At 40.1% G+C, this 129003-nt stretch overlaps 6 protein-coding genes across 14 annotated transcripts; 4 read left to right on the plus strand and 2 right to left on the minus strand.

Moving 5' to 3' along the window:
* The first annotated feature begins 5894 nt into the window (after positions 1-5894).
* Positions 5895-26002, plus strand: vwa1 (von Willebrand factor A domain containing 1). Its single transcript, XM_010875434.4, has 6 exons — positions 5895-6320; positions 11363-11920; positions 18693-19016; positions 21142-21417; positions 23566-23850; positions 25282-26002. Exons 1-6 carry the CDS (start codon positions 6236-6238, stop codon positions 25308-25310), a joined length of 1557 nt encoding a protein of 518 aa, XP_010873736.1. The 5' UTR covers positions 5895-6235; the 3' UTR covers positions 25311-26002.
* Positions 25832-60989, minus strand: otud3 (OTU deubiquitinase 3). 2 transcript variants are annotated; one of them, XM_020051711.2, is made up of 8 exons: positions 60971-60989; positions 32448-32744; positions 30177-30325; positions 29906-30018; positions 29442-29564; positions 29219-29348; positions 28738-28928; positions 25832-27002 (listed from the first exon to the last, which is right to left on the minus strand). In XM_020051711.2, exons 2-8 carry the CDS (start codon positions 32654-32656, stop codon positions 26838-26840), a joined length of 1080 nt encoding a protein of 359 aa, XP_019907270.1. In that variant the 5' UTR covers positions 32657-32744; positions 60971-60989; the 3' UTR covers positions 25832-26837. The 2 variants fall into 2 exon arrangements, with proteins under 2 accessions (XP_019907270.1, XP_010873735.1); XM_010875433.4 differs by lacking the exon at positions 60971-60989 and adding an exon at positions 34234-34378.
* On the plus strand, positions 43113-54065 carry tmem240a (transmembrane protein 240a). Its single transcript, XM_010875432.4, has 4 exons — positions 43113-44371; positions 44690-44796; positions 47218-47426; positions 52976-54065. The coding sequence occupies exons 1-4, from the start codon at positions 44315-44317 to the stop codon at positions 53128-53130; spliced, it is 528 nt and encodes a 175-aa protein (XP_010873734.1). The 5' UTR covers positions 43113-44314; the 3' UTR covers positions 53131-54065.
* Positions 58537-86680, plus strand: atp13a2 (ATPase cation transporting 13A2). 3 transcript variants are annotated; one of them, XM_010875431.5, is made up of 29 exons: positions 58537-58656; positions 70424-70509; positions 70601-70768; positions 70877-70932; positions 71118-71187; positions 71307-71386; positions 71539-71616; positions 71827-71896; positions 72137-72271; positions 74907-74973; positions 75175-75306; positions 75525-75668; positions 75797-75907; positions 76249-76295; positions 76780-76968; positions 77098-77304; positions 78295-78405; positions 80310-80466; positions 80573-80684; positions 80796-80920; positions 81863-82041; positions 82202-82294; positions 82400-82479; positions 83680-83832; positions 83926-84022; positions 84262-84485; positions 85538-85689; positions 85997-86169; positions 86276-86680. In XM_010875431.5, exons 2-29 carry the CDS (start codon positions 70507-70509, stop codon positions 86441-86443), a joined length of 3381 nt encoding a protein of 1126 aa, XP_010873733.3. In that variant the 5' UTR covers positions 58537-58656; positions 70424-70506; the 3' UTR covers positions 86444-86680. The 3 variants fall into 3 exon arrangements, with proteins under 3 accessions (XP_010873733.3, XP_010873730.3, XP_010873732.3); XM_010875428.5 differs by lacking the exon at positions 58537-58656 and adding an exon at positions 58684-58992; XM_010875430.5 differs by lacking the exon at positions 58537-58656 and adding an exon at positions 66560-66891.
* A 5781-nt stretch (positions 86681-92461) lies between these two features.
* Positions 92462-102613, minus strand: szrd1 (SUZ RNA binding domain containing 1). 3 transcript variants are annotated; one of them, XM_010875427.3, is made up of 4 exons: positions 102369-102613; positions 95361-95410; positions 94791-95060; positions 92462-93715 (listed from the first exon to the last, which is right to left on the minus strand). In XM_010875427.3, the coding sequence occupies exons 1-4, from the start codon at positions 102414-102416 to the stop codon at positions 93607-93609; spliced, it is 477 nt and encodes a 158-aa protein (XP_010873729.1). In that variant the 5' UTR covers positions 102417-102613; the 3' UTR covers positions 92462-93606. The 3 variants fall into 3 exon arrangements, with proteins under 3 accessions (XP_010873729.1, XP_034151838.1, XP_034151839.1); XM_034295947.1 differs by lacking the exon at positions 102369-102613 and adding an exon at positions 102042-102140; XM_034295948.1 differs by lacking the exons at positions 92462-93715; positions 102369-102613 and adding exons at positions 94321-94434; positions 102042-102142.
* Positions 102614-106440: 3827 nt separating this feature from the next.
* tmem82 (transmembrane protein 82) lies at positions 106441-109755 on the plus strand. 4 transcript variants are annotated; one of them, XM_010875425.3, is made up of 7 exons: positions 106441-107458; positions 107603-107675; positions 108374-108566; positions 108689-108695; positions 108987-109103; positions 109261-109451; positions 109568-109755. In XM_010875425.3, exons 1-7 carry the CDS (start codon positions 107374-107376, stop codon positions 109643-109645), a joined length of 744 nt encoding a protein of 247 aa, XP_010873727.1. In that variant the 5' UTR covers positions 106441-107373; the 3' UTR covers positions 109646-109755. The 4 variants fall into 4 exon arrangements, with proteins under 4 accessions (XP_010873727.1, XP_010873726.1, XP_010873724.1 ...); XM_010875424.3 differs by having other exon boundaries at positions 106445-107244; positions 107429-107458; positions 108689-109103; XM_010875422.3 differs by having other exon boundaries at positions 106454-107458; positions 108689-109103.
* Positions 109756-129003: the final 19248 nt, after the last annotated feature.

Genomic DNA, 129003 nt, shown 5'->3' on the forward strand with positions numbered 1-129003 from the left:
GATACTGAGCCATGGGGAGCAGAAAAGATGGAGAAGGATATAAATAGATATCCAAAGCCTTGCAAATGCCAGTCAGTACTGTTCGATCACTCGTTAAGAACTGGAAAATGTGGGTATCTTTTGATACCAAGCCAAGGTCAGGTATACCAAGAAAGATTTCAGCCAAAACTGCAAGAAGAATTGTTTGGGATACAAAGAAAAACCCACAGTAACCTCAGGAGGAATACAGGCTGCTCTGGAAAAAGACGGTGTGGTTGTTTCAAGGAGCAAAATGCGATGATACTTGAACAAAAATGAGCTACACGGATCGAGTTGCCAGAAAGAAGCCTTTAATGCACCAATGCCACAAAAAAGCCTGGTTACAATATGCCCGGCAACACCTTGACACGTCTCACAGCTTCTGGCACACTCTAATTGGGAGTGACGAGACCAAAATAAAGCTTTATGGTCACAACCATAAGTATTATGTTTGGAGAGGGGTCAACAAGGCCTATAGTGAAAAGAATACCATCCCCTCTGTGAAACATGGTGGTGGCTCACTGATGTTTTGGGGGGATGTGAGCTCTAAAGGCACGGGAATCTTGTGAAAATTGACAAGATAAATGCAGCACGAAGAACCAAGACTTTCCATGACCTGGAGGCATTTTACCAAAACAAATGGGCAGCTATGCCACCTGCAAGAATTTGGGGCCTCATAGATAACTATTACAAAAGACTGCACGCTGTCATTGATGCTAAAGGGGGCAACACACAGTATTAAGAACTAAGGGTATGCAGACTTTTGAACAGGGGTAATTTAATTTTTTTCTTTGTTGCCGTGTTTTGTTTTATGATTGTGCCACTCTGTTTTAACCTACAGTTGAATATGAATCCCATAAGAAATATAAGAAATGTGTTTTGCCTGGTCACTAATGTTTTCTTTAAAAATGTTACATATATTACCATTTCCCCAAGGTTATGCAAACTTTTGGGCACAACTGTATTTGCACTGCAAATATGTTTCACCTAGAATAGTGTGGAGAAAGTTAATACTCTACATCTTAAATCTCACAACTCTAAAAAATTTAAACCTCAAATTCCTTAACTTGGCCAAGAAAGGAGAAAAACTGGCAAGGAATCCTGACTACTGAAATTGGGTTTCCATTGTAGTGCCAGAATCAGTGTAGTCAATGTTTTATGAGAAATAACAGCAGGAACACTGCTACTATATGACAAAGGGTCAAGAGGCAGTATAAAACCCAATTACAAATGGTGCTCAGTTGTATAAACTTTCAGTGTTGTGAATTCAACAAAATACATCCCTCCTCTCATGTAATGTTGGGTCTCTGTTTTTACTGTCACACTGTGAAGATTGGGAGATTGCAGCATCTATGTCCGTATCCTAACTTTCTTACTATTTGATTTTCCATCCTTATTCCTAATCCTTTGTCCACTGCCCAAAATGGTCAACTAACATCATTTTGAAGATTTTCCCAACAATTTTCAATGAAATTATGCTTGATTGACATGTGAATCTCACAGGAGTTTAAGTGCTCCAACACATACTGTAAGTGAAAACAGACAGCCACGTTGGTTGCATAACCTTTGTTCATTGAAAAAGGATAGAAATGTGTTGACATGAGAAACAAATTAGATTCTATATGAAAATACATTTCAGATTAAAAAGATGTAAGCAAAACTATAAAATGACTAAGATTTTGGATAACGTTTGGATAAAAACGGGATCTGTTTCAACATCTTTAATTTACCTTCAATAAAACATTTGAAAGTAAATTCAGGGGTGGCGGGTAACAGAAACTTTGTTGTGTCAAGGATATCAATACTAAAATGCTCCCAGGTGATTTTTGAGTTTCAGTCAACTTACCAGGTAAAATAATGGTAACAGAATGAATTAGTAAATAACGTGTATGAAAATATAAAAATGGTGTAGGTTTTGAAAACATTTGTGTTTCTTGGGTCCAAAGAGAACAGCATTTGATGTGAAGTTCAAAGGTTTATTCGTCATTTGCAATAACAAGTTATGGCAATGAAATGCTTGGTTTTCCTACTCCCGACAGTGCAGTTAAAAGTTAAAAAGTAACCGTTTTTTAGTTTTTTTTAAATAATCAATCAATCAGTAATAACACTATACATAAACACACATCAATAATAATAACTATACAACTATACAACCGTAGTGCATGTAGAAGTGACAGGTGTGCATGGGCTATGGATGGAAGGGAAGATGGGTTCCCGAGTTGAGCAGCCAGACACCCTGTGGAAAGAAGCTGTCCCATAGCCTGTTTTTTTTTGGACTGAATACTCCTGTACCTTCTGCCTGACGGCAGCTTGGTAAACAGTCCATGGCATGGGTGGCTGGGATCTTTAATGATCCGTTTGCTTCTCCTAAACCTCTCTGTGTAGAGATCTTGCAGGGATGCGCTATGCTGTTTTAATCACCCTCTGAAGTGTTTTGTGGTCAAGGGCAGTGCAGCTGCCATACCAGGCAGTGACACAGCCGGTCAGGATACTCTTGGTAGTGCTTCTGTAGAAGTTGCACTATCAAAATCTCCTTAATCAGCGTAGGAAGTAGAGGCGTTTCCTGGCCTCCTTCACCACAACGTTAGAGTGATGAGACCAGGTCAAGTCATTGCTGATGTTCACCCTGAGGAACCTGATGTTGTGTCTACTGCAGACCCATTGATGTGTGTGGGGGCGTGGTCTCCCCGCCACTGCTTCCTGTGATTAACAATCATCTCCTTTGTTTTGCTGACCCGCACCACCTGGGGTCTGCCCATCAGGAGGATCAGGATCCATCTGCACATAGTGGGGTCGAGACCCAGATCCCTGAGCTTAACCGCCAGCTTGTGGTGTTGAAGGCTAAGCTACAGTCAATGAACAGCATTCTCTTATGTGTTCCTTTTGTCCAGATGAGAGAGTGCGGAATGGAGGGTCAGAGCAATGGCGTCCTCTGTGGATCTGTTTTGTCTGTAGACAAGTCAAGTGTTGCAGGCATGGAGTCCGTGATGTATGTTTTATTCATAGAGAATAGAAATGTATATCAGTCAAAACTTGCATGCATGCCATGGACACACACAGACACCGATGCCAAGTTATTCCAGGTGGGTATTTCTAGCTGATTGACTGTTTATTAGACTGTTCAAACTTGAGGATTCAATTAGAAGAGATGAAACAGTTACCATTGTTTGGGCCTATTAACAAGGAGCGTTATTGGGACAACATTTCAATTTCAATACAATTTAAATAGTATGTAGATACAACTTTCTATTCTCATTTGTGATGGGAACCTATCTGGCCAAGAGAGTTTGATGATAAGGGCAACACATGTACATTCAACACAATGATATTGCCAAAATCTTGCCAAACCTTAACCTAACCTTTTTGTTTTCTAACCTTACCCCAAACCTTAAACTTAACCTTAACCCCAGTGATGTGATACCTAACCTTAAACCTAACCTTAAACCCAGTGATATTGTATGATACGTTCTCATACCGTTCATAAAATATGATATGTTTGTCTGGTGTTCGTAACATATTATACATTTTCATTGCGTTCGTAACATATTATACGTTTTAATACCGTTTGTAACATGTTACATTTTAGCCAATTCATAATGCATTATACGTTTTGGTAGCACATTGTATTGTTACTTAACATAACGTAACATATACGAAATACAGTGCCATGGATTTAAGTAAAATAGTCTACGTAGTCTCCTGAGATCATGTTGCCTAGCTAGTTAACACTCCATGCGGTCGTTTTGGATGTGTAACCCAGTACCATCTCCAGAAGAGTTCACTTGCCTAACAGAGGCTGGACTCAATCAGGATGGCCTAATAAGTACCTGAAAGAGCCATCAGAGTTACGAAGAAAGGTCTTGATGATTGCAGAAGAATACATTCTGAAACATACAACATATAGTTGATTAAAGATATAACCAAATGCTTTTAAACTTGTTTTACAGCTCTTCCTCTTGCAACAGTATAATGTCCCCAAACCCTGCTGTAGCTTCGACACAGTTAAACAAGTGAAAAGTTTTTGATTGCCCATGCCAATTACTGGTTCTGAATCCAACTGAGCATGTCCTTCACATGCTAGGAACGGAAATCAAAAAGGGCAAAACAAGCTGGCAATGAAGATAGCTGCAGTACAGCTTTGGCATTACTCACTGTAGTGTGACACTTTTGTGGTGTGAAATTAACCTTGGAATGAATGGTGACACAGGAAGACCTGGATATCCTCAAGGAAGTCCTAGAATTCCTTAAATAACTTTACTTTAATTTCCATTCGGATAGTTAAAGATGCATTGTGGGATTTTTTACCACTTGTTGTAAAAGTGGTGTTGCCGACAGTAGCCTATTTCATATATGTGCACCTTGTCATCAAACCACTCACTTTCAAACTTGGAATTTTGATTATGCACATATAAACAACATATTATAAATCCAGTTTTTTTTTCACAGAAGTACCAGATTGCATCTTTAAAGTTAAATTTCACCAGCACTCTATTTGCTTACATAAAATGTCAAATAATATGGTATTAACATGTTATTAGCATCAACATTTTCAGTCCAGTTTCTCCACACGACACAAATATGAGTGTTTTGGCATTTCACTGGTAGAAATGGGCCATCTACATTTCCTTGTTGTGATAATATTCTGAATTCCAGCTCTTCTTATAATGAGCAGTAATCAAAAGCAGCAATTTGTGCGCAATCTTAAAAAGGCCAGCTAACCAGCAACCTCCCTAGAATCTGGGACAGTCAGTCTGTAGTCTTTAAAAAGAAAATGTGTCAACCTGGCTATCCTGAAATGGGCGACAAGAAAATTGAGACATCTCCAATAGTGTTATTGAACAAGGACAACCATAACTATCTGCCATTGGTTTAATTGAGCGATCCACAAAACACACAGGGCGCAATAATTGCAAATCAAAGAGTTGCAAGACCTAATGGTTTTGCCTTGACCTCTAACATGTTTTATGGAGAATTTCACCATAGCTCACCTACTTAATGCACTAATTACTAATGTTAGCATAGCAGATACATTTGTATGAATAAAATACAAAATCTCAACACAGCACGTTTGCGTTTATTCTGCTTATACAATGCCTACAAACAATAACATTTGCACAAATTAACCTGTAGAAATACATTTGTCCAATAACCATTTCCTCTTGAAAAGTGGATTCATGCTGTTTTAATGTTTGCCTAGTGGATTACATATAGGTAAATGCACTGCAAGCCTTTTGAGGTTATCCCGCTACAGGTTGCAAAACACAAACCATTACACACAGACCTGGCACCACAAGGGGGCAAAAGGGGTCTTAGCCCCCTCTGTTGTATTTTCTGCCCCCCAGTTTAAGTTTTAAGAAACAACATTTTCCAATTATTATTTATATTCCAAATTCCTGCTTTCTCATCTTTTCACTAATTTATCCCATAAGGAATTTGAGAATCGTTTTCAAATAAGGTCTTTATTTCCCATAGGCTTACAGCACTTCTAGTTCTACAAACCGTCTAAATATTTGACTTTTATCCATTTTGGCTAAATATAAGAAAATACATGTTCCTTAGACATAATTAAAGCAAATATGTTGTCAAATGTCACGTTTTCCTGATGAGATTTGTTGAGTTGGGGTAAGCCTAAAGAAAACACAGAACATATTTGAAGCAATTAAAAAATTACTTGGGATAAATTATTGGTGAAATGTGAAAATAATAAGTATGATCCTGTTCCCTTTGGGGATTAAAACCCACAGGTTTTATGGGGATTATTAGGCCATGTGTCGACTATATAATTTTTCCATTTTCTGATATGACTAAAATACGATAAACGCACAGTACACGGACCTACACGGACCACCAACTGTCACAGTAATGGAAGACCGGACTGAGCGAAGAGCGGAATTGAATGCTCTGGTTTTTTACGTTGCGCGCACAAACTCACCGAGGGCACTCGAGCAACCACCAGACAACATTTGATCTTGGGTAGTCTTATGAGTAAATAATGTTCCTTAAAATAGGAAACAACGCAGGAAAGTATCGTGGAAAGTGAGGAATTGTGATATGAAGATTAATTGAGCAATTTATACCGTAAATATCTTGTTTGTAAGGGTCATTACCATATCAATTGGAGCGACGTTCCAGGCAATGGACATATTTTTGGTGAAAGCCCTATCAATATAACCATTTTTTTATTATTATTATTGTTTGTTCACAAAACACTGTTGAGATGAAGAGTCGTATTTTGTACTCTTGCATGTTAATTGGCGTGTTTCTGCGGTCGTCCTTTGGTCAAAACACCGCACAAGAAGCAGGTGAGCATAATCCGTCGTCTGGTTTGAGGGATCTGCTTCGAAAAGAGTTGAACTACCAGTTACTTCACACTGAATGGAATTAAACTAAAGTGAAGCTACCTTTGAATAAATAGTTTACAGAACTGAAGTTACTTTTTAACTACTTAAAAGTCGTTTTAAGTAGTAAATATGAGATGTCTTAACTTACAAATTGCAAGAGCAGATCTCTTGGGGAAATGTGTTAATGTGAAATCTGTTTCAGATCATAATTTGGCAAATCAGACAGAAAGAAATGTATTGCCTACTTCACCCACATTTTCTTTTTTGCGAAAAGAGAAAATTAATTAGTTTTCAGTGCCATTAGTTAGCTACGGTACTGGCAAACAGTTATAAACTACTGTTTAACTAGTTTCTTACTTACTTAACTTATTTTAATTATTACAGGTTATTTCACATTGTAATTCATTTAATTACATAGTCATTCCTTCCCAACACAGCTAATGGGTGTGTGTGTGTGTGTGTGTGTGTGTGTGTGTGTGTGTTTGTTTGTGTTTTGGGGGGGGGGGGGTGTTATAAACGCACAGTGACTTTTAATGAGAAGTCTGGGCCGGCTGACTCAGTGAACACTCTTCAGAACATTAGCTTCTCACACCCAAGTCCATTTATAGAGACTATACAAGTTATGACTAAGAGCCTAATTACTTATGCATCTCATTCAATCATAGACATGCTTTTTATACTTAGAACAACTGAGGCACAGTTGGTCTAAGTTTAAGCCCTGTGGTGGTGTATTTGTATCTTCCATGTTGCTAATTGGTGGTGTTATAAACCATGTTATATTTTTTCAAAACAAGAAGTGCTGTGAAGGAGGCTTTTTCCACACATATACCACAAAATGCCAAATTGATCTATATGGTTGCAAGTAAAGGTTATTTAGCTTGTAACCATAGTGTATCCCTTGTGGTGCTATGTAGAATCAGTAAAGAACCAATTCTAACATTTCTATAATTTGTGCAAGTTTCTAGAATCTTAAATGAAGAGTTACAACCCTTCCGTATTCAGAACGTTCTATATTGCTGCAAAAAAGTGTTCCACTATTACAGACATTTTTGGGGTTAAATCCTTTTTATGGTTCTTTATAAAATCTTTATAGAGAACCTTTGAAGAACCATACTTTTGTTTTGTAATATCTGGTTAGAACAATCAAACCAAATGTAATTTTACCGTTCATTATTCAGTAAAATGTGATGGCTCCAAATAACTTTGAATGGCACTATACTCTATTTGATTGCATTGACTGTATTTCACTGACTGGGCCTCTTTAAACAACAGTGGTATTATTTAGATAGACAAGACTTTAGTCTATTATACACTTTTCCTAGTGTAAACAAGTGAAAATGTGATTGTTGCCTTACAAGCAAAGCATGCAGTGCATTATCATTCTAACAAGCTCTTTTAACAAGACCACATGTCAATCAGTACTGTTGAAAAGCATTTTGTGAAATACAAAGTACACCGCTGTTTTAGGAAAATGTATCACACTGTAGTTCAAGCCAATGAAGGACTACTGAAAAGTAGTTTAAATGCATTGTGTCAAATACATGTAACAGAAATACTGCCTATGGATGACTTTAAAGAACCATTCAAGTATTTTTAGCAGTGTGATTCCGGATGAAGATAGAAAATATAGCAATTGCAGGAAAAAAAAGATAGAAAAATTGAACACAAGGAATATATACCCAGTAAATAATAAACAACAACAACCAAAATGAAATACAAAAGTACAAAGTTTTGCAGCGAAACAAGGTTATTTAGGAATATGTAAATGTTAGTTCGGGTGACAAAAAATCAGATTCTGTTCTGTCACAGAAAATGTAATTGACATTGTTGCCAGCATTATGCGTCTTGAATTACAAATCTAACAAATTGTTGAACATAGTCAAACTTTACTATTTGCCTATGCAATGGGCCTACCAATTCAATTGTGAAATACTGCAGGCTTCTACAATGTATGTTAGGAGCATGAAAAGGTAGTCCATATTGATTTTGACGTCAAGGAAAACAAGACCAGGAGGTTTGCGCCCATGGGCTGGGCAGTGCCTGTAAAAACTAAGATGACAAACTGAATAGAAAACATATTTCACAAAGCTATGGTGTGGAGCTGTGAGCTGTTGTCGATTAACATCATTCTCACATAGGTATTTAGAATTGTTGGGTGCAATCAAGATTGTCATCCATGGATCTGTTGGGGGTATGCATGTTGTAGTGGTCCAGAGTGTCCGGGGTGATGGTGTTCACATGACCCATGACCAGTTCAAAGCATTTTATGTCTCCACCTGAGTGCTACTGGATTATAGTCATTTAGACAGGTTGCCAATTGATTCTGATTCTTTTTGAAGTAATGTTTGTCTTGGTATACCCTCCACCATCGCTCTTACTCCTTTGCAGTGAGTGTACATAGCTATATACTGATCTATACTATGAACCAGGATCACTGCATTTGCCCTTGGTAATACTTCTTTTGAGTATGAATGACAAGCAATGTACATCACATCTGAGTCTATAAAACAACTGGACAGTAGGCATTTATGTGTGTTTGGTCCCCATAAGGTAGTTTAGCCAATCCCAACAACGAGAAAGAATAATATCTGGCGTAGGGAATAAAACTAACATTTGGGCTTAGTGTTAAAATTGGGGTTTGTTGGCTTAGGCATTTGGATTTAGGTTTAGGGTTAGGCAAAATGTTTCAGTTGTAGAGGTTAGGGTTGGAGTTAGATTTAGGATTTACAAAACCAAACAAGTGCAATTTCTGGTTCAGGGGTTAGGTTAAGGCTAGGGCTAGGTTAAGTTTAGGAATAAAAGGTTGTTATGGTTTATTGTTTGAATTCAGTTTAGGGTTAGGTTTTGGAGTTAGAGGTTTCAGGGGTTAAGATTAGGGTTAGGGGTAAATATAGAGATTTCAGATTTCAAAAAAACATTTTGGTCAAAAAGTCCTCACAAGGACAGTAAAACACACATGGAGGTGTGTGTTTATGTATGTTTGAGCTTCAATACAGGCATGTGTGAAGGAGATCCACAATCTAATTGCCAGTTACTACCATACTCACTGATGCAAAGTTTCCTAATTCTAATTCACTGTGTAACCACTAATACATTAGTTGAGCTTCTTTAGGATGTACTGCAAAGCTAACTTGGCCATGAAGCTAATACTACTTTACATGACAAGATCATATCCAACTTTTGGGTTTACAATAAACATACTTAACCAGAGAAACACAGACAGCACAGTTTACAGGAGCTTAAACCTAGAGGCCATATGTGCAGTGTAACTGCGGCCCCTCCCGTGAAGGGAGCTGGAGGAGTACAAAGTCCAAAGAAGACAGATGTAGAGAATTCTTTGGGAGGCAACAGAGTGAAAGAGAGAAAGTCTATGTGTGTGTGTTTACAGTCATTGCAATTTACACTAGTCTTTCCACACTACACTTATAAGTACAGCCACCACATATTAACAACCACATATTAGTTTCAAAATATATGATTTTCACTGAATGTCCCTACAAATATAAGAAATTGGTCCCCACAAGGTTTCTTTGGAAGTTAAATTAGTACTGTGACAAACCCTTTATCAGGGCATTGACAATTTGGAATCCCTCGGTGTTGCTTTTCCTCGCTTCGGGACAGTGATATTCTTTACCACCAAGGTTGAAAACATCATAACTTTTGTCCCTTCTCTTGCTTTTCACTTTCTTCATTTTCACATCTTTCCTATCATCTACTTCTCTTTCTGTCTCTGCTCAATATTTATAGCTAACACGCATTCCTCCTTTTTTCTTAAATGGAACTGAAAATACACCCCTCCCCCTTTACAATTTCTCTCTCTTTCCCCATCTCCAATTTAACCTCCTCCTTATACCACCAATAACCAGTAGCTCCTACTGTTCTCGCCCGCCCACTCTCACTTTAACAATGTGTGCTCTTTCACTACTGTTACAAAATATTGGAAATTGGCTACAACTGCAGTGTATTGGCTATTCTATCTGAATGTTTAGATAGTATCCTCAATTCATCCTGCCTCCGCCCACCTCTCCTTTGATCTATCTAACTTTTTTCCTAGTTTTAGATCAGCCTGTTTGCTTCAGTCTTATTGCTCTAAGTTGTTGTTTCTTGCATTTTCTTTGTTAGGATGGTTCACTGGTTTCTCCCAATTTTTTTCTCCTCCTGTGTTAGGCTTCTTCTGCCTTCAAACTTATGACATTTTTTATGAAGGTTTTAATGACTTTGTGACAGTTTTGTTCCAAGGAGGTGGATGTCTTAGAAGGGGGGAGATTCTGTGTGTGCGTACTTAACAGGGAGGGAACCACTGGAAAACTGTAAAGGGTGGTGAATGAATCAGAGTGAGAAAGAGAGAAAGTAGAGAGTGAGTAGTGGACTGTTTTTGCACAGATTCTCCAGTCCATGTAGTATATATCATAGAGAATGTTAAAGAATGCAGGCCTAAACATTTCCCACTAAGGCTTCTGTGAATACAAGCACAGTACCATTGAGGAAATCAGCACAACATTGGAGTGACATTTCTTTAATTGTTTGATTAACGTATTATTTTAAAAATATATTAATCTGCGTTGTTGGAGCATTAACCAATTATTGTGATAAAGAGACATGTTGGCTGTGCTTGGCAGGGTTGGGGGAATGTGATGGAAGGTTTGGGGTGAAAACTGTTCTTTTACAAGCTGAGCTTTTTTACAGCCCGTAGGTACAAATATATTTTTGTGATGTAATGAATATACCATTTTAAATGAACAAAATGAATATGTTTTATGTTCATCTATTGATCTGTTTGACTGAAATTTGGCATACATACTCAGGGATGATTTATCCCATATGATATATTAGATACTGACACTGTTTACTGTTGTCTTGTTTTCAATTGATATTGGTACTGGCATTCTGTAGCTGTAGTCTATAGATAATGTCTGTTTATAATCTATACACATAGAAATGTACAGATCTACTTAGTGTGTCCACCAAATGTAACTATCTTCTCTCATTGTCTTTCCTTTCAGTATTGAACTGCTGTGAGGGCTATGTCCTTTTCTTATTGGACTCCTCAGGCAGCATCTCGTCCTATGAATACTCTCGTATGCTGAGCTTCATGTCTGAGCTCCTCCTCCCCTTCTCATTGGGCAAAGGTCAGGTGAGGGTAGGCCTACTGCAGGTAGGCACCCAACCACGTCTCGAGTTTGGCTTTGATGTCCACAATACCCAAACTAGCCTCCAGATGTCACTGAGTAACACCAAGCCATTGAGAGGTGACACCAACACAGAGGAGGCCCTCAGGATGGCCAAAGAATGGGTGCTAAGGCCAGATGGCACCGGGGAGGCTGGATCAGATCTTCCCAGGGTTCTAGTGTGGCTGACAGATGGGGTAAAGCCTGGAGATGTGATTGGACCAATGGAGGAGCTAAGAGAGGAAGGCGTTGCAGTTCTGGTGATCTCCACAGGCCATGGGAACTACCAGGTGCTACGGCAGGTGGTCACGCCTCCTGTGGAGTCACACCTGTACTTTGTGGACATCGATGATATGAGTATTATCACTGAAGACCTGAGAGATGCCATTATTGGTGAGTGCTCCTGAGGTTTCAAACTTGACTATAATTGACTCAATCACACAGTGGACCTGGGTTGCATTTCATTACAATGATGATACTTGATGGGTGCTACGAATCACTCCAAATTACCCAGAAGTATCCAAAATAATTTCTAGTAGGCGACCCAGATAACTTAAAAGAACAAAATATTACCCAAAAGTACTCATAAGTGCCCAAATGGACCCAAATGAACCCAAAAGCAAACAGGTAAGCTCCAGTACATCGCTGAGCTGCAATGCTACGATATCAGCAGATTTCTGTATGATAGGGGAACTACACAGTAAGGAAGGAATTTGAACAGTATAACCCCATCAGAAAAAAACCCAGTAACATCCCAGAAAGTCATCGAAACAAAGCTTCCGGTAAAGACACAAACACTAAGTTACGGGTTATGGGTTCTTTTTGGTACTTTTTGGGTAGTTTGGTTTGATTAGTAGAACCCTTCTAGTCCTGGTGAGAACACTTAGTTCCAGAGGGTTTTATAAATTTTTATATTGAACCAAAAAAGGTTGTACCTTAAAAATGTACAGTACATTTGACTGAACAACATGTAAACAATGTGTTGCACTTTGCCACTGAGCATTTATCAGGGCTCCAAACTGCAACAATTTAGTTGCATGTAACAAACCCTTTCACGTGACTGTTTGGGTTACATTTTCATTTGGTTGCATTGGTGCAAGATGACATTCTGCACAACACCTCAGTCAAATTCGTTTTCATCATGATTCTCAAACTTTTCTTGTTGCATAGACTAGAGTATGTGGGCCAAGTTGAGCTATCGGAAACCACACATCATTCTCAGAGTGATTTTTGCCCACTACTTCAGTGCTCCAAGCCCAAACACTCCACTATAAAAACCCCTCCCGCTCTTAAGAAAAAAAAACATTGCTCCAAATTTGCTCCATTCATTTCTGGTTTAAAGTCAATTTAAACAAAACACAAGTTTTGTGACTGTGTGTTCGCAGTTAAATATTATGTCAATTATGTAATCGTGCTTTATGTTCCCCAATTCTTTCTGCGGTCTTTCTGCGGTCTGCTATGCGGTCTGCTATGGAATCAGTAATTCCACTAGTATCTGGAGCTGACCCACTTTGTTTAGGGTGTGTTCTGCACCACTTTTTCTCCCACCACACAGCCAGGGCATTATGGGGGCATTACACACAGAAAAGGAATCTATAAATACAAGTTAATGCAGCATTAGTGCATTGATAGGCTACCTTAAAGACCACCTGATTAGCACACTAGTATCCTACAAATGCATCTGGGTCCAGGCCTGCCCTGATCACATGAAGTAAGGGCTACTCAGAGCGGTGCTGGAGCAATGTTGAGCGACAACCTTCTGTCCTTCTCCGATATCACCTCATGCTCCAGTCTACTCCTTCGCTCTACTCATCACTCCGCCCCCACTGTGCTCCACTTACATTCTCCGGAATGGAGCCTCTTCTGTGTTGAGCAAGCCACTCACTCATTCTCCTTTCCTGGTGAAAATCTATTATGACCTGGGAGAGAACATGTATTGTGATAGTATAATGTTTCTTAACTGAGACATCCTTTTTTTAAGAGAGATTCTCAGCTTCAGGTATATACAGTGGATATAAAAAGGCTACACACCCCTGTTAAAATTCCAGATTTTTGTGATGTAAAAGAATGAGACAAAGATAAATCATGTCAAAACTTTTTCGACTTTTAATGTGACTTATAATGTGAACAATTCAATTGAAAAACAAACTGAAATCCTCGAGGGGGAAAAATAAAAAATCTTACAATAACCTGGTTTCATAAGTGTGCACACCCTTAAACTAATACTTTGTTGAATCATCTTTTGAGAAGGGTACAACTTTAATGTTGATAGCAACTATTACACCACATATATTTATAGCTTTGAGATATAGACCTTGATTGCTTAAGCCTCATTGGGTTTTAGAATAATACAAAACAACATAGAAAAATGAAAATGTTGGATTACCAGTGGGTATTATATTTACAGATGGGTCTAGCTAATTTGTTTTGGGTTTCCCTTTTGCTACATCGGGAATTTTACTAACATTCAACAGTAATAGCCTACAATTTCAACCCAAAATTTATGACAATCCATGGATTAGGTTACATATTATTTTAAATCCCAACATGAAATTCTAACATAAATACTTATTTATCTATAAAAACAAGAAACCAGGCAAGCCTAGTTTAGCCCAACATGCAATAAAATGTGGCTGCCCTCTCAAGAATTGAACCCAGGGTGCCCACCTTAAAAGTACTGTCATTAACCACTACATTACCAAACTGCACACATGTCAGCTATTAGTATAGTCTCTTCACATTATATCATTTTCACTCATCAACATAAAGCCAAGTTTGAATATTTAGCGTTAAATTGAGTAACATTTCTTATTAAGTTTACCTCCATCACAAATAGTATCTATGAACTGTATCACTTTTGCCACTGGCCATTTTAAAAGCTTATTAGCAAGTAATATGTCACTTGACGCCATTATATTGTGTTACACTGAGTAACGTTTCTTATTAAGTTTACCTCCACCACAAATAGCATCTATGAAGTTTATGGCTTTTGCCACTGGCCGTTTTAACAGCTTATTACCCAATCGTGAATGACATTGATACAATAACTACTGTATCAATATAGGTGACAATAACTGATTTTTTCGTCAAGTGAAAAGACGAGAGAATCGTGTAGCCAGCTAAGTATTTGTCTATCCTGAACAAATCCTGAGACACAATTCGAAAATCCACCAGAAATAGTCACAATATAGTAAACAGCAAGGTTTTGTTTATCCTGAACAAATCCTCTTTTGCCACTGGCCTTTTTAACAGCTAATTAGCCATTTGTGAATGACATAGATGTAGTATCAATCAATATAGGTGACGATAACTAGTGAGGGCCATTTGAGGCTTCATTAGCGTTATTTTAGCAGCAGGATATTATGCTGGCAGTGGTTGGTTGCAAAGAAATACTACCTTGAGTCATTGATCTTTATCTCACAGCGCTATTGAGTCATTTTTCCTGTAGAACTGCTTTCATTCAGTGATTTATAATTTTTTGTACTGCTCATTTCATATCCTGCCACAACATCTCAATGGGGTTTATGTCTGGACTTTGATTAGACCATTTTAAAACTACAGGTGCTGTTCATAAAATTAGAATATCATCAAAAAGTTGATTTATTTCAGTAATTCCATTCAAAAAGTGAAACTTGTATATTATATTCATTCATTACACACAGACTGATATTTCAAATGTTTATTTCTTTTAATTGTGATGATTATAACTAATGAACTAATGAAAATCCCAAATTCAGTATCTCAGAAAATTAGAATATTACTTAAGACCAATACAAAAAAATATTTTTAGAAATGTTGGCCAACTGAAAAGTATGAACATGAAAAGTATGACCATGTACAGCACTCAATACTTAGTTGGGGCTCCTTTTGCCTGAATTACTGCAGCAATGCAGCGTGGCATGGAGTCGATCAGTCTGTGGCACTGCTCAGGTGTTATGAGAGCCCAGGTTGCTCTGATAGTGGCCTTCAGCACTTCTGCATTGTTGGGTCCGGCGTATCGCATCTTCCTCTTCACAATACCCCATAGATTTTCTATAGGGTTAAGGTCAGGCGAGTTTGCTGGCCAATTAAGAACAGGGATACCATGGTCCTTAAACCAGGTACTGGTAGCTTTGGCACTGTGTGCAGGTGCCAAGTCCTGTTGGAAAATGAAATCTCCATCTCCATAAAGTTGGTCAGCAGCAGGAAGGATGAAGTGCTCTAAAACTTCCTGGTATACGGCTGCGTTGACCTTGGACCTCAGAAAACACAGTGGACCAACACCAGCAGATGACATGGCACCCCAAACCATCACTGACTGTGGAAACTTTACACTGGACTTCAAGCAACGTGGATTCTGTGCCTCTCCTCTCTTCCTCCAGACTCTGGGACCTTGATTTCCAAAGGAAATGCAAAATTTACTTTCATCAGAGAACATCCCTTTGGACCACTCAGCAGCAGTCCAGTCCTTCTTCCTGGCGAGACACTTCTGACGCTGTGTCTTGTTCAAGAGTGGCTTGACACAAGGAATGTCTTGCATACGTTTGTGCGTGGTGGTTCTTGAAGCACTCACTACAGCTGCAGTCCACTCTTTGTGAATCTCCCCCACAGTTTTGAATGGGTTTTGTTTCACAATCCTCTCCAGGGTGCGGTTATCCCTATTGCTTGTACATTTTTTCTACCACATCTTTTCCTTCCCTTCGCCTCTCTATTAATGTGCTTCGACACAGAGCTCTGTGAACAGCCAGCCTCTTTAGCTATGACCTTTTGTGTTTTGCCCTCCTTGTGCAAGGTGTCAATGGTTGTCTTTTGGACAGCTGTCAAGTCAGCAATCTTCCCCATGATTGTGTTGCCTACAGAACTAGACTGAGAGACCATATAAAGGCCTTTGCAGGTGTTTTGGGGTAATTAGCTGATTAGAGTGTGGCACCAGATGTCTTCAATATTGAACCTTTTCACAAAATTCAAATTTTCTGAGATACTGAATTTGGGGTTTTCATTAGTTGTTAGTTATAATCATCAAAATTAAAAGAAATAAACACTTGAAATATATCAGTCTGTGTGGAATGAATGTATACATTATACAAGTTTCACTTTTTGAATGGAATTACTGAAATAAATAAACTTATGACCAGCACCTGTACATGTCTTGTTCAACTCTTCTGTTGTTGACTTGCTTGGGTTTCAGATCATTGTCTTGGATTACCCAGTTGCACTTCAGCTTCAGCTCAGGGACAGATGGCCAGACATTCTCCTGTAGAATTGTCCTGTACAAAGAGGTGGTTGCTTCAACATTGGCAAGTTGTCCAGGTCCTGATGCACAAAAGCATTCCCAAACCATGACACTTCCACCTCCATGCATGACCGTTGATGTGCGATTCTTAATGTGTAATGCAGGGATTGTTTTTTCTAAGACATAATGCGGCCCGCAAAAGTCCCTCTTTTGACCCATCTGTCTGTAAAACGTTGTTCTAAAATTTTAACAAGCATTCATGTTCATCTTAGTGAGCAGTAGTTTCCAGTTTGCTACTCTGCCATGAATACTTTTTCACCCAGTGCCTTTTTGATAATTGAGTCTTGAAAACTGACCTTAACTTAGGCAAAAAAGATTCCTGGATGTTGTCCTAGGGTGTTTTGTGACTTCCTGGATGGTTTTTCGCCTTGCAATTTCAGAGATTTCAGCAGAACAGACAATTCTTGGAAGATTCATTACTGTCTCAAAAGTTCTCCATTTGGACAATATGGGTCTGACTGTGGTACTGGGAATCCCCAGAGCTTTATGTGGAACCCTTTCAGACTGATATGCATCAACAACTGTATGGGATTGTGGCATAATGTTTGATTACCTTTAACTTTGGTGTTATTTATTCCTCTCAGACTCCTTCAATATATTGCTACAAGCAGCAAAAATGTATGATCAGATTCAATGTGAAAAAAAAACATGTAAAAATCTGACATGGGTCAAATACTTTTTCACCTGTCTATATGGTTCACTCTTAAAATGACTGTACTTCATCTTTGTTTTGACAACTTCCTGTAAGACATGTTTTAAATGCAAAAATATTTGTTTCAGTTGTGTATAATTCAAGGTAATTTGATGCTCTTAAAGAGACATTGTACATTCTCCGTTAATAAGAATTTTAGGTGGCCTCGCACGGCCGCCCGATCCTGTGAGCTTACTTTAAAACACTACACGAATATCAGAATGGTCAGGCTGTGATTCAAACTGTTTTACATCATGCGTAATCGTTTTTCACAGCCATTATACTAACGACGGTTCTGGGAAACAACTCTGTTAATAAAAATATACTAAAGAGCTTGGTGGTACTAAGGATCTGGGAAACAATGCTCTGATCCCTTCTTTTGAGCTTTAGACTGTTTTCATACCCTGTAAATATATGGCCACTCCTAGAGACAGTGGGACATAAGAGTAAGCAGAGACAGTGTCTGTTAGACTGTAATGGGAGAGGGTCGGCTATTAATAAGTAATGTATTCAACCCCCACCAAACCAGCCCCCCTTACAGCACTCCCTGCAGAGCTATATCCATATAAATAAATACATAAATATATATATATAAATATATATATATATATATATATACACCAACACATACACTCTATATAGCCTATTGGGTATTTCTCTGTTCAGACAGGGTAGCAATCGTGAGCACTTTCAGTAAGCATATGTTGCTCTGGCGAATGCCTAAGGTTCCCATCCGCTGATACTGAAGCCTCTTATGGGTTTGCTATTTGTTACAGCTGTATCCTCTGAAGTAGGTTGTCTATTTTGAGGGGTTTTAAAGCATGTGTTTTGAATGCATTGAAGTACTGACAGACAGACAGACAGACAGACGGACACACAGACAGCCTGAGTTCATTTCTCATCCCTTTGCACCCTCTCTTTTTGCTGCCTTTATTAGGTTTCCAAATATCAATGGTCAATAGTGTGATAAAAATCCTCTGCCAACTGCGATAATGTAGTTGTAAATGTGTTTAGGACAGTGCAAGCCGTTGAAGGGGAGGGATGTTGAAGTAATAGCTGTAATGGAATGAATGCAATAGTGCATCACATTCATTCTGATATACCTTTCCAGATTATTCCACTGAAGCATTGCTGTGAGCTTGTCCTCCACTGAAAGTGTGTCTAACACCAGAGTTTCAGTCCTTTGGTGTCTCCTCCAACAGAGATCCTCCGGGCTGACCGGCTCCAGGTGCGAGACGTTTCCAGTGACAGTGCCGTACTGCAGTGGCGACCAGTTCTGGCCGGTCTGAACGGTTATTATGAGATTCGGTTCGGACCAGCTCCCAGTGGTGGCGGAGGAGCAGGTGGGCCTGGTACCAGTCCCAGTACTAGCGGTGGCCAGTACCAGAGACTGATCCAGCCGAGGGACTCCAACACGGCAAGGCTGACAGGCCTGAAGCCTGACACCACATACACGGCCACGCTGACTCCTGAGTCCAACCTGCAGGTGCTCAAGCCCCTCTCTGTTACCTTCAAAACTAAGTCAGGTAAGGTTTTTCACACATTGACATCCAAGTCATTTAGCAGACACTCTTATCCAATGTGAATCGAACCCACAGCCTTGGCTTCACACCCCACCAACTGTGATACACAAAACAATTTATATTGTATTATGACTTAGTTAAAAAAAATCCATTATACTGTATATGTGCAGTATGGTGTTTCACAGTATTACTTAACCACAAGTGTTGTGATTAGCTGGGATATTTGCCTATAGATTTAACAGCGTTGTTGTCAAAATGGGAATGTTGTTTTGATTTTGAGTGTAGGGGCTGAATTTATGATAAAGATTGGTGTGAAATATATCAATAACCAAAAATATACTTTTTACATCAGTCTAAAACTAATGAGGGGGGAAGAAAATCACATAAAAAGTAAAGTATGATCTTCAACAATATAATAGAGCGGACAGCCAGGAGTCATCAGGGAAGGTACTGATGTGTGGTCCAAGGACTCTGGTCCTCCTAAGGTTCAACAAGACACCAGTGATAATTGCTTAGATTTCAGCATATAATTGCGACTGAACCTAGTCCCCGTCACATAAACGAATGCACCATAAACAATTTCCACTGAGAAAGGACAGACTGACCCTTTTTTCCTGGCACCTCAATAATTTGATGTAAAAACTAGGGAATGAGATGGGGGGGGGGGGGGGTTACAAAGACACTGTGGTCCCGTGCTAAGATAACTCCTACCCCAGGGCCATGTGTAGCCCACAGAATGCGCTCCTATCGCATGAGCACAAGGGGCATTGGGGTAACACGAGTAAGTCGGTGACTTAGCTATGAGGATGGTTCTCTTCAGCTGTGACAGGGGCTCTGATGAGGATAGAGAGGACAATGAATAGCCCAAAAAATCTAAATATTGTAGCGTCTGGTGGGCAATGTCTCAAACCCGTGACCTTCGGCTCCTTAGGCAGGTGCACTACCCACTGCTCCAAATAGAGGTACCCAATTTGGAGGGTTGAGTAGTGGTGTCACCAAGGACACTACAATATTTTAGAATCAATGCTGCAGCACTCTTCTAGAAATCTACAACAACAATCCAAAGCACACAGCCAAATCAACCAAAGGAATGGTTTGCAAAAATGAAAATCAATGTCTTTGAATGTCAAATGCCCATGTTCATATGAGATTCCCTTGCACTTTGATTGTGCTTGAACTCTTCTGCCAAGAAGTGTGGGTTAAAATTGTAAAGTCCTGTTGTACTTGGTTGATTAGGACCTATCCAAAAAGACTTATTGCAGTAACCAAAGCAAATCGGTATTTACACAAAGTATAAGTTCTGGTGAGTTCGTATATATTGGCAGTTTGAAGTTAAGTAAATATCCAAACGGTTAAATATCCATCCATCCATCTTCTTCCGCTTATCTGGGGCCGGGTCGCAGGGGCAGCAGTCTAAGCAGAGATGCCCAGACTTCCCTTTCCCTAGACACTTCCTCTAGCTCTTCCGGGGGACACGGAGGCGTTCCCAGGCCAGCCGGGAGACATAGTCCCTCCCGCGTGTCCTAGGTCTTCCCCGGGGCCTCCTCCCAGTGGGACGGGCCCGGAACACCTTCCCGGGAAGGTGTTCAGGAGGCATCCGGAATAGATGCCCAAGCCACCTCAGCTGACCCCTGTCGATGTGGAGGAGTAGCGGCTCTACTCTGAGCTCCTCCCGGGTGACTGAGCTTCTCACCCTATCTCTAAGGGATCGCCCAGCCACCCTGCGGAGAAAGCTCATTTCGGCCGCCTGTATCCGGGATCTTGTCCTTTCGGTAATGACCCAAAGCTCATGATCATAGGTGAGAGTAGGAACGTAGATTGACCGGTAAATCAAGAGCTTCGCCTTGCGGCTCTTTCTTCACCACGACAGACCGATACATCGACCGCGGTTAAATATTGTAATTGGTTAATAACTTGTGTTAAATTTTGTCACACTATTTGTCAAGCACTGACCAACAATTGCACTTTTGACCAGTGTGTTTCAACAATTTTTTTAAATGTTAATAAAAAGGCTTAAATAACCATTAATAGCGTCATTATAAACTCTTTGTAGGCACTTTACAAATGGTATCTCATTCTAACGGGTAAATAATATTTTAAAATTACATGTCATTTATTGTCTTCTCAGATGTGTTGAGCCCAGCCGTGGTGACAGTGTCTGACTCAGGGACCAGCAGTGTAAGAGTAAGCTGGGGACCTCTCCAACCAGAATCTGTCAAGAGCTTCCAGGTGGAGTACTCGGCCCTGCCTGGAGGGAAGCTGCACACGGCTTCTGTGGGCCGAGGGCAGAACTCCACCCTGCTGAGGAACCTCCAGCCAGACACCCAGTACCTGGTCACCGTGATAGCTCGACACGCCTCCGGCCAGGAAAAGGCAATGTCGGTCAGAGTGTGCACTGAGGAGGGTAAGGAGTTTAAAGCATTGAGGATATACTGTTATGTACATATACAGTAATTATTAATAAAATGTCAGCTCAAGCATTAAAAAGGCAAAATGCTAAGTTGACTAGCATTTTAATATACCACAGTATAGATGCTGCAGTTAGGCCTTATTCTCACCCTCTCTTTCTCCCTCAGTTGAATTAAAATGTCTTGATGTCTTTATTGGTGGGTAACTAAGCCCCATGAGCTGATTTAATCCAGCTCATGGAAGGTTTAAGTTACAAAAAAGAATGTCCAATACACTTCAGATACGGAACTTTAGAACTTTTATTTAATTAATTCATGGTTCATTAGATTTCTTCTTACAGAATATTTTCAGATCTTTTTTTAATATCTCCTGCTGCCTAACCTGGTGCACCGTGTTGGACTATATAAACTGTGAGTCCAGCTATAACTTTTCCAAAAGTGAGATATTTCTTATCCCCACTACAATCCAATCACTGATCAGCTACTCCTTGAGTGCAACAAATTGTCACTGTTCTGCTCGCTTTTGATTAAGCTGTGATTGTTGGCGGTTTCACCCTGTTCCTGTTTCCACACATTAAATCTGTCTCTATCAAATAATGTTGTGTTGCCCTACGAAATGCATTTAACAGCACCATTCATCTTCCTCCATCAAAGGTGAAGCATTTAACAAATCTGAGGTAGTAGGACTAGAACACTGCTGGTGTATGTGGCAAAGAGCTCCAAATCTTTCTTTGAACAATTTATTGTAAAGGAATATAATGGTATTTTTAAAGCATACAGTATTGCTTAATATTTGTATAACTTACAACCCTGTTTCCCAAAAAGATGGGACGCTGTGTAAAATGCAAATAAAAACAGAATGCAATGATGTTCATTGGAATCAAGTGGAATGTTGTCCCATTCATGATATAGGATTGCAGCTGCCCCACATTTTGTGGTCTCCTTTGCTGTATTTGTCATTTCATAATGCGCCGAATGTTTTCAGTAGGGGACAGGTCTGGACTGCAAGCAGGCCAGTTTATTTTACTACAGAGCCATGCTGTTGTGATAAGTGCAGAATGTGGTTTGGTATTGTCCTGCTGAAATAAGCAAGGCCTTGCCTGAAAAAGACATTGTCTGGATGACAGCATATGTTGCTCCAAAACTTGTATATGTTGTTCAGCATTTACGGTGCATACACAGAAGTGCAAGTCACCCATGCAGTGTGCACTAATGCACCCCCATACCATCACGGATGCGGGCTTTGGAACTGTGGGCTGATAACAAGCCGGATGGTCCCTCTCCTATTCTGCCCGGAGTATACAACAGCCATGATTCCCCAAAATAATAATTTAGATTTTTCAGACCACAGGACAGTATTTCACTTCGCCTCAGTCCATCTAAAAGAGCTTGAGTCCAGAGAACTGGTGTTTCTGGATGTTGTTTATGTATGGTTTCTTCTTTGCAAGGTAGAGTTTTTACTTGGATTTGTGGGTGCTGTGACGTACCGTGTTGACAGACAATGGTTTTCGGAATTGTTTCTGAACCCGTGCAGTGATTTCCACTACAGAATCGGGTCCATTTTTAATGCATTGCCGTCGTCTGAGAGCCCGAAGATCAGAGCCATCCAATATTGGTTTTCACCCTTGTCCTTTGTGTACAGCTTCTGAAAGGCCCGTCCCCTCTGGAATGCTCTTTTAATACCCAACCATGTTCCTGACCTGTTGCCAATGGACCTAATTAGTTTTGTGGTATTCCATCAGGTTTATTTCTTTAGCATTACACAACATTTCCAGTCTTTTGTTGATTCTTTCCCAGCTTTTTTGAAATGTTTTGCTGGCATAAAGTTTTTACTGAGCATGTATTTTCCAAGAAACAATATTTTTTTCTCAGTTTCAACATTTGATATGGTGTCTTGGTACTATTTTCTATTGAATATAGGGTTTAAATGAGTTGCACATCACTGCATTCTGTTTTTCTTTAAATATCACACAGCATCCCAACTTTTTTGGAAACAGGGTTGTATTTTACACAGCCACTCTCATCTCTCTATCAAGGGTGCCAATAATTATTTACATAGCCGATGCATACTTTGGAACAGAGAACAATCTCTCACCTTCTTTCCTCCCTCCTCCCCGTCTCCCCTTCCTTGCATCCCTTCTAAGTGAGGCCAGCCCTAGCAGACCTGCAGCTAACCACGGTGGGCAGTGACTCTCTGCAGGTGGATTGGAAAGCCAGTGTGGATGGACTGAAGGGCTATTGGCTCACCTGGGAGAAACAAGATGATGACCACGGTTCTACATCTGCCCCACGCTCCTCCCTCTATCTGCCCCCCCACTTACTGTCTACGCGCCTAACTCACCTTCCCCCGGCCACGCGGGTGTGTGTCTCACCTGTGTACCAGAGGACACGCGGGGAGGGCCTTTGTTGCACAGCCCAGTTTAATTCAGGTGAGAGGATGAGACACCACCATTTCCAATGAGAACGTAACCCTCCGGCACTGTTGGTTTAGGTCAGTTTATTTTTGTTTGTGAATTAAGGTGTACATGGACTTTCAAAATGTCCAATTGGATCCTACTATTGACTGCTTGGAATGTACCTTATCTCTTTGTTTAAATAAGGATTTGTTTTCTGAGATTGAAGCTGTAGAGAATCATTAGCCTTTTACTGACCACATTTCAAGAACGTCCACTTGTAGCATGTTGCCAAAACGACTGAGAGTTTCAACAGCTCAGAAAAAAAAGAGTTCACGCTAGATTATGTCTGACCTGAAAATAACACACCACAAAGTAGTTGCCAGAGTTTCCATGGCAACTAGCTAACACTCTTCATTAAATTTGATATGGTGTTCAGTGGCTGCACTTTTTATCACAATATTGGTTTGAATGTTCACTTTAGGTTTGATGTCCAGCTGAGCATTTTACTCAGTGCATCTACAATTTGCATTGATGATGATTAGTTCTAAAATGCATTACTATGGCGTAAAGTCATGATACAATATCCAAATAAGGAACTTCCAAGCAACTGAACAATAATATAATTGTAATAGTAAGTTAATAAGCTAATACTAATTAGTAGGAATACCTTTTGTCATAATTTAGATGTTGTCATAATGACATTAGGTAACTAAACAGTAGTTACAGTGAAGGATTTTTATTTTTTTATCCCCTGCTGATTTTGTATGTTTGCCCACTGACAAAGAAATGATCAGTCTACAATTTTAATGGTAGGTTTATTTGAACAGTGGGAGACAGAACAACAACAAAATATCCAGAAAGACGCATGTCTTTCTGGATATGAAATACATTTTTGGATAGTGAAATACATTTTTGATCCCCTCTCAGTCAGAAAGATTTCTGTCTCCCAGGTGTCTTTTATACAGGTAACAAGTTGAGATTAGGAGCACACTCTTAAAGGGAGTGCTCCTAACCTCAGCTTGTTACCTGTATAAAAGACACCTGTCCACAGAAGCAATCAATCGCAAGGTAAGTCATGTTTTGCAGAGGGGTCGAATACTTATTTCACTCATTAAAATGCAAATCAATTTATAACATTTTTGACATGCGTTTTTCTGGATTGATTTGTTGTTATTCTGTCTCTCACTGTTCAAATAAACCTACCATTAAAATTATAGAATGATAATTTCTTTGTCAGTGGGCAAACTTATAAAATCAGCAGGGGATCAAATAATTATTTCCCTCACTGTAGCTAAGATTAATGGTCATCCTCCATCAATATGACGGTAGCATCTTTAGAATGTTGATAGCTGTGGCAGTGATGCAACAGAGTGACAGAGATGCTACCCAGGAATACCTCTTAACATCCTGCTGGGAAGTCTGTTGTGAGTTGTTCACGTTTTGTCTGTTTCCTCTGCCTTTCAGATGCATCGGCTTGGGGACACAGATCATAACATTGCAATGCAGAGTCCGGCACACTGCTACACCAAGGATGGAGGGATTAAGGACAAGAGTTAGCAGCACAATACAGAAATATCACAACTTGCATCCCTCTTTCGGGTTAATTCTTTGCTCTGTGGACATCATCCACCTGACACATGATCTTTAACTTACAAAGCACGTTTGACACAATAAATATAGGCTTACTGTACTATAAAGCTCAATTAACTCAACCCACTGAACTGTGGGTTGCCATCTACTGCCATGTTAATTTTCTGTAACTTTGTATTTCCTAAATTCTGTAATCACATTGCATATCCTTAAGACGGACAAAGCCTTGCAGTCTGTATCACTGGTTCTCAACTGGTTTTGACTTAGTAATCATTAATTTGAGGTTAACATGAAATTACAGTGTAGTCTACAAAAATTGTATCATCAAAGTTGACTATTGATTCAGGAATCATAAACAACCCATCAAATACAAAACATTGAAACCACTTGAGATTGATTTTACAAAAATATGAATACAATGACATACTTAAAGATTTTCATTTATTGCCACTTTCTGTTTCATACCAAACAGTGCTTCACAATGATTTACCTTCCTATCTCCCAACCGAATAATAATGTTATAATGTATTTAAACCGGATCAATACCACTGTACTGCCATTAACCAGATAAAACATGGTTTATGTATCAACTCAACATTTCAGTATCTGTCAAAAAACATCTAGTTCTGTTTACAATTATGCATCTTCCCTTTTCTTTCTTTGGCTGGAATCAGAAAAATGTAAATTCAAAACAAATGCAAAAAGAAGCCCAAGATGAATTGAATGGTCATTGTAAAAAGCAGCACTAACCAGCATAGAAAAAGTTTAGACAGAGGGGGGCCATACTGTATTTGGAAACAGAAACCGACTGAATTTAACCCGTTTCTACACCTACATTTTTTTTTTTTAGATATTTAAGTTAACTGAAAATTTCTTCCAGGGTATAATAACTACCATCTGCTGCTGAATTTAGAGTGGTAAATGGTGCCAGCTAGAATGTAACCGTTTATCATGTGATAGCAAATGAAGTATTTTATTTGGCTGATCTTTGAGTCCTAGAAAGGGTTTGATTCTGATCAGTTTCTAATGTTTGCAATTATCACTCCAGTGTGTCTATAGGGAAACCTATGTACAATAGGGTCATCACTAGTTAATAAACCCACAAAGTCATAAATGTACCTATTTCTACAGTATGTTTTTAAAATCTTAAATCTAGCCTAACCACACTGCTTCAAGCACAAAACTAACCATAAATAAAAAATTTATAATTTTTAAGAGTATTCTGACTTTGTGGTTGTGTTATCTAGTGGAAATCATCCATCAACCTGGGTCACTATCAAACACCCTCAATCATCCACAACCCTGAACGCATTCACATAATCACATGATGCTGAGACCGTAACATTTGAAAATAAATCTAATTTGATTGAGATTCTGTGTGCAAATTGCCAGCCGCTCAATATAACTTTATTTGGCCATGCTATGTTTTGCTATATACTAAGTGTATTAAGAGCTGGGACTAGAGTAACCGGCTCAGAGAGGTTCTGGTTCTGGTCGGGTGTTCCTTTACTTTGAAGAACCTTCTGTCGATGTCTTTCTTCCTGGCGCTTTTTCTTCTCCAAGCGCTGCTGCTCTTTCCTTTGCTTATTTGAAGCCTGAGAGAGGTTGACAAGATAACTTTTTTTTATAAACCTCATATACACAGTGACTACCGAAAGTACTTACCCACCTTGCACTTTTTTATAATTTTTTTTGTGTTCCATGAAATCAAAATTGATTTAAATAATACTTTTTACCACTGGTGAACACAAAAAAAGTCCACAATGTCAAAGGAGAAAATAAAGTATGTAAATTATGAATTAACTACATATATAAAACTGAAAATAAACTGATTACGTAAAGTATTCGATATGACACACCTGATTGAGCTGTGGTGCAACCAATTGTGTTTAGAAGTCACATAATTAGTTAAATGGAGTCCACCTATTTGCAATCAAGGTGTTTCACATGATCCCAGGTTAAATCCACCTGTCTCTGGGAGGTTCCATGGTTGGTTTGTACAATTTCTAAGGACTACATTGTGAAGACAAAAGAGATTCTGAGAGCAAGTGGACAAAGATTCAGTGATCTGATGAGACTAAAATATTGCTTTTTGTCCTTAACACTAAGCTCTATATTTGGCACAAGCCTAAGACCGCACATCACTTTGAAAAGACCATCCATACTGGGAAATGTGGTGGTGGAAGCATCATTCTATCGGGCTGATTCTCTGCATCAGGGCCTAGAAAGCTTGTGAAGGTACAAAGAAACCCTGGAAGACAATCTGCTAAAATGTGCCAGAGAGCTGGGACTTCATCTTCCAGCAGGACAATGACCCTATACATACAGCCAAAGCTACGCTGAGTTCAATGCCCTGAAGTGGCCCAGTCTACCTCAATCCAATTGAGAATATGTGGAAAGAGTGGAAAACTGCTGTCCCCATTTAACTTGACAGAACTTGAACAATGTTGCAAAGAAGAATGAGCAGAAATGTGTGTTAAAATATAGTTGAGATGGGCTAAATACTTATGCAAATAACTTATTTCTGTTTTTCATTTGTACTTTTTTTTTCCATTTGTAATTTCAATTTCACTTTGACATTAGGGACTTCTTTGTGGAAAAAAACAACATTTTAATTTCACGTTGTAACACAATAAAATAACAAAAAGTCCAAGGGGGTGAATAATATTAGGAGCAATATTAAAATATTATTATATATTGACACAATTATATCATTACAATATATAAAAATAAGCATTATTAGAATGTTTGTCTGAAAGGTACTTGATAATTTGTGACAAGGTTACAAGAAATGTAATTTCAAGAAAATGCGCAAGTTGAAGGCAGAAAATGCAGTGGAAGAACCAGAAAGCTGTCTGGATCTGTAAGAACTTAAAGGTCACTTCTTTGAGAAACAGAAATTGGCCTTGTAGGCAGCTAAGGAACCAATTTTGTAGATAGGGAACAAGCAGAAGAGATATGATTTCTAAACATCAACACAAGCTACAAGGATAATTATTGTATGATCTGTCTATGGCTGAAGTATGTACTTTGATGTCAGTTGAGTTTGCCAGTTGCTGAGGAACCGCTTCAAATTTTTTAGGAAGCACTTCAAATTTTTGGCCCCACAGCATTTTCTTTAACATTTCTTCTAGCCATCTCGCAAGTTATCAATTACTCTCTGGACAAAACAAGAAACTCTTTCTACTTTTTATTGTATTCATGTTTATTTGTATTGTATGTTATATAGTGTTTTTCCAAGCAGCAAAACACTTACTCCCCAGATGAATAGCACAAAAAAACAGTATACTCTTTTGACTGGTACTGTGTATTTGTATGTCCATGTCTTACCTTGGATTGGTGTAGGTTGCTTCCATCTGGTGGTGGTTTGTGCTCACAACACTCATTTGCTGCCTCTCTACATGCCGAGCATGCCCCAGAGGCACATTGGCTGTTACAGACTTGGGACACTAGCTCAGAATCCACCAGCCACTCAGCATTGATGGTGGCTGCACTCAGCTGAAACAGATTCTCCTCTTCACCTGCAAGATGTCACATAATACACATGGCGTCGGTTCTACTGTATATATAATATATAATGAATATAATAATTTTTTTCAGTATAAACAAATATTTTTTCTTGGTAGCTCCTAAGTTAGGGAAATCCCTTAAGGGATATCCAATAAATACAACCACTATAGTTATTAGTGTTAGGTTTAGACTAAAGATAACTTTAACTAGTCAGGGTTAGAAAAGGAACCCAAATCAGCCAAAACAGCGGCTGGTTGACATTGATAGTCAGCATCCACTTGGGGAAAGAGCAGACCCTCACAGTTTGGGCCCCTGTTCTTCAGGGAACTCAGGATCACATTGTCCTCCTCAGACGTGGCGGGTGGGAGGGCTTTCCGTCTGTGCCTTTGGCCATCACCAAACTCACGCTGCCCACTCGAATTGTGAAGGTTCTAGAGAGAAACAAGAGGGTGGAAGAAAAACTAAGAATTCACTAAGAACAGTACTTAGTTCAAAATATTGGATGTTTTTAGCTTTTGTCATACCTCTATACGCAGCTGAGCCGGGCTCTCAGAGTTGTCACCAATTGGCCGTACACTATCGTAATGGTCTCCATAGCGATAAGCAATGTGTAGCTCTCGCCCAACCAGCTTCTCAGATCCATTTATCTGATTTAAAGAAACATAAGGAGTAGGACCTTTAAAGGCTATTCCTTACAGTCTGATAGAGTGGATGAGGACTTCAGCTTAGAAAACAGTACATGAGCGAGGGTATGGCCTAGTGGTAGGACCACATGTAACCCTTTTCAATAGAGGATACACACCTCTAATCATGACCCTTTTCCTCAAAGCTCCTCTAACAACTTTTAACATTAACTACCCCTCGGTACAATTTGAATTACGATTTAACTTAACAACAAATTAACACAGTACATTTCCTCATTTGAGTCCTTTTAAAGGCTAAAAATAATGAACTATTATGGGCAATAGGGTGTTATTTGGGTTCCTACCTCCCACAGTGGGGTGTTGAGCTGATGAATGACTACTTTGAGCTGTTGACTGCGGGCGAACGCCACAATAGCATCATTGCCAGCAAATGTACCAGGTTGGGAGAGGTTTGATACTAAGAAGTAGGGTACAGCCGAACAACATGGATTACTGAAAAGTTAGTGACATGACCTTACACAACATATGATGACTTGCGAACACCAAAAGCTTTGGCATTCCACAACACTTTCACATGCAAAAAGCCTTTTTTTATTAGGTTTTTATTAGTCTTACAATGCTGTGCAAAGGGCACGTCATCTTCCACAAAGGGCTCAAAGTCCTGCCTGTGAGACATCATGTATTGCACAGTCTCCTGGCGCAGGCGCAGATGTCCCCGAGAGTGTCCTTCCAGCTGGTCGCCCAGAGCTCTGAACAGGCAGTTACTAGAAGATGGACAGACAGTGTTAGTCAAAGTTATAACAGCCATTTATAGTGAAAAATTTCCACTTCCTAATTATGTCCATAAGAAAAACTATTAAAAAATACAATATTAAGCCATTTTATGCTTTATTGACAGAGGAGAAAAGGTACAACCTATATGGAAAATAAATATACAAAATGTATGTAGAATGTATGATGAATATATGTCGAATACATTTAACTTAATTCAAAATACATTTCAGGTATCAAAATGTATTTCACCTTTTATTCTGAAATGTATTTAAAAAAGTATACATACATTTCAGTTTTGTCCAAATGTATTTCACCATCAACAATGCTCTCAGTACAATTGTAATGTACTATAGAAAATACAAGCCCATATTAAAATGCATTTTTCAGGTCCTATGAGAGTAAAAAGATTAAATGTAATTACCGACGTATTGATTAGATCACACTTAGGTGTTGAAACACATTTTATAGATGTGTACATTACCAAAATACATTAAATCTCAGTCACAAATATAGTATAACGTACTAAGGTAAACTTGGTAATACCACTACTTGCCTCTCTTATCAAGCTAATCCTGTTTGGAGTAGTGGTTAGCGAGCCTGCCTGAGGAACATAAGGTCGCTGATGCAAAACTCCACCTTGCCGATTGTCCGATATATTTAGACATGCATTTTAAAAATGCATTAAATAAATGTTTTACAAATATATTCATGCGGCCAATTTAAAACATTTTGAAATATATTTACCAAATGTATTCAGGAATATATTTTCCAAATATATTTAAAATACATTTATTTTCCGTATGGGAAATATCAGAGGGAGTGTGCCTAAATATTAGTCCGGAAATGAATCCATGCTGCCACAACATGTGCATTGGAGACAGGGGCTTGGACCACTACACCATGCTAGGCCGCTGTTTTTGTATATTTCGGTCAGAGAATGTTTTCAAGCTACTATTAAATAACCTTTTTAAAAACTACCGATACTACATGAGCGCTACTACATAACGCGCGAAGGGCAGGGTGTTGTTCTCATGTAACATCGGCTCAATGGACGTTCGTGTGACAAAAAAGGGCTGTGCACAGGAGATGTCCTCCCAATCTGACAGAATTGGAGCACTTTTGCAAAGAAGAGTGGGCAAATATTGCCACGTCAAGATGTGCCATGCTAATAGACTCCTACACAAAAAAACTGAGTGCTGTAATAAAATCAAAAGGTGCTTCAACAAAGTATTAGTTTAAGGGTGTGCACACTAATGCAACCAGGTTATTGTAAGGTTTTTATTTGACATTTTTCCCAATCGAAGATTTCTGTTTGTTTTTCAATTGAGTTGTTCACATTATAGGTCACATTAAAAGTGGATTTATGATTTATCTATGTCTCATTCTTTTACATCACAAAAACCTGGCATTTTAACAGGGGTGTGTAGACTTTTTATATCCACTGTATATATTGAGTCATTCTGACTGACTGGGCCCAAAAACACTGCTGCCGCTTTGATTTAGGAACGTAAACAAACACATGGGAAGGAGCGCATGTTATAAATACAACTTAAATGTCATGGTATATCGTCAAATGTACACATTTTAGATTGGAATTCCAAAATTATTTAGAAAAATAACATTCAAGTCAATTTATTTCAACCAAAAAAAATTGAATACACACAAGTATTCGAATACTAAATACATTTCGGGTATTCAACTATTTGTGTCCATCCCTAGTGCATACATGAGTGTACATTTGTTTTCACATGGGGAATTGGATGTTGCATATATTTTGTCATTAAATATAGATATATGAATCTTGTGATATTTGTTTTCTTACTGTAGGTTCCCTTTATTTAATATTTGGTTTTGGAAAAATATATTGAGTGAAAACACTCAATTAAATCAGAAAGGAGACAAATACTTTTTCACAGCACTGTATAACAGCACTTTGCATTAGTTCTATGCTGATGACATAGCGTAAATTGTCACTAATTATGCAGTTGGGCAACTATGGATAATTAATGTTGAATATTTATCCAGGTGACTTGAGGTCTGGGAAGTGGTCTAGCGATGGATGTTAATAATTTAAAAGTATCTATATTTTCCATGTTTTTCTCAGAATCTTACCCATCTCCAGGTACCTCTCTCAGTTTGAGACCTAGCGCCTGGAGTTGGTTGGAGAAGCTGACAAACTCCTCTCCCTCATCCCCTTCCTGAGGTCGGTTTTTGCGGTCCTTGGCGATTGCCCGGCGCGCAGCCCGCTCATCCCGCTTTCGCTCCGCATCACACTTCTTGTTGCCGCCACGCACCGGCTTTCCTGTCTGCTTCCTAGACATGGCTGCCGGGCCTACAGACCTCTACAGATGCCGTAGATCTGTCACTCACTTTCACATGCAGTTGGGTTACTCTAACTGGTATGAGATCCTGTTTCAGAAGGAAAAGGTAAGAAGTAAAGACAACTCAGTACCTTTTTCATTTCACAGATAAACTACAAAAACATTACTCATACAAGGCACAGCAGCATGCCAATGGGTAAGCTAGTTATATTATAATCAGGGGGAAAGTTGACCTGAAGATTTGAAAATGAATCATATTCTCGCCAATTTCCCAGTTTTTCTCCACACGGATTTTTCTACATTTCAATTTCCGCTTATGACTTTCCCTAAAGTCGAAGATCAAGACGTGTCCTCCGAAGTTCTTCTCGCCACGCCATTCTGTATCTTACCATACTGCGCTCTCAACTAGGAAGTACTTACCAGCACCTACATGCTAGGAGGAGATTTCACTGACAAACAGCCACTAATGAACTCACAATTGCCAGAGCTAGAGTCACTCGAACGCAATGAGGCAAGGCTACATAGTCCGACAACCCACACGGTGATGAGCATATTTGCACTGCCCCACGCAAGACCCCTGTGCATTGTAAATGGGTAATTTAAAAATGGAAAATCATTTGAGTACATACTGTATTTCATGTAGGAAACTGCAGGGATTTTAGCTAATACTAAATAGATGTGTAAGTCTACAATAAGACATTTCCGTCAAACATTTCATGTTTTTTATAATGGGTTAATAATGAGGGGCTTGTTTTGCCACTTGCGGCTTTCAAAAAGTGTAAGAAATATTAACGGTTTGAACCCTTGCTATATTCCGACCGTTTTTTTAAATACAAAACTTTTCAGAACTCCAAAGAGCTATGACATTTTTATAATGAATAAGTATAGCAGTCACTAATTTCTAATATGTAGTTAATCTCAATTAAATTGTCGTAGTGGGAATAGGCCATAAAAACAAACGAAGCGAACGTCAGTTGCGCAGGTAATTCCCCACAACTTTTTTTATTGGTTAACAAAGGGCACAATTGAAGCATAGTTCCACCAGACGTTGTGTTAATTTCGGCGGAATTGTCTTGGAATGAGATTACCCAAATAGTAACGATGACTGGAAGCCATTCACATCGAGGTTTGCTATAATTATTAGCTGTAATATTTTGCATACAAATGTAACGTAGCTGCATAACGTCGGAATTACTGGAAGCTCTGCTGTACACACAGGGACCAAAACTAGAGCACGCTAGCTGGTGAATCTGGGATTGTACATAATAAAAAAACAACAGTTGTCCGGGGTTGATTTCGAATAGCTGGAACAAATGTACTGCTGTACTGCTCAGTTAATTCTGACGTTAAATAGTCATTATGTAAATGAGTTTAGGTACAACAGTTACTAAAACTGTATATGACATCAAGGTATGCCCAACTAAGATGTTTATCTGCCTAGGTATTTCGGAAGTTAGCTGGCTACCGTAACGTCTTTAACTCTAGCCTTCTTCTCGCTTATTAGAAATCAACATTGATTAGCTAAATGTAAATAATGTCAAGTAACCAGAATATGACAAAGGCAAAAAGTTACTCACATTCCACAGATAGCACCTGATGATACGATACACACGTCCTACTGTTCCTTTATTTATTTTTTACCTATATATGATTGGTTTTTTTAACACATATTTATATAAACTGACTCATACCTACGTCTTGTGAGCAACATTTAAAATGTACTTCCGGGTCAGTGAAGTTTGAAGCATTTCAAAATAAATGTCCCATACGTTCAATTGTCTACACACCTATTGTTCACTGCAGCATATATAGTAGTTTTTGCTGTATGAGGCTCTATGTATTCCGTATACAGTAATTTTCATTGTGGCCAATGTCATGGGCAAAGTAAAAGGCCATGAACACAGCGCCCCATGAAATGACACAATATTTAGATTTTCCAGATTCTACTGAATATTTCCTATTACACTTTTACTGTGGTGCCTACAATCAGTGTTGTGCTGAGACAATATGTATTCCTTGTGTGTTACATTGTACATTATTATAATGGGAGCTAAAGAGGGTGGAGAATATGGTGTTGCTGGATATATGACACAGTCCCCTGCGCAAAACCAACCTTGCGTTTAACGCAGCGCATACTAACAATCATGTGAATGGCCTAGCCATCTCTTTACTTTCTATTTTTCCAATGTAGTTCTATATTCAAAATATGCACATGCAAAGCTGCAAAAGGATGTATTGCATATCATACATATTGCGTTTACCGCAAACCTTTATTTTGAAGGCAACAGACGAAAACCGGTAGTCTTATTGTTGCTGTCGAATCGCTAATGTTGCCTGCATGACGCTAACCTGACGCATACGTTTGTTTACATTCCTGTTCACCACCACCATTTCCGGGGTTTTGTCGTAGCAGTACGGAAACTCGAGTGCCTCAAATTTGAAGGTAAGAGTTTAGTCGATGTACAGGTACAGGATTTGAATAAAGAGGCGGCATGAATGTTATTATTCAACGAGTGTTCTATATCAGGGCTGCTATTCTGGTCCTGAGAGCTACCATCCTGTATGTTTTCACTCCAACCCTAATTTTTCACACCTGATTCTAATAATGAGCTGGATCAAAAGCTATGTCAAGTTAATCACAACTGGGGTTGAAGAAAAAATCTATAGTGTGGTACATCTCCAGTAACAGGATCGAACAGCCCTGTTTTATATCTAAACTGGTTGCTTTGAATCCTGAAAACGGATTGGTTGATTGCCGTGGTATAACACATGACATCACATCACGTTTACAGCTCTAATAGGCTCTGTGCACAAGCGTATGGACGAACTTCCGCTTTAGCCAGATGTCGGCATATCATTTTCCGGTTTACTTAAGGCAATCACCCGCGTCGCCCAAAATTTCAGTTTTTAGTAGATGTCTCCAAGACCTGCCTAAAATAAGCATAAGTGATGTCCATCGAATTGTTGATGCCTGGTCCCCTGCTCCAACAAGCAAGCGGAACAAGGAATTCAAACTCTACGTATTGAGTTATCTGCACAACTATGAGGGTAAGTAGTTTACTGTGGTGTGCCAGCCGGCTATCGGCTAAACTAGTTAGCGATGTGTTCCTTTTTAGTGTAGTATTAGGCAGGACAATAGAACGCATAAAAAATCACCATAGCCTCAAAAACGTCAAAAGAACGCTGGCTGAGCTGGAACGCTAGCGCGTCCCCATAGCAAGTGAATTGAAACGAACCTTCGTTTAGCCTCTTCTAACCTGAATGAAGCTTAAAATTCCATAGCCTCAAAAAAGCACCAAAACAGGTCTCCTCTTTTATTTTACTACTGTAACCTCATTTCACAACGAAACTGAAAAATTTAGGAAGCAAACATCTGGTCCTATATGGTATTAATTGCGCTTAAACCTGCGTTACGTGGAAGTATATATAAAAATCGCCTTTTCTGACTATTTCTAGTCTAGCGTTTGAAGTCATTGAATGGCGCAAGCCATATTTTATTAAAAAGAGGACATTCTCCTGATTAAAATGATGCCCCACTTGTACCTTGAAACTTAAATGAGTCACGTACATTATATCTCTTTTTTCCCGTACAACAGCATCACTCATCTTGTGAGTTTAGGTGTTTACTAATACGGATGAGTATTAGTAAGTAAACCAGAAACTGCAATACCGACTTCTAGACAAATGCGGAAGTTCCTCACTACGCTGGTGCACTGAGTCTATTGAGCTGGTAACCAGTTTATAAGCGCAAAAGGCATCTCAGTGGTTTGTGATGTATGGCCAATATACCACAGCTAAGTGCTGTGTCCAAGCATTCCTTGATGCTTACATAAGAACAACTTTTAGCTTTGGTATATTGACTATAAACCACTCCCCTCATGCCTTATTGCTTTACATTTACATTTTCCACACAGCAATCTAGATTTGACACCTAGCCTGCAGAAATTGGATAAAGATTTCAATTTCCTTTTCAATAATTTAATTGTATTTGCAGATTTCTTAAAACATTTTTTCTGTGTGCAATGATTAAGATATATTAAAAACATACATGCCCTGAAACTAATTGCTGCAATTGAATAATACAACTTGATGATAAAATGAACAATGCAGAAGATCCCAGAAGTAACTTATAATTTTGTGCTTGTACTTATTTTGTTATGCATGGTCTTTTTTGGTTTCTAAGCTAGTGCCCAATTAAATACCTTAAAAAAAAAATTGCAATCAAGACTATTTCTTGTTTTCCAGAATCCCTCCTATATGCAGTGTACAACATCCCACCATCTCTTCACATTGTCTGGTAAATAGCCTTTCAAATACCCATTAGGGGAGCATTGTCAAAATGTGTGACAATTAGCCAGATGGGACAGGTTTGCTTTGGAATGGATATAAATCAAAGTTCAAAGTTCATTTATCAAATGCACTGAATAACACAGCGTCATCCTGCACAATTAAATTCTTGTGACATGGCACATGACATCTACGTAGTAAGAATTAAGAAATGTATAAAGCACAAATATAGCTATTTGAATGTGAACAATAAAACAATCCAAAAATGATAAGTGTGTGTTAGCGTGGAAGTACTATATGAAGGTAAATAATGACACCAGTCCCCGAAGGCATACTGTAATGGTAAGTGAAAAAACATGATCCTTTGACATAAATCATTTTATGGTTATGAAAAAATAAGAAAGATATCCAGTGTCTAATTACAACATAATTTGTAATAGGATGTCATGTAAAATGATCTATGTAAACGTTTTTTATACTATTGCATTTTTAGACATTTCTATTATGTCTGTGTCCCTATTTGCAAATGGTCTACTATCAAAATGGGACACCCTATTACTGTTAAAATGGGACACTTCAATAAAGTAATTTCAATGGTGAAAAACTGTTTTAAATTACTTTAAGAAATACATTTTTATTTATTACCTTACCAAAATTTAAAATTCTTGATATTTACACTTAACTAAAATCTAAATGCAACATATAAATATTTAGTAAATATTTTCCTTATGCGCTAAAAAGCACACATTTATTGATATTTCTGTTATTGAGCATTTCTCCTCTACCAAGATAATCTATCAACTTGACAGGTGTAACATCAAAAAAATTAATAAACAGCATGGTCTTTACAACAGTGCACCTCAAGTTCTGAGGAAGTGTGTAATCAGCATGCCGATTGCAGGAATGTCTACCAGAGCTGTTGCAAGATTGAATGTTAATTTCTATAAGTTGCCTCACACAATTGTAGAGAATTGGTGAGTACTTCTAACAGGCCTTATAACTTCTGACAAAGTATAACCACGTCAATCATAGTTCCACATCCATCTTATCCACCTATGGTATCGTCTGAGACCAACCACATGGACAGAAAAAACACAAACATTAACACCTATTTTCTAGTACAAATATTTCTTTCCATTGATATTATCATTTTGACAAGCCAATTCATGCTTTCCCAACTTTACACGAAATGTGGTCATTAATTCTAGGAAGGATGCTACAGTTTTTTCTAAATGTGCACTAGACACAATAACAGCAAAGTAACTGCATTTACACAGTTTAAAGACCAATATAAGTGATAGCTTAAGAGAGATGTGATAACTGACACTGTCCCCTTTTCTCGCTGCCTGCTCAGCTCTACCCTCTTACTCTGTTACTCACCACAAGCTCACAGAAGAAGGCTGTATGCAGCATAGCGTACATTTAGAGAAAATCTCAATGACCTAGTATCCTTTCACTTACTCCTCACTACCTTCTATTCTTCTCTATTTGCTGTTAAAGCCACTTACTCCAGCTTCTTCCATTAACCAAAGATGTTCCTAACTCCTCCTCAACCCTCCCACAACTCCATATTATTTCACTACTTGCTCTAAGAGAAATTAGAAGTGAGATCAACCTACCATGCCGTGTCATCAGAAAGAATGCCATTATATGACATTGGTATTTCATTTTCAACCATGTTTTCAAGAAGCCATCCATGACAAAAAAAACATTAACTCTGAGTAGACCCTTAAAGGGATAGTTTGTCCACAAATCATTTTTCGGTGACAGTCCCCTTACCCCCAAATTTTTTTTGAACAATCCATTATTCAGCTCTGTCTCAGTCAGTTATTAGTGTTATCAGCATCGTACAAATTCATGAAAGGAAACCGTAGGTACCCCTATCGCAGAACTGCATTGCAAGCGGAAAACTACTCTAAAACACTGAAAACTAAGACATGTGGTGTTGTTTACCTCAAAGAACATGACAATGTTGTATTCCTCGAAATAAAGTTTAAATTTTCAGGATATAATTCACATTTCAAATAAAAGGGTACTTCCTGTGTTTACTGGTCAGTTTGTTCACAATTGTATCAATTCACTCGTTCGTTCAGGAAGAGTAAGTGTATACACATTAAACGAAAGTTAGTATTCGCTAACTAGAAAGCAAGTTACCTATTTCATCTTTGATATTCAGTTTATTTGAACTTCAAGAATGCATCAGAATCCAAAATATAAGCTTGCTTTACTCCTATATGAAAAATAGATAATATAATTAAGATATTCTAATAAATAAAAAAAACATTGTATACAGTTGTGCTCATAAGTTTGCATACCCTGGCAGAAATTGAAAAATGTCTGCCAGTCTTTTATTTAAGGATAGTGATCATATGAAGCCATTTATTATTTGGCTCCTTTTTAAATCATAACAAGAACAGAAATCACCCGAATGGCCCCAAACAAAGGTTTACATACCCTTGAATGTTTTGCCCTTGTTACAGACACACAAGGTGACACACACAGGTGAAAATGGCTATTAAAAATGAATTTCACTCACCTGTAGCTTTTTAAATTGCAATTAGTGTCTGTGTATAAATAGTCAATGAGTTGTCAGAAGACCTTTGTAACAAGGTAAGAAGCCTTTACTGCCCCAATGCCACAAAAAAGCCCGGTTACAATATGCCTGACAAAACCTTGACAAGCCTCACAGCCTCTGGGACACTGTAATTTGGAGTGACAAGACCAAAATAGAGCTTTATGGTCACAACCATAAGCGCTATGTTTGGAGAAGGGTCAAAAAAACCTATATTGAACAGAATACCATCCCCACTGTGAAGCATGGTGGTGGCTCACTGATGTTTTAGGGGGGGGTGAGAGATCTAAAGGCATGAGGAATCTTGTGAAAATTGATGGCAAGTTGAATGCAGTGTGTTATCAGAAAATACTGGCAGACAATTTGCATTCTTCTGCACGAAAGCTACGCATGAGATGCTCTTGGACTTTCCAGCACAACAATGACCCTAAGCACAAGGCCAAATTGACCCTCCAGTGGTTACAGCAGAAAAAAGAGAAGGTTCTGGAGTGGCCATCACAGTCTCCTGACATTAATATCATCAAGCCACTCTGGGGAGATCTCAAACGCGCGGTTCATGCAAGACAAACAAAGACTTTGCATGACATGGAGGCATTTTGCCAAGACGAATGGACAGCTATACCACCTGCAAGAATTCAGGGCCGCATAGACAACTATTACAAAAGTCTGCATACTGTCATTGATGCTAAAGGGGGCAATACACAGTATCAAGAACTAAGGGTATGCAGACTTTTGAACTGGGTCAGTCAATTTTTTCTTTGTTGCCATGTTTTGTTTTATGATTGTGACATTCTGTTATAACATACAGTTGAATGTGAATCCCATAAGAAATAAAAGACGTGTTTTGCCTGCTCACTCATGTTTTCTTTACAAATGGCACATATATTTCCAAATCTCCAAGTGTATGCAAACTACCCTCAAAACATTGTTAAAATCAAAATCGGTGTATGATGGGTGGTCTTATCTTGCTTTTATAGCTCTATCTATAAACATTTTCAGGACCTATTGTTTGCCAAAGAAAAGTAACACATCGAAATATTGAATGAGTTAACATTATTTATGTATGCTTTAACAGAATGTCATCACTGGACAATTTATTTATATGGAAAAGTAATCCAATAATAAGTCACTGAGTTTGGATAATCTAGAAATGACAGATAAGACGTTTGCCCAGGTAACCAGTAACTGAAAATATATTAGATTTAAAAAGTAACCTTCCCAACCCTGACTATGATACAACTCTTCATATTCACAGACTAAAATATGAAAACTTAGTTGGTACATGAACATCAACCATCATTTAGCCAGTTCTAATGATAGTACTTGGCTTTTAACTTTCCAACTGGCCTAATAGAAAGACAGCCAAACCGGCTAGTAAAATATTTTCTAATCAGATGTTATACCAGGGTAAACATTTCAGTGTAGTTGCTGGCTGGTCAGAAATCTGTGTTTTAGTGTATGACTCAGAATAAACTGAGGGGGGAGTTAGCACTTTCTTTTCTCCTCTTCTCTATTCTCTACTTAAGACTGTTTTATTTTGCAGACCTTTTTCTCTGGTCTTTTCCACATGATGACAAATTGCAGAAGGAAAGATACTGTACATATGGAGGTGGAGTGGGTTGAGGAGGACAGAGTGTTTGCTGTGTAGAATACCATCAAACATTGTTAAAGAAGTAGCCTTGGGGGCCTACAAATGCATCACCAGGCTTTGGAAGGAATAAAGTATGACTAACAAAAAAACAGCCAGTTAATATCTTTCCAGTTTTATTAGAGATTTGCATTAGAAACAAGAACAATGTGTTTGGGTTTGCATGCTAGCAGAGTACGTTGTATTTGTTTATGCACTGACATTGGGTACATAAACAAGCTTTCTTTCATTGCCAATATAAAGGGATGTCTTATAGTTGCTTTAATTATTTCCACTGCCTTATATGAATGGAATCAACAAGATGGTTAGCATGGAGCCCTTTGGATAAGACTGGGATTATTTAAAAAAATGCCATAGCAATGTTTGTTTAAAATATAATGCAGGTTTATTTGAATTGAGGTCTAAGTGTAACCTAAGGTTCATTACTCATTCACAATCCTTTTATCAGCGAAGAACATAAATTATTGAATAACACCTTTTTAAACAGAGTACAGAGGCAATATTCTGTAAAATATTAGGGAGTCCTAAATTACAGGTTTTGTGGGGCAGCACAGCAGAGTGGATGTACAATGGATGGAGAATTAAGTATGATTACTTGATCACAGTGTATGCGGCAAGGCGGTCAGGTTATCTTCTTGACTAATAGCTGGATCCTGAGCTGTTTGGAGGCTTACAGGCTCGTAGGCTTGTGGCCTCCTAAGAGGGGGATACTGGGAAAACCAGGTAGTTGGTTGAATTAATAGGGTATGAGCATATTGCAATATAGTGGATTGAAGTCCATAGAAAAATATGTATTTATTTGGGGCCAAAATCAAACGGCATGATTAACAAAGAGTCAATTTAATCAACAGCTTACAATTTCAAACAGGAGAGTTGGTCCAACACTGAGAAAGCAAATAAAGAAAGTGGAAGAAATCCATTGGAAGAGGTCCTATCAAGGTTCTTAATGACTAGACTAGCCTTGTAGCTAATAATAATTGTTCAACAATGTTTTATGTTAAAGCCCACAAAGCAGACTAACTACTTTGTGTAACTACAGTCACTCTACTAACAGGTAACTAGGAATCTTCTGATCTTTACCCAGATCTGAACAAGGTTTATGATTTCAATTGTGTTAACATTTTCACTTTCTTTACATGTTTACATGTTATGGGCAACCCATTAACAAAAGCATGTTAACCGATAACTTAACCGATAGAAATATATAAAAAATCTAGCCAATTAATAAAACTACAGTTTATTATCTCAGCACCCCATTCTCAACAGTTCTTAACATTTTTGGTAGTCCAAATAATGACAGCTTTCACTGAAAATGTTCATCAATAGTCCAAAACCTCAGTATGCACCAAGAAATCAAGTAGTAGCAGTAGTAGCTACCACCATTTGAAGGCTTACAGTATATGGATGATGTTGAATTTACTCAGATGCACCTGAGTGCATCTGAGTAAATTCAAAATAAGTAACTATCTAGTGTTATCGGTCTGTTTATGAAATATGACCTAGGCAATTGTTTATTACAATGTTTTCATTCAGTGGAACGGCAAAATAAGCTGTTCAGTATTGAAAAAGCGTCAGAATTCTCCAAACCGAATGGCGTGGGTATAGCATATGCATGTCAATATAGATATTCATGCGAGTACACCACTAATTAGCCAACTTAACCTCCTAAGAAGGGTGACATACCTATTTTGATGCTTGTACTGAAAGAGAATACAAATATAGGAGAGTATGCATGGCAGTAAGCCGGAATCGAATTGACGCTAGGCGACCAGTAGCTAATTATTTAAACAGTCCGGTTAAAATAAATCGAATGAATGCTTTTGACAAATACAAGTAGGTGTGGGTGTCAAAAACATATGAGTTAAAATAATTAGATTTTCACTGGGCAATTACTGACATTTTAGAATCGCATGACAGCCTAGCCTACATCTGGCTTTTATGAAATTTGTGGGGCCACTTACAACAGCCTATTCAAATGTGGACCCAGCTTTAAATAATGAAACAATAAACCTGAATGGCTAAAACCGTGTAATTCTGTAGCATATAGCCTAGCCAAACGAAATGGCGCAGAACCTGAAAATTAATTATCGTTGAGATAAGGAAGAGAGACTAGTTATACTAGATGAGAGGATGAAGAACAGGGAGTGATCAGTAAAACTGGTGACGCGGCTGCGAAGAAGGGCAGCCTATAGCCTAGCGTTAAAACGGGAATATTATTAGATTTATTTGCTTAAACTGAGAGTAAAATGAAATAGGGGACACAATCTCACCATCTTCTCTCACTCACTCAAACACACACACGCGCGCACACACATTGTGGATGGTGGTGGACTCTCCTGACTGCGATACCAAAGCAAAATGGGATAAGCATGCGTGTCTGGCTCCGGGCGTTGATGCAACTGCCTGCTCTTTACTGGACTGAGGGTAGGCCTACTGTACAGGTCCTGTTCCGACTGGATCTACACCTCGATTCGACAACGCATCGATGTTATCAAGCCATTTACATGTAAGAAGACAACGATTGACGGGGCCTCAATCTAGCGACCGCGACTTTTAATAATTGCGCAATTAAAACATTTCCCATCGATGGAAGATATTTTGTATCGATGGCTAATAAATTACAGAATTGATAAGACGAGAATAAGTTGTTGGACCATAGGGGGGCAGTAGCCAGGGACAACCCCGTAAGACGACCGGCTCATTCTCCTTTTTCTATTTGATGCGATTTTGTTATTGAATATAATCGGTATGTAGCCTACCCAGAAGGAACACCATTGCATTAGTAATCAAGCTAGGTCACTCTCCACCAGCATTCCTTTTTTCTGCGGTTCCCAGCGCAGCTACAGCCGCACCGAACAAGAAGTCGTCCACGACTCGGTCTGAGACCTCAAATCGACGCATCACCGAATGGGGAGTAGACTGTCAAGACCGTGAGTGCGTGTGTCAAAAGGAGGACGGAGGGAGACCGGGCCAGTTCATTCACTGTACACGGGTTAATTGCATTCCAATCTGGCGAGTTTGGAGGGACGGAGAGTCAGGTGCAGTAAGGGCGCCTCAATGACCGTCTTCTTCAGGGACAGAGCGCCTAAAGCCCAGCGTTTGCAGTGCCGCGGGTAGAGGACTGAAGAACGGCGGCGAGTTTGAAGTTTTGATGCATATGATCACAACCACCATGATTTTTATGATTCTTGGCGCTTCAGTTGTAATGGTAAGACATGTCTAGCTATTTTCTGTCTCAATTAGCCTACAGAGCACATTTATGTAAGGACACAGAATAATGATGTTTGAATTAATCTAGACTTGAGGAAGTAGTGTAGGCAAGTCTATAATAGGCAATAGGCTACCTGAGAACATTTTAGAGCGAGGTAGTTCTCCCTCAGAAATGAAACCAAGGTGTGTTTCCAAATATATGTATAAATGTTCTGTTATATAGACTGTAGCCTAATGCCAGGTCATGTAACGGTTCTGTTTTGGAAATAGGCCTACTGCTTGTCATGTCCCAATTGATTTGAGTGGTTCTTTGCAGGCGATAGCCTGTTTAATGGACATGAACGCACTACTGGATCGCTTTCACAACTACATCTTACCGCATCTACGAGGGGAAGACCGCGTCTGTCATTGCAACTGTGGAAGGTAAAAAACACACAACGTGATTCAGTGCTGATTCGTGTGGATGTATAGGCCTACAATGTGCTATAGCCTGGGTTTTTTAATTGAAAGTGAAAGAGCAAAGATATTTTCCACGTCGAAACGTACTAGCTCGGTATGCCTCTCGAATGATTTATCCTATTGATGCTGTGTGTTGTAATTTATTGTATTGAAAATGTAGCGTTAAATAATGTCGATCGTGGTGGTACTCGAGGTTTGCGTGTATCTAACCGTAGGATATAGCTTTACGTTTGCGACGTCTGTAGGTTGTGACGGTGTTTTTAATTCATTGATTTAGCTTTTACTGCATACGTATGAATGAATAAGACACATTCGTTATGAATGATGAATAATAGGCTAAAGATCATTTTCAACGAAGACGGCTCACAATGACTGTTCAAGTGCAGATGTGCGTTTTCAATATTAGCATGTGAGGACATTTGGCCTGGCCTACTTATGTGATACCAGTTGTGATAATATGCCTATACATACATTGATCCATCATTGAAAACCCACATTAAAGGGAGTACAAATTGACTAACTTGTTGATTATGCCAGGTTTTCTACTGCCTTTGTGATTAGTATTAGTCAAATTTGGCCTCCAATTTAAGTGATTTGGGGTTGAAGCTCGTTACTACTTCAGTGTGTTTTAATATTTTTAATAATGCTAGTAAAATTGACAGCTTTAATGACTCACGTACAGGTAACATAAACCGAAATTGGTACCTTGTCTTTTATTTTTCATTTTTAGGTAGCGTTGTACCTTGACTAAGGGTATGGGAAAAAAGGTGTTGTGCTAAGTTTGAAATAAAATCTAAATCCCTCTGATTCTCTGATTCAATAGTTATATACTAACACACACAGGGAGTGTGTTTGGATATTAGTCTAAGCTCTGCTTGAAGGAGAATTTACTTGATTTTAGCTATCACTCTAAAAGCCCTGTAGTTTATGGGCTAAGAGGACTGTAAAAAAAAAACTTCAGATACCTTTAGCCACTGGTTGCTAAACATTGTTTTTGTTGTGAAATTATCTTTAGGAGGATCGAACCAAATATTTTCAGGTTATTTTGGGACTTTTTAGACATGCACATTACTGCCATAGCATTTTCTGTTTGGCTGACCTTCTGGCTCACCCAGCTTGATCAAGTTGCTTTCACCCATCACACTTCTCACCACTTTCCTGTCATTGAAAATGAATAAGAGGCTGTTTCACCTTGCAGTACCGTTGTAAAGTGTATAATGGGAATCTCTCTAAGATAAATAAATGGTTCTGCTAGGGTTTACACACTAAAACATTATAAAAAATATACAAATTATTTATTTGTGGCATACATTTTTGTTTTAAATTAATTCCATTAATTACTTTGAACTGTCTGTAAAACCTTTCATTTTAATTTAATATGTTCTCTTATCCACAGCAACTTAGTCAATAGTTTCAACTTAAGATGGGTAGCTGAGAAAACCACAGAGCACTGTCAAATATATGTGATACAAACTGTCTTTTCCACCGACAAGCTATGAATAAATCATTTTAGAACAGTAATTTTTTTACACTCACAAATAAAGATAACCGTAATAAATCGTATCAGTATTGGGCAGCTACTTTAAAAATATGGTTTACCAAGCTACCAATGGCTCCAGACAGAAAGAAGTTTAACTAAACTAATTTGCTTAAATAAAATATAGCTCTGGAAAAAATTAAGAGACCACTGCAACTTTTTCTTTCCTTTCCAAAAAAGTCAAAAAGGAAGGTTTTTGAGTGAGTAACAGAAGGGTTATTTTTTTCAGAAGCTGTAACTTCTTAAAAGTAGTAAATTACATTCAAGTTTCATCATTTAAAGTGATTGAATGTATGTTTTCAACAAACTTACAGTTTGTCATTGCATTTAAAATTAAACCAATGAGAGATTGACACAGTTGGTGACTCCAGACTCTGGTGAACTGTGTAGAGGAAAGGGTGTCATTTGGGATGCCAACATGTTATCTGTTACTGACCTGAAAATCTAAAATTGAGAGTTGTTTACCCTCTCAGAACAAAACATGTTAAGGATCAGATAAGGACAAATAACAGCTTGGTCACTGCCTGAGCCTGCCTTTAGAGCATGTGGTGTTGAGGCGTCATCTTGGTGATGATATCATCCCAATCAGGACCTAGGCCACATCCATTGTTATTTAATTTGGCATCAGCAATTGCTAGCAAATTAGATGACTGCTTGTGAACCTCAGACTGATATTTTATGAGATGTACCTTTTAGGGGCACATTAGGTAGGCTATTCTATTGTTTCAGTTACAAAGCAGTGGTAGCAATTCCTTCTATTTACCCAGTCCCACTAATTACATCCCTTGCTCCATCTCCTCTTTTCTTTGTACCACAAATCTTCTAACTTCCAGCTTGGTTGCTTCTAGGCATCATGTCCACTATGTGATTCCATACGATGGGGACCATTCTCTGGTGGACTCGTCAGAGAACTACTTTGTGAGTGACAGCGTGACCAAGCAGGAGATGGATTTGATGCTTGGGCTGCTGCTGGGCTTCTGTATAAGCTGGCTGCTGTTGTGGCTGGATGGAGTGCTGCACTGTGCTGTCAGGGCATGGAGATCCAGTCGTTATTATGGTGAGTCAACAAGAGACGTTTCATTTGACTGAAAAAGTCTCACATCCACTAACTTCATATCAACTAAGTTGACAAATGTTTTGGGAATGAGAAGCGGAAGCATGCATATATAGCACATCACCATAATCTAATACTGACATAAAAGTTGCTTGCAAACTTCATTTCTATGCTGAGATGACAGACAAGATTTGTGCCAATTTTAATCTTTAACTTCTTAACCAGTTCAGAAATGTGTGTTTTAAAAAACAGCTTGTCATCTAACCAAATTCCAAGGTATTTGTAGAAAGCAACATGCTCTATAACACAACCGTTCAGGGTAGTAATTTTGGGATCATCCAAACCTATGTTTTGGCACCTTGTGAATAGCATGTACTTTGTTTCATTTGAATTTAATACCAACCTAAAGTCAACAAGTGAATTTAGTAGAAATTGGTAATCAGATTTTAAATGAGCAAACATTTGTGCAAGAGAGGGAGCTGACGTGTTTCAGTACTGTTTCACCAGCATAAACATTTAATTTACAGTTTATAACTGAATAGCAGATATTATTTATATACAAACTGAACAGTAACATACCTAAAATTGAACCCTGGGGATTTCCTTTGTCAACTATAAGAAATTCCGTTTCAATCCATCTGATATAATTTATATATATTTTAAATATAGTCACCCCTTAAACACCTTGATAAGTATTCACACCCATAACACAATACATATGAGATAAATCAGTCAACCTACCCATTATGCAACCACCACCATGCTTGCAGATAAGGATGCCGTTTTAAAAATCACCAGCAGCCATATGGTGACACCCTGAAGCAATATCCTTCCTGTCCTGTACCTCAGTTCAGAATAGTTACTATATCTGTGATGTTTTTGGGCGGTTTAATACATCACCCAAATCTTAATTAATAACTTGACAATTCTCAAAGACATACTAAATGCCTGATTAGTTATTGTTATCTACCAATCGCTGCCCTTTATTTGACTTCACAAAAGCTCCCTGGTGTTTTCTAGTTGAATATTACTTTCAGTATTTGAATAAGGGACCTTAAAACATTTCATATTTATGGGGGGATGAGGAAGGGGTAGTCATTTTAAAACAAATGAAAATGTTGTTAATTCACAGTGAGTCCATGTAACCTAGTACTGTATGTAATTTGTTAAGCCACATTCAAGTCCTGAATTGATTCATGCTTGCCTAAAAAAGGGTGGGTTATAAAATGACTACATTTCAGTTGTTTGTTTTCTGTTGAATTGTAAACATTTGTAACATTTTATTTTGTGTAAATCACAAACATTTTAATCACACTTTGTAATGAACCAAATGGGGAAAAGTCAGAGGGCGAATACTTCATTGTATATTTCAGGCCATACAGTGAGGGAAACACGTTTTTGATCCCCTGCTGATTTTGTATGTTTGCCCACTGACAAAGAAATGATCAATCTATAATTTTAATGGTAGGTTTATTTGAACAATGAGAGACAGAATAACAACAACAAAATCCAGGAAAACTCATGTCAAAAATGTTATAAATTGATTTGCATTTTAATGAGTGAAATAGGTTTCTGATCCCCTCTCAATCAGAAAGATTTCTGGCTCCCAGGTGTCTTTTATACAGGTAACAAGCTGAGATTAGGAGCACACTCTTAAAGGGACTTCTCCTAATCTCAGCTTGTTACCTGTATAAAGGACACATGTCCACAGAAGCAATCAATCAATCAGATTTCAAACTCTTCATGGCCAAGACCAAAGAGCTGACCAAGGATATCAGGGACAATATTGTAGACCTACACAAGGCTGGAATGGGCTACAAGACCATCGCCAAGCAGCTTGGTGAGGAGGTAACAACAGTTGGTGCGATTATTTGCAAATGGAAGAAACACAAAAGTACTGTCAATCTCCCTCGGTCTGTCAATCTCCCACATTGTGGAGTTGCAATGATCATGAGAACGGTGAGGAATCAGCCCAGAACTACACGGGAGGATCTTGTCAATAATCTCAAGGCAGCTGGGACCATGGTCACCAAGAAAACAATTAGTAACACACTACGCTGTGAAGGACTGAAATCCTGCAGCGCCCGCAAGGTCCCCCTGCTCAAGAAAGCACATGTAAAGGCCCGTCTGAAGTTTGCCAATGAACATCTGAATGATTCAGAGGTGAACTGGGTAAAAGTGTTGTGGCCAGATGAGATCAAAATCGAGCTCTTTGGCATCAACTCAACTCGCTGTGTTTGGAGGAGGAGGAATGCTGCCTATGACCCCAAGAACACCCTCCCCGCCGTCAAACATGGAGGTGGAAACATTATGCTTTGGGGGTGTTTTTCTGCTAAGGGGACATGACAATTTCACTGCATCAAAAGGACGATGGACGGGGCCATGTACTGTCAAATCTTGGGTGAGAACCTCTTTCTCTCAGCCAGGGCATTGAAAATGGTTTGTGGATGGGTATTCAGCATGACAATGACCCAAAACACACGGCCAAGGCAACAAAGGAGTGGCTCAAGAAGAAGCACATTAAGGTCCTGGAGTGACCTAGCTAGCCTCCAGACCTTAATCCCATATAAAATCTGTGGAGGGAGCTGAAGGTTCGAGTTGCCAAACGTCAGCCTCAAAACCTCAATGACTTGGAGAAGATCAGATTTTTTTGTGGTTATTCTGTCTCACACTGTTCAAATTAACCTACCATTAAAATTATAGACTGATCATTTCTTTGTCAGTGGGCAAATGTACAAAATCAGCAGGGGATCAAATACTTTCCCCCCCTCACTGTATTCCACGGGTATGACATGACAGCCCGTTTTACTGCTATAATTGCATTAGCAAACGGTCTATAACAAGCATCATTGCTGTTAAAAAAATCTTGCTATGCGTTGTGCCTTAGAACAGCTCTTAGCCGTGGTATATTGGCCATGTACCAGACGCTGTCGTGTCTTATTGCTTACATAAAAGGTGCTGTTATTGCTCTTCATTGCATTGTATTTACAGCAAAAAACGATTGCCCTATAAGCTAGGACTGTAATTGTACTCATAACTGTACTGTACAGTACTGGTGACTCTTGACGTGAAACCAAAAGTGAACCCATATACATTTTTTAAAAGTTCTCAAAATATATAACAAGTTACGTTTTGTTGAATGCACCTTAAAGGGGAAAAACAATAAATATCTAAGATTTGTTTAATTTCATCAGTCGCTTGAAGAAATTATTGTACTGGCTCTTTATGCATGCACGTCACTCAGGGTGAGCAGAGTCTAGGTAACTTGAGTGACATATTATCCTACATACACACTGCTCATAAATTCTGATAGCCACGCTAGCATCGCCCAGAGTAGCTTGTTTGTCGCGTGCTGGCATCATAACAGCAAGTTTAGTTGTGTAGGCTACAGAGCACTTTTCTTTTTCTTGTCTCACCACAGTTTTTTTTTTACTTGGTTGAAGTCCCTTTTCTTGGAATAATACTGCAGCAAACTAATCTGTAAAACTGAGCAACATAAGCAACTGTATATGTATTTCCATACATATGCAATCTACAGCCATAGTGAAACTTTAATATGAACACTGCTGTTGAAATATTGCTGCCCTTAAATGTCTTGGGTTTAGTACATACTATATCACTAAGGCAAAAATTCCCTAACCGTACAGAAAGAGCATTTCTGTACACCAAGAAGATAAACAATGATTGGCTGTCTCAAGTCTTGCCAGTGTTAGTCTAGCCAGATGGACCTCACTGGAGAAGAGGCTATGCCTGTGTGAAAAAATAAGAGAATCTCTTGTCCACACTCCTTCTCCTGAAAACATTTGTCCATTGTCCAGTACAGTTCCATGTAAGTGTAGAAATACTCAAATTGTATCAGCTATATCTTGTGCAGCTGTCATTGTCAAAAAGGCCTATATTTTGTAGCTGGCCTGGATCCTTAAGATATAAAACAATCCTAATACAGGTGACCTGGAAGTACCTGGTACCTTGTTCAATAATACAGGTGCAACAAGTCTAGTGAGTTTAAATGTAAGAGATGGCCAATGGATCCCCTTTTATTTATTTGAAACCACTGCACAAAGATTGGGGGTAGTAAAATAATGCTACATCATGTCTGGAAAATACACTGTAACTCTATTAAAAAGTAGGGATGCTATACTCCATTGATTCATGTCCTGCATTGGAATCCATCATATTGATGAAAAATGAGAATCAACCCATTTCATATTCTGTGCATAAAATCAACATAAAAAAACACAATTTGACATTTAAAAGTATTCCCTTGAGGAATAGATATAGGTGGCTCCAGGCTTTTCTTTGTGCTGGAATCCTTGTGCTTGGAGGGAATACCCCATTGCCTGGTGTTTTTGTCTGTGACGTTGATAGTGGGTCAAACTCGTTTAGCCTCACTGAGATTGGGAGTGAAGGTGAGCTTGACAGAACAGGACGAAAGGGGGAGTGGGGGAGGGAGACACTGTCGAATCCCCACCCCCACATATATACACACACACAGACACACATACATTCTCTCTTTCTTTGAGAGCTATTAATAGAGTGAGAGAGAGCAGCTGGAATGGCGGGCGAGGGAGAAACCACACACAGATATACCCACCGCATTGAGGTTCACATTGATTCCTTTTGCTTTATCTAATTCCGTAATACCCTGACTCCCATGCTCTGTTCAATTATTCAACTCTTTCTCTATCCATTTCTTTCATTCTGCATTTTTTTTTGTAAAGCGGAAAACCCTTTATTATTGTTTAGAACTGAATAATATACTTCGCCCCATTGTCCTTGGTGGAAAGACTTTTCATTGAGCGGAACAGGGAAAACAACAATCATAACAGAATAGGAATAATGTAACTTTTATAACTTATTTTACACCTTTCTCTCTGTAAAATCACTTACTATTCTCCCCTTACCCTGTTTTTTCTGCATTACATTAGCGGTACTTTTTTTCTGACTCCCCATCCTCTCCATCCTTTTATTCTAATGACAACCTGCCTTATTCTCTCTTTGCCTTTGCATACCCATTCATAGCTATAAATAACTCACTCCTCCCTCCTCAATCCTTCCAGTGACTTCCCCCTTCTCACCGCCTCCCCAGACTTCCCCCTTCCCCCCAACATTTAGCAGTGCCATTTGCTAGTAGGTGTGCTGTCTGGTACTCTCCCATCTCTTTCTCTCATACATCTTTGTGTCACACACGTACTTGCTAAGCCTGACATGGCCAAATCCCTGCACTTGTATTTCTTAGAATTTTTTACATACTGAACACTAAGGCAAATAAACTTTTTTTTTCAAAGTCTATATTAATTATGTATTGCAGCATGATATAGAAACTACACCTCATACAGTATTGTTAATAGGGATGTATTATATTTGGCAGATGAATGTGTAGGCAACAAATGTATCTAAGAGTGGACTATTGTACTACCAAGTATTTGGTTGATGGGAGCATCAAAGACATCATCTTTTAGCGAAACAAATTCCCTTCCAGTCCCTTATTAACCAGACACTTATTTAGTTTCTTCACACTTCTAACAACCTTCCTGTCTCTTGTCCCTCAGACACCCCTTCCTGGTCATGGCTTCCCTCGTTCTGCAATCTTCGAGACCTGCGTCGACGTGCCCAGCTTAGACAGCTGGAGGACTCCAGTGGCAACATGGTTCACATCAAGCAGAAGCTCTACCACAACGGCCACCCCAGCCCACGCCACCTCTGACTCTGAAACAAGACCACCTCCTCAAACTGCCCCATGGCCAACTGCTGCCTCAGAGACCCTGAAAAACTGCCCAACCACTGTTCAGAACACCCATGGCCCAGAGCCTTTCTTACGATGACCTTGACACAAGTCAGCACCAACAAATCCAAAATAGAGCAGAAGATAGTCACTACTGAAATCTTGTCCATTTCCATAATTGTGGGAAGAATAAAAAACAAGCATTTTTAAGGGTGTTTTCTGTATAGAGACATTTTCTGTGTTCATTGTTGAAACTTGGCATGCTCTTTTAGAACAGGGTATGATGTGGGCAGTGTCCGAAATGGGGGTTTGTTGTTTTTTTCTATGGGGAGGGTCTTTCTCTAAAGTGGGAGGGGAGGGGGAGGATTCTGAGATTTTGTGATCGGAAAGTTAGTTTGCTGCTTCTGTAAATACTTATAAATATGGGTTAGTGGGAACACGGGGTGTGAGTGGGTTTTTCAGTGTGGTGAGTCAAGTGTTACGAGTAGAGCTGATGGATTATGTGGAAGGATGATAGCCGTCTGGAGGTGAAGTGAGATTTCTGCTAAAAACACAGACATTTGCTTTGTTACCTAGTTAAATGAATGTATTAATTTATCTGTAAATATTAGAAGGGGAGGGGAGCATATGTTTGTGGTCAGGGTTCTCTGCGCTGTGTTATTATTTATGAGAAGGTAGAAAGAAAATTAATGCCAGCCCAGATAAGATGGAGACAGTTCAGTGCTTCCCTTGTCTACCCAATACTGTGTCCAATATCACTTCCCAATTTGCCAGTTCCCTCATAATTATCAGGAGCAACCAGCCTAGCAGCAGTGGGAACCCTCACCCTGTCCCCTTCCCTGTCCAGACATTGCTGTTGTGAGGATAAAATGTCTGTTTTATTAAAAGTGCCATTGAAGCACAACAGTGACCACCAACGTTTCAATGTGTCATTGCATCAACATTCGCAGACTTTTGATTTTTATTAATCATGATTTCATGAACAACAATTCTAAAACTACTTTAAAATGTTTCACCTGTTTGTGTGGTTTCTATAATTACATATTAACATGTATACATTAGTGGTCAATCCTTTCATCTCATATGCCTGCAATTTCAGAGTTTCTGGAATCCAAGTTTTTGTTGTTATTTATATGGATATCTATGCCATATCCTCAACCAGACACTTTCCTCTCCAAGTCTCTCAGCTACAGCTCTGTGTCACTCTCTCAGTAACACTGCAGCTACATGTACATGAAAGACAGTCTCGAACAGACGTAGTTCTTTGTTGTAACATCTATTGCAAACAAAGGCACGACAGCAGGTAGTCTAGTGATTTCATGTTATTTTGTTTGCAGAGGGGAGAAGGAAGTAGCCTACATGCTGCAAGTTTTTTATTCCTACATAAAATATCAAGCAATGAAGACAAAAAAACAAAACATATGGTACATCAGCCTTTCACAAACCAAGTTCTGTGAATCGACATTGGTCTGTGGATGAATTTGCGGCTTACCTCTTAGAATTACGGATAGGCTAGTTACCTCCAATCTCCACTAGTTAGCTTTTAGTACATAGTGGGCTTTCTACAAATGTGGTTCTTACTTTAAAAAGATTGGAACTACTAAATAAATGCTAAGAAAATGGCAGCTGAAAGTAACTTACAGTATATCCTTTGAACACACAAAATGATTACCTTATGAACCCCCGAACACCATTTTGATGCATTTAAGGTCACTATAAACCACATGCCAAAATTCCTTAGATTGATTTTTTGTTTAAGCGATGACGAATGTTAATTAGTTGTTCATTTGATTATGGAAATAGCCTAAGGCTGAAATCAAAAGTCTAATCCACAGTTTTTCTATAAGTTTCAGAATGTTTGGTCTGTATCATATCTATGAAATTGGTTGCACGGTTTAGAAGAGTGTTAGGGTAAAGAGAGAAACATTAAGCTTTGTTTAAAGCATTACATTTTATCCAGATCCTTAGCTCTGAGGAAGAGGTTTCTGGACAGTCAGGGAGAGGCGTGGGTGAAGACTGCATGTGCAATACAACCATTTCACCATCGTATTAATCAATAGCTGTTTAAGCACATAGCAAAACAACCATCATTCAGTAAATATTTTTGCCTTCAATGTGTCATCTTGCTTCCTACCAGAGTGTTTTAGGAGATCTCCATTTAAAGTAACTGCCCGGTGTTTTCACATTAACTATGACCTATACTTACTTCCAAATATTTGTTTAATAACTTTCCTTCAAAAATGTTTTAGTTATGTATGTTTTTTTATGACCTGAATATGACCTTATTCAGGACATTACAAATATGAATGTGCAGGTCTCTGATAGCTAGCACTTTTCTCTTCTGCCTACTAATTGGTCAGTTAAAACTGCTAAGGAAGATCAAATGGTCCGTTTGATATAGAAGTTTGAGGTTGGATTTTTAAAGTGAATATGAGTTAACAGAAAATCAACATTGCCACAACAGTTGCAGGAACCTGAACTGCAGTTTCTGTTTCAACATTTGCTGTATTGGCATCTGTCTCCTTGGTAACCACAACCTCAGTCTCCGGGACTAAAGGAGTAGCTGTAGTCTATATTTCCATGGTAGCAGGGGTTGCAGCATCCTCCATGTCCACACCTGTGGGGATTGCTGCAGCATTCGGTTAAAATGGAGGTTAATGTTTTCTACAGTTCCACAAGAACAAGGGTTGCTGCCGCATCCATTTCCCCGGCAACATGAGTTTCTGCAGCCTCCGTCTCCTTGGAAACTAATGTTGCTGCAGCCTCAGTCTCCTTGACAACTAAGGCTGCTGCATCCTCTGTTTCCTGGGCAACCGGAACTGCTGTTACCTCAGTTCCTTGATAAAAATGGCTGCTGTGGCCTCTGACTAGAGAGCAACAATCTCCTCTGTAACCGAGCTGCAGGGGCTTCTGACTCCAGGACAATAGATTCCAGAGCAACAACAGTTGCTTAAGCCTCATGACTACTTAGTAACATCTGTTTCAATGGCCACTGCCTCCTAGGAAAAACTTAGGGTTCAGATTCCTTGACATTCACATTGGTTACTGTGACCTCTGCTCCTTTGCAACAGCAGTTATTTTCTATTACGGACTCCTTGACTGCTTCTAAGTTAGACGTTTGAACTCTTAGGTGGTTAGCGGCAGTGTCAACAAGTACCTTTGCCTCCATGAGCACACACACCTTTGTAGTCACATCAATCTCCTTTACCTAAGGCACTGTTACGGTCTGTGGAACAACAGATGCTTCCGGCACATCCTTGATTATCTCTACTGCCAGCACTAATGAGATAGTGCTCCCAGTTTTCACTGGGGCCTCCACCACTTCTGGTATTTTGAGGAATGGAACTGATCCTGCAGCTGCTACTGCTGGAGCAGCTGGATTACAGTGTCTGCTAAATTACTAAATAATGAATTAAATATATACACTCACCTAAAGGATTATTAGGAACACCATACTAATACTGCCTTAATTCTACGTGGCATTGATTCAACAAGGTGCTGAAAGCATTCTTTAGAAATGTTGGCCCATATTGATAGGATAGCATCTTGCAGTTGATTGAGATTTGTGGGAAGCACATCCAGGGCACGAAGCTCCCGTTCCACCACATCCTAAAGATGCTCTATTGGGTTGAGATCTGGTGACTTTGGGGGCCATTTCAGTACAGTGAACTCATTGTCATGTTCAAGAAACCAATTTGAAATTATTCAAGCTTTGTGACATGGTGCATTATCCTGCTGGAAGTAGCCATCAGAGGATGGGTACATGGTGGTCATAAAGTGATGGACATGGTCAGAAACAATGCTCAGGTAGGCCGTGGCATTTAAACCATGCCCAATTGGCACTAAGGGGCCTAAAGTGTGCCAAGAAAACATCCCCCACACCATTACACCACCACCACCAGCCTGCACAGTGGTAAAAAGGCATGATGGATCCATGTTCTCATTCTGTTATCGCCAAATTCTGACTCTACCATCTGAATGTCTCAACAGAAATCGAGAATCATCAGACAAGGCAACATTCTTCCAGTCTTCAAATGTCCAATTTTGGTGAGCTCGTGCAAATTGTAGCCTCTTATGGAGTGGAGTCTTCTGCTGTTGTAGCCCATCCGCCTCAAGGTTGTGCGTGTTGTGGCTTCACAAATGCTTTGCTGCATACATCGGTTGTAACGAGTGGTTATTTCAGTCAAAGTTGCTCTTCTATCAGATTGAATCAGTTGGCCCATTCTCCTCTGACCTCTAGCATCAACAAGGCATTTTCGCCCACAGGACTGCCGCATACTGAAAGTTTTTCCCTTTTCACACCATTCTTTGTAAACCCTAGAAATGGTTGTGCGTGAAAATCCCAGTAACTAAGCAGATTGTGAAATACTCAGACCGGCCCGTCTGGCACCAACAACCATGCCACGCTCAAAATTGCTTAAATCACATTTCTTTCCCATTCTGACATTCAGTTTGGAGTTCAGGAGATTGTCTTGACCAGGACCACACCCCTAAATGCATTGAAGCAACTGCCATGTGATTGGTTGATTAGATAATTGCATTAATGAGAATTGAACAGGTGTTCCTAATAATCCTTTAGGTGAGTGTACACTCCATTTGCCCACTACTTCTTTCCACAAAACCCATAGAATGAAAGGAGCAAGAAAGGACATTGACGTGAGGAGTATGATATTTAAAAAAAACAATGCAATCAAAAAAAAATTAACATTACGAACATAGGTACAAAGATGGGAGGTTATGTTTTTAGTATGATTGATTCCTTGATTCCTCCATTTCTTCTGTAGCTAACGCACCTCGACACCAATATATTTTCACACAGAGGCTCCTACTTTAAAGCTACTATAGCCTAACTTTGTCACAGATTTTACCATCTGTGCTTCTGAGAAAAAGTGGTGTCTTCATTAATGTTTTATATCCTCTTTAACTAGCTACTGTAATTTCATAGTATCCAGCTAGATAGTCCCTGAATTTGCCAGTCTGTGTTTTAGTTGTCAAAGCACAGCTGTCATGTTGTCTCAAAAAATAAGTTAATTTTGCAGAGGGGTGGGTTTTGCAGTTGACAGTGGTATTGTTGAGTTTCTTGTAATTCCTGAAATTATTTTAATTTAGTTTATTGAATATTTGATTTGAAATTATGTGGAGGTCAAGGAGAGACAATTTGCTGTTTCACCTGGCGGCCCCAACCGTGTCTGTGTGCTTGCATTTACTTGGTAGATTGCAACAACTGCAATGCAATTGCCAATATATCCCATAGCTCCACTAGTGAAAAGAACGTTTTCTGTAGTTCCCTCACCAGCTTCCTTAAAAAGTTGCTGAAGGGTGTACTTTTGTATAGTTCAAACATGTTGCAAAGCACATGATCACTCGTTCACACACTGTTCAGGGCAGCTGCATATCTGCTGATTTGGTTTTCATCAGATATTAAAAACAGATTTCTCATAAGGCGCCAAGGATCACCCCCACCGGGCTCTCATTTGAATCAAAGGTGACGGACAGTTCATGTACGAGGTAAATTGGGCATTGCTTTGAATGTCACGGATTAAATGTCTCCTATGGGCATCCGTAGAAATGCGTTTAGGCGAATTAATAGATAAGGAACACCGAAGATAACAGAAGAGGTTACTGAGTCTAAAGATACTAAAGAATGACAACCACTAAGGACGGATTTGTCACTTCTCGTATTTCAATGTATCAAACCCCAAACCTAAGACTGGTCTTCTAAGGCTGCTTCGTGTGTGTCCCCAGAAGTATCGCGTTCCTGCACATGTGGGTTTGAGACCTGTAATAACGGATCCCAATGCCAATTACTACATTGCCCTGATAAAAGAATGATGGAGACGCTTGGTGAGTTTGGAGGGGCGTGCCATTTACTCTCCCCCCTTAATGCTGCTTTAGTGCTAGTTAACATGACATTTTAGCCAACTTGAGCTAGCAAGCTATTACATTTAAGCATTATTTGCATTTGAAGCCTATGCTGTTTAGCTACAAACTAATACGACGTTTGAATATTACAACATCAGCGTTAGCTGCAGTTACAGGACATAGGTGGACCATATATTTATAACATTATTTTGCATGTAGTACAGTACGGTAGTTTGCACCTACCAAGGTACTGTCATGGCAGCAGGTTGATTTAGCATTTTGTTGTCTAACTACTGCTTGGAGGCTGGGGGATTCAAATCCTTTCTGGATGTTCCGTTTTACAAACTAAAAACGCGAGTTGTTTATTATTCAATGACTATGAGAAAAATACATTAAATTATCATGGGCTACAAACCACGTGATTTGGCTGCAGACTATTATAAGTTGCTAAGTTTCATGTGACCTCAGTTCTTTACAATAGACTTGGGAAGTGAGGTTCCGGGAAAAAAATATCCATTGTTTTGAGCCAAAGAGATTCCTATATTATTGTGCAATGTAGACGTTCTGTTCTTTGTCAAGATGGTGAAACAATTCGTATGTCCACGTAGTGGCAATCAGTTTCGAAATGTTACAACCTTTGTGTTGAGAAATGTGTTTTGCCTTCAGTTGTTTTTCTAAGAGCCCAAAAACTACACTAACCAGAAGCATTAGCGGCACTACAGAGCTAACCCAAATGGTAGCTAATTCACCTAATTTTGCCCAATTATGTCAAGCCGTTTTAACATTTATTCGCTATACTTGACTGTCCTGAATTAACATGGCAGATATCAACACCGTAATTTTGACTAGTCGTAATTACATTGTGACTAGTCAGAATTTTGATTCAAGATATCTGTAACGTCAGTCTGACTAGTCAAAGCTACAGTTAAAGATATGTAACTGTAATTCAGTTTTGACTAGTCAAAAGTGAATTACAGATATCAGCAATGACCTCGCTGAAAACGACACTCGACTCGTTACACATCCCAAATGGAAATAGAAGATATCTGTAATTTAGTTTTGACTGGTTAATATAAGTTGCAGATATCTCAATCGTCATTATGACGATCATATTGGCCCAGCAACGCATTTCGGTGTTAGCAGCAGTGGCGGTTTCAGTTGTGGATAGAATAGTAAAAAAAAATCATGAAATAGAAAGAGTTTGTCATCGGGGGATTTTGTGGTGAACCATAGTGTTTTTTATTTTTTTATAATCGACTTTTGAAAGAAAGTAAATCTTATATTTCCCTTACTAAAAACGTATGTCGTGCACTGCCTGCATTCTGTCAAAAACTAGAACTTCGGCCTCGCGCATTTCTGACGTGGCGGTTAATGCTAGCCATACTTGATAATAGATATCTACAATTACATTATGACTGGCTGTAAGTTTCAGATATCTTCGATTTAATTCAGAATTCGATTTAATTCCAATTCATCTACAAATGATTTATGACTAGTTAAAACGTTATTTAAGATATCGCAAAAGAACGATCTAGATATCTTAAATTGAGGGCGATTTAAGATACCGTGACAAGTCAGAATTAAATTATAGATATATGGAACTGTAATTACAATTAGTCATAATTCAGTTGAAGATATCAACAATAGACATATTGCGGATATCTGCAACTGATTTAAAGATATCTGTCATGAGAACCTCATAGACATGAATGGCAATAGTTGTTTAAAACTGACTAGTCAAAACTGAATTACAGATATCTCCAACTGCCGTTTTGACTAGTCAGAATTACGTTATAGATATCTTGAATTGGCGAAATTATGTTGCAGATCTGTAAGGAATATCCAGTCTAGCAAATAAATGTTACAACGGCTTGCCATACCCAGTGGAGTTGAGGATGGCCAGCTATTAGGTACGTAGCTAGTACTGACGTATAACGTGACTGTACATTTAGCTATTTACCTGATCAACGTGTGCTTCTTAGCTTCATTGTTGGGAAACCGGTAATTGGGGTTGGGTATCCAAGTTGGAACGGCTTCCAAATTTCCAAGAGCCGTGGATTCGAAAAGACAAGTGCATTTCGATTATTCTTCGGTTGCTATAACGTTTGCATTTCAGTCGCGCATTTTACAGTCCAAAAAAGTTGCGTTTATGCGCCAGCACCTGCTACGCGGACGGCGGACCTAAAGTCACGTAATTTCACCAAGTACGTCAACAAAGCAAGCACTGAGAACTGAGAAGAAACAATTCTGTTAACCACCTGGACCATAGCAGACAACAGCCAACGCTCGAAAGTTTGGCTTAGCTTCACAAAAAGTATTAATGACACAGCAAAATGTACGACCTGTAGTAAAAATATTTATTGCAAGGGAGGAAGCACTTCCAACATGAGGAAGCATTTACTTCAACACGGCGTGAATTTGAAGGAATGCACGATGTGTGGCCGTCTCCCAGTTCCAGCCAAAATAATGTCCCAGATACAGCTATATCAGCAGCAATGTCTCACAAAACACAATACGGCAGTCAATCTTCCTCTATAATGCTATTTTAATTTAATTCCTTATTTTTTATATTGGAGTTATATTTGAATATTAGCTCTCAAATTTAGCACATCAACTTATTGTCACTTAGACCAATAGCTACCACAGTCAGCTAGCAAACGTGGAGGGTACTGACCAGTGGCAAGCCAACTTCGCTATCTAGTTAATGTGAGCATATCATACTGTACATGGACACCAAGCTAGCTAGTTTACCATAATATATATCATAATTATTATTGTATTTACAGTTGTGCGCATAGGTTTGCAGATATTGTGACATTTTGGCAGTAGATTTTGAAAATATGACTAATCCTGCTAAAAAATATATTTTATTTAAGGATAGTGATCACATTATTTGGCTCCTTTTTAAATCATAATTAAAACAGAAATCACCCAAATGGCCCTGATCAAAAGTTTACATACCCTTGAATGTTTGGCCTTGTTACAGACACACAAGGTGACACACACAGGGGAAAATGGCAATTAAAGAAGAATTTCCCACACCTGTGGCTTTTTAAATTGCAATTAGTGTCTGTGCATGAATAGTCAATGGGTTTGTTAGCTCTCATGTGGATGCACTGAGCAGGCTAGATACTGAGCTATGGGGAGCAGAAAAGAACTGTCAAAAGACCTACGTAACAAGGTAATGGAACTTTCTAAAGATGGAAAAGGATATAAAAAAGATATCCAAAGCCTTGCAAATGCCAGTCAGTACTGTTCAATCACTTATTAAGAAGTGGAAATTGTGGAGATCTCTTGATACCAAGCCAAGGTCAGGTAGACCAAGAAAGATTTCAGCCAAAACTGCCAGAAGAATTGTTTGGGATACAAGGAAAAACCCACAGGAAACCTCTGAAGAAATATGGGCTTCCCTGGAAAAAGACTGTGGTTGTTTCAAGGAGCACAATAGGACTACTTGAACAAAAATGAGCTACATGGCCGAGTTGCCAGAAAGAAGCCTTTACTGTGCCAATGCCACAAAAACTTCTTGTTATAATATGCCCGACAACCCCTTGACACACCATACTGCTTCTGGCACACTGTAATTTGGAGTGACTAGACCAAAATAGAGCTTTATGGTCACAACCGTAAGCGCTATGTTTGAAGAAGGGTCAACAAGGCCTATAGTGAACAGAATACCACTGTGTACCATGGTGGTGGCTCACTGATGTTTTAGGGGTGTGTGAGCTCTAAAGGCATGGTCAATCTTGTGAAAATTGATGATTGCAGCATTTTATCAGAAAATACTGGCAGACAATTTGCAGGAAAGCTGCGCATTGGACCCTCTTGGACTTTCCAGCATGACAGTGACCCTAAACACAAGGCAAAGTTGACCCTCCTGAGGTTACAGGAGAAAAAGCTGAAAGTTCTGGAGTGGCCATCAGTCTCCTGACCTTAATATCATCAAGCCATCTCAAATGTGCGGTTCATGCAAGACGACCAAAGAGTTTGCATGACCTGGAGGCATTTTGCCAAGACAAATTTTGCAGCTATACCACCTGCAGGAATTTGGGGCCTCATAGACAACTATTACATAATACTGCATGCTGTCATTGATGCTAAAGGAGGCAATACACAGTATAAAGAACTAAGGGTATGCAGACTTTTGAACAGGGATCGGTTCATTTTTTTTCTTTTTGCTATGATTGTGCCATTCTGTTATGGCCTACAGTTGAATGTGATTCCCATAAGAAATAAGACATGTTTTGCCTGCACAGTCATGTTTTCTTTACAAATGGTACATATTATCAATTCTCCAGTCGTATGCAAACTTTTGAGTACAACTGTAACCTACCATCTTTAAGAAGCCCTCCTGTTCTCCACTCATTACCTGTATTAACAGCACTTGTTTTAACTCGTTACCTGTATAAAAGACACCTGTACACACACAATCAAACAGACGCCAACCTCTCCACAATGGCCAAAACCAGAGAGCTGTGTAAAGACATCATGGATAAAATTGTAGACCTGCACAAGGCTGAAATGTGCTACAGGACAATAGGCAGCTTGGTGAGAAGGCAACAACTGTTGGCGCAATTATTAGAAAATGTAAGAAGTTCAAGATGACGGTCTATCTCCCTCGGTCTGGGGTTCCATGCAAGATTTCACCTTGTGGGGCATCAATGATCATGAGGAAGGTGAGGGATCAGCCCAGAACTACACCGCAGGACCTGGTCAATGACCTGAAGAGAGCTGGGACCACAGTCTCAAAGAAAACCATTAGTAACACACTGTGCCGTCATGGATTAAAATCCTGCAGCCTTCGTAAGGTGCCCCTGCTCAATCAAGCGCATTTCCAGGCCCATCTGAAGTTTGCCAATGACCATCTGGATGATCCAGAGGAGGAATGGAAGAAGGACATATGGTCTGATGAGACAAAAATAGAGCTTTTTGGTCTAAACTCCACTTGCCGTGTTTGGAGGAAGAAGAAGGATGAGTACAACCCCAAGAACACCATCCCAACCGTGAAGCATGGAGGTGGAAACATTCTTTGGGGATGCTTTTCTGCAAAGGGGACAGGACGACTGCACCGTATTGAGGGGAGGATGGATGGGGCCATGTATCACAAGATCTTGGCCAACAACCTCCTTCCATCAGTAAGAGCATTGAAGATGGTTCGTGGCTGGGTCTTCCAGCATGACAACGACTCGAAACACACAGCCAGGGCAACTAAGGAGTGGCTCCGTAAGAAGCATCTCAATATCCTGGAGTGGCCTAGCCAGTCTCCAGACCTGAACCCAATAGAAAATCGTTGGAGGGAGCTGAAAGTCCATATTGCCCAGCGACAGCCCCTGAAACCTGAAGGATCTGGAGAAGGTCTGTATGGAGGAGTGGGCCAAAATCCCTGCTGCAGTGTGTGCAAACCTGGTTAAGAACTACAGGAAACTTATGATCTCTGTAATTGTGAACAACGGTTTCTGTACCATATATTAAGTTCTGCTTTTCTGATGTATCAAATACTTATGTCATGCAATAAAATGCAAATTAATTACTTAAAAATCATACAATATGATTTTCTGGATTACAGACTTCTACATGCTTTGTAAGTGGGAAAACCTGCACAATCGGCAGTGTATAAAATACTTGTTCCCCCACTATATGTGCGTGCTTTATGAGGAGTTATGTGGGCTGATCATTGCAAACGTCCATAACCAGTCCTTTAAAAAATAAATAACGTATGGTAAAAAGGAATGGAACCAAGATGGCGAAATATGGGCGGTTCTACTTTCCATGTGTATAACTAATTGAATTTTGTTAGTTCTGGTTTTGTACAGCTATTTTACATGAATGTCTGGCGAGTGCTGTTCGTCGTCGTCCCCAAAAAGGGGCGGGAAAACGTTGCGAGTCAAGGTTCCCGGATGTGCCTGTCCCAGCGAAATCTGAACTTTTTCTTCGCCTCTCACGGATCCCACGCATCGCCCAAAAAGCCATTCGCTCGCCATGCTTCTCTGTATTGAAATTGAGACCCCCCCGACCGCGAATAGTGTGAATTAGTGATATGCAGTTCGCGAATAATTCGTTCGTTTTGAATAAATAGTTTTAGTGACGTGGGACTCACGAGTCATTATTTTCTAGTGACCCATTCAATTGTATCGTTCATTCGAACGTTTGACAGCGGAATACTACAACATACGCATGAAGAACATCACTTGCTTCATACCATAGACTGTATATATAAGCTTCATACCCGTCCAGCTCAGTTCTCCGATCAACTTATATGTGCATTCGCAGAGAAAAATAGATCAAGACAGGAACATCATAAAGACATGTTTATAACTGATAATTGAACACAGACTATAATAATGAATATCGTTAGTTGATTACTGATGCCATGAAAAAAAGATGAAAACAAGCACGGAACTGGAACGTCTGCCAGCGGAGTTCCGAGTCAGTAGAAAGAGTCGAACTTCCCATCGCTAGTGTGAATGTACCGCGAGGAGACTAAAAAGTTAAGATATTATGGGGACTGACCAATCACGGGATTTTGCGTAGGTGTTTGTGAAATGCTTTCCGTACAATTAAAAGAACAGAACTTTAGTTCCACAATAATAAAGTTACTTGATCTGCTTTTTCAGTCATTAAAACGGTGGATGGAAAACAATAAACAATTTTAGTAGCAGAGAGAGGATTCCCTGAGCTGTACAACTGTACGATATTTTCCTACATAGACGCAATCAAAAGAAATGCAGCGTGGAGACAGGTGGCTGAGATAGTATATAACTATACATTTATATTTTAATAATGGTAAATCCCAACCAGCAAACATCTCAATCGGTACCAAATACTGGCATACTAAACAGTACGTACATCACCATCACCTGTAGTATGCAGCATGCGATTTGACATACAGCCCTTAACTCTCGCTCGCTCTGAAAAATATTGATTTCTGCGATATTGTTTATAATTTGCGGAAGTCAGGGAGACGCTATTAAAATGCGGGAGACTCCCGGAACTTCAGGGAGAGTTGGGGATGTCTGTAATTCGTGTATAAAGTTGGTCTATGTGTGCCAATAGTATAGGCCGTATAAAATACTGATGTTGTATTGGTGGATTTAGAGATATAAGGGGACACAATAATAACTTTATTTGTATAGCACTTTTTTAGTACAATTAAACAGTGATTTACCCACAATAAAAATTGAAATACATTAAAATAATACGAAGTTAAGGAAGTGAAAGGAATAAACAACAAATAAAAAAACAATGAAAAAATATTTGTAAAAGCCATGTTATAAAAATACTTTTTAGGTAAGATTTAAAAGAATGCACTGACGTGGCATATCTGACATTCTGTGGTAGGCTGTTCCAGAGTCTATAGGCTGATCTGAGAAGCCTAACAGTGCAGTATGAATCAAGTGACAGACCATGTAATACCTTTAAAAGTTATAAGTATAATATTCTTACGTTAATTTGTGTATGAAAGTTGTGAATGCAAGTTCTAGTCCAGTTACATCACGTGACTGGGCCACGTGATGTAACTGGACAGGATTCAACACTATATTTCCGCACCGCGGTGTGGCAAAGGTTTTCGGGCGTTTAGAAACCTGTTTCGCCAGCACACATCACTACATACATGTTATGAGTCTGCTAGAGTTAGCTGGAAGTGAACGTCTATTATTAACCACCTTTGTACGGAATATGCCTGAACTAGAATGTGAAGTTAATGAAGCTGTTTAGTTTTAGAAAAGCTCTGAGTTGACGTCTTTTGATTACAGCTTAGGAGAATCGGAACATGCCATGTAGACAGGTAAACACAGGTGCGCCTTATGACGCGCCACGCACGCAGAGATAGCTATCGTATGCAATTGTAATCACAGCTTTAGAAATGACCATCAATTAAAGGTAAGCATTGCTTTCTTCGATTTTTTTTGGTATAAAAATGATGTCCTGGTAAACCCTGTTGCAGGACTAAGAAATGAAATACAGCTTCGATATGTTTGAAAATTATTTGTTTTCGTCTACGGCAATTTCATCTAACCACGAACGCTATTATTCTTCTGTCTTATTTTCGTGGTTATGTTTACGTGGCAGTAAATAAGAGACAGAAGTTATATATTTGCAGGGGGACTTGGCGGTTGCTTTGGTTTTTGATGTAGATGTTGGCGAAGATATTACGTACTGTCTTTTAATTATAATGTTGGAAGGAGTTTTTAAAGACAGCCTGCTACTTAATTTGAAAGGAAACCTAGGCCTGGTTGCGAATCTCTGAATGGCTTCGAGTTTGACACCTAATTATACAAGCAACATCTTGATATTACAACTGATTACCTATTACCTATCGAGGATGTCAATACATTTGTTTAAAATGTGGCAGGAGAATGTTCAACTAACATAGATGTTGTATGCCGCCATTTTGTCTCTTAAACCATCTGTTTTTATTACCATTGATGGAGACAGGTGTATTGGCAGGTATAGGTCTATTCCTTCTGCCAAAAATGTTACATTATTTGTCAAAAGGGTTTAAATTGACATTTCAAGGTGCCTTTGTTAAACAAAACCAAACAGAGGATCCACTACAGTTGTCCAATAACTCTTTGACAAAACGTTTACACAGCTGAAACGTTTACTTTTTGTGGAAGGTATATACCCCACAGGGTTACACAGGTGTTAACAAGGTCACTGATGTCAACTTAATTGCTTGAGACCAAAGGTCACTGTGGCTCTTTATAGCCAGGTGCATTTATATTGGGAAAGGATCCTCTAGAACAGGGATTCAAAACAACTCTTCGGGACCCACATTTGACTAATTCATCAGTATATTTTATGCAATGGATGGCAATTTACAGTTTGTGATGTTATATCAATTGTTTCTGCTTTACTGGACATGTTTCTCTTGCAAAATATTGCCTCAATTGGCCTTTTATGGTTAAGGGTAAAATAAAATAACAAATGGGGTGTAGTTCTGTTTTGAAAGGGAAGCCATTCACCATTACAAACCCTTTATGATCCATTCAAGAAGTTTATCCGTTACGAATGATCAATTTAAGAGGATGATTCAGCTGGATTTGGTGTATTCAAAATCAGTAAACAAGTTGTCAATGAACAGTATTCAGTGCAAATTAAATGCACAAAGTTTACCAATCCATCAGTTAACAACAACAAAAACATTGTTTTTACCATTCAAGTTTGAATAGTTACAACCTTGTTTCCAAAAAAGTGGTGCTCTAATGCTTTTGAACTGTGCGAACTGTTAACCAGCTGGATGGTCCCTCTCCTATTTAGCCCGGGGGACGCAATCCCAAAAAATATTTCAAATTGATTCGTCAGACCCGAGGACAGTGTTGCACTTCACCTCAGTCCATCTTATATTAGTCAGGCCGAGAGAAAGTGGCAGCATTTCTGGATCTTTTTAATATATAGTTTCATCTTAGCATTGTAGAGTTTTCACTTGCATTTGTGTATGCAGCGATGACGTGTTCCTGAGCCCTTGCAATGATTTCCACTACAGAATGGTGTCTGTTTTTAATGCTGTGCCATCTGATGGCCCGATGATCACAGCCCTCCAACATTAGCTTTCAGCATTGTCCCATGGGTTCAGAGATTTTTCTGAAATTGTTGCATTATATGTCTTAGTGTTGAATCCCTCCCTGTCTTTTAATTTTGAAAGTCTCTTTCTCTTTTTAGACTCTTTGCTCTTTTTATACCCAGTCATGTTACTGACATGTTGCCAATTTTCAATTCTTTTTTTGGATCCTGTCCCAGCTTTTTTGAAACGTGATGCTGGCATCTAATTAAAAGTGGGCATATATTTAAACAGAATTTCTCAGTTTCAATATTTGATATGTCGTCTTTCTACCATTTTCTATTGAATATAGGGTTAAATGATTTGCACATCTTTGCATTCTGTTTTTATTAACATTTTACACAGCATCCCAACCTTTTTGGAAATGGGGTTGTGCAATAAAACATATCCATGTATCTAATTAAGACCCAGAATGTTCCTACGTGTGAAGGCAGTGGACAGAAACAGCATTATTTACAATCAGTGGGAAGTTAGGTACTTTTTTTTATTTTTATTTTTTTACTGTAGGTCTGTGGTCACTCAAAGGCAAGTCACATATTGCAACCGGCAGCTGGCTTTGTGTAATGTTCTTAATATAATCTGTACCAGCTACTTATCAATAATATCTAGCTAGTTTTCGTGGAAGTTGCACTGGTAAACACCATCCTTTCATTTTACATGAAATGGCTTATGACTGGCTGAATTAGAAGCTTAAAATATTATAACAATCAAATCATGATAGATTTTGGGACATTGTTTAGCTTTCTAAATACGGGTCATTGGTGCACAAACTTCTTATAGTTGTAAAATATCATGACTATGATGTGCTTATCAAATAATGTCACCATTTAAATTTTTTTTATAGTTTTGTTAACATTAGTTATTCTTTTTCCGCATTGGAAAATTAAAAAGCAAATTCTTGTGGCATGGTGTAGCGAGGTGAATCGTGTCAGATTTGGAAGCTGTCCACTGGTCTACACCATGCCATGCGAATTGGCCACACATGGAGCTATAACAAGCGATATGCTAGAACATTTTAAAAAGCTCATGCCCCTCACCTCATGCAACCAATAACCTAAACCATTTGATAGAGTGACATAGATGAAAATATTAGTGAAAATGATAACAGTGAAAATATTGAACGGATGCTGAGGTTTATGAGTCTAGCTAAACTCCAAATGTTGGCCTAGAAGTGTGGTTGTTGCACTGTAAAACAACATTTGTGCCGTATTGTTCATGCTAGTCGCTGGAAAATATTTTGTATAAGCGATAGGAATCGAACCTACTACGATACTGGAGGAGTAAAGAATGTCTTTGAACATTTTAATGTTATCTATGCATTAAATCTTTTCATTGTTAATTTGGCCTTTTTTGGGAAATCAAAATAAAAGCTGTTTATTATTTAAAAAAAATACAAATACTATTTTAAAACCTCAGGCAACCTAAACCTTTTTTGCGACCCACCAGTTGTGAGACGCTGCTCTATAATTAACTTGCTCAATCACCGCTTACTCCCTTACGCTATATTAGATGAATGTGGCACAAGAAGAGCCATTAAATCAGACTCACTACCTTTGCAAAGATTGCAAGCACATCCAATGGACCCTGTTGTGCTCATGGTGGAGGGAAAGATGACTTATTAAATATTTTATCGATCAAACGTTTTATTTCTGTTTAAAATATTATGAAAATTAACATGTTAGAATGATGCATGTGATGTATTCATGATGATTTATAAAAAAAATTAAATAATAATTGGTCCATAACACTTAGCACCGCTGTGTTAATGTTAACATAATGGGTGTGTACATGTGGCATAGAATTGTTTGCGGAGGTGTCACTGTGTTTACTTACCTCCAGCCTGTTCCACAGGGAGTCCGGCACAGGAGGAGCCACCAACAGGGCTCTGCTCCCCTAGCCCAAAGAAGGAACCTCACCGCAAACCTCAAACACACATGGTAAGAGCCTTTATCTCCTAATAAGTAGTGTGCAGTATATAGAAATTCATTCATTTTTCTCTCTCTTTTTTTTGTCCTGCTGGCGTGTCAGGATGTCCAGGGTTTCAAGTGGGTGCGCTGGCGTGTCTGGTTGTGTCGCATCGGGGCCTTATTGTCTCTGGGTCTGCTGCTGATGCTGTTCCATTGGAACCCTCGTCTAGGTGTCCTTGTTCGCTGCGTCTCCTGTCCTCCAGCCATTGCAGAAATCCTGCTTCTCAGGGTAACGTTGTTATGTTCGGGGTGTGGGTGGGTTAACAATGCCTGTTCTGTTGAGGTAGTTAGAAAAATAGGACTTTGATTAATGGTGTTGTTCTTGATCTCCTTTTAGGACAGTTTCGGGCATCATTATGTTGTGGAGGTCCTCACCGAAGAGCTGGAGGGCAGGTTAGTGAAATGTATTCATCTTCACACTAGCAACTGGCTTAAACAGATTCAGCCATGTAATTGTATAGTTACTCTGTAAATACTAGTGTTAAAATTATTTGTCCATTTCATTTATATTTTTATATTCGGTCAGCTTGAAGCCACTGAAACAGTACAGTAATGTCCTTGTGCTCTCTGCCTTGTAGTTTAGAGCTGGCAGAGAGTGAGGCAGACAGTTCAGACTGGAGAGATACTGTCCAACTACACAAAGAACAGGTAAACAAGAATGGGCTAGTAAATTGATAAAAGGTTTAATTAAATTAAATGATAGTATTAATGTGAGAGCTCAGGGCTAGAGACGTCTACAGTTTCTGTGCTTTCTGAATTTCTTTCAGGTACCAATGCTGCGTTACTACCTGTTTGAGGGGATGCGTTATATATGGATGGCCAGGAAAGGAGCTTTCTGTCGTGTAAGGTACTGTACTATGGTGGTGGTAATTTATAGGTGTTCAGTGAAAAAATCTGGTTGCATTGATGCGTATGAAACAGATTTGTATGTACTTGTTACAAATAAAATGTAATAACACTCACCAGGGGTTGATGTAATGACTGTTTCTTTCCCGTCAGTGTGCTCAATGAGGAGTGGACGTGTGCTGACCTTTATGGATACAGAGAGGGCCTGAGCCGCCGGGAACAGGACTCCAGGTACGTGTAGATCGCACCATGTGATGTGACACATGGAGTCCTCTCTCAGGGCTAGATTATTTTGGGCGTACATTAAAGATTTTACATTTGCCTATCCCAAATGCTTGACTTTAACCTATCTGAATCTGGAGGCACAGATTAGATTCACAAGCGTTCACTCATTCACCCATCTAAATCCAGTCTCTGGCTCAATTTCTGTTTTTTTATCAGGAGGAAGTTTTATGGGAGCAATCTCATTGATGTTCCTGTGAAGTCCATCATGCGTCTACTGGTTGAGGAGGTGATTGGCTTAAACAACGATTTACATTTTCTCATTGATTTACATACAGGGGCCAGATTTAACAACCATGTGCAGTGGGGCCCTTGTTGATAGACAGAGGGGAAGTAGACGTTCTCTTAAGTTAAACCATAAAGCATAGCTGTTTCTCAACAGTTTTATTTCGGGTACACATTCACATACAGTAGTACAAGTGTAAGGCCTGCTCACTGTAGCCCTTTCTCTGTTCTTGGATCTCTGCAGGTGCTCAACCCATTCTACGTGTTCCAGGTGTTCAGCATTGTTTTGTGGCTGGCTGATAAATACTATTACTATGCTGCCTGCATCTTTTTCATCTCCCTCATTTCCATCTCTGTGTCTCTTTATGAGATTCGCAAGGTAAGTGACCCCAGGGGGCTTCTCCTGTATCCTATGTGGCCCTATGAAAGCTTTCAGAAAAACTAGATATGTTTTAAGTATGCTTTTGTTATGTTATACATTATGAAACACATTTTCCTATTAGCTGTTTATTTATATGGCACAATTCATACATCGAAGCAATTCAATGTGCTTTACAAAGAAAAAGAAAACAAATATAAAAATACAATAACATTAAAAACAAATACTCAAATAAAAACATAATAAGAAAAAATACAATAAGAAAACATTTAAAAACATAGGAAGCTATAAGGCATGAAAGTGTGGTTAAGTTTAAGTGCTCAGTCATAGGCATGTGAAAAGAGAAGTGTTTTTAACCTGGATTTAAAAATGTATACGTTTGGGGCACGTCTAAAATCTTCTGCCGTATATAATTAAAAATTTTAATCAGGGCTGTTTCAGTGCTGTGGTGAGGTTGAAAGCCTGACTGAAATTTGTCTAAAAGACTGCTTGAGGTCACAAAATTGCTGAGTTGATTGAAGACAACCTTCTCAATGATCTTGGATATAAAAGGGAGATTTGATACAGGTCTATAGTTGTTCATTATAGATGCATCCAGTGTTCTCTTTTTTTAATAGGGGCTTAATGGCAGCTGTTTTTAGAGACGTTGGGAAAATGTCTGATTGCAGAGAGCTATTTGCTGTAGGTCCTTTGTTATAGAAGTCTGATGGCAGTGTGTCGAGACAGCAAGTGGAAGCTTTAAGATGTCAAACTTTTTCTTCTAGTGATTTCTGATCAGTTGTATTAAATTGCAACATAATAACCACGCAAATTCATTACATTTCACAGTGGACTTGATTTCAGATGCTATCTGCTTTATTGGGTTTGTAAGCTTGTCGACTATGACAAATAGAGTGCGGGTATTGTTGATATTCTTGTTGATCATTCCCGATAAATGTTGCTGTCTGGTCCTGCGTAACTCATTGTTGAAGCTCCCAAGGCTTTGTTTATAAATGTCATAATGACTTTGAAGTTTAGTTTTCCTCCACTTATGTTCCGCTTTCCTACATTCTCTTTTCAGGGCGTTTACCATCATGGTGGTTCTCCATGGTGTTTTCTGTTTGCTCATAGTTTCCTTTACCGGTGCAACACAATCCATGACATTCAATATGAGTACATCAAGTGTTTTAGCACTTATTGTTGGAGAGAGAGCTATGGCTTCAATAAACTGAGCATTGGTACTCTCATTAATGTACCTTTTCTTAAGAGAAACAGAGTTTATTGGAACATTCGGGGTGATAAGTGATTAAAAAAAAGACCATGACCGAGGAAATATCGAGACCTTTAGACAGAACCAGATCTAGAATATGGCCTTGAGTGTGTGTACACCCTTTTACATATTGAGTGAGATCAAAAGTGTCAAGTAGTGCAAAAAGGTCTATTGTCTCAGATGGCACATCTTGTAGCATGTTGAGTGTCTCAAATAGAACCAAATTCGAACAAGTTAAAGGTAAGTGCCTGGCAGCGCATACACTCGTTGTCGTATGAGCAATGATTGAACAACAGGTTTACATTTATTTCAACCAGAACAAAATGGTTCTGGTCGATTTGCTGTGTAAGGAGTATTGTGGTTGTATAGTCTGTATAATGTGCTGGTTTGCGTGCTAGATAAGCCAGTCTGTAGTCAGTCCATCTGTAATGAAGAGATATTTACTCAACCTCAGTACAAACTCAGTGCTAAATAAGTATTTGGACAGTGACAAGTTTTTGGTATTTTGAATTCCAGCACATACGATTTCAAATTTCACAATGACTAAGAAGTTAAAGTGCAACTTGGTTACAAATTATTTGAACACTTACTACCTGAAGTCTGTGACCTATCAGCAGACACTGAGTTACTTCCCTGGTGATGCTCTGCCAGGCCTGTCCTACAGCCATTTGTCAATTCTTGCTTGTTTTCAAGAATCTTTCAGTAGTTCAACAACACATGATCAGGTTAGGTGATTGACTTGGCCAGTCTAGAACATTCCTCCTTTTGGCCCTGAAAAATTATGCTGTTGCTTTAGCAGTATACTTTGGGTACATGACCTGCTGCCAGATGATGTGAGGGCCAGTGTCTTGAGGCATGTGGTTGAATCTGATCAGATAGATATTTCTGTACTCCAGAGTTGGTCCTTCTGCTGCCTACAACAGCTACATCATTAATGAAGACAAACGAGCCAGTTCCAGTAGCAGCCATACATTCCCAAAACATAACACTTCTCCACCTTCTTTCACAGATGTGTTGGTATTTCCACCACACCATTTCTGCTTGACATCACCCTGGTACATGGTGTTGTTGGTCTCTTCTTCCTACAGTACTCTTTTTCAGAACTCTGCAGGCTGTTTTTTAATATTTTATTCCATCCACCTAACATGACATTTTAGATCTCCTAACCATCTATGGAAAATCAATTCTGCTAGTTATAACCAACTTGGATTCTACTAATTACTGGTTTTCTGTATCTAAATATAGTCATGGGTGAGCATTGTGATTTTCTAAAATAACTAACTAAAGATTGAGATATGTCTCACATTTTGTGAGAAAGATTACTCCTGGAGAAGCAATAAACTGACACCACTACACCACTGAAATGTCTGTTCTGTGATTCCACAGCAAAGCACCATGCTACGTAGCATGGCTCAGCTTATAACGAATGTTACTGTTCGCAGAAGTTCTGGAGGTGAGTTATTTTTCTCCACTTTTGTCTTTCACAGCAGCTAGCCGGTCATGTGTTCAGTTTACAGACGTCACCAACCCTGGTTCTCAGAGTGCTATACTGTGCTCAGTTAGGTTTTAAGCCCAGGGTGAACACACCTGACTCCAGTATTTAAGGTTTTGATGATGTTGAAATACATGATGATTCCCTGTCTTTGTTTTTTAGAGGAAGATAGTGTGAGTTCGGTGGAGCTGGTCCCGGGAGACTGTGTACTGATCCCTCAGGAGGGGCTGCTGCTTCCCTGCGACGCTGTCCTTCTGGCTGGTGAATGCATGGTGAATGAGAGCATCCTCACTGGTGAGGCTAACGCATTCAAATGTCATGAAGTATCAGTGACCTTTAGGAGCTACACTGAGGTATTGCTGACAGTGTCTGGTTGCCTTTGCTAATTGTCAACCTGCTTAATTTCACTTCTGTGAAAATGACCGATTTCTGGTTGTTTTGTAGCTCGTTGCGAGTAATCTGAATCCACTATAGCAGCTACCCGGTCTTCTTTCCACTCTCCCTGGCTATAGGTGAAAGTATCCCTGTGATGAAGACTCCACTGCCGGCTGCTGCGGGGCGTTACAGTGCTGAGGCCCAGCAAAGACACACGCTGTTTGGCGGCACGCTATGTATTCAGGCCAGAGGAGGGGCCATTGCTGTGGTCACAAGCACAGGTGAAATGGATACCTTTTACCCATTACGTTTGAATTCAAAATACAAATGCATGTGTTGTGTGCATGTTAATTGTTGGACCTCATCATGTTACGATATAATCTTTGTCTTGCTGTGAAATCTGTCTCAGGTTTTTACACAGCCAAGGGAGAACTTATCAGCTCCATCCTTTATCCTCAACCCATCAACTTTCGCTTCTACCAAGACGCCATGAAATTCCTGCTCTTTCTGGGAGGTGTAGGTAGGTTGATGTCAGTGCCTTTAAATGTGTTTTAGTTAGGCAAGTTGAGAAATAAAAATTATTAGCAATTAGGGTTATACTGTATTTTAGATCATCAAGATTACAAGATGCGTTACAGATATTCATAATGTCAAAAAACTGTAGATTTTTGTTAGGGTTACAATAGGTGTTAGGGATAGGATGAGGTTTAAGGTTAGGGTTAATGTTACTAGATAAGTTAAGAGTTCATCATGTTATTAATACTGACTATAAAGACTACCTAAATGAGGTGTTACCACAATTACCCTTTAAATATAGTGTAATCAATTTCAGCATGAACCAATATTTTATTTCTGTTTCAGCATTATGTGGCACAATATACAGCATTGTGATTCTAAGCAGAACTAATGTAAGTGTTTTCCATACTACCCTTATTCAAGAGGAATAACAATAAGTATCTAAGATTTGTTTGAGTTCTTAAATCGTGCAATAAACCCATGAACAGTCTAAGATGTTATAAAAGGTGAAAACCTTCCACAACAATTTGTCATATAAAATGTATATAGTGTGTTCCAGAATCAATTGGGGTTCCCAATGTTGTGTATTTGATCTGACATAACCTTTGTTTTTCCAATAGATAATGATTATTTCACAAAGTTCTACCAAATTGATTTAGTCCGGGGGAGAAATGTAACCTTCGGTCACTGCATTTGTTCTAGCTCGACCCTGCCCTCCCTGGGTTGGCGAGTTGCGTACATATAGACAGTCTAACAATTCAACTTATGACCTTAAACAAATCCTAACTATTTGTTGTTATTCCCCTTTAAGCAAACATTTGGGTTGTGATCATTATTCTTTCGGTATACGTGGTACTTAATTAACTCTGTCTGAAGATCATGTGGTGGGAGCTGTTGATCCGAGGGTTAGACATCGTGACCATTGTGGTACCGCCTGCCCTCCCTGCCGCCATCACCACTGGCACAATCTATGCCCAGCGTCGTCTGAAGGAACAAGGGGTCTACTGCATCAGCCCCCCACGCATCAACATCTGTGGAAAGGTTTCGATGTTCTGCTTTGACAAGGTGAGACCTCAAATGTGTGATAGGAGGCAGCTAGGAGGACTGAGACCAGTGGAGCCACTGCCTGAATGTTCTGCCATTTTGCTACCCACTGAACACAACCCTGGTGAAGAAACTCCCCTTTCTGTCCAGACAGGCACTCTCACTGAGGAGGGGCTGGACGTGTGGGGAGTGGTGGAGGGCAGTGGAGCTGGGTTCTCTGAGATCGTCCCTGACCCGCGCTTCTTGCCCCAGGGGCCCATGCTGTCTGCTCTGGCCTGCTGCCACTCTGTGGCCTTGCTGGGAGGACAGCCCCTGGGAGACCCTCTGGAGCTGAAGATGATCGAGTCTACTGGCTGGGTAAGAAAGAGACTCAGGGCCTGGTTTTCCTGAAATCAACACGATGTAGACTTTTTTTTTTCTTCTGCAATTTGGGTATATTGGCCTAAACCACACAAAGACCAAGGTCTCTTTTACAGACCTTTATTACAACAATAAAAACACCTACAGAACGTAAAACATGCATGAAGAAAATCCCAATTGACAAATAAATATAATTAATATGAAATGTAATATGTCTTATAGGCCCTAAAACAGTCATCTTAAAATCAGTCTGAATGGCTGTGTTGCAAAATATCCAAAAGCAGTTTCACCCAGTTCTGAAAGGGACTGCGGTATCTCCGGCAGACTATCCAGACTTGAGCGTGTTTGGTAACTGCTGTTCTTCCAAAACATTTTCTGTATGTTTTTTTCATGACTGCCTTATGTACAGTCAAGCATCGCTGGCCCTTATATATGTATTTAGGGTTCCCATATGGGGCCAGTATACTTTTCCATTTCTTTATGGAAATCTGCACTAACTGTTTTAAGTTGCTCTCTATTAAAGTATCTGTTAAATTACTTAAATTTAATGGTTATAAATTGTATTTAATTTGTATTTAATACAAGTGTAAATAAAGGCCTAGTTCATAGCCTATACTGCACTCTTTGTCCAATTTTAATTCCATCATCTTTGTTTTCATATTGAAATATTTTTATCCTTTGCTTGTTTGACTTTTGCGGACATTAGGAAGTTTTGTGTTTGTGTAACTTTGCTGTGTTACTGATGTTTACAGAGACTGATAACCACCTTTTGAACTGTCTATAAAGTGACATAAAAGAGCAAAAAGATATGAATTCAGCCACTCAAAAGATTTAACAAAGCTCTGATGAAGCTTCCAACAATTCGTTTTGCATTAATTTTATTTGAGAACTGGACTAACATTTATTTAATGTTTGTACCAGGTGGAATGTTGGTACTTATTAGGGGGGTGAATATTTAACCTGTATGATTGACTGTTTCCCTGCCAGGAGCTGGAAGAGCCTTCAGGAGATGACAAGACATTAGACTTAGAGTTCGGGGGTCACAGGGTCTTGGCAGTGATGCGACCCCCTGCCTGCCAGCTCCAACCTGAGAGTGTAGTGAGTATCCCATGTAACCGTTGCCACATAAATGTTGGGTTAAAAATGATCAAGAGGGATTACGGTCACTACTCTCCAATCCAAGTCCCAGTCTGTATTTGGCGAATCTTCAAACCAGTGACTTCAAAGCTTTCGGCTCCCTTGCTGGAATGGTGAGAATCACGCAAGCAAGCAGATGGGCCACAAATAGGCATGGTAATGTTAGTGGTGCTGTATAACGGTGATTTCTAGTAAGGCACCATGCCATAGGTTCTGGGGTTAATAATCCGTCTGTTTTGATGAAGAATGGCAGTATTGGTCTTTGTCTAGTATTTCCTTTAAAGTACTGGAAAGCTTATTTCCATTATGAAGTGTATTCTTTTTGTTCAATTGAGGCACTTAATACTATATATTTCTTATTACATTTTACAGCCCGAACACTTCAGTAAGGAGAATGGAATATCCAAGAATGGCAAAACATGTAACATATACCTCTTGGGGTCCCCAGGACTGAGTTTGGGAAACCCTGACATACACCAATCAGCCATAACATTATGACCACTGACAGGAGAAGTGAATAACACTGATGATCTCGTCATCGATGGCACCTGTCAGTGGGTGGGATTTATTAGGCAGCAAGTGAACATTCTGTCCTCAAAGTACATGTGTTAGAAGCTGGAAAAATGGGCAAATGTAAGCGTCTGAGCGACTTTGACAAGGACCAAATTGTGATGGCTAGGCGACTGGGTCAGAGCATTTTCAAAACTGCAGCCCTTGTGGAGTGTTCCCGGTCTGCAGTGGTCAGTACCTATCAAAAGTGGGGAAGGAAGGAAAAGAGGTGAACCGGCGACAGGGTCATGGGCGGGCGGCCAAGGCTCATTGATGCACGTGGGGAGTGAAGGTTGGCCCGTGTGGTCTGATCCAACAAATGAGCTATTATAGCTCAAATTGCTGAAAAAGTTCATGCTGGTACTGATAGAAACGTGTCAGAACACAGTGCATCGCAGTTTGTTGTGTATGGGGCTGCATAGCCGCAGACCAGTCAGGGTACCCATGCTGACCCCTGTCCCCTGCCGAAAGCGCCTACAATGGGCACGTGAACATCAGAACTGGACCACGGAGCAATGGAAGAAGGTTGCCTGGTCTGATGAATCACGTTTTCTTTTCTTACATCAGGTGGATGGCCGGGTGCATGCGTGTTGCTTACCTGGAGAACACATGGTACCAGGATACACTATGGAAAGAAGGCAAGCTGTCGGAGGCAGTGGAATGCTTTGTACATTGTTCTGCTGGGAAACCTTGGGTCCTGCCATTCATGTGGATGTTACTTGGACACAAACCACATACCTAAGAATTGTTGCAGACCACGTGGATCCTTTCATGGCAACGGTATTCACTGATGGCATTGTCCTCTTTCAGCAGGATAATGCGCCCTGCCACAAAGAAAAAATGGTTCAGCAATGGTTTGAGGAACACAACAACGAGTTCAAGGTTTTGACTTGGCCTCCAAATTCCCCAAATCTCATTCCAAACGAGCATTTGTGGGCTGTGCTGGACAAACAAGTCCGATCCATGGAGGCCCCACCATTTCGCACCTTACAGGACTTAAAGGATCTGCTACTAATGTCTTGGTGCCAGATACCACAGCACACTTTCAGGGGTCTAATGGAGTCATTGCCTTGACGGGTCAGGGCTGTTCTGGTGGCAAAAGGGGGACCTACACAATATTAGGCAGGTGGTCATAATGTTATGGCTGTTCGGTGTGTATAATGGTTTTCTCTGAAATATTGTCAGTTGTCAAAATGGACTTCCAGTTATATAATGATTGTTTATTAAATGTGTTAAGTCCTTTTGATAGCATGAATGTCTTATGGTGAAGGAATCAAGCCAAGCAGTTCAACCGTGTTTTTCTTGTCTCCTGTCAGTCCATCAATCAGGCAGTGGCCCTTGTACAGCGCTTCCCTTTCTCCCCATCCCTTCAGCGGATGAGTGTCGTGACCGTGGCCCCTGGGGGAAAGTCTTCTCTCGCATTCATCAAAGGGGCCCCAGAAATGCTGGCCAGCCTCTGCCAGAAAGAAAGCGGTAGGATAGAGAGAAAGGAGAATGCTAAAGATAGTAAGATTAGCATTGACACTGGTTTTAATACATTTTTGTAATTGTTTACTTGCTTTTCAACCATGTCTTTCAGTTCCTGCTCAGTTCTCAAACACTCTGCATACCTTCGTGAGTCAAGGTTTCAGGGTGCTAGCTCTCGGCTACAAACCTCTGCATGGTCAGACTGACTTGAGTTCTATTAAACGGTATAACTTTTTTTTTTTTTTTTACATGGAATGTCTCTAGTTCTTTGCTACGACATTAGTCCTCCCTGACTTATTCTAAACCAGCGACTGTTGCACTGACTGTGTTCACAGGGAAGAGGTAGAGAGAGATGTGCAGTTCTTGGGTCTGCTGGTGATGAAGAATCTGGTCAAGAAGGAGAGTGCAGAGGTCATCGATACCCTCAGATTGGCACATCTGCGTAGCGTCATGGTCACAGGTATTAATAGGGATAGACCCAGGCCATAGTAACCAATGGGGTTGAATCTGATTTTCTCATAGTCCACAGGTGTTCCCCAGGGTTACACTTTGTGTTCTTTGTTGACTCTGTATAAATTATATTTGTAAATAGAATTTCACTTTTCATAGTGATCACAGCACTGTGTGCTGCTGCCAGCGTTTGCACACCGGCAGGCTGTTTTCCCAAAACTACAAAGTTCCCTTATGGAATTTAAGCTGGTTCTAAATACAAATTAAATAAAATATGCTGTTCTTGAAGTCCCAAAATCAACATTTTGATAATCTTAACATTATTACCCTGGACGCTTCTGTTATAAAATGTGTTCACTCCTACAAATACTTTGGGGTTTGGTTAGATGAAAATCTCTTTCAAAACATTACTGAGTTTGTGAAGAAGCTGAGGCTAAATACTGTCTTCTTATAGAAACAAGTCATGTCTGTCTTGTCAGCATTGAAAATAAATTACACAAGCCACCTTTGTCAGTACTGGACTATGGTGAAGTGCTATATACTGTATGCAGACCTCAGCCTCATTACTGAAACTTCTCGATTCTGTCTATTGTGCAGCTTTATCATGCCGCATATTATTTCTGGTGTGAACTTTCACACGTCATTGTCATTTATACAGCTGAGTTGACTTACATATTACTTGAAAAATAGACAAATCTCAAGTATTCGAACATGCCTTTTAAACTGGCTAGTCTTAGAGAGCGCAGGCTCATTCAAAATTAGGTATGTAGTGTTTTGACCAATGATCTTAAGATATGTTTTTTAGATATTTGATGAACTACCTTATTGTTAATTGTGAGTTTTTCAAAATCGCCTGCTTTTCATTGGCTTTAACAGGGCTCCGCTGTAAAGAACTGGGTCTTAGAATGACTTTTCTGGAAATAATGGTAAAATAAAAATCCTTTCTTCACAGGTGACAACATTCTGACTGCGGTTAACGTGGCTCAAGCCTGTGGGATGGTGGGCACAGATGAGAGGGTGATTTTTGTCCATGCCACCCCCCAAACAGACCAGTCTCTGCCCTCATTGCGCTTCCACCTGGGGGAAGAAGGGGCTGGGGCCATACAGGGTTCAGAAGACATACACAGTCAGGTTTGCTTTAACCTCATGCTAGTGCAAGTTAAGGATGTGAAAGTTAAGTTATGCCTCATTGTTCTTTCATGTTATCATGAATAAAGGCGTGTGACTTGTACTCTAACTTAGAGAAGGGATTGTCTGTAATAATCCAGTTAATCACCTCTTGTTTTGTTAGGGTCTGTACCAGGGTGGTAGCAAATATCACCTGGCTATCAATGGAATGTCCTTCTCTGCCCTGTGTGACTACTTCCCTGAGTATCTGCCAAAGGTTGGCTGAGTAGTTTTAACACATTCCAGGGAACTGGTTCTGAATTGTCACCATCATTCTATTGTGTAGAAAAGACAACGCCTTATGGGTATGTTGTGTTTGCAGGTGTTGATGCGAGGAACGGTATACGCACGGATGGCCCCTGAACAGAAAACTCAGCTGGTCAAAGAGCTGCAGAAACTAAAGTAAGAGCAGCGGTGGAGATTTTAATTAAGAACAGAGGATTAGAATGAGAGAGGTTGTCTTACCTAGAGGAAAGGAAAGGCAAAATAATTCAGTACAGACACAGGATCTTAATGTGACTGCAGCCTCTGAGGCAGATGGTAATTTACTGAGGGCCACAACATGTGAAGGAAACCATTCAGGTAGTAGAGGTTTTTGGTCAGAGGAGAATTTTTGGAACAGTAATGACCAGGGTGGTAGGGGACTGGGAGTCATGTAGAACCTCGATGGAGGGCAGATGGCAGAGGATGACCTTTTATGCGGCCATTGAATATGTTGCAGTTTCGTTCTGCAGCGGGCAGATACAGACCTCCGGTACAAAGAGTTTCAAACCCTGAATGTGCTACAACATTGCGTTTCCAATGTTGCAAGTAGACATGAGTTTCTTTGCACATTTGGTAAATTTATTTATATGCAAAAATATAAAATAAAACCACGGAGATAATGATGAGATCCTATTAAACACTTTATGCCACCTGGTGTTCGATCTTTATTATTACTGAAGTGGAAGTCATCACTGGAATTTCACATGATTGGAGTTGCTGTTGATTTTCCAGGACAATGACCAAACGCATTCCTCCAGAGCCATATAAAAATGTAACCTCCATTAAAGTACCAACACATTTTGAGTATAAGACCGATCTGATGAAAAAACAATGTTTAAAAGCCTTTTTTGCTTTAACAAGGGTTTCGAATAAGTAGTCTTATTCTGCAGGGCATTGTACTTGGCAGTGGGTGAAGGATGCCTTATTGTGGAACAAGAAACAATTATTTTATTTAACTTTAGACTGAAGGTAGGTGATAGGGGTATGGAATGACTGTGAGTAGTCCAGCCATATACCAAGGTTGGGGTACACTTGGTTTGGTTTTAAGGACTTTGTGGAGGTCAAAGAAGGCACAGTGGTTTGATTACTTATGCAAGCAACATATTTCCGTTTTATAAAAAAGTGTTACCGTACAATAATTTATTTTTATCATCCATGTTTTATAATACTATACAACATTATGTCTATGTACCCTTTGACATTCTGCAAGGGATTGTACTTGAAGAAACAGACCGACGGGCAGTTCATTCCATTGATTGGCTCGGCTATATTTGAAACAGAAGCTATAGGGTGTCGGCATGCGTTTTCACTGTTCACCTTGTGTCCCTTACTCTGTAGCTACCGTGTGGGTATGTGTGGAGACGGCGCCAATGACTGCGGAGCCCTGAGGGCTGCAGATGTAGGTGTGTCTCTGTCGGAGGCTGAGGCTTCGGTTGCCTCCCCCTTTACTTCCAAATCAGACAACATCAGCTGTGTGCCTCTTCTCATCCGGTAAATAAATCCGTTCATATGTTGCCTGATATCTAAGAAACATTCAGCAGTACAAAGTACTATAGTTTCATAGTAAACTTATGTCTCACACAGTGAGGGCCGGTGTTCTCTGGTGACTTCATTCAGTCTGTTCAAGTACATGGCCCTGTACAGTCTCATCCAGTTCACCTCTGTGCTAATCCTCTACACTGTAAGTTCTGTATTAGTTCACCTGTCAAGACTTTCCCTGTGAAACAGACAGGCCAGAATGTATGCAATAGCTCAGGTGCCCTTTTGAAGGGGTCCGTACTTCCTCATGTTTCGTCATTGTACTCCATTGTATTGCATTTTTTGAAAAATAATTTAAAAATTATATATTTTCTGTATCTAAAGAAAAATCCTTTGAATCTTTTCCACACCTACACTTACAAGATATGTTCACGCATTTAGGAGAAGACTAATCTAGGTGACCTGCAGTTCCTGTTCTTTGACATGGTCCTGGTGACACTGCTGGCTATTGTGATGGGCAAAGGGGGCCCAAGCACAGAGCTGCACCCCCAGCGGCCCCCCGCCAGCCTGCTTTCACTGCCAGTTCTGGCAAGCCTGACGTTGCACACGCTCCTGCTCATCCTTGGCCAGGTATCTGCTCTGGTGATCACCGTCTCCCAGGACTGGTAAGAATTGTTAAAAAGAAAAACATGATTCTTAATCAGGAACTAAATATCCTTGTCAAAAAAGTTTCATCTTCAAACACTGAAACTCAAAATCAATGACAGTAATTTTGTAAGAACAAATTTCTAAAACAAAATGCTTTTAAAAGTTTGGTTCCAAATTCCGTCTCCAAGTTGAATGGATGACATTAAATAAGTGTGTTTTGTGAGTTGGCGTTTTTAAACTAGTAATGCTGCCATCACCATGCTTGAAAATAAGGAGGCATATTTCCACTAAATTAATTATAACTCAATAGACTCTTTGAAATGGTTACATTTACATTTTGGTTCAATTTATTATTTTGCATGTGTCAATTTCAATCACACTTTGTAACACAATTTCAATCACATTTCATAATGTGAAAAGGTCCTAAGAGTGGGTGAGTACTTAAGCAGTCTACTATCTGACTCCCAAGTATCAATTCTAAAATAAAACATTTATGTAAATGCGTTTTTAAATTTTTGTGCTGCTTGTTTCTTTTTGAGCTGTTATTGTTATCTAGCCCTAGCCTAGTCAGCTGTACTGCTCCAAAACTCAGATATTTCTTATCCTATAGCTTCCATCTTCTGTCTGTTTAAATGGTGAGCCAACATTTTCAACACGTATTACCATAACTGATCAAGTCTGCAGCAAAATGTTAGGAATAAGGAATTACAAAATCACTATTGAAATTGAAATACAAGTTGATCATTATACATGTATAATTGCAATACATATTTTATTGGCCCTCGAGTAATGTGACAATTTGAATCGTAGGGCAAATTTAAGCCCTTGTCTTCAGAGAATAATATTTTGACATTTGGAGGATTGGATAGGAGGGTAAATGAAGGGTTCAGTTGCAATATGAACCATGAATAACTAAATTGCAATAACTTGGAATGATTTGGGGAATGATTTAAATCTCATTGAGGTTAAAGATGATGTATAAAACAGAAAGCCAATGACTTAAATGTGATGAAGTAGAACATCTAGAATATGAACCTATTTTCATTCTATAATCGATGCTCTCTTTTAGGTTTGTTCCTCTTAATTCAACAATGTCAGGAGCAAATAACCTGCCCAACCTTGAGGACACTAGTGTATTTGCCTTATCAGGGTACCAGTACATAATCATGGCAGTAGTGGTGACGAAAGGATACCCTTACAAGAAACCTCTGTACTATAACGGTAAGGCACCACTCAGGGTACTCCAGATGTTTCACACCATTCTTTGTGGGGTTTGGTAACAATATAGAAATGTTCCTTGAAAATCACAAAGACACTGCTTAATATTCATTCAACGTGGTGTATGGTAGTTCACTTGATTGCTCAACCTGAAAAGCGGTGTGAATGGATTAAACTTGGAACTCATTTTGAGTTACAAATCCATTTTTGAGTGAGCTATCCCTTTAATCTGTGAACTCTGGTCACAGCAGCTACCTATGTCTCTTATGTGATGGCCTTCTCTCTCTCCTCCCTCCCCACATCCTGGCAGTGGTTTTTGTGTGTGTACTGCTGGTCTTGTTCGTGCTGATGAGTTGGCTGGTGCTGGCTCCTATGCCTTTCATTCGCAAGCTGCTGAAGCTGTATGTCATCCCTGATATGAACTTCAAAATGCTGCTTGTGGCCCTCGCTGCACTCAACTTCATCACCTGCTTCCTGTTAGAGGTACTGTATGCAGAGCCAAGGGCCCTGTTCCAATATTATTAAAAGCATCCTTTCTTTGGGTAATCTCATTAGTATTAAGTCCTTAATGCCCCTGGCTCTTCTTTAGGTGCTGATAGACCACGGTATTTTGAACTGCCTGTATCTGCTACGAAGGAGGAAACAGTCCAAGAAACAATACAAGCGCCTAGATGTCCTTCTGTCAGAATCTCCCTCCTGGCCACCCCTGGACGAACCACTAGCCCCGATCCAGTGCACAGTGATTGGCCTGAGCTAGCATTAGACTTCACTCCCATTGGACAATATTATTATTATTACTACTATTGCCAAATAGTGCTTCAAGTCTGAACCACATCCACAATAATAATATGGCTGAAGTTAGTTATTTTAATTGTTTTACCCTTTATTTCTCCCCCTTCCCAATGTCATGAAATCCAATGATGTCCTTACCTCATCACAGCAACACCCGACTGGCTCGGGAAAGTCAATGATCTGTGTGCCCTGAAGCATATCTCACAATCCCATTCAGCTTGCTCTCACTTAACCTGGGGGTACTTGTCAGCTTTCAATCGCATGGAGGAGTATACATTCACCAGCCAACAACCACAATTTAGCTTGCAGGCACCTAACTATCTGGCATGCACAGACCCTTTAAAGCATAATACAATAGACTTGATACTAGATAGATCAGCCATGCAGCTTGTGGTGCTGAGTTCAACAGTTAAAATGTTTTGTTATATTACTTCAAAAACACAATTTGAAGTAGCTAGGCAGTATGTTGCTATGCCATTTTAAATAAGAATATTTAAAATGGCATGGCTGAATGCATTGATTTAACACTTAATTCCCCATTACTTAAATTGTAACAAAACTATTTGTCAATGTTTTGTTGTAGTTGTGCAATCAAAGGATTAAAGCAATTGGTCCCAGAAGCAGATTGATTAGTTCATGTTGAACATGGATCAAAAGCTAGCCTAGTCTAGGCTAGATCAGTTGTGATATTTGACATTAACTTTTACATCAGACTTGGCAGATATGTTGTAGTCCTCCTATAATATTTACTTTTACAATTTTGACATCCCCTATATAATAATACTGAACAGTAAAAAAAACATCTGAAATCTGTTTTTTGCAAACAATGTAAGTAATATACATACAATAAAATATATTTTGTAAAGGAATCCTGTCCAGTTTTATGAATGTTTGTTGCTGAGTGGTAGGTAGAAGAATGAATGATTTACTAAATATTAAAGGAATATTAAAGGTCATTTATGCTATTAGTATTACTGTACTAATAGCATAAATGACCAGAAGACATCTGCAGGTTGATAATTTTCCCCATTTTAACTTTCATTGTGGTCCATCTATCAGTTTGTATTATTGACTAAGTTCCATACTAGCTTTATACAGCCACCCTTCCAAACCTGCTCATTGTCCATGTGGACTTGCTAATACCATCCAGTTCTTGTTTGGAAAGGGAAAGGGAAGGGACAAGTAGTGTAATTGTTAAAAATTCAGTCCTGTAAATGTTAGAGGCAGGATTCTACACCGGCCGTTAAAGGAAAGTAAAATTGAAAAGGGATAATTTTGATCCTATCAACAAACCCAGGACTCTATATGATCAGCATTAGTAACGGATACTTAGGGAAGGAGTCTGTACAGCCTGCCTTACTGACTTTCACAAGTCTACCCCTGATGAGATGGTTGACCTGTATAACTGCACTATGCACCTTAAATATCCTTGCCCGTGTAATGTCAAGTCATTCCAACGTCCTCCCCATGGTTCGCAGAGGAGCCATAGCTGCAAGATCATTTTTGTGGAGAAGCGCTGGCCAATACTGGCCTACAAAGACCACTATTTGCAAGTATTAAAAGCAACCTGCTCTACCTTCTACTCTTCCACTGACAGTGGTGAAGGTTCCTGGAACGTGTTCTCCATGTTCAGTTACCTCCGACTTACTTACTCTGTCCCTCCCACAGCAACTACTGAACAATGGAACAAATTTGCTTTAGTTCTCCAAATTAATTTCAGAGAGTAAATTGTGTTCTCTAACTATAATCCCAGGATCCTACCCTACCACCCCTAACTGCTCCATTTCTAAGTGACCGCTCTAGGGACACCTGCTGCTGTCTTAGTTTTCATTTTTGTTTGATTATTTCTATCAGCGCAACCCTTTTGCTGTTCACTGGCCAGAACATGATCAATTGCACTCACTCAATTTGTTAATAGTTTGTCCAGTAAGTCCCTGGGCAGGGAGTATGACTTCAAGACGACGGACCCCCTTGCTCAAGGAATCATTCCAAACTCATTTCTATCTAGAGTTCTGGAGAAGATGGTGATCATTCACACCTCAACTTAGATTAACAAGACTTTCCGGCCTGGTTTCATTCCAATGTGTAGTACTGAGACAGCTTTGCTGAAGGTGTGATGACTTGCTCATGGCCCAGATACAGGATACTCCACCATCCTGATTCTACTGCACTTTAATGCTGCTTTTGACACAGTAAATCCAGCACTCTGCCATCTATGGGACTGGCCTAAACTGTTTCATCTCTTATCTTTCTAACCAAAAGCAGGATGTCAGAGATCATAGGAGTCCACAATATAACCTGTTGTTACCCACAATATTCTGTGCTTGGACCTACTCTCTTCCTGCTCTGCATGCTCTCACTTCTTCTAAATCTGCAGACAGCTGTGTCCAATTCAACTACTAGGAAAATTAAACACCTGACACATCTGCTTTTTTGACCTGGTCAAACTGTCTGGATTAGGTAAAATGTTGAAGAATAACTTCAACTCATTAGCAGCAAAAAAGCAATGAAGAAGCAACCCCACAGCAGATCAACTCCTGCAGGATCCACATTACATGTCATATTTATCAACTTTTCTTACAGAGTTTTAGAGATGCTGGGCAGACCCAGCTCTTACCCACCAAGATGCCATGTCCTTAGACAGCTAATTTTTGTCCCCATATGACTTCGGCACTGCGGTTAATAGGACCATTGAGGGTAAAAAAACTGCTGAATCAGGATATTCAGCGGTGGAACCCAGAAACCAGGCATCACAGAGCCATGAGAGTGTCCTGATTAGCATGTGCTTTGATGCTCTCACTCACAAACAAATCAAAAGAAAACAAAATGTACCTCAATGGTGTGTGTGGGATAATTCACTAGCATCTTTTTCCAGACAGGTTAATCACAGCGTCAGTTGATATAAACTTGTTAAATTGCCAAATGTATCTAGGTCAGTGTGCTTTTTCTCATTTCTGTTCACAGTTGATGGATGTTTTAAGGGACTATTAGTAGAATTTCTAGGAATGCCAAAAATAGTTTGTCATATGAACTTTATTGTTCTTTGAAAAAAATTATATTCCCAGGGAAGAATCTCTTATCAGTTCCTAAACTATGTTTGTCAATACTAGGAGAGACTGTGCCCTTATGATAAGGTAAACTTATATCTTCTAAGCATGTATTTAACAAACCTTGTCTGTCTTATCTCCCCAAAGAACAATTTGTACAAAGGCTTTAGACAAGCGAGTTAGAATGTTTTATTGCATACATAAATACTTATTCTTGGTTCTCCACTGGCCAGTATGGAATGCACAGTTGAGGTTTCATAAATGACTGGGCATTTATGCCACATTTCCACTGGTGCTAAACACTGGTGTTTTACCCTAAAGTCCAGATGTTCTTCTGTTTCCAATGACACGGGCCAGGGCCAGTTGGCCACTAGGCTATGGCCGAGTAGCCCGGCTCTCACTTGTGTCATGTTTCCACTGGTGCTTTACCCCGGTACCAGGGCTACACCAATGATTTCTGTTAATGTTGGCATGGCATTATTTTTATTTTACTACCAGAAAGATATCGCCTTTTATTTTTCGTAACCGAAACATACAGTGTAACAAGTTTATCCCGTACACTCACCTAGTAGAGTGTACTGAGGTCATATTGAAATATACAGACACGTCACTGCTACCTCAAGGTTAGGATACTGCAATGCTCTTCTCTCCGGCTACTCTGATTAAATTAGATAAACCTCAAATGCTAAATACAGCTTCCAGACCCTAACTATAACAAATAAAATGTATCACATTATTCCAGCCTTTCTACACTGTTTTCCGATTATGGCAAGGATTAACCTACAATGCATTACAAGAACTTGCTCCTACTTATTTCTCTAAATTGGTCATGCCATACCTACCTATATACAGTGGAGAGAACAAGTATTTGATACAATGCCAATTTTGCTGATTTTCCTACTTACAAAGCATGTAGAGGTCTGTAATGTTTATCATAGGTACACTTCAACGGAATCTAAAACAAAAATCCAGAAAATCACATTGTATGATTTTTAAATAATTATTCGCATTTTATTGCATGACATAAGTATTTGATCACCTAACAACCAGTAAGAATTCCGGCTCTCACAGACCTGTTTGTTTTTCTTTAAGAAGTCCTCCTGTTCGCCACTCATTACCTGTATTATCTGCACCTGTTTGAACTCGTTACCTGTATAAAAGACACCTGTCCACACACTCAATCAAACAGACTCCAACCTGTCCACAATGGCCAAGACCAGAGAGCTGTGTAAGGACATCAGGGATAAAATTGTAGACCATCACAAGGCTGGGATGGGCTACAGGACAATAGGCAAGCAGCTTGATGAGAAGGCAACAACTGTTGGCGCAATTATTAGAAAATGGGAGAAGTTCAAGATGACAGTCAATCTCCCTCGGTCTGGGGCTCCATGCAAGATCTCACCTCATGGGGCATCAATGATCATGAAGAAGGTGAGGGATCAGCCCAGAACTACACGGCAGGACCTGGTCAAATGACCTGAAGAGAGCTGGGACCACAGTCTCAAAGAAAACCATTAGTACCACATTACGCTGTCATGGATTAAAATCCTGCAGCGCACGCAAGGTCCCCCTGCTCAAGCCAGCGCATGTCCAGGCCTGTCTTGCCAATGACCATCTGGATGATCCAGAGGAGGAATGGGAGAAGGTCATGTGGTCTGATGAGACAAAAATTTAGCTTTTTGGACTAAACTCCACTCGCTGTGTTTGGAGGAAGAAGGATGAGTACAACCCCAAGAACACCATCCCAAATGTGAAACATGGAGGTGGAAACATCATTCTTTGGGCATGCTTTTCTGCTAAGGGGACAGGACGACTGCACCGTATTGAGGGGAGGATGGATGTCGCCATGTACCGTGAGATCTTGGCCAACAACCTCCTTCCCTCCGTAAGAGCATTGAAGATGGGTTGTGGCTGGGTCTCCCAGCATGACAACGACCCGAAACACACAACCAGGGCAACTAAGGAGTGGCTCTGTAAGAAGCATCTCAAGGTCCTGGAGTGGCCTAGCCAGTCTCCAGACCTGAACCCAATAGAAAATCTTTGGAGGGAGCTGAAAGTCCGTATTACCCAGCAACAGCCCCAAAACCTGAAGGATCTGGAGAATCCCTGCTGCAGTGTGTGCAAACCTGGTCAAGAACTACAGGAAACGTATGATCTCTGTAATTGCAAACAAATGTTTCTGTACCAAATATTAAGTTCTGCTTTTCTGATGTATCAAATACTTGTCATGTAATAAAATGGAAATGTATTTAAAAATATACAATGTGATGTTCTGGATTTTTTTTTAGATTTCGTTACTTACAGTTGAAGAGTACCTATGATAAAAATGTGACTTCTACATGCTTTGTATGTGGGGAAAACCTGCAAAATCGACAGTGTATCAAATACTTGTTCTCCCCACTGTATACACACGCTAGGATCGCAAGACACAGGCCTCCCTAGTTCCTGTACCTACAATTTCTAAACTATCAGCTGGAGTCAGGACATCCTCTAAGAGCTCCATTATTGTGGAATTATCTGACAATTTATGTGAGGCGCAGACTCAGTCTCAACCCATGTATTTACTGACGATATCTTTAGTAGGGTTTATGATTAAGAGTAGTCTGGTATTATATTACACTGGGAGGGCTGCCCTCTAGCCCAAAGCCAGAGGAGATTTTCTTCTGGCTGATGCTCCTCTCTGATTGCAGCTCCGCTCTAGGTATATTCTAAGAGTCCTGCCCTACTGGGGAGTTTCTCCCTAGCCGTTGTGCATCAATTTCTTATTGATGCTTGCTCTTTGGCATTTCCATCTGTGTAATCCCTTTCTAACAACTGCTGATGTAAACATTTTATAAAATCAATGATTGACTGATTTAACTATTCATCACATTTTTCTGATTTAACCAGTTTGGGAACATCTTTGTCCCCAATATGCAAGTCAGAAACACACGCTCTGAAAGTAGGTACTCAAGCTTTATTATAAACATCAGCCTCTTTTTCTTTGCACTTGACTCTTTCTAGTCTTTGACAATCATTTCAGTCTCCTCAGCACCTGAGTTCCAACAACATGAAAAACACAATTGATATGGGGGCTGGAAAGGCGTTGAGAGTACACCGGAAACCTACATTTATTTTCCATATGCACCCCAAGCCCCATTTATTTCATAACAGCACCAATACACTATCTACAGCTGAATTTAAATGAACCGATATTTACAGAATGACTTAAAATGGAGATTTATGGTTTATGTTGATTAAAACACTGCACTGATATCACCAAAGAATCGTCATACAAAAAGGCAAACAAAACAGCTTGAAATGGAACAATATCTACAATTATCTCCATTTGTTGATGTTGTACTGTTTAATTAAATGTTTTCATTTTTAAATAGAAAATCAGGATAGTCTAAGACACTAGAAAAATCTTTAAAAAAAAAAGACAACCATCAACTCAACTGCCACATATCTCCCTTACCCTCTATAAAATTAAAATGGCAATGTACACATTCCATCATAGACAATAACCAAAATCTAAATAAAAACCAAACGAGACAAAACACTGACAAAATAAAAACATAAGGATGTGGGCTGTGGAGAAAAGGGCATTGAAATCTCTAGTATTATTGCTTGGTGAAGCTGGTATCATGAACCACCATTTCTTTGCTTCCTTCACAAAACATTTCTGATCAGTTCTTAGGCATGCCCTGCTTTCAGTATTTCCATAAGAAATTGTCCATTGCTGATATCCAGATTAGCCTCACACATGGCAGGCCATTGGTTTGCCAGAGGCCAGTTCTAAGACTCACTTTGGGCAGAGGAGGGGACTCCGTGGGCAACATTGGTGTAGAGTGGGGTCCTTAAAGGGATCATCACAGTGAGCAAAATATGTTCATATCACAGTGTTAAACAGTGGGTGTGGGGCCCTACATGCCATTCCACACATTAGCAGTGGAAACCATGAGAGGGCAGGAAATATGCATTCAGATTCACAGCAGATCCCATACAATGGAATTTGAGGAAATTGTTTTTTAAAAACCTTTCTGAATGGGGACCTAGCCATTCATTCAATCTCCTCGTGGCAGGAAGGCCCCTTGTCACTTTATCTTTTTTGGCGAAAGCCTTGCGAGCCATCAGGGCCTGCTGGTTGGCGTACAGCATGATTGTTTGATCGGTCCTCCGGAGGTGGGGTAGAATTTGTATGCCCTGGTCTACAGGAAGGGAAAAGACCAAGAACAGATTTCAATAGAGTGGTTAAGTGCAAATCACGTTATCAATTAGAGAAACATGCTATTGTGAAATGTCACATTCCAAGTACTTTATCATTTGCACAAAATGTATCAAATTATTTTAAATCAAGACAAAGCTAATGGACTCAAGTTTACTAAATCAGATGTCATGGGCATCAGATCAATAACATCTACTGTAGATGGAGATTGGAATCGTTTTCCGCTTGAAATGCAGCTTTTGTAAAGCGGGACGCACCATTTACACTCATGAATTTGGACAATGCTAATAATGCTAATTACAGACTGGCACAGAGCTGAACAATGGATTGTTTAGAGAAATTACTATGTGCCTTTAGGAACAACTCAGGGTAAGTGGACTTTTACCCAAATATGAATCTGGGCCGAACTATCCCTTTAAATACAACATCACCCAATATAGGCCAGCAGCATTTTTTAAGCTAAAACAAACTAAATTGTTGGAGTGTTGAAATCCGAGTTAGATTATAAACCCATAGTAGTTGTTGCAGCTTCATATCGCCCTTGTTTAAAATGTTAACTATACATTATGTAGCCTAAACTTACCTAGCAGAATTATTTTTCACTGATCCAATCTGTAGCTGTTTTGTAATCATCTTGTGTGCTACAAGAACACTGCAACATTGCACAGCCAGATCCTCAACTTGACTTAGGCTGAAAGGTAACTACACACACAAAAAGATGACAGTTCTCAAGTTCTCTCGCTAGGAGATGTTCAACATTATTTGCTTTACCTGTGAGTGGTCAAAGCAATTTCAATGCATAAAGGGGCAATTTTGAAAGGGTCATCAATAAATATCCCCCACGTCTCTTTAAAACATTTCAAGTCGCAATTTAAAATGTACATTTATTTTCTTTATAAATAGACCCAAGTTGTTTGATGAACATTTTTGGTTGAACATTTCAACATTCACACCTCTACTTGGGATTAAGAGTCATAACATAGCAGATGTGCCCTGGACACCATTTTGTCCAGCACTGTGGAATGCTAACAGGTGTAGGATGTAAGGAATGTATTTACCGTTCTGTGTTTGGCTTTTCCTGGGGAGTGTCTTCAGGACCGGCACTGCCCAATATTCTCTTCCTGGCCTCGGCGTATTCCGCCTCCCGTTGGGCCAGGGACTTGACCTGTGGCGCAGGCCGGTTCTGACCCTGGGATAACCCGGATGACCCGTTACTAGAGGGACGTTTCAGAATGCGGATCTGGGGCAGGGGGGCTGAATGGGAAGAGTTCTCCTGGATCACGATGGCCGTCTTCAATGGTGACCTTGTAGAGATAGTACTGGACACTCTGGGGGCGTGACAACAAACTATTGAGAATGATTCCAGTGAAAAGGGGCTTTCAGTAAGAGAGGGGGCAATGAATGTGTCTGTACCAGTGGTGGTACATATTAGTAAGTGTAACATGTTAAGTAATGATTAAGTAACAATTAAGTAATGATATACAAATACCTTTTATTAAGAGACTATATCCTGTTAATTCTAAAATAAATCTGTGACTTCTTTACATGAAGAATGATGTGTGAGTTTGTGTCCTATTGAGTGTCTGTCGAGGGCTACTATTTCAAGCACTGAATGCTTCTTTACTCACTTCTCTTTTTGACTAATCCTAAGCTTTTCTTCTAATCTTCTCTCCATTTCCTGCATTTAAAAAACAGAAAACACAAATCTGTGGTTAAAATACAACTTTACATTTCATACGGCATGCATTTTAATGTTACAGCAAATGTAACTGGAAAGGGGGAGGGGCAGGTTTTTGGAAACTATGATGGTTTCCATTTCAAAAGTTATTTATACACTGGCAGTGAAGCCATACAGCAATACAGAAAGTCTGTATTGTAGACTGATGGGAGAACAGTGTTTTTTTTTTTTATACTTGACGTTAGATGGCTTCTTGTACTGAAAATAGTTTGAGCCATGAGAAAAAAAAAGATCTATGATTCAGTTCTCTTTAAACAGCCATTACAAACTCAGGCAAACTTTATCCACCACTAACTAAATGGAAGTGATAAGGGTTTGAGCATGTTTATATTTGAATGGCTTATATCACCTTTAGGTAAGGTCAAATTATCTATTGAGTTAATATCAGGCACTTCTGAAATTTCATGAACATTTGTAATGGTTGTTTAACGACATTAGTCAATGATACATTAAAATGTTTACTATAATTTCTAGTAACTATTCCAATATTTACTAGTAACTTTACAGTTTTACTAGTAACAGCAGACTAAATACTAATATCATAAGTAGGGCTGCAACAACTAAGTGATAACATCAATAATCAAAATTATTGGCAACGGGTCTACACCAGCAAAAAAAAACTAAAAAAACAAACTTTTGAAAGATGGCGGAGGCCACACCAGAGGGAAGTCGTGTACAGTTAAAAACTTCAGGTATGGGACCATTTTACATCTCAGAATTCTAAGTTTGCCAAGCAGATGGTATGGGAGCCAGACTGTAATGCATAAGCATTTAAAGAGAACACGTGGTGTAGCCGGAATAACAGAAAATTAATAGTGCTCAGCACGGCAAGTTAATATGACACAAATTTGTCAATCATTTTTAATTTGCATTCATGGAGTTACATTTTTAAATGAGAAATAGTTCATCTGGAATGCACGGCTGAATTGACGTTAAAAGTTTTTCACCAACAACTTGAGCACGCTGAGTTTATGTAGTTGAGCTGCTCCGGCTAGCTAACCATTCTCCAGGTTACTGAAGAATGAACCCAATTTGAGTTCTAGATTTAATTTAAATGCATTACAATGACTTTTAACATTTACAGTATCAGTTAAAAGTCGCAACCAGCTTCATGATATAAAAAACAATGCTTTTCCAACAGTCTTGAAAATGATATTAAAAACTCTGCAGCCAGACTGTTCACAACAAGTCCCGGCAGCATATTACCCTTATCCTCTGTGAGTTACCCTGGCCTCATATCTCCCAACGCATTGACTACAAGATCCTTCTACTGACATATAAAGCCCTACACAATATCGCCCCTGCCTACCTCTCTGACCTTCTTCTTCCATATCAATCTACACACTCACTCATTTCCGGTACTGTGAGCTACCTCATAATCCTCAAGTCCAAGCTCAAAGGCTTTGGTGACAGGGCATTCTCAAGGGTTGTTCCTAGGCTCTGGAACTCTCTCCCCAAAACCACCCGAAGCTCTGAGGGTATTCCCGTCTTCCAGAAACACCTCAAGACTCATCTGTTCAATATCGCCTGCGCCTACGCCTAGCCATGCCCAATCCTATTCACTCTATTTTCTTTGTTTTCTCATGGTATCTGTTTGTTTCTGTTCCATGTTCATTTTGTAAAGAGTCTTTGGGTCCTTGAAAAGCACTATATAAATATAATGCATCATCATCATCATCCGATTAATCAAAGTAGAATCAATTATTAAAACAGTTTAGTTGCAGCCCTAATCATAATAGTACTTATTCAGGGATTTTCCTGCATATAAAACTCAAAAGCGGCTGCCTTACCAAAATCTTGTACGGCCTCTATGTCGGCATGGTAAAACATGATTTTGCGCTCATACGCTAAATAGCCTACCAGCGATATACTGCAGTGAATGTGACCATAGGAGGAAACATTCTATTGGTAGTGTTGCCAGATGGGTAGGTTTCCCCCTCAATTGGACTATTTTTAATGAGCTCGGGCCAGTTGAATTACAGACAGGGTTACATAGAAGCATTTGCGCAGATTTCGCAGTTTAGTGTCAATGACCTGGCAACCTTGCAACCTTACACCCAAACATGTCAAAAAATTACTAAGTTAATAAAACTAAGTAATGCCTAAACTACATCCAATCCGCATAACATTTGTTAACGTTTCAGATGACAACTAGTAGAATCACAGAGTTCACAAGACAGACAAAGATGACTTGATTAGGGTATGTAGGCTACTGTCCCCAACAACATTTTACATGCAATATACAGTGTAAAAATGTATGATTAACAAATTTAAGTCATTAATAATATAAATATATGAATGTGAAGACAATGTACGAGCTCAAGCAGCAAATTCAAGTAGCCTACAGATGAAGGAAGTCGAGAGAGGGGGATAAATGATGTGATGTGGTGTCAAGGCAAGGATGGAGGAAACTACAACGCAACAAGGCTGTAATATATAGGCCTACAGCTCTGATTAGTTTTAATGCAGGTCAAATGAACAAGAACACAGTATAACAACGAAAATAGACAACAATATAGACTGATTAATTATAAAGCCTCATGAGCGATTTTACATTTTTTTATATGATTCCTAGATCTCCTAATAAACAGTTTAGATGCTCAATGGCAAAATGTTTTCAGGTGACTCATAAATAATGAAGAGGGAATTATATGCTCTGTATGCTAGAAGCATTGTGGAGTCAATGGGCTTAGGAAAATAGCCAAGCAGAAACTATAGGCTGGATGCACTTAAATCCAATAAAATGTCTACTAGTCCTGGACAAGCAGAGAACCAAAACCAAAAAAAAAAACAAGAGTAAAATCCTACTTATGTATTTAAAAAAAAAAATAACCAGGCAAGCCTAATTCAGCCAGCCCGCAGTAGAAAGTGGTGCCCTCTCGAGATTCGAACCCGGATCACCCACATGAAAGGCTGTGTCGTTAACCACTACACCACGAAGCTGTACCATCCTGAACAAATCCTCTTTTGCCACTGCCCGTTTTAACAGTTAATTGGCCATTTGTGAATGACATTGATACAGTTAAACTGACTAATGTTTCTTACTAAGTTTACCTCAACCACAAATGTATGGCGTTTGTCACTGGCCATTTTAACAGCGTATTAGCCAGTAATACGCTGTACAGGTATCTACTAACTTACTGGAAAAGTCATAAGAATTGAGCAATTGCTAGCAAGCCTGCCAAAGCTATTTCATTTCATGGCATAAGAACGTATTTTTTCTTTCAAGGCAAAACAACGTATTTTTTTCTATCTTTCGTGAATGACATATTACACAATAACTATCAATAAAGGCGAAGACAACTACGTTTTTCATCAAGTGAAAAGACAAGAGAATCGTGGAATCCAAAACGCATGCACGGATATGTACTTCGAAAATCTACCAGAAACAGTCGCAATATAACCGTAAACTTTTATTTCAGGCTTACTATAATACCGATACTGATGGTTTTAGCCAGTGAAGTTATTGTCTATATGGAATAATTCATAAAACGTACTTTGCTTGGCCTGCAAGGAGATACGAACTCAGGACCTATAGTTCACAAGTCCGCTTCTCTAACCACTACGCTATTTAACAAGGGGTAGTCAGGCAGTCAGTGACATTTGCTCTTCGTGGCTCTGGTTACGCGATCCTGCAAAAAAAATATCAAAAAACATTTTAATATGCAAAGAGAATATTTATTGCTTGTTTTTTGGTTGCTATTGTATTAAGGAGGACATTGTAGTGAGCATTAGCTGCTCAAGTGGACATAGAAAACAGGGCAGATTTACCATAAGAGTTATTTTTCAAGTGGCCAGATATTATATAAAGTATATGCCAGAGGGGTGTCTGGTGGAGCGTGGGGTAGCGGGGTTCTGGTTCCACCTTAGATTCATTTTCGGCAAGCGAAAAACCCTGTTATTGTAATACTTATTGTTATTCTGGTTTTTACTAGTCACAAATGTCCCATTATTATTTTTCAAACTCTACCTAATTGGTCTTTGGCTGCCTCTTCAACACCTAGTTGCATACAAATAGAAGGGACTAATTCAGGTATTAAACTAAACTACAAAACTTAAAATGCTATGGTGTCCTTTTAGTTTTTTTATGAATTGCAACTTCCAGCATTCAAGGCCACAACAGCCACTTTGGCCAAAGGAAATTCCATCTTGGTGATCAATGGCCACACTGCTTGGGACCTCCGTTCCCTCTCCCAATGCACGAAGATGCACCAACTTTTGAATAATTATAACAGACTGAGATAATGAGAAATCAAATGGGAGGCTGATCTCTGATGGACGATTTTCCCAGGGCTCGCAACAAACTTTTCCCCCCTCACTGTCCAGAAGACCAATTTCAACCGTCCCAAACTGAAAGTAAGCTATCCCAAAATTAGAATACTTGATTTTTTTTTTACATTTTGAAATACCAACATGGGTTTAGGTCATTTGCAATATTAAGTACTTTGTTCAATTCTGACGCACAATTGACATTACATAAACCAAATATGTTTAGTTATTAATTGAACTCCAACTACATAATATTCCATGGAGATGAAGTTGAGATACTCTCTTCCAACACGACCAGTCCAGTAAAACAACATAACACCACAATAAAGCCGATTAAAACCGAAGCATGTGTTTTCCCAAGACTTCACTTTCTCTGCTTCACTCACACTTTCATCCTGTAGTAACTAACAATAATGTCAGCCAGCAAAATATGTAGTTACCTGATCACAGCACAAATGTCTCTTACTATACACCACCAGTTCAGGAAAAGTCAAGCCACTTAACACTAGCTATGGTGGTATTTTGTGCAGCAGTTATTTGGTCCAGAAAAAGGATGAACGATACAAAAGAGGTGGGAAACATTGTTCACGCATCAGCAATAGTGTAGAAATGTATGGTAACATACTTAACTGTACATACCATGTTTTTAATCAATGAAAAAGAAAGCTAATCCAGCCTTAGCTGTTGAGCTACCTAACTTTACAGTATCAGAAATATTTTTTATTACAATGGTCTAGCTTGCTACAGCATGTTGCAGACCACATGTGAAATAACGTGTTTTCGTCAAAAAATATGTATTACTGTATATAATCAACAGATGGCGATGTTGGGTAGACTTTGTCCACAAAAAGTAGCCTTGTTACTCCTATTTCCGTCCTCCGATTACAATGCTGCTGCTAGCATACCAAATTCAGTGAGCTAGCTTGCTCGGTTTAGCGTACTGTTACAAAACGTGATTTCTACAATGAAATGAAATTATAATATGTATATACAATACATACATGTATTATAATTTAAAACCACAGTTAATTGTTCTCTTTGGAAATAAATAAATATATATATTTGCACTATATTTAAAGTACTATCCTGTATCTTCCTACATTAGACCATAGCCATTTTGTACTCTTAAATTAATAAATGATTAAAAACTATTTCAAACAGATTTGTTTTTTAATATTCTGAAAAGTACAGTAATTGTATGTATTATTCTATTCATGACAGTGGCTATTTATATATTAAGGAAATGTAACTGTTATAAGAACTGAAATGCCACTTCTACCATGTGTTTGTTTTGTAGATTGTTTAGAACAAGTCCCAGTTAAGATGGCTGTCAAACTGCTCCATACTGATTTATAGGGGCTCTATGACATCATCCCATCTACTGTTATATTATCTATGGCTACAGCTGTAACAACTTGGGTGGGTCAATCTGGCTAACAATGGCTAGACCTGATGGAAATGTGTAAAATTGTCGGCGTAGGTAAAATGTATTTTGCTTAGTGGAGAATTTGACTAGAACATTTAATTCCAAGTTTCTATTCCGTTTCGAAAAATCGATTTAATGAATTGGTTAGAACGGACCTAAGCCACCCCTCACCATATTTATCTATGGATTATAGTACAGTTACTGTTGAACCATATAATGATTTCTTGGTGAGCAACCGGCATTTACCATTTTTTAAATTAACATTCAAATGTAATAACTTTGATTGCAACTATAGGGGTGGACCGATTGGTACAATAGATAGTATATAGAGTCAAGCTATTAGACAACTATGGGCACGACAATCTGGTCAATATCTATACTTTACAATATGCATTAATTAATATTTAGCCAAGACGGCTGTTAAAATAATTTTTTAAAGGCTAATTTGGACATTCAGGCCAATTATTCCAGTACATCAGGTAACAGAACAACTTTCACTTGCTTGTCAATTGCAACATTACGCAAATATAACTTGAGTGATGGATCAAACTAACCGGTGTTAGCTAGCTAACGTTTATGCTACTTCAGTTGAAATACACATTAACGTTGGCTACATAACTATTTAGCCCAAACATAAAAAAACTAATGTATTTTCTGACTAGCTAACCAGCCGATAGGCTAACCTTGCTAGGTGAAAAATATGATGTATAAGTACGCTAGCTAAGATACCGCGTTAGCTAGCCATTTTAGCTATACTCTAACACATTTATAGAAAATGGCCTTCCTATAACTGGCTAACGACTGTAACTCAATATAGATAGCTAAAATCTAGAGTACTGTACGGACATTACTGGTTTACGACTGGTTAACCCTTACATTTGTTGGCTGTTTCGACTGGTCCAACATTGCTTTTCTTGTGGCTGTCAGATTCAACTCTGGCCTCCTCCAAACTAACATCAGCCACTTTAGCAGGCGACAATAGCTAACTATATCTAAAAATAACTGTCCCTCCCAATTCGCCTGTGATGTTTGGCTTACTTGCTAGCTAACGCTGTAGTTAAGCAAACTAGCTAGCTACAACTAGCATTGACTGTCTTGTGCGAATTGACTCTTTCCTATGGAAAAAAATCTTATATCAAAATCATTCAACTTGGTCTTGCCCACACTAATTTCCCATACATATCTAAAGTAGTATGATCTTACCTGACTGCCCGCTGATTCTTTCCAACTTTGGGTAAATTCATTATCCATGTTTCATTCTTTTCAGACACGCTGAAGAGTTGGCTCTCGTGGGCAGTGGGCACCCCAGATCCGCCCCTTGTCCCACTGGCTGACATCACTTGCGAAAGCCCTGAAATAGGGCGCTAGTTTTACGAACTAACAAATCTAAAAACCCGTACAGAGCCTTTAAACCCAGAGGGTCAACATCGCGAGACTTCCGCGAACGCGTGCGAATTAGAGACGAGGATTTGTTGTTTCAAAAATCACTGGGAGTAGTGACCAATTTATTAGTTCGTTAGTCATTTTCTCCATCTTCAGGGGCGGAGGAGGAAACTGCATCAGGCCTCAGTTTATCCGGGGCCTAATGAGCTTGGCATAATTAACGGGGTGACTTGAAAATCTCCCACATTTGTTCTTTGACATACTTATTTGTGGGATGGCTGGAAAAGACACCACAGCTTATTTCTTCGACATACTCATTTATTATTAGCGCTTCGGTTGTAAAACGGCTCATTTATTATTTAGCGCTCCGTTAAATGTTAATAATTGTATTATTATACGTATCTCAACTTCGGTAAATTCCTGTGAGAGGGTAAGGACAAAATTTGCACACACTATCATGGTAAAGTCCTATGGGCCTCAACCTGTCCTGCGACGCGATACCAATAAAACCCATGGTGGCGCTGTAACAAGCCACTAAATGTGACAATTTTACATGCTTATTCAGTTCACCCTCTAAAATAGTTGAAAGTCCACCCCTTGAAAGCTGGATTGTAGGTACCTGTCCTCACTACAGGCAGATAGGCACGGTCATAACCACTGATGAGCAGTGGTTTTGAAATTATATATATATATATATAAATATAAAACAATGTAGCTCTTTGTCTAAAACGATACACATACAATAGGGTATCTTTGCTGACTGAAAGATGTGTCACGGCATGAGTATCTGTGCGGAGCAGGGGCGACTGGTCATTAGGGGCAGGTGGGGCACAGCCCCACCTGTTGTCAACAGAGAGAACTGCAACAAAATGATGTTATTTTTATTATAATATAATTTATTATCTATGAATATAGCATCTTCCTAAAGTGCATATCATTTGTGTTAGGATTTTATTTCATGTTCATTGGTCCCTGCCTTGCTGCTTCAGACTGCGTTCTGCTGATTCAAATTCACAGTAGTAGGCCATAGGCTAAGCGTGAATGTGGGGCGAGCCCCTCTCTCACAATGCAATGTACAATGTACGTGTGAAAATATGAATACTCATGCTCAGAATGTTAGTGTGGGGCTGACAGCCGGTAGCCCCACTACAGCGTCATATTTCAAACCTGATGGGCTGTCTGTCTGGCACCAACATTAGTCGGCAAGAAGAGCGAGGAGGGTAGATTGTCTTAGCTTGTTTGTTAGCTTCACAAATGCCAGATAACTTGAGAAAATGAATGAAGTGGATTTCATACTCGAGCACCGGTTTGAAACCTTCAATTTGGAGGAGAAACTTGAAGTAAAGCGATTGTCATCACTCAAACTGCTGGTAAAAGAGTTTAACGTGGAGTGGTTTTTGAAGAAAAAGTGGCTAACAGTTAGCATAAAAAAGAAGGCACTCTTCTGTTTTCCACGTCTGCTATTTGGTGGAAATGGTACTTGGTCGAGGGCGGATTACAAAGATTTGAAACATCTTTCTGAGAGGATTGCAAAACATGAGAGCAGCGGGAGTCATCTGGACAATGCTGTGAAATTGGGTTTACTTGGAAAGGTAAATGTCGCAGCCTAAGTTGACAGTGCATACAGGCGCTCCATTGAGCAGCATAACAAACAGGTGGAGGAAAACAGGTACGTTCTCAGTTGGATGTATTAAACTGTGTGGAAAATGTGAAACCGCACTGCAGGGGCACGACAAGTCGGTGGACTCCCCGAATCCTGTAATATTCAGATGCATTTTTGAGACTATGAGTGAAGGCGATTCGAGATTTCAGAGGCACTATGACACTCAGCCCATCTTCAAAGGGACATCTAGCACTGTACAAAATGAACTGTTAGACTGTATGTATGAAGTGTACAGGGAGGAGATAGCCAAGCAAGTGGACAAGACATCATTTGTTGCCATACAGGCAGATAAGACAACTGATGTCTCCTGTAAATCACAAATGGTGGTTGTGTTGCGATACAGTGACAGAGAGATTTTTGGAGTTTTTGGAAGTCAAAGATAGAACTGGACTCAGCCTCTCTAATAGCATCAAGGGTGTGCTGGAACCACTGAAGCTGGGAGAAAAGCTGATCGCTCAGACTTATGATGGTGTGGCTGTAATGAGTGGAAACATCTGAGGGGTACAGATGCTAATAAATGAGACATGCCCAGTTTGTTCACTGCTATGCTCACCAGCTGAACCTGAACTTGCAGCAACTTTGTTCAGCGAGGATGAGCATCCTGAAGGTGTTTTTTGCAGATTTAACTGCTTTTGCCACCTTTATGTCTGGCGCTCCAAAACATGTTGCGGCATTTGCTGAGTCAACACAGAGACACATTCCAAGGCCACCCGCTGTACAATGGAACTTTAGAAGTAGAACTGTCAATGCAGTTTGGGAAAACAGCGCTGCGCTGCTCCTGTGTATAGAGGACATACGCACACAACCAGGATGGGATGAGGCCACCATAAGTGAAGCATACGGCCTGTCAAAAAAACTCAGGGACAGAGCCTTTCTGCAGCTGCTGGAATTTTTTTCTTCCTTATGCCAGAAGTTGATGTTTTATACAACACTCTGCAAAAACGGAGCATTGATGCATCTGGAATTAGCAGTGCGCTCACCCTTTTCAAGGAGAATGTCCAGAATATGCGGAAACAAACTGATGAATGGGCTGCCACCGTTCACGATGGAACAGACGAGACAGGCCGACCAGTAACCAACACAGCGCCGGTGAAGAAAGAGGCATGCGACACAGTTATCTCCCAGGTGGAGCAGAGGTTTTCACAAAGTGACCACCTGATTGCTGCCAAGCTGGTTGACAGCTCGCTCTTCCCACAATTTGTCCTGTCATTCCCTACATCTGAGCTTGACTGTGCGGTGAAACTATGGCCTCTAGGAAATGCGGATGGGTTGAAGTCTGAGCTGACCACTCTGTACCGCCACAATGAGCTTCACACTGGTAAGTCGGCCCCTGTCTCTGTTAAGATTCATCCATGAGAACAAACTAGAGGAGGCTTTTGCTGAGACCGTCATAACAACACCTATGACAACATCCGAGTCAGAGAGGAACTTTTCCACCTTGAAGAGGGTAAAAACCTTCACTCGCAATACCATGGGACAGCTGCGACTCAACACATTGGCCATGTTGTCCATCGAAAGCCAGCTGATTCAGCAGTTACATGACTTAATTTCCAAAGTCATCGAAAAGTTTGCCCAGAGGAAGAACCGCCGTGCCACCTTTCTCTTCAAGTGAAAGCCTTGGTGAGTGAAAGCATATTTTATCATCCTGCCTTTGTGGTGCTGGTCCGTGCATTGGACATATTTTTGTGCTGGATGGATTGATATAGATAGTGATGAGTGTCAGTGTGTTCATGCTTATCTATTAAGGTTGTTGTCATAGAATGGATCTGTATCCCTAAAAAGTTGTCTTTCCACTTCGTTGTGGCCTTCAGTGGTGTTGAGCTCATTGCTGTTCGTGTATGGCCCTGTAGGCACATTGGTTCTGAGCTTGGTTGCATTTGTAATTTAGGTTTGTAAATATGACAGTGGTAATTTTACATGTGTGTGAGAGAGAAGGAAAGCAATTACACAAGAAGATCTGTCTCTCTCTCTCTCTCTCTCTCTCTCTCTCTCTCTCTCCAGTATCGTGTACAACAACACCTGGTAGAAGCAAGCCACTCTGTCGTTAAAAGTATTTTGTGGAGCCACACTTATTGTTGATGTGTTAAATAAAGACATCAGTAGCAAGAGGGAGTTTTGTAGCTTTACTGGTATGTATCCTATATTTTAAAGTGGTTTGTGCCCCACCACTTTTTTTACATATAAAAATGCCACTGGTGTGGAGTGGAGATTTTAAGCGAGGAGAAGACCGTGCCTGATTTGGCTTGAGAGCTGAGCAGCTTTTCAAAATGCTGGAGTGGCAGCTATCTGTCCTGCTGCAATATCAATTTACTACTTCTGAGACATTTTTCATTTCCTTTATTAACCTTTTTTCTTAGATTTAGGCATACCTACAATATGTAATTGAAAAATGTAATGCTGAGTGTTTCTTGGACAGCCTAACTTAAAACTAAATGGTAGCCTAAACAATCACAAAAGTATATGGAGTATTTGTTAAATTATGTTGTTCAACAAAACAATGAACGGAGATGCAGTTGTTTTCCTATGAGAATAAAGCGACTTTTAGCAAAGCGGTGAAAAGGACTTGTTTGGAACTGTTCATAAGAACTGATCTGTGACTGAGTGGGGTAAAACACATTGTTATTTAGCATTTACTGGCAAACAATACCGTTCAACATGATTGATGTGAAGAGTAAGCACAGGGTTAGAAGTAATGATGTTAACTCATAGTTTAGTGTTATCTCCAAAGAATGTGTCTCTCTTGAGATTAAGCAGCAGGAGCCCGCCGAATAGGGCGTTAGGGGCGGGGCTCCTTTTGTGATTGTAAAAATACAATACATTTAAATCATATTTTTTATTCATGTGGACTCCTTGACTATGGATGTCAATTATCATTCATCCCATTTTCTCAACTGAATCTTCAATTTAAAGTTACTTTGACATGTGTGTATACTTTTTAGGCATTTCACATAAAGGTTTGACTCACAGTTGGCAATGGCTGCCCATGACCTTTGAACAGTGCAATGACTGAGCAAAGCTCAGTGTTATTCAATGGTAAGGAAATAAACAGTGGACAATTTAGTCATTTCAACTTGCAAATGGTTTTCTGGAAATTACGTATTTCCAATATCAAAACTATAGCTGTAGGGAATCAGTAGGCTAACATTTCACGATACACTTAACATGTTATCCTTTATTACTTGGTTTCGTCCGAGTATACCTGGATGGCTGACGCTAGATGCAAACCCCCTGGACAGTCTACTCCAAGGTAAGTTCTAGGATACTCCAGGAAGCTGCTCCATTCTATGCTGGTTAATACTGATGCTATAACATATCTTTGTTTTATGAACCATTCTGTTGTATATTTCCTGGGGGTGATGACAGGTTGTGAAATATTTTATGTTACATACAGGATTTGTTGGCGCATGTGGGATCATAGTTTTCTGTAACCTGATAAGAGTTCACTTATTTTTAAAGACTGAAAGGTGAGAAACATACACACCCCAAAATAATATGGGATTAAATAATTCCACATTGTTCATAATAACCAGAAGTGTATGCCTATGTTACTACATTGGCCATTTCACTATATAGTTTGACTACTTTCTAGTGGGTATATCGTTTTAACACTTTCATATTTCATATTGATTTGAAAATGCAGTCATATATATGGAGGGAAACTTAAATATAATAGAGAAGTGGGTGAAAGATATGGATAACTGACTCTTTCTCCTTCTAAACTTTTGACTCTTTATGTACAGTTATTTATCATTTCTATTATTAAATAACATGCTTAAAATGGCACTGTGTAGAATCCTGCCTTTAACTTTTACAAGACTGGATTTAAGCAGTAACAGTACTTGTCTGACCAAAACACTGAGACTAAGGACTGGTCTTAGATAGGATGCAATACAGAGCGCTTAGACACAGTTGTTGGCTGTGGTATAATGTCCATATACCAAAACAAACTCATGAGGTGCCCTATTGTTATTTTAAACTGGTTAACAATTCAAATAAACCTGTGAAAATAATTGTTTTGTAATGCACATGATTTATAATTTGACATCACATAATTCAAGTGTTCAAACCACCCGGTTTATAATGACAAATCAATGTGTCCTTAGAAATAATTGTGTTGTATTTCACTGCCTATGCTCTGAATTTACTCTCTGTCTCTACTCAGTTCAAACAATAATGACAGCAGTAAAGAGATGCTGAAGACACCAGGCCGTCATGGCTATGCCAGACTGCTCAGTGAATGTCTTCACTTCCTGTTCCTGACGGTGATACTGGCTGTAGTGGGCTCCCGTGCTGCTTCCCTGGTGGTTCTGGAGTTCTCCCTCAGAGCAGTGTCAGCTTGGGTCACAGCTGGACCAGTGAGCAATGGAACACACGAGTCGCAAAGTGTTAAATTAAAAACCCTTCTAAATCCCACATTTGTAATCCTTTATTCATCTCACCTAATAATGAATTTCCCTTATGCCCTCAAAATCTGCAGGAGTCCGGTAGGTTCCTACAACAGCTATTGGTTCAGTGCCAGTTTTCCTTGGGTTGTGCTCTTAGCTGCAGTCTCCATTTCCTCCACGAGGGGTCCCCGCAACGCTGGCTCTGCCTACTTCTCGCTGCTGGATTGAGCTGGTTCCTAGTGAAACAAACTAGGCGCTTACAGCTTCATGTCATGGCATTGTACAAACTGCACAGTTCCCAACACTACTGTGGAGTGTGCATTGCACTGCTCACGTCAGGTTGCTCTCTGTTGCCACGCCTGACCAGGGCCCTTATGCTCACCTTCGCAGTGGCTACAGTTGCCGCCATATCTACAATCAACGAACACTTCCTCTCAGCTACAGAGGCTCTCAGGTTTTGGACTCCACTGACAATCTGCTACACATTGCTGGTGGTGTATATGCAGGGTAAGAGACTGAACATACACCAGCCTGTATTATTTAAATGTGCACAATGACAAATTATTTAGGTGTTTTGTACATGGCACAGAGCAACCGAAAGTAAAAAAAAAATAGATTCTCACTGAGAAAAACGCTCAGCTGATGATAATTATTTTCTACTCAGAGGAGCAACATTGTCACCCAGGTGGCCAAGCTGTAATAAACACAGTGATGATGCGTCTGGGGGCCCTCATGGTCCTGATGCTGACGGTTGGACGCTGGTCAGATGTGGTTCACATCTTCCTGTGCTTTCTGGGCGAGGCTGGCTGTCTGATACCCTCCAGAGACCTGTTGGAGGTCACAACACAGGTGAGAGTGAGTCTCCTTTTTTCTGTAATTCCACCTTGCCCATTGTTCATTAATCTATGTGCAGTTAATATTAACACATTTATAATGGTATTAGATAAAATAAATGTGTGTTTTTAATGCAGTATATGGAGGAAGTTCCCACACAATGCCAAAAGAGTGAAAAGAGGAGGAGATGCCTGACAACTTACAAAGATGACTAGAGTTAACTCTTTTTCTTTCAGAATATGTGTTATTCTGCAAATATTGTGCCATCTGTAACCCTATATGTGATACATATTCCTTTATTATATTGAGAAGCATGTAAATAAACAAAAAAAAAATGAACATACCGTTGTGCTCATAAGTTTGCATGCCCTTCCAAATATTATGAAATGTTGGCATTGATTTTGAAAATATTGACTGATCATGTATTTTATTTAAGGATAGTGATCATATGAAGCCATTTATTATCACAGTTGTTTGGCTCTTTTTTAAATATTAATGAAATCACTCAAATGGCCCTGATCAAAAGTTTACATGCCCTTAAATGTTTGGCCTTGTTACAGAAACACAAGTTGACACACACAAGTGAAAATGGCAAATAAAGGTGAATTTCCCACACCTGTGGCTTTTTAAATTGCAGTTAGTGTCTGTATAAATAATCTATGAGTTTGTTAGCTCTCATGTGGATGCACTGAGCTAAACTAGATACTAAGTGATGGGGAGCAGAAAAGAACTGTCGAAAGACCTGCATAACAAGATAATGGAACTTTATAAAGATGAAAAAGGATATAAGAAGATATCCAAAGCCTTGCAAATGCCAGTCAGTACTTTTCAATCACTTATTAAGAAGTGGATAATTTGGTAACATTTTTTATAAAATCTCTTGATACCAAGCCAAGGTCAGGTAGACCAAGAAAGATTTCAGCCAAAACTGTCAGAGGAGTTGTTTGGGATACAAAGAAAAACTCACAGGTAAACTCAGGAGAAATACAGGCTCCTCTGGAAAAAGATGATGTGGTTGTTTCAAGGAGCGCAATACAACAATACTTGAACGTAAATGAGCTGCATGGTCAAGTTGCCAAAAAGAAGCCTTTATTGCGCCAATGCCACAAAAAAACCTGGTTACAATATTCCCGACAAAACCTTGACAAGCCTCACAGCCTCTGGCACACTGTCATTTGGAGTGACGAGACCAAAATAGAGCTTTATGGTCACAACCATAAGCGTTATGTTTGGAGAGGGGTCAACAAGGCCTATAGTCAACAGAATACCACTGTGTACCATGGTTGTGGCTCACTGTTGTTTTGGGGGTGTGTGAGCTCTAATGGCACGGGAATATTGTGAAAATTGATGGCAAGATAAATGCAGCATGTTATCAGAAAATACTGGCAGACAATTTGTATTCTTCTGCACGAAAGCTGCGCATGGGACGCTCTTGGACTTTCCTGCATGACAGTGACCCTAAGCACAAGGCCAAGTTGACCCTCCAGTTGTTACAGCAGAAAAGGGGACGGTTCTGGAGTAGCCATCACAGTCTCCTGACCTTAATATCCAGTTCATGTAAGACTGACCAAAGACTTTGCATTGGCATTTTGCCAAGACGGATGGGCAGCTATACTACCTGCAAGAATTCAGGACCTCATAGAAAACTATTACAAAAGACTGCACGCTGTCATTGATGCTAAAGAGGGCAATACACAGTATTAAGAACTAAGGGTATGCAGACTTTTGAACAGGGTCACATTTTTTCTTTGTTGCCATGTTTTGTTTTATGATTGAGCCATTCTGGAGGGGCGTGATTGGGAGGAACGGCCCCCCTGATCTGAACCCGAGTGGTGTTCAGTTATTGGACTTCTGTGCTAGTCACAGTTTGTCCATAACGAACACCATGTTCATGCATAAGGGTGTCCATCAGTGCACGTGGCACCAGGACACCCTAGGCCGCAGGTCGATGATCAACTTTGTTGTCGTCTCATCTGACCTGCGGCCGTATATCTTGAACACTCGGGTGAAGAGAGGGGCGGAGCTGTCAACTGATCACCACCTGGTGGTGAGTTGGATCCGATGGCGGGGGAGGAAGCTGGACAGACTCGGCAGGCCCAAGCGTACTGTAAGGGTCTGCTGGGAACGTCTGGCTGAGTCTCCTGTCAGAGAGATCTTTAACTCCCACCTCCGGCAGAGCTTCAACTGGATCCCGAGGGAGGCTGGAGATATTGAGTCCGAGTGGACCATGTTCTCCACCGCCATTGTTGAAGCGGTCGCTGTGAGCTGTGGCCGTAAGGTCTCCGGTGCCTGTCGAGGCGGCAATCCCCGAACCCGGTGGTGGTCACCGGAAGTAAGGGATGCCGTCAAGCTGAAGAAGGAGTCCTATAAGGTTGGCTTGTGGGACTCCTGAGGCAGCTGACGGGTACCGACAGGCCAAGCGGGCTGTAGCCTGGGTGGTTGTGGAGGCAAAAACCCGGGCCTGGGAGGAGTTCGGTGAGTCCATGGAGAAGGACTATCGGCTAGCCTCGAAGAGATTCTGGCAAACCATCCGGCGCCTCAGGAGAGGGAAACAGTGCCCTACCAACGCTGTTTACAGTAGAGGTGGGCAGCTGTTGACCTCAACTGAGGATGTCGTCGGGCGGTGGAAGGAGTACTTCGAGGATCTCCTCAATCCCGCTGTCACGTCTTCCATTGAGGAAGCAGAGGATGAGGGCTCAGAGGTGGACTCGTCCATCACCCGGGCTGAAGTCACAGAGGTGGTCCAGAAACTCCTTGGTGGCAAGGCACCGGGGGTGAATGAGATCCGCCCTGAGTACCTCAAGTCTCTGGATGTTGTGGGGCTGTCTTGGTTGACACGCCTGTGCAACATCGAAAGTCTATGCCAGGGTTCTGGAGAGGAGAATACGGCCAATAGTAGAACCTCGGATTCAGGAGGAACAGTGTGGTTTTCGTCCGGGCCGTGGAACACTGGACCAGCTCTATACCCTCTACGGGGTGTTGGAGGGTTCATAAGAGTTTGCCCAACCAATCCACATGTGTTTTGTGGATTTGGAGAAGGCATTCGACTGTGTCCCTCGCGGAGAGTGCTTCGGGAATATGGGGTCCTGGGTCCTTTGCTAAGGGCTGTCAGGTCCCTGTACAATCGAAGCAGGAGCTTGGTCCGCATTGCCGGCAGTAAGTCAGACTTGTTCCCAGTGCATGTTGGACTCCGGCAGGGCTGCCCTTTGTCGCCGATTCTGTTCATAATTTTTATGGGCAGAATTTCTGGGCGCAGCCAGGGGCCGGAGGGTGTCAGGTTTGGGGACCACACAATTTCGTCTCTGCTCTTTGCAGATGATGTTGTCGTGTTGGCCCCTTCTAACCAGGAGCTTCAGCATGCACTGGGACGGTTTGCAGCCGAGTGTGAAGCGGTGGGGATGAAAATCAGTACCTCCAAATCCGAGGCCATGGTCCTCAGTCGGAAAAGGGTGGCTTGCCCACTTCAGGTTGATGGAGAGTGCCTGCCTCAAGTGGAGGAGTTTAAGTATCTGCAGTCAATGTATCGGTCTGTCGTGGTGAAGAAAGAGCTGAGCCGCAAGGCGAAGCTCTCGATTTACCGGTCAATCTACGTTCCTACTCTCACCTATGGTCATGAGCTTTGGGTCATGACCGAAAGGACAAGATCCCGGATACAGGCGGCCGAAATGAGCTTTCTCCGCAGGGTGGCTGGGCGATCCCTTAGAGATAGGGTGAGAAGCTCGGTCACCCGGAAGGAGCTCAGAGTAGAGCCGCTGCTCCTCCACATCGAGAGGGGTCAGCTGAGGTGGCTTGGGCATCTGTTTCGGATGCCTCCGGAACGCCTTCCTGGGAAGGTGTTCCGGGCCCGTCCCACCGGGAGGAGACCCCGGGGAAGACCTAGGACACGCTGTAGGGACTATGTCTCCCGGATGGCCTTGGAACGCCTCGGTGTCCCCCCGGAAGAGCTGGAGGAAGTGTCTGGGGAGAGGGAAGTCTGGGCATCCCTGCTTAGACTGCTGCCCTCGCGACCCGGCCCCGGATAAGCGGAAGATGATGATGATGATGATGATTGTGCCATTCTGTTATGACCTACAGTTGAATGCGAATCCCATAAGAAATAAAAGACATGTTTTGCTTGCGCACTCATGTTTTCTTTACAAATGGTACATATATTACCAGTTCTCCAAGGGCATGCAAACTTATCTATATCTATAGTAAACTCTGAAAGCTGGTTTCACAGACACAGATTAAGCTTCCAGTAGTCTAGGACTAACAAAACAAGCCCAACTGAGTTTTCTGTTGAACTAAATCTTTTAGTCCTAGATGAGGCTTAATCCATCTCTGCGAAACCAGCCTTGAGTGTTTTTGAGCAGTGACACATTATTATTATTTTAATTAAATCAGAACCAAAACATCAGTCATGTCAAAATTAAATAAAAATAAAGAATACACTGTGGATCTCCACAATGGCAAAAAATCTGTAAGACCAAGGAAGATCATTATAGTGGATGACAACACTGCAGCATATCAGGAATACTCTCCAGGAGTTCAGCATACGCTTTCACTTGCTGAAGATGAGAACAAACAACAACTGAAGATAGCCGCAAGATGTGGAGGTCTAGCATTAAGTAAAGATACCCATGGCCCGGTGGCGTCTATGGGTGGGAGAGTTTGAAAACGTTAAATTTTTCTTGTCTCTTTTCACAGTCCTCATATGTTTTATGTGACAAAAAACAGTCAAATACTCTCATGGTGAGGTTAAAGGCAATTATAATTTTTATTTAAAAAAAAAAGAACATAAACATCTTTTAATTTATGTTATTTCTAGATTTGTGTGTATTTTCTAGTTTCTCTATGAGGACATTTAAAACATAAATAAATGGTTGTGTAACATACTTACATTAAATAGACTGTCCCGCTTGATTTCAGTTTGCTTCACTTTTTGTGTTGTCTTTCATCACTAAACACATCACTGTATAAGAGTTGTGAAATACAGTATGTTGTAGTGTTCCGTGATGTCACAAGATGTCAGCATAGGCCAGTATTTTATATTTTGTCAGGGTTCGTAGCCTATTATGCTTATTTTGTGGTTTGAGTCCAATACTGGCACTATTAGTTGACCATCTTAGTTAAGGGAACAAAAGACATACATGTAAATATACATTATTAACCAATCCAACTGTAATAAAACATTTATAAAATGATCTATTTTCAAATTTATCTGCAATGTTTTCTAAAAAGATGTCAAAAGTTTCATGATATGGTTAATTGTCTTATATTGTTGTCAGCTCCATCCCGATTTTTATTTTAGGCATTTTTCAAAATGTTTGCATCATTCAACATCCACAATACCACTGGACCAGGACTTCCCTTAGCCAAATATAGCTGGCTTTCTGCCGCAAAAAAAATAATAAATCCAGTAAAATGACTGGCTGCCGTCCAAATTGCCTGGAAGAGTTGTGAATTGTGAAGTTTCTGCAACTTCCAAACTGCTGGCTAAGTCTTCATTTGGGACTTCAGTTGTGCCCTAACCAGGCTCAACTGGCAAAGATTGCCTTATTTGTACCAATTAACACGGACAGGGGATTCTCTCCGAAATGGCACTTTGAGCAGGCCAAGATCCGCAGCAGATGCGGAACAAGCTCCGCTGATATGCCAATCAAATGTGCCCCGTGGAAAGGAAGCACTCATCAAATTGTCGTGTTGATTTTCAAGCAGTTATATTTCCTCAGATGTTATAGACTGTAGCATGCGACTAGGCTGGTCAAGGGCTTGTTCAATGTGAAGTCACCAGAGGGCACGAGTGTTGGATCCCCAGGACACAGGCCAGAGCATTTATTCAAGGATACAAAAAGGTTCTTTCAAATGAACAAGCTTGAAAGAAAATATCTAATCCAGCTTGGAGCCTAAATGTGGGTTTGTTACACAGATCAAATACTACAACCTGTTTCTAAAAAAAAAACCCTCCAAGAACTGCCACCTTAACGTGGTGGAGGGGTTTGAGTACCCGAGTGACCCTAGGAGCTATGTTGTCTGGGGCTATATGCCCCTGGTAGGGTCTCCCAAGGCAAACAGGTCTTAGGTGACAGGTCTAAGACCTGGAGAGGAGAATACGGCCGATAGTAGCACCTCGGATTCAGGAGGAACAGTGTGGTTTTCGTCCGGGCTGTGGAACTCTGGACCAGCTCTATACCCTCTACGGGGTGTTGGAGGGTTCATGGGAGTTTGCCCAACCAATCCACATGTGTTTTGTGGATTTGGAGAAGGCATTCGACTGTGTCCCTCGCGGCATCTTGTGGAGGGTGCTTTGGGAATATGGGGTCCTGGGTCCTTTGCTAAGGGCTGTCAGGTCCCTGTACAACCGAAGCAGGAGCTTGGTCCGCATTGCCGGCAGTAAGTCAGACTTGTTCCCAGTGCATGTTTGACTCCGGCAGGGCTGCCCTTTGTCGCCGGTTCTGTTCGTAATTTTTATGGACAGAATTTCTAGGCGCAGCCAGGGGCCGGAGGGTGTCAGGTTTGGGGACCACACAATTTCGTCTCTGCTCTGTGCAGATGATGTTGTCGTGTTGGCCCCTTCTAACTAGGACCTTCAGCATGCACTGGGACGGTTTGCAGCCGAGTGTGAAGCGGTGGGGATGAAAATCAGTACCTCCAAATCCGAGGCCATGGTCCTCAGTCGGAAAAGGGTGGCTTGCCCACTTCAGGTTGGTGGAGAGTGCCTGCCTCAAGTGGAGGAGTTTAAGTATCTAGGGGTCTTGTTCACGAGTGAGGGAAGGATGGAACGGGAGATGGACAGACGGATCGGTGCAGCTTCTGCAGTAATGCAGTCGATGTATCGGTCTGTCGTGGTGAAGAAAGAGCTGAGCCGCAAGGCGCAGCTCTCGATTTACCAGTCAATCTATGTTCCTACTCTCACCTATGGTCATGAGCTTTGGGTCATGACCGAAAGGACAAGATCCCGGATACAGGCGGCCGAAATGAGCTTTCTCCGCAGGGTGGCCGGGCGATCCCTTAGAGATAGGGTGAGAAGCTCGGTCACCCGGGAGGAGCACAGTGTAGAGCCGCTGCTCCTCCAAATCGAGAGGGGTCAGCTGAGGTGGCTTGGGCATCTGTTTCGGATGCCTCCGGAACGCCTTCCTGGGAAGGTGTTCCGGTCCCGTCCCACCGGGAGGAGACCCCGGGGAAGACCTAGGACACGCTGGAGGGACTATGTCTCCCGGCTGGCCTGGGAACGCCTCGGTGTCCCCCCGGAAGAGCTAGAGGAAGTGTCTGGGGAGAGGGAAGTCTGGGCATCCCTGCTTAGACTGCTGCCCCCGCGACCTGGCCCCGGATAAGTGGAAGATGATGGATGGATGGATGTTTCTAAAAAAGTTGTGACGCTGTGTAAAATGTAAAGAAAAACAGTGCAAAGATGTACAAATCATTTAACCCTATATTCAATAGGATTTAAATCCACCATCCCCAACCACTATCAAATATCCCCTGTATTCATCTCTTACTGTGCTCACCACTGCCTCTAACAACCGGTCAATACTGTTAATGTTACTTGGCATCATAACCGAATTGGGCTGTCAAAGATTTACATAAAATTGTTCATGAACAGACTGAGACAAGTCTGGCTATAAGTGTATTTTTCTATTAAAACATTTATGATTTACCAGTGAAGATGGAACAGGAAATGTTTGCTCTCCAAAAACACCTGTTATCTTACAAGAACATAATTTTCTATAGTTCATAGACCTATAAACTAAATGTGTCCGTTCGATTCTCAAATGTCTGGCAAAATAAAATGCTGCCAGTCACATTGTCCAACAACACATTTTCCATACAGAGGCCCTGCACTGGACGTCTCCTAAAAGGGTACATGTGGTATTGATTGTGAAGGGAGGCCTTCATAGCCTATCTTCTAGGTCCTTTTAAGGAGGGAGTAATTACAATATGTGAGCACGGACGTATGAATGTTAGTGTTATTCTACTGGCCAGTATTATGTTCCCCATTTCCTCAACTTACAGTTATATGCATAATTCCATCATTCCACCAAGTTCCTTTATTCTGTGTATTTGTATGCATATATGTACAGGTGACACCAAGGCCTTACGTGATGATTTATGTCTCCTCCTTTTCTTGAATGTAGATCTGAACCTGTGACTCCTGGACGTGTTTGTATATAATTGGGTGTTATGGCTGAGAGAAGGGATCTCTCTCCTCTGTGATCTTCTGCGACTATTGGACATGTGCTTGTATATAGTTGGGTGTTATGGCTGAGAGAAGGGTTCCTTCTCTGTGATCCTCTGTGAGTATTGGACATGTGTTTGTATATAATTGGGTGTTATGGCTGAGAGAAGGGTTCTCTCTCCTCTGTGATCTTCTGTGACTATTGGACATGTACTTGTATATAGTTGGGTGTTATGGCTGAGAGAAGGGTTCCCTCTCCTCTGTGATCTTCTGTGAGTATTGGACATGTGTTCGTATATAGTTGGGTGTTATGGCTGAGAGAAGGGTTCTCTCTCCTCTGTGATCTTCTGTGACTATTGGACATGTGCTTGTATATAGTTGGGTGTTATGGCTGAGAGAAGGGTTCCCTCTCCTCTGTGTTCCTCTGTGAGTATTGGACATGTGTTTGTATATAATTGGGTGTTATGGCTGAGAGAAGGGTGCCCTCTCCTCTGTGATCTTCTGTGACTATTGGACATGTGCTTGTATATAGTTGGGTGTTATGGCTGAGAGAAGGGTTCCCTCTCCTCTGTGATCTTCTGTGAGTATTGGACATGTGTTCATATAGTTGGGTGTTATGGCTGAGAGAAGGGTTCTCTCTCCTCTGTGATCTTCTGTGACTATTGGACATGTGTTCATATATAGTTGGGTGTTATGGCTGAGAGAAGGGTTCTCTCTCCTCTGTGATCTTCTGTGACTATTGGAAATGTACTTGTATATAGTTGTGTGTCATGGCTGAGAGAAGGGTTCCCTCTCCTCTGTGATCTTCTGTGAGTATTGGACATGTGTTTGTATATAATTGGGTGTTATGGCTGAGAGAAGGGTTCTCTCTCCTCTGTGATCTTCTGTGACTATTGGACATGTGCTTGTATATAGTTGGGTGTTATGGCTGAGAGAAGGGTTCCCTCTCCTCTGTGATCTTCTGTGAGTATTGGACATGTGTTTGTATATAATTGGGTGTAATGGCTGAGAGAAGGGTTCTCTCTCCTCTGTGATCTTCTGTGACTATTGGACATATGCTTGTATATAGTTGGGTGTTATGGCTGAGAGAAGGGTTCCCTCTCCTCTGTGTTCCTCTGTGAGTATTGGACATGTGTTTGTATATAATTGGGTGTGATGGCTGAGAGAAGGGTTCTCTCTCCTCTGTGATCTTCTGTGACTATTGGACATGTGCTTGTATATAGTTGGTTGTTATAGCTGAGAGATGGGTTCTCTCTCTGTGATTTCCTGTGTTTTGCGTGACCCTTTAAAAAGCTATTAAAAACCTTGAATCCGTTTTATTGATTGCTCTACACAACGGCCTGTTCATGAACATCAATATCAAAGATTTTTATATCTAAGTCCAAAAGTTGTCATTTCAAATGGGAGGCTTGTAAAAATGAGTCAGCATAACCTTGGAAAGGAGATGGGCAGAGCTAAGCAAGAGCTAGCACAATCCTATTGGGAAATGTTGGCATGCTCTGGCATGTTTCAGTTGGGAAACCCAGAGTCTCTGAATTGCACAGGTAGAATTGCTAATTTAGCCCTGCCCTTCTAGGCAAGGAAAGATATTAATAACTGACAATGGGTGAAGAAAAAAACTAAGCACAAACCACTCTGTCCATAAAATAGTCTACTTGTAGGAAGAGAAAAACTATTTATAATTAGATGTTCTCTTCCCTGTGAGGAGTGGACATTATGACCATAGGCTTCAGATGTATACATCCTGCTATCTAGATCCCTGTCTGGATCCCTTTGGCAATACAGAAATAACTTTAAAAGACCCATTACATGACTGTGTCTTTTGTCATACGTTGCACTGCATTGCTGCCATCTCACACCCTCACCACACGGCAAACCTTTCACAGGCTTTCATCGTTCTGTCTTGTCCAGGAAAGAATTACATACAGTACAGGTTTTTCTGTGGTTTAGAATGGGAGCTGTTGAAAGAGACAGACATGCAGTAACAAGCTTTTTGAGACTGGCTAGAGGAGTGAAATGCATTGATTTGAGCTGCCATTCCACCAGCAGCTGTCATGCTGCTTTGTTTCCCTGGTCCTATAAAACTACCTACACCCCACTGACCCTAAGCTTAGTCCTCACATGACTAAGCGACACCTGTTTGTATGTTGGCTCCTGTTTTTCTCACATTTGCCTCAATGGAGGTTAAGGCTGTAGTTTGGTCAATGATTCCATTTACGTTTTCATCCTTCGAGCAGTATGACATTGTGAATATGTATGTGCACTTGTGCCTTTGTTAGTCCTGGTAAATGTCAGATGTACACAACCAAAATATGTGTTGAATCTACTTTCTTACTGGAACCAGCTCTCTGCTCATTTGTCTCTCTTCTTCTATCCCGGATTTTGTGCTGTGTTGTTTCTTTGCACTGACACATTTTCACAGATAGCAGGAGTATTTAGAATTTTTGGTATTATACTAACAAATAACTATAGCTGAGACATGAACAGCACTTTAAAAAGATAAAAATACCACAAGGACAAATATTGATCAGAAAATTAGCCTTTCTGTACGATATCTGAATCAGACCACTGCACCTTGTTCTTTCCTTTCCAATGACTTTGAAAAGTTTTGAGTGAGGAACAGAAGTGTTCAATTTGCAGTGGACTCTTAATTTGAACCCTTCTGTTAAAATTAAGTATCTGTCTTTTAATATCCTGATGTTATACTTTTCTCTTTGTGGCCAAAGCTTACATTTGGAGAACAAATATATAAATAAACAAAACACTAATGTCTATCTCGAAAGTGCCTGAATCATTTTAACTGATCAATCAGCACTCTAGAGAAGGATGGACTTGCCAATCTAAAATCTACACATTAATGACTGGTATACTCCCACGCAATCCTGTTTTTAATTGCATGCCCTCACCAATCCTACTCAGTATAGCTGTTTTATAATATACTTAAATGTAAATGTTAATTAATTTATTTTACAGAAATCTGTAAACATTAGCCTGGTGGTTAAAATAAGTCTATATTATTAAATTATTATTAAAACTGGGACCGTCATCTGACAAGAACCTCTCTTGGATAGAACATATTAGACAACACCAAGAATATCCTGGTGATGTCCCTGAGAATTAGACAATACCTACAGTGAACCTACAGTGAACATAAAAAACTGAAACATTCCTTTTTTTTTTTTTTTTCAAACTCTGTATACATGGTCTACATAGGCTCTATCTACTGTACATAGGATAAATAAATGCTGAACAAAGGTATCACTCAATACTACAACTTGGTGACATTCCTTATTTTCAGTGACAGTCGTGCAGGCTCAGACATGCACACACAATGTGTACAGCTGTCCCAACACTTTCATTGGGACTGCATTCTTATTTGTTAGGAAATATGGGGCAGTAGGCTATGGAAGAGGGTCAGAAATGCTTCACATGCCTACCTCAGCAAACTGCAGACCACTATAGGCCTGAAGGGGAAACTGCAAAGGCAGGTGCTGCCTACCATTTTAAATTACTCCTTAGCATAGATACTGTAAGAATTCTGCCTGGAAATCCCCTGGAAAACCTGACAAAATTATTTAATGTATGTCTCTCTTATCTTTCCCTGTTTCTCTTTCTCACACAAACACACACGCACACTAACCGATTCAGTGATCTGAAAGGATAGGTATTTTGGAACCGAATCAACAGATGACTATCTTAGACAGCTCTCATGCCCTTTTCACTATTATCAGGCCCAGTCCTTCCAGAGTCTCAGACATTCTGGATGTGCTCTTTCTAGTTTTCAAATTCTTCAAAGCATTATCTTAAATATCCTCTAACCACAGAAGTATCATCTGATATAAAGGAGGATCAAGTCATTCTACTTGGATGATTAAAGATAAAATCTGGTATCATGACATGTCTCCAATAATAAGGGAGCCAGTAAATATGATCATTTTCCAGCTAAGGCGTGTTCACACTGCACCTTAGCCTAGGGCTAGGAGCTTTCTAAGCCCTGGGCTAAGCAAGTGTTCACACTTGCATATTTTGAAGTGGGCTAGCACCACCCTCAGCCTGAAATAGGGCTCCAAAATAACCAGTGTGAAACGGGGTCAAGAATAAAACCATAGAACGTTTATTGTCCAATCACAAAACCTGCTCTTTCACTGAATTTACATACGCTTGTTACGCGTGCCGTTACTAACAGCGGCGTCTGTTTTGGCCCTTTCACTCTGCACACTTTTCATTATCCTGCCATATCTTAGCCAAGTAGTTATTGCAACTTTCTTTGGACATAAATCTAGCAAATAAGTCGAAATAATTAAGGTGGACTAACGTTTTTCTCTTTGCATTTTTTTAACAAAGTTGCCCAAGCAAATACAGACAGGGTGGGCATATTGATCAATCGATGTCAAGTTGTTAATTAAATAGTGAGGAAGGCTACGGTAATATTATTTGCATGCCGGAGAAAACGTAACATTTGTAGCTTATCATAGAATGTAAAATGGTATTGTGACGTATTTGTCCATTAGCCCAGTGTTTAGGAATACAGGTGTGAATTCCTAGCCCAGGGTTAAAAAACTATTGTGTGAACACAGGCTAAGCTGGCCCAGGGCCAGTCTTAGCCTGGGCCTAAGATAGCCCAGGGCTTAGAACAATGTTGTGTGAAAAGGCCTCTAGAGTTCTGAAATGTAATTATTTTAACTGAATGGATGCAGTCCTTCTACACTTCAGCCCAGAGGGAGGGAAGGTTTGTCATTTCTAAAAAGGAGTTAAGAGTTTTAGTAACATGACATTGTGCTATGATATCTCTTATGATCCTTGGAATCGCTTATTATTCTTGGAAACATGTACAGCACTGTAAAAAGCTATGCCATCCTTTTCTCTCTATTCAGTGTTTGTGCAGTACTTTCCGGTCCCAAACACTGACCTTATATTTGTCTCTTCATGGAATTTTACCACACTACACATTCCCACCTCCCTTCCCCCCAGGCAGTGACTGTGTTCGACTCAACAACATTGAGGGAGTTTCTGTTACAGTTTAACACAGAATTCACAGCTGCCCCTACCACCCTGTTCTATGGATCCTCAGCCACCAGGTTTTGCTTTTTGCCACATAACTAAACTCATCACCACGAAGCACAATAGACTCTTAAAAAAATTGGATAATTAGAACTATAGAGAGTTCTTAAGTTTGCACCAATTTGTGAAACTATTTTGACGCTACATAGAACTCTCTGCAGATGGTTCTACCCAGAGCCCACAATTAAGGGCCTCGTGTTCAATGAACACCTTTGGGTGTATTTGGCTTAGAACATGCTTCTACTGTTCTGTGCTGTTTCGGTTTGTGCGATTCTGTGCCCAGCGTCTCTGATCAGAGGCTTATTTCTCTGCTGTGTTTAGTCTATCATGTGCTCCACTGCCGGGCTCGGCTTGTTGGCTTTGTCGACTTCTGTGACTCCAGGCAGAGGAGTGGAGTCTTGGCTAAACCTGCACTTGCCGTTGCGGGCTTTCTACATTTTTGATCGTTTGTTCTTGTGGCTTTCTCTATGTTGAACGCTTGGCCTTTTCTATGGCTGGCTTTGGTGGCATCCTCAGGTGGGGATTTAGTAGATTCCTTCCATTCCGAATAGCCTCTATGTTTCCGTCTCCCGCTGCAGTGTCTTTTCAGCTTTGCATTGGTTAACCTAGCCTCACTCATCTGGAGGAGCAGGAGGAAAGGGAGTGAGTGCTCCATGGGTGCCCCACGGCCCCATAAGTTGGACCTTGAAGGGTTGCCTGGCCTGCCTTTGAGCAGATCCCTGGTTTGGCTACTACGTAGGCTGGTGACTGCCTTGGTCCCGTCCTAGTCCAAGAAATGGGGAAGCTTCCTCCCAGACCTTCCTGAGTGAGTTTCCCTCTTCTCTGCGGCCTAGCCTTGAGCAAGGCCCTGGTGCCCGTTCAACACTCATTTTCGGCATTTATGGGCGTGGGAGTGAGATGTACGCATCCGGGCCACTGAGTGGCCATTGATCTCAGGTTACGACTGGCCCGATTTGTGCTCCTGTGTCTTGGACACTCATAACAGTCCCTACCTGGCAGACTGCTGCCACGGATCCGAGGGTGAGAGAGGAGGGTCCCTGAGCGAGTTGATCTTTCGGGCCAGAGGACTCCCCCCTGAACGTTGTGTCTATGAGGACCCTCTATGCGTATGAGTGGCTTGTAGACAGCGTTGTTCTGGCCCTGGCTTTGGCTCAGCGTGTTGGTTCCCTATGCACTTTCGATCCATCCATCCTACACTTGATTTGCAGTCATTGATTCCTAGGTTTGCTGCACCCTATCCGGCTTTTATGCCTGTAGTGCCATGGACCTATCAAGTGTATAATTCATCCCCCACCTTTGACTGTCTGCACAGTTGTGCTTCTGCATCATCTGGACCAGACCAGGGGATTCATGTCCTGTGACTAATGTTTTATATCTTGAGGTGCACTTTCCAAGTGACGCTTGTCTCTAGTTTACGGAGGCCATTTCTTATGACTTACGGTAGCAAGCGCCAGGTGCTCTTTGTAGGTTTGTCTGTTGCTAAGATTGGTGCGGCAGCCATGTGATCACTTGCACATGTCTTTGGACCTGTTTTTTGGCTTCTGTTTTTGGACGGGTTGCTTGAGCTTGTTGCATCAGAATTCTGCCTCATGGGCTTAGTGGCTCTGTGTATTGTCCCCTTTGTGGCACTGAAGTTACTGACCGGGAAGGAAACCTTGGATTATGAATATAACCTTCAATCCACGAAGGAGGGAGTGACATGTCATACATTTTGGGCCACATGCCAAGTCGCAGGGAAAAGTGGTCCTGAAATCAGTGATCGCAAGTGTACACTGGATATTTAAAGCACTAGAGTTGAGGCTCCAAGCAGCTACACACCAGTCTGGTGTGATTGTATTAGCCCCCCACCCCTGGCACCTTGTTCCCTCCCTCAGGGACAAAGCTTGTATTCATAACGCAAGATTTGATTCCCATTGGTGACAGGAGCATGCTTCTACTGAGCACTTCATAAACATATGTCTTAAACATTTCATATTAAGAACATTTCAGAAAATAGCTTAAATGGTTTTATTGCTTTTTTCTGTTATTAGTGCAGAATTTAAGAATTCTCAGGTTAAATCCTTACTGCATGGGCTGACACTTATTGGGTGAAACTGGTTTCCTTAATCTTTTAAATGAAATATTGCTTAAAGAGATAGTTTGACCTAAAATTATTTTCCTGATGTTGTGCCAGAAGGCCCATGGTGTCATATTTCACGATTAACCATTGTTTACTTTTTGCCTCGTTGGCTTCATCCAAATTCATGAATGTTCAATACCCAATTACCAAAAGCTGCAGTTTAAAAGCTACACTATTTTTCGCAATTCTTTTCACTATTTGTCAGGGCAGTTGAAAATAAGTGTATTGTAAAAATTACAACATTCTCTCATGGTAGACAACATTGACAGGTTCTTTGAGGGGAACTGATGACAGTTATAGTTAGAAGTGCTTTCGAGATACATTCCGCATGCAGTGCAACTTTTGTTAATTGTGTAAGACGGCTTTATTTTAACTCTAGACAGAGCGAAAAGTAAATAATGGATTATTGTGAAATATGACACCATGGGTAGAGGACATTCACCCAAACATGATTTTAGGTTGTACTATCCCTTCATCTGTTAAAAGGTATGGTGGACTCCATTAAACAAATTACGTGAAAATCACAGCTCATTCAGGTGTCATTGCAAAGGGGGTGAATACTTTCACAATCAATGATTTTCTATTTTACATTTGTAATTAATTTAGAGCAAATTGCTGATATTATTTTTCACTTTGATTAAGGACTTCTTTTGTGTTGATCATTGGCAAAAAGTACCCATTAAATCAATTTTGATTTCATGTCATAACTGAATAAAACGTACAGAATACCAATGGGCCATGAACCATTTTGTGAGCCACTGCAGGTCTTAGGAGAGCAGTGTTCCCCCAGTAATTTGAGATTACTCATAGCTGATAAAATAAATATCTGTTAAATGTATTTATGATAAATTACAAGGGATATTTCATTCCAATTCCATAGCAAACAATAGTCAGAAACCAAATAACTGTGTAATGACTGCCTGTTTGTTTTACTGACATCTGTCTACCGGTGTCATGAATGATGTATAGTAGGTTACAATATGTGTGTACCTGATGGAGGCTTGAAAAATCCACTTCATTAGCGTTTTGTGATTTTTACCTAAATTGGTTGAGTGTGTCTGAGCTTTGTAAAGATTAGGCATATGTTTACCATTGTCAGTTGATTTGACTGCATATTTGATCGATGCAAATAAATGATATGATTTGTTTATTATTAATTAGGGTAACCATTCATTCAAGACATGAAACAGTGGTCTTAGCCACACAATCATCTTCTTGCAAACAACGATTGTATGAAGCTATAGTACATTTGTGAATAATGCTTTATTCTCCAAATAGTGATACATCACCCATAGCCATATTAGGCAAAACATTTTATTGTTGTTATTTGTACCAGAAATGTCAGAATTGTAAAGCTATACTGCGACACACAAGAACTCTGCATAGCTAATACAAAACATTGTCCAAATAAGTTAGATTTAGGGCTTCATTGGGCTTTGCAGGGGACTGCCTTGCTAATCTAGGAGGATAAGAGTAGAGGAGATTGTCCACTTGGAAAATGCAAAGAGTCTGTTACTGGTTAGGGCTGAGAAGATCATTCTGAGAGAATAGTAGAGTTAGTTGAAAACAGAACGCTGTCATGTTTTGGAAAGGAAAGACAGAAAGGATACTGGTCTGTAGAACTCAGGGGTGATGCAGCAAATAGTCAGGGATTTGTTGATTCCAGGACTTAAGAGGAATGAGACCAGAGATGGTCTGGAGAAAAGAGGAGAGGATGGGGTGTGGGTGGCATGCTGTCAACAGTCGACAACAGGAAGGAAAAAATACCCATGTGATTGTTGACATACATATACATAAATGACACCGAAATATCCTAATCAATGATTGTAGAAATGCAATCAATTACATACAGTATTTCACAAAAGTTAGTACACCCCTCACATTTTTGTAAATATGTATCTTTTCATGTGACAACAATGAAGAAATGACACTTTGCTACAATGTAAAGTTGTAAGTGTACAGCTTGTAAAACTGTGTAAATTTGCTGTCCCCTCAAAATAACACAACACACAGCCATGAATGTCTAAACTGCTGGCAACAAAAGTGAGTACACCCCTAAGTGACAATGTCCAAATTGGGCCCAAGTAGCCATTTTCCCTCCCATGTGTAATGTGACTCATTAGTATTACAAGGTTTCAGGTGGGAATTGGGAGAAGGTGTGTTAAATTTGGTGTCATCGCTCTCACACTTCCCTCATACTGGTCTCTGGAAGTTCAACATGGCACCTCATGGCAAAAAGAATTGTTGCTCTACATAAAGACAGCTGAGGCTATAAGAAGATTGCCAAGACCCTGAAACTGAGCTGGAGCACAGTGGCCAAGACCATACAACGGTTAAACAGGACAGGTTCCACTCAGAACAGGCCTAGCCACGGTCGACCAAAGAAGTTGAGTGCACGTGCTCAGCGTCATATCCAGAGGTTGTCTTTGGGAAATAAACGTATGAGTGCTGCCAGCATTGCTGCAGAGTTGAAGGGGTGAGTGATCAGCCTGTCAGTGCTGAGACCATACGCCGCACATTGCATCAAATTGGTCTGCATGGCTGTCGTCCCAGAAGGAAGCCTCTTCTAAAGATGATGCACAAGAAAGCCTGCAAACAGTTTGCTGAAGACAAGCAGACTAAGGACATGGATTACTGGAACCATGTCCTGTGGTCTGATGAGACCAAGATAAACGTATTTCGTTCAGATGGTGTCAAGCGTGTGTGGCGGCAACCAGGTGAGGAGTACAAAGACAAGTGTGTCTTGCCTACAGTCAAGCATGGTGGTGGGAGTGTCATGGTCTGGAGCTGCATGAGTGCTGCCGGCACTGGGGAGCTATAGTTCACTGAGGGAACCATGAATGCCAACATTACTGTACTGTGTACAGTACTGTGTACTTTACTGTACAGTACTGTGACATACTGAAGCAGAGCATGATCCCCTCCTTTCGGAGACTGAGCTGCTGGGCAGTATTCCAACATGATAATGACCCCAAACACACCTCCAAGACGACCACTGCCTTGCTAAAGAAACTGAGGGTAAAGGTGATGGACTGGCCAGGCATGTCTCCAGACCTAAACCCTATTGAGCATCTGTTGGGCATCCTCAAATGGAAGGTGGAGGAGTGCAAGGTTTCTAACATCCACCTGCTCTGTGAAGTTGTCATGGAGGAGTGGAAGAGGACTCCAGTGGCAACCTGTGAAGCTCTGGTGAACTCCATGCCCAAGAGAGTTAAGGCAGTGCTGGAAAAGGATGGTGGTCACACAAAATATTGACACTTTGGGCCCAATTTGGACATTTTCACTTAGGGGTGTACTCACTTTTGTTGCCAGCGGTTTAGACATGAATGGCTGTGTCTTGTGTTGTTTTGAGGGGAATGCACATTTTACACTGTTATACCAGCTGTACACTCACTACTTTACATTGTAGCAAAGTGTCATTTCTTCTGTGTTATTACATTAAAAGATATAATCAAATATTTACAAAAATGTGAGGGGTGTCCTCACTTTTGTGAGAAACTGTATCCACCTGTCCTTCCTTTACTTCTACCATTACCTCTTTGCATACCCCTTCTTTCTAACATTCACAATAAAATGTTCTCCCTCTCGCTCTGTTATGTTTTTTTTCTCTCTATCTTAAAAATATATATTCCAATAAGAGATGTGTGCAGAAAAGGAGAATGCATGTGTGAATTAAGAGGGAGACAGAGATAGAGACAAAGACAGAGCAGGGGAATTCACAAATGCGGCTTCAGGCATTGTCTCTGTTTTGAGGGGCTTTGTGATAAACGATCCACTTGGCTACCAGCCCTTGGAGGAATGATTAGGGGGTCTTGTTGAGCCCACAGGTGCGACCCAAAAAAAATAAATTACAACCTCTATGGTAATTATTCAGTGTAAGGACAGCATTCAAAGGTAAACGTTTATTATGCAAATCAAAATGCCTTATTCAAGACGTTTATAGTGATACCAGGGTTTATAAAACTATAAGATACAGACAAGGATAATAATTAATATTATTCTCACATATTTCATCATTTGTAAACATAGTTACACTATACAACTTTATTTCCCAGCAAATTTCTTTGGAAAGGAGTTGCTATACATATCACATGTGATAGATTCTTGAGATCTCTAGTCATGCTCTTATCAGTATACACCCCCCCCCCCCCCCCCCCCACACACACACACACTTCTCGTACATCCACCCACCTACTTGCCTAATATTCATCGTGTAGATGGTATTATACATTCTAAAG

Source organism: Esox lucius, chromosome 12, assembly GCF_011004845.1.
Source record: "Esox lucius isolate fEsoLuc1 chromosome 12, fEsoLuc1.pri, whole genome shotgun sequence".
Classification (NCBI taxonomy): Eukaryota; Metazoa; Chordata; class Actinopteri; order Esociformes; family Esocidae; genus Esox; species Esox lucius.

What these genes read in the sequence shown, in the direction of transcription:
- vwa1 (XM_010875434.4), top strand. Translation starts at nt 6,236, where the DNA reads ATGAAGAGTCGTATTTTGTACTCTTGCATGTTAATTGGCGTGTTTCTG. An exon ending in CAGAGTGTGCACTGAGGAGG is followed by an intron (nt 21,418 to 23,565) that starts GTAAGGAGTTTA and finishes ATCCCTTCTAAG; the next exon opens with TGAGGCCAGCCCTAGCAGAC. An exon ending in CACAGCCCAGTTTAATTCAG is followed by an intron (nt 23,851 to 25,281) that starts GTGAGAGGATGA and finishes TCTGCCTTTCAG; the next exon opens with ATGCATCGGCTTGGGGACAC.
- otud3 (XM_020051711.2), bottom strand. Translation starts at nt 32,656, where the DNA reads ATGTCTAGGAAGCAGACAGGAAAGCCGGTGCGTGGCGGCAACAAGAAG. An exon ending in CGGCTCAGCTGCGTATAGAG is followed by an intron (nt 29,349 to 29,441) that starts GTATGACAAAAG and finishes GTTTCTCTCTAG; the next exon opens with AACCTTCACAATTCGAGTGG. An exon ending in GCAACCTACACCAATCCAAG is followed by an intron (nt 27,003 to 28,737) that starts GTAAGACATGGA and finishes AACCTCTCTCAG; the next exon opens with GCTTCAAATAAGCAAAGGAA.
- tmem240a (XM_010875432.4), top strand. Translation starts at nt 44,315, where the DNA reads ATGCATATGATCACAACCACCATGATTTTTATGATTCTTGGCGCTTCA. An exon ending in TTGGCGCTTCAGTTGTAATG is followed by an intron (nt 44,372 to 44,689) that starts GTAAGACATGTC and finishes GGTTCTTTGCAG; the next exon opens with GCGATAGCCTGTTTAATGGA. An exon ending in TGTCATTGCAACTGTGGAAG is followed by an intron (nt 44,797 to 47,217) that starts GTAAAAAACACA and finishes GGTTGCTTCTAG; the next exon opens with GCATCATGTCCACTATGTGA.
- atp13a2 (XM_010875428.5), top strand. An exon ending in TGCTGTGGTCACAAGCACAG is followed by an intron (nt 75,669 to 75,796) that starts GTGAAATGGATA and finishes AATCTGTCTCAG; the next exon opens with GTTTTTACACAGCCAAGGGA. An exon ending in CTGTGCTAATCCTCTACACT is followed by an intron (nt 84,023 to 84,261) that starts GTAAGTTCTGTA and finishes TCACGCATTTAG; the next exon opens with GAGAAGACTAATCTAGGTGA.
- szrd1 (XM_034295947.1), bottom strand. Translation starts at nt 102,122, where the DNA reads ATGTTAGTTTGGAGGAGGCCAGAGTTGAATCTGACAGCCACAAGAAAA. An exon ending in AGGATTAGTCAAAAAGAGAA is followed by an intron (nt 95,061 to 95,360) that starts GTGAGTAAAGAA and finishes TCACGCCCCCAG; the next exon opens with AGTGTCCAGTACTATCTCTA. An exon ending in GAAAAGCCAAACACAGAACG is followed by an intron (nt 93,716 to 94,790) that starts GTAAATACATTC and finishes CCCTTCCTGTAG; the next exon opens with ACCAGGGCATACAAATTCTA.
- tmem82 (XM_010875422.3), top strand. Translation starts at nt 107,374, where the DNA reads ATGTTATCCTTTATTACTTGGTTTCGTCCGAGTATACCTGGATGGCTG. An exon ending in GCTGGTGGTGTATATGCAGG is followed by an intron (nt 109,104 to 109,260) that starts GTAAGAGACTGA and finishes TTTTCTACTCAG; the next exon opens with AGGAGCAACATTGTCACCCA. An exon ending in AGGTCACAACACAGGTGAGA is followed by an intron (nt 109,452 to 109,567) that starts GTGAGTCTCCTT and finishes TTTTTAATGCAG; the next exon opens with TATATGGAGGAAGTTCCCAC.